At 32.8% G+C, this 144179-nt stretch overlaps 11 protein-coding genes, 1 non-coding gene and 3 pseudogenes across 17 annotated transcripts in view; 7 read left to right on the top strand and 8 right to left on the bottom strand.

Annotated features, from left to right (window-relative positions):
* The window catches only part of AUG6 (HAUS augmin-like complex subunit), an 8388-nt gene extending 825 nt beyond the window's left edge, over positions 1-7563 (bottom strand). For both annotated transcript variants that reach the window (XM_088487999.1, XM_016345950.3), the window contains exons 1-12: positions 7221-7563; positions 7067-7123; positions 6876-6970; positions 6199-6349; positions 5530-5655; positions 5270-5426; positions 4775-4835; positions 4428-4695; positions 2113-2238; positions 1318-1476; positions 959-1205; positions 117-590 (exon numbers count right to left, since the gene is read on the bottom strand). In XM_088487999.1, coding sequence (XP_088344125.1) covers positions 117-590; positions 959-1205; positions 1318-1476; positions 2113-2238; positions 4428-4695; positions 4775-4835; positions 5270-5426; positions 5530-5655; positions 6199-6349; positions 6876-6970; positions 7067-7123; positions 7221-7436 — 2137 coding nt within the window. In that variant the 5' untranslated portion in view covers positions 7437-7563. The remainder of the gene's footprint in view (positions 1-116; positions 591-958; positions 1206-1317; positions 1477-2112; positions 2239-4427; positions 4696-4774; positions 4836-5269; positions 5427-5529; positions 5656-6198; positions 6350-6875; positions 6971-7066; positions 7124-7220) is intronic.
* Positions 7564-25331: 17768 nt separating this feature from the next.
* LOC107641636 (heavy metal-associated isoprenylated plant protein 27-like) lies at positions 25332-25998 on the top strand. Its single transcript, XM_016345120.3, has one exon. It carries the CDS (start codon positions 25339-25341, stop codon positions 25807-25809), a length of 471 nt encoding a protein of 156 aa, XP_016200606.1. The 5' UTR covers positions 25332-25338; the 3' UTR covers positions 25810-25998.
* A 3476-nt stretch (positions 25999-29474) lies between these two features.
* Positions 29475-33443, top strand: LOC107642552 (GDSL esterase/lipase EXL3-like). Its single transcript, XM_021122868.2, has 5 exons — positions 29475-29769; positions 29860-29990; positions 30721-30948; positions 31033-31288; positions 33172-33443. The coding sequence occupies exons 1-5, from the start codon at positions 29475-29477 to the stop codon at positions 33363-33365; spliced, it is 1104 nt and encodes a 367-aa protein (XP_020978527.1). The 3' UTR covers positions 33366-33443.
* A 9934-nt stretch (positions 33444-43377) lies between these two features.
* Positions 43378-48328, top strand: LOC107642551 (protein MID1-COMPLEMENTING ACTIVITY 1-like; annotated as a pseudogene). Its single transcript, XR_015883494.1, has 7 exons — positions 43378-43787; positions 44743-45152; positions 45380-45480; positions 45886-45957; positions 46414-46520; positions 46709-46802; positions 48040-48328. The product of XR_015883494.1 is annotated as a protein MID1-COMPLEMENTING ACTIVITY 1-like (transcript).
* A 1122-nt stretch (positions 48329-49450) lies between these two features.
* On the top strand, positions 49451-51159 carry LOC107642553 (SKP1-like protein 1B). The gene is made up of 2 exons (XM_016345949.3): positions 49451-49922; positions 50764-51159. The coding sequence occupies exons 1-2, from the start codon at positions 49629-49631 to the stop codon at positions 50935-50937; spliced, it is 468 nt and encodes a 155-aa protein (XP_016201435.1). The 5' UTR covers positions 49451-49628; the 3' UTR covers positions 50938-51159.
* A 6868-nt stretch (positions 51160-58027) lies between these two features.
* LOC148563239 (pentatricopeptide repeat-containing protein At3g51320 pseudogene) lies at positions 58028-60100 on the bottom strand (annotated as a pseudogene).
* A 1004-nt stretch (positions 60101-61104) lies between these two features.
* LOC107642550 (Trm112p-like protein) lies at positions 61105-61731 on the top strand. Its single transcript, XM_088488055.1, has 2 exons — positions 61105-61269; positions 61359-61731. The coding sequence occupies exons 1-2, from the start codon at positions 61150-61152 to the stop codon at positions 61470-61472; spliced, it is 234 nt and encodes a 77-aa protein (XP_088344181.1). The 5' UTR covers positions 61105-61149; the 3' UTR covers positions 61473-61731.
* Positions 61732-63580: 1849 nt separating this feature from the next.
* LOC148563238 (E3 ubiquitin-protein ligase MPSR1-like) lies at positions 63581-64296 on the top strand. Its single transcript, XM_088488054.1, has one exon. It carries the CDS (start codon positions 63715-63717, stop codon positions 64105-64107), a length of 393 nt encoding a protein of 130 aa, XP_088344180.1. The 5' UTR covers positions 63581-63714; the 3' UTR covers positions 64108-64296.
* A 691-nt stretch (positions 64297-64987) lies between these two features.
* TRNAE-UUC (transfer RNA glutamic acid (anticodon UUC)) lies at positions 64988-65059 on the bottom strand. The gene has a single exon. It is a non-coding gene; the product is annotated as a tRNA-Glu (tRNA).
* A 5680-nt stretch (positions 65060-70739) lies between these two features.
* Positions 70740-71342, bottom strand: LOC107639983 (cytochrome P450 77A3-like; annotated as a pseudogene).
* A 606-nt stretch (positions 71343-71948) lies between these two features.
* Positions 71949-73331, bottom strand: LOC107641635 (protein FD). The gene is made up of 3 exons (XM_088488592.1): positions 72799-73331; positions 72597-72677; positions 71949-72420 (listed from the first exon to the last, which is right to left on the bottom strand). Exons 1-3 carry the CDS (start codon positions 73306-73308, stop codon positions 72343-72345), a joined length of 669 nt encoding a protein of 222 aa, XP_088344718.1. The 5' UTR covers positions 73309-73331; the 3' UTR covers positions 71949-72342.
* Positions 73332-98162: 24831 nt separating this feature from the next.
* On the bottom strand, positions 98163-102195 carry LOC107642549 (la-related protein 1C). 2 transcript variants are annotated; one of them, XM_021122863.2, is made up of 6 exons: positions 101499-102195; positions 100680-101172; positions 100446-100608; positions 100262-100352; positions 99174-99245; positions 98163-99063 (listed from the first exon to the last, which is right to left on the bottom strand). In XM_021122863.2, exons 1-6 carry the CDS (start codon positions 101895-101897, stop codon positions 98782-98784), a joined length of 1500 nt encoding a protein of 499 aa, XP_020978522.1. In that variant the 5' UTR covers positions 101898-102195; the 3' UTR covers positions 98163-98781. The 2 variants fall into 2 exon arrangements, with proteins under 2 accessions (XP_020978522.1, XP_020978523.1); XM_021122864.2 differs by lacking the exons at positions 98163-99063; positions 99174-99245 and adding an exon at positions 99940-100116 and having other exon boundaries at positions 101499-102161.
* A 9051-nt stretch (positions 102196-111246) lies between these two features.
* Positions 111247-114849, top strand: LOC107642546 (Putative methyltransferase family protein). 3 transcript variants are annotated; one of them, XR_015883526.1, is made up of 10 exons: positions 111247-111470; positions 111551-111655; positions 111743-111829; positions 111936-111986; positions 112271-112364; positions 112444-112528; positions 112641-112798; positions 113120-113557; positions 113839-114157; positions 114271-114849. XR_015883526.1 is itself a non-coding variant. In XM_016345941.2 (8 exons), exons 1-7 carry the CDS (start codon positions 111291-111293, stop codon positions 112795-112797), a joined length of 759 nt encoding a protein of 252 aa, XP_016201427.2. In that variant the 5' UTR covers positions 111247-111290; the 3' UTR covers position 112798; positions 113120-113677. The 3 variants fall into 3 exon arrangements, 1 of the variants encoding a protein (XP_016201427.2); XR_015883525.1 differs by having other exon boundaries at positions 113839-114849; XM_016345941.2 differs by lacking the exons at positions 113839-114157; positions 114271-114849 and having other exon boundaries at positions 113120-113677.
* On the bottom strand, positions 112897-114496 carry LOC107642547 (peroxidase 64). Its single transcript, XM_088488142.1, has 4 exons — positions 114293-114496; positions 113836-114024; positions 113589-113751; positions 112897-113495 (listed from the first exon to the last, which is right to left on the bottom strand). Exons 1-4 carry the CDS (start codon positions 114494-114496, stop codon positions 113101-113103), a joined length of 951 nt encoding a protein of 316 aa, XP_088344268.1. The 3' UTR covers positions 112897-113100.
* Positions 114850-118199: 3350 nt separating the features above from the next.
* Positions 118200-122751, bottom strand: LOC107642545 (Eukaryotic aspartyl protease family protein). The gene is made up of 10 exons (XM_016345939.2): positions 122000-122751; positions 121268-121403; positions 120930-121165; positions 120087-120311; positions 119763-119898; positions 119566-119651; positions 119328-119424; positions 119164-119221; positions 118744-118815; positions 118200-118647 (listed from the first exon to the last, which is right to left on the bottom strand). Exons 1-10 carry the CDS (start codon positions 122314-122316, stop codon positions 118430-118432), a joined length of 1581 nt encoding a protein of 526 aa, XP_016201425.1. The 5' UTR covers positions 122317-122751; the 3' UTR covers positions 118200-118429.
* Positions 122752-144179: the final 21428 nt, after the last annotated feature.

Here is a 144179-nt window from a genome sequence, read left to right as displayed (position 1 = left end):
TAGTTCAATTGCTGAATGTATGCGTCAAAAGTAGTCGCTTTGACAACATGCATTGTACTTTATAAAAGCAAAACATTTAGAAATCATCAAATTCTAGGAAAGGAAACTCAACATACCCAACAAGTCTTCAAATGAATCTGCTAAAAGTGATGAGTCCATTAGCAGAGGGGGAGATAAGACTTGATCCTGAGCATCCTCAAAGTCAAGAACTGACCGTTGTGCATCAGAAGTTGTATTTGAACCAGTAGAAAGGAAACTATTTACATGGTCATAATCAGAAGAGAGCCTTTCCAAATCATTAAACATATCTGGAAATTCATCAAACTTTCTCTCCCCATGACCGTCAGATACATGATTCTCAAGCAAGGAATCTTCAATTTGAGTTCCAAATAACCTTTTGCTTCTCAATGAAGCCGCCCTCTTTTCTGCATCTAAGTGAGAAAAACCAGATTCTGAAAGAGGAACAAAGAAGTGCTCAGAACTTCCATCCGAATGACTATCTCGCGAAGATTCTGAATTGCATGACCGCAAAGACAATGCCGCTTCTCTTACCGACCTCTTCAAATTCTGGATGTAGTAACTGTCACTATCTACAAAATACAGACATTATCAATCACTTCATTAATGAACACTGATGAAATTCTCACAGAAATGCCACTTCAATATAATGCAGCATGTTTAAGGCCACTCTCCTACAATGTTGAGTGGTATTCTCAACACGCCCTCTCATGCAAGTGACCCTTGGACTGAAAAGAATGGGCATTGCACAAGTTTTGTGTTGAAATATAATTGATATGAATTATGAAACAGGCAAGGATCAAACACCTAAGCTTAGTCAGAAAGACTCAGATATCAAGTCAAAGACACTCTGTAAAGGTGAAGCTATCAGGAATTTGCCAAAGAATGATTTTATATCCTCAACAAATATTTGGGAATAGAGCAGAAAGACACGGCATACCTTCTCCAGAACTAGCTACTTGATTACTTGAAGGAGGATCCAAAGATTTGCTATCAGATTGATTCTCTGTTTGACTGGGTTGAGGAGCATTAGCATGCCGCCTTTGCATATTTCCAGCTTTTCCAGAAGACGGGGTCAAGCTAAATAATTGAGGAAGCTTTAAAGTAGGAGGACTAACTGAAACCTTGTCAAGCTGAACATTGGATAGTCTTGAAGTCACCTCAACAACATCATCACTGCTACTGTCCTGAATAACACAGACGTTATGTTAAACATTGAAGTAAAACAAGATCTCTTTGTTAAGACATTAAATAATAATAATAATAATAATAATAATAATAATAATAATATCATATTACCATCCTCCCACTATTATGTGCTTGAATAGGTGACGTTGACCGACCATGATGCCTGTTCATTTGAGGTAGACTGGAGGCTATGCAGTTTACCTTCTCGGTACACTCTGATATTGACTTCTGTATTGTGGGAGCAACATCCTTGAGTTGGTTAATAAGCACCTACAAATGGAGAGTACAATGTGAAATTCCTACTAAAAAGAGAAAAATACTTGCTATAGGAACAACAATTACAAATCAATAACCCTATTCCAAGAAGTGAACATACATAGAGCAAACACATGTTTTAATGATATACAACAATTTCAAGAATTGAACCGGCACACAGTAGGAAAAAGGGATGTAACTCTTCATAGAGCATAATGCAATAAATTTCTTCCTCTCTTTATCATCAGAGCAATCAAGCATTTGACTGTTTGCATCTTGAAGAAGACAGTCCATGATTCCATCAAACACTTGGAGGAAAAGATGCAGAAATTTATAGATGCATTTGATCACTCATAAAGGGTACGCTAAATATTTCTGACACAAAACTATTCCTCCACTCTAAAAAACAATATCCCCTCTTCCTAAAACAGGGGAAGAAGGTTAAGTAAAAATAGAAGCAAAACAATGTAATTTTCTGCATAATGTAAGTTCTAGCCTCATCAACACAACTTGACTGAGAAGCCAATAAGAACATCATTTCTCCTTCACTGTAGAATCAGTTTGAAGAACATGAAGCCACCTTTGGAGGTCGCTCAAGCAGCTCAGCCTACAAAGGATCTTGCAGATCATAAGCATGACTTAATGAATTACCTGAAAGCTAGCCAAGTGTTGCTGATGCTCTGCAAGGGTTGCAGCTAAGGACTCGGCATGGCCACTTGAACCACCTTCTTGTGCACTCCGCAATATATCTGGACCCTCTCCATCATTTGCTTTTGCCTACAAATCATAGTAAGGTTAGTTAGAAGTTTCCATATATAATAGAGATGATAATTCTAAGCATTATGAGTGTCAACTTAAAAAGGTTAGAGAAAATATGCATGCAAGTAGTAGAGACTTGAGAAACAAAATAGAACCAATAAAGTGAATCCCCAAGCATTTAGTGCAACATAGGTAAGATTATCTTATTTTCAAGAGTTGACCACAAACAATCAGCACAATTCCAATGTTATTAAACAAACTGTCAGAAATGACATGGTTAATGTCTTATGCCAAGTAATTAGTGTGTGGCATTCCTCAGGAATAGCTATGTATTTATTTGTCCTTAAAACTATGTGTGTAATTAGTTACTCTTTTATTAATGACTATATATAGTACTCAAGAATTCAACCAATTTGAACCTAAGCAATTAGTCTACCCTACTCCTTATTCAACATGTATTAAAGAAGTTGTATCTCGCAACCTATCCTTTAACTACTCTGCTGCTGAGTTGCTAACTAAAAATTGAAGTTCCATTGTTGAGTATATATTGAGAATTTCAGCCATCAAACACCTTCTATTTTCCTTCCATTCTCCTACTTGAATTCAAATTACCTCCTATTTTGCCCTCTTTCATATAGATACTGTTTACTTTTGCCACCAACAACTCTGACATGTTTTCCAGCTTGAAAACTCCTTAACATTTCAGTCAGTGGTATACTTCATACCCAAACCTCAAGACACTCCCAAGAACTTTGGTCCTGTCATATAGCATTCCCAGATGCTATAGCCATGTTACAGGGCATTCTAATGTGGCCCCATGACCCAGGCACATGGCCCCATTTAGTGGCTTTTCAAACATAGATTGAACTTAGAGGAAGTCTATGTTGAAATTTTATTCTACTATCCTATTCCTTGCCACTCATGTTTATGGTGTCTTTATATTCTATTTGATAAGGGAGCGTGAAAGTTTAGAGAGATTTAGCTTGAGGTGAAGTGTTATAAGTGATAAATGTGACTAATGTATTATTCATGTGATTAGTGTGTGGCATTGAAAACAGAAGGAGTCTTAAGAATTATACATTAATCATCAGTCCTTGGAGTTATGCGTGCATTTACTCACTAATGACTATATACTGATGGGTATCTAAACCTAAATACTGAAACACACAACCTCTTTGAATCCAAGAAATTCAGCATGCACTGTATTTTGATTTTTCCTAAAGTTCAGCTAAAGCATCATAAGTTAACGGGGACAAAACAAGGACATGCATATTTATTAGGAAAGCCAGGTAAAATGTTTATCATTATTTTGGACTACAACAAGATTTAGTTGCAGTAAAACTTTTACTCAAAATTTAATGTTTTCTGAAAATGTTATGTCTAAAATTATTTTTTCTCTGCACTTTCTTCTAAATTGTCAAAACTTTCAATAAAAGTATTTCACTCAAATTTTTGTTTTATCATATATAAATTAGAAATAATAAGTTCATTAATTTGTTTAAAGTTTTTAATAAAGGTGAAGGACTAGTAATGAAAAACATCCTGTTCTCCTCTCCTTTCACACACACACCCACCCATCCAAACACAAACATGCATGATCGCATATATAAACACACACACATGATAAGTTCATTGATTTCTTTAAAGTTTTAATAAAGGTGAAGGACTAGTAATGAAAAATATCCTACTCTCCTCTCCTTTCACACACGCACACATGCACACACACACACACAAATAATAATAAATAAAACAATTTGACAAAAAAATAGAACTTGCAAACATGCCCTTAGAGACTACCAATTTTAGGCCTCTACCCTCATAGCCTATAAAGCACTGACACATCATTTTGGTACTAAGAGCACAAGGATTTCGTACAACAAATGAATGACTCATCAATTCTTGTTCAATTTAAATTTACTTTTTCTGACTCCGACATGGCAGGATATGACAGACAAGTCCATTTAAGTTTTAAAAGAAACAAATACACAAATTTCGGGTTTATTTTATATCTTTAAACAATATTAATAATACATAAATAATAAAGAAAGAAACTAATGTAGCTCGGGTAAAGCTTATTATATGGTTTCACAGTGTTTAATTTTTCTATCACCGGCAACCAATGCATAAACAATAGAAAATAATGAATGAAAGTGGCTACACGAGCAGAGGCACTAAGAGCTCTGAAGAAAAGCTTGTAAAGAACTTACCAAAAGAAGAGATTGTTTGTGAATACGTTGCAATGCATGCGTCCATCGACGTATAACCTCTGCTACATCAACAGTTTGATGGGCTCTTCCATTCCTGTCTTCTGCTCTTGTCAATATCTCATTGCTAAAATGAGATCCATCACTTTCTTCTTTGTTATCCATGTGCACTGCAGAAAAATCACCAGGCTGACCAGATAGAACATCTGAATAAGGAGCCTGAGAACTCTGGTCCATTGCTGCAAGCAAAGATGAACCAGAAATTCGATACCTGAAATTTATATCAAAAGCATGTTAGTGAAATTACCCCAAATATACCAGAAAGCTAACAAAAGCTACATCCAACTTACCTATGCTCCCGGTGAGCTATCAAGTCCTCAATAGGGCCTGAGGCAAGAACTTCATGTTGACCTGTTCGTAAATATCGACAAAATTCAATATCATTTATAGAAAGTACCATTCCAGGTGGTTGAGAGACAAAACGTGCAATTTGAACCTTAATTCCCTAGATTGAAAGGCAACCAATAGCAATGGTTTGTCAACAATACCCATTGACAGTAACAATAATGAACATATCGGGGGTAAAAGACCTTTGAAAATTTTGTCAGCTACAAGTGGAATGTATTATGTGTGTTGAACAGCAATACGAAAAGAGTCAAAACATACTCTTAATCAAATTTTCAGTAAGGGTGTACAATTGTAAAAATCAAACCCCAGCCTTAGCAACTTACAATTGATTACTTTTCCAAAGTCCAAACATAAGGAACATAAAAATGGGGTTGTAGAATTACATGAGCCATGAGATAAGTGAAAAGAGCAAGCTACTTCTTAATATCTCCACTTACTTTTACGAGCTAACAAAGACTCCCATAGACGAGTAGCTTTTGAAACCAAATGGGAATTCTGACTTGAACTGGATACAAGATCATCCCAGAGTTCTCCTTCCAACTTCACCTTATTCCTCAAGTCATGCAGTTTTTCCAGCTCTTGTTGCAAATAAGCCTGAGTGCAGATTTTCCATTATAACAGTTTAAAAGAAAAAATGTTATAATATAAATAAAAACATCTGTACATTGTTTCAGGTGGTGTTCAGTTATTGATATACCTCTTCAGCACATAAGCCACGAAATTCAGCAGTCATTTCATGAGCCAAATTTGACCACATAGCCTGACGTTGTACAGCCATTTCAGCATTCTTAAGAAACTTTCTTCTTTCAAGGGCTATTCTTGCCTGAGTAAGATAAAAGATTCACTTGAGTTATTCAATACCATGTGATGTTATAAGAACATAAAAGAAAATAAATAAAGCCAAAAATAATATGGATTACATAAAAAAGAACAGTGTCAAAACGAAGAGTACAATTCAATTAAACAGAAAATATACGCAGAACTATAATTTTGGAATGCATCAAAGAATTTAGCTAGAGAAGGAGACAGTTACAAAGACATGATAAATGGCTATGTCCCAAAACAGAATTTCTCTGTATTTTTTGTCTACCCAAACATGGGGAAAGATTTCTGTGTCTCTACTGTCTCAGCGTCTTGGAGTATTAGTGTATTACTAAATGGGGCCTTATGGCTTTTAAAAACTCATCTAAAAAAGAATCAACATGGAACATTCTGTAAATGTTTAGCATGAAATTGAGAATTCATTTCATTCTCAAATAATCATGTGAAACACATCACAACTGTTTCAACTTTCAACTAAGAGACACATACACAATGGAAATCAAATCATCCTAAAGAACTTATGGATGATTAGAATCTGTCATACCTTTGTAACTGGAAGAAGAGTAGCTGCATGTGAAAATGCTACATCAGTCAATGGTGCAGGCAATGGGTTGGAAGATATATCATCTGAAAATGTCCGCCTATGAACCTCTCGTAAAGCATGCAAAGAAAGTTGCCATAGAAGCTCAACAAACCTGTATCAACATGTGTGTATCTCATTACAGAATCCAGAACGGAGGAACCCCAAAAATTTCTCACTACATGAAATTAACTCAGTCCATCACAACGTATTTTCTTTTTGTAATGGCATCTTTTTTGGCTCGGGTGAGGGAGGAAGGAATACAGTCACTTAACAACATTTTTAAGTTTTACCAAAGGATTTCACTTATAGTCTATAGTCGATGTATGTTCAGGGTTCACTAACTACAAAAGAACTTCCTCTTCTTGTCATCAAGAGATTTAATTTTGATGCATGGCTCATCCAACCATGTATTTCTAACCATTAAAGGAATGTGTAAAATGTCCATGTATATTGTTAAATAACAGTTTACATTTCACACTTGACACTTACACTGACCCGGGATCAAATTTAAACTATAAAAAAAGCATCCACCACAAGGTTTCATCTAATGTTGGGATCAAAAACAAGTAACAACACACAACACAAATCAACAGAAACATATGGAATCAACAACAATGTGCGACTATTTGGGTACCAACCTAGGTCCACAACAAGTAGCAAGCGAAGAAACTCTAGAATTGCTCCGAGGAAGCGCGCCCTGCGACTCAAGCTCACTGATAATCCCTTGCACAACCTAGCAAGCATTTGCCATCGCAATTCTCAAAATCATTCACATTCAAACTCAAAACACACATAACAAAAGTTGCTTGAAAGAAAAAAAAAATATCACCTTGCGAAAATCACGCGATTGCGCGGAATCAAAAATAGGCCAAACCTTATCAAAATCCTGAGAGATCAAAATGGGCAAAGACGGGTCAGAGATCACAGGAAGCGAATTAAAAATAAAAAATAAAAAAATTGGGGGAATTAGGGAAATGAACTACTTTAGCGGATTGAATTGGGCCACGGAGGGAGGAGAGGATGAAGTAAAGAAGCTGTTCCCCCAATTTAGGGTTTGAATGGCGGAAGAGTCCGACCCGAGGGGATGAACTGGATGCTCCAACTCCGATAATCGCCGGATCCAGACCCAACAACAAGCAGTTCGTGTACATTGCACTCTCTAGCTCTATCTCTCTCTCCTTCTCTCTGTCCATCGTCATCACCCTTCTTCTAGAACCTTCTTCTATGGCTTCTTCTTCTTCTTCTTCTTCTTCTTGGTTCTCTCTCTTCTCTCTGATCTTGTTCTCCCTCTCCCTCTCCCTCTCCGTGTGTTGTTGTTGTTGTGAGTTTTTTTTATTTTTTTATCCTTCAGATTTTGTTTTATTCGTATTTTCTGGGAATGGAGGTCCTTGTAATTGTCCAAAATTGCAAAATGGTGCCGAAATTTGAAAAGTAGGGGGCGGGTTTTAAATTCTAAAAAATTAGGGGCTATTTGGTAAGCAGCACTGCTTGGAAAAAGTAGCTGTTGTCGATGCCGGCCGGCTGCGGTGTCGTTTGTTTTGGGAATTTCAATTTACAAATTTGTTTTCAATATATTTTTTTATTATTATTATTAGCTGAATTCTGACGTTTAAAAAAATTGATAGATTAAAAAAAAAATAGACAAAATAGTTTATTGAACTGAAAGGTACGTTCGACAAAAGGTTCAACCGTCAAGTAATGTATGTTCATCACGTCAAAGTTTCTCTTAACTGAAATGAGATTATTTGATGGTTGCATATTTTTTTATAAAACCATTTATTGTTTTTAGATTTTTTTTTTTTTTGATAATTGAGATTCACATATAATTATCTTTATGTAAAATTAATAATAAAAAAATTTAGATAATTTAATAGAAAACTATGTTATTATTTAACCATTATTAACTATCAATTTCACTTAAAGGCAATTACCCCAGAATTTTTAGTGTTAATCTTTTATTTAGAATTTTTTGTGTATTTTTTAATGTTTCAGCTGTTACTATTTTAATAGTTTATGTTATCAAAAAAAGATCAATTGATCCACTTTTAAAGAATTTATAAATAAATGGCAGCTTAAATGGTTAATAAAAATAACAAGTATATTAAAAAAGAAGAATTAAATAATGTAAACTATATTTATAAAAATAATAAGTTATAATTAGTAATTACTAATTATAATTATAATTATAATTACTTTTATACTAACGATGTATTTTTTTCTTAAGAAAAAATAATAATCAGTTAGCATAACATCATATATAATGAGATTGTTAATAAATAGTGAATTATATATTTAGATTGAAACTTCTACCCAAAATTAATACACTGAAAATATTTTCATCGGCCAAATAAATAAAGATTGGAAATTGTAAAGAAATGTTAAAACATATTTCTATTAGAGTAGTGTTTGGAGTCTTAATTTAGCTTTTTAATTAATACTTAAAAGAGTAAAAAAAAATATAAATATATATATTATCTTTTAAAAATATCAAAAAAAATAATTTTTTATTTAAAATTAAAAATATAATTAGGTTGATGAATTTGGACTCATTATTTTTCCTTTTATTGTACCTGGGGATCTTGTCATTCAAATTAATACTTCAAATGTTGGGTTATATAACAAAGTAGATTAAAAGGATCATATGCAGACAATGCAAGTAAAAGAAAAGGTAGATTATAAGGGTAAAATATAATACTTCGATCTCTTCCAATTTATTTTGTGTTTTACTTGGTAATGATTAAACTATTAAAGAGTCATGAACTGATTTTTATAACCTCTAACTAGTGTATGAATCCGTGCTCAATACAGAAAAATTTATAAAAGTAAAAAAAAAAAAATTTATAGGTTTGGATATTTTAAAAAAAAACACAAATAATTATTATGTTAAAAAATTTATAAAATTATTATCAAAATTAAAATTTAAATTAAAAATAGTGAGTAATAATTATTTTACACTTTTTTTAAGTAAAATAATTATACATTGATACAGAATTTAAAATAAAATTAAAATATTTATATTAGAATCCTATTTTTTTAAAGACTTCTCTGTAAACAACATTGATGGTTGAATTTGCAGACACTCCTACGTGATTCATAAGTAAAACTTTTAAACATCTCTTACTCTTAATTCTCGAAAGTGCCACATATAGTTGGCCATGTGTAAAAATTGATTTGGGCAAGTACAATCTAACATGAGATAAAGTTTGTCCCTGAGACTTATTAATTGTCATGGCAAACGATATTACTATGAGAAACTATCTTCGTTGGAATCTAACTGTGACGGTTTCATTTGTTGGTACCATATTCATTCTTGGAATCAAAGCAATATGACCAACATTGTTACCCGTTAAGACTTCACATTCTATGACATGATTTCTAAGCTTCCTAACTTGTAGTCTTGTACCATTACAAAGACCACTGGATTGGTCAATACTCCTCAATAACATCACTGAAACACCAACCTTGAGTATTAATTTACGTGGAGGCAAACCAGAGCAATTTATGCTATTCAGTAATTCAGGACTATAGAGATCTAGTTGACTCTCCATATTCCCTTCATCCATACAAATCGAATCCGAACTGAGATATAATTTTTCTCCTCCAGGAATGATAGCCATCAGATGGTTGTTGACCTCTTCAACAATGTCCAGCGTGGAAGCCAGTATAGTTCTTGCTTTGAAAAATCCTTTGAGGACATGTTATCCAAAATATTTGGATAAGAAAAATGAACCAACTCATCAAATGCCTGGTCCGAAGAAGGAATAACAATATCTCCTAAAAGACATATCTCAGATTCACCATCCATATTGTCACATATTAGACCATCACAAACTTTCAATAACCACTCACCAAATTGCTTTGTCTCATCTTGATCTGAAGTAGTCGTCCCTACAGAGAGTCTCATATTTTTTGTTAGTTTGAGCACCTGACAAAACTTTCAAAGGTAAGACGAATCATGGTTGAATGAACAATATCTTGTCTCAATCCTCGTGAAATGACGGAAAGAATTTGTCTAAAGTCTCCACCTAGTACAACCACTTTTTCTCCAAAGGACAAATCTTTGTTATATGTTGGAGAAAACCTCATGATATCACCTAAGCATTTATCAAGCACTTCATAGTAGTACCTACTAACCATTGGAGCCTCATCCCAAATTATAAGTTTAGCTTTCAACAGCAACATTGCTTAAGGGGAACCAGGTTTGATGTTACATACAGAATCCTCAATTATATTCAGCGGTATTTTAAACCTTGAGTGTGCCATTCTTCCATTGGGAAGAAGTAAAGATGCAATACCACTTGAAGCAATGTTTAACAAAATATCACCCTTGAGTGAATCTCAACAGACATAAGGTTTCAAAGAAATATTTTTCCAGTACCCCCATGACCATACAAAAAAAAAAACCCCTTCATCACAATATACAGGTAATGTAGCCAACAATATCTCAGTGAATATAGTTTGACTCTCTATAATAATATCTCTATCTTTGCTTAGTTGTTCGACATCGCCAACAATCAATGCAGCCACTTCAGATGCAGATGGCAAGTTGTATGTCCTGCCATCTGTGGTCCTTTTACTAATCAACTTAAGCTTTATGTTTGTGCAATTTTCCTGTTGGTACCTATTTCTTGCATAGCGAAAATTTTTTGCCAAACTATTATATTTATCTAGCATGTTTCTTAATATTGCCACAATTTTCTTATCCCGCTCATTTATAGCTTCATTGAAACTGCATAAAAAAAACACACAATAAATTTTATGTTATTTTCTCTCACAGATAAAAAATAACTAAAATGTTTGATTGGTTGCATGAAAATTACCAAAGTGTGTGTATCCGATTATCAATCTCATTTTTTGTGTCATAGATATATAGTTGGGTAAATGTTGGTCGCAGACTATCCGGAGGAAGTAAGCTACCAATGCTATGGTAGTTTTGACCCCCAGACTTAAAAATTGGAGGAGCAGTCCCATTGTTCACCCCACGGTTAATTTTTTGGCCATTGATGTAAAACAAAATATTGAATTAAATGTCCTTATATTTTTTAAGAAATGAATACTTCTTTGATCTTCTCCAGTATGAAGCTGAATGAGCTCATCAGGAGGCATAGAAAGTAGAGGAAGCTCGATCTTTCCTTCCATACAACATAATGAAAACTTTGTTTGGGGCGACTGTTTGAATTTAGCAAGCCTTTTTTCAGACCACATCCATGCTTTACAGTGTTGACATTGATAAATAGGATTTTCTATATCCCACACATCTGCCGAATGAACTCTCTTTAGATACTCAGTTGTCATACTGATGCAATTTAGTCCATTATGTACACAAAAATGCAAATAAATATACAGATAAAATTTTTACATATCGTCTAAAGTTTCTGAACATGGTATAAAATTATCTTCTATATTCACATCCGACATTGAATCATCATCACCATTCAAATGGTTTCAACAGCAGAAACCACATACATTGAATTCTTTCACCATCTCAATACAGGTACGTTCAAATAGAGTTGTGGCCTCCTTATCGAACACAACAAAAGTTGTTATAGCAGTACCATAAAAAACCAACAAATTCAACTTATACTTGCTTTTTTTATTTAAAAACATCAATTAACACTTGGCATGTCACCCTTTAGTTACAATAAAATCATAAAAATTATATTCAACATAATTTAAATGCTCAAACACAATATTTGTAGGCTTATCAATTTTCTAGATTTTAGTCTAGTAGAAGAGACTTTAGTATAAAATTGTTGTAGGTATATGAATTTTTTCTATGTACTCTATTTCATTTTGCCAATTTTTCTTTTTGTGGATAGACGATATTTCCATCAATCAAAGCAGTTTTTATTTTTAATAAATTGTTCTCTTATTGTCTACTAATTGTTGGTATTAAGCTAGATATTGCTAAATAAATTAAAAAGAGACATAACCAATTACATAACTATATTGCTTTTTTATGAAAAGATTGCACAAATAAGTCCAATTAGAGTCGTACCTATCAACCACATTATTCACGTCCTTATTACAGTTATCGCAGAAGTATATATCCGCATTAGCTTCTGCCTTCACGCTGTAAACACAAGATTTATACCAACAACTTAGAACGGGTTCAACATTAAGAACAGTGGCCAGAATAACATAGAATCCAACCTACATAGGAACAGTTTGAAAGTAAAAAAAAACAAACAATGAACCAAACATAAAAAAGTAGTTTTCTATAAGGCACTCACATCCGCAGCCGCATGTAACTCCTTTATTGTCTTCCTCTCAGTGGAATATAAAACTTCATCTTCGTTAACATACCCCGGTTTGCCAGAAATTACAGACAGGTACTGCGAGATCTCTCTATACTACACGCTATTTATCAATCATAACGCCATAAAAATACAGTCAATATGCACAACCATAAATAATTCACAATATTGGTACAATACCTTTTTCGAAGCATTATAGCCTCAGGAACATCTGAATTTATCACGAGCCTGGTACCATACATAATATTCTATAAAATATTGGTACCTATGTACAATAATCATTGTTTAAATGAGTTGTACAATTATACATGACAGAAAAATTATCGAATAGAAAGTAACCAGAAGTATCCTTAGATTTAAAACAATAACTATAATCTACTGTGAATCTAATTAATTAGTAAAATTTTTTATTTTAGCAATAAGCTATACAAAAAATATTTATTACAAATATAAAATAATAAAAAGTATTATATAATAACAAAAATATAGGTTGAAATTATATATTGATTAATTAATTGTTGAGTAATTCAACATAGAATTTACAATAAAAAAAAGTGGTGATACAATTTATCCACGTGTATATAATAATATTTTTTATCACTTCAAATTTTAATTTCTAGAACGCCAGTCATTTGCTGGAATGGTTATTACTGTTTCCTATAATTTCACTTGTAATTTCACATGATCAAAAGTATTAAAACACAAAATACAATACTTATAATTTTGCTTCTACCACATGTAGTATCACACTCTAAAATTTAAAAACAAAAAAATTACTATTATATATAATGAGATAGAAATAAATCATATAAATAGAGATTTTGTATAGTAGATAGAGTTAAATTCAAGGATAACGATGTTTTTTAATTAATTTTTTTAATTTATTCAATTACAATAATAATAATAATATATTTATCTAACTTAATTTAACTTTCTAGTAGACAATTTCTAATCTATTTTATATTCATCTACATTAAAAAAAAAGAAATGAAGGATATACAATTTTTAATACGGTGCTCTTTTAGGTATTTAGAAATCTAAAAAAAAAAAAGTCTTGAACAACCAAATAGCCACCTAACTTTTCTTGCCCTCAATTCTGTGACCTCACTCCCAAAAACCCAGAAGAATAGAATATTGCTTGACTTGCTTTCGAATGCAATAGAGAAGAACATGCAACTTCTATCTCGTCGCCGTTATTCCACCTGCCCAGTCATTATCGTTGTCGTGCCTGCTCTGCCGCCGTGTGCGTTGCTATGCGTCATCCAATTTAATGAATTTAATTAGAATAAACAATAAATTATTTATTTTATTTTAGACTTCATAAATGAAAAAACCAATTCACTGATACAATGAATTACAATTAATGTAGTCTAAGTAATTAAGTAATATAAATTATAATAAATTATATTAATATTTAAATATCCAATCAAATCAATTAGTTGATATAATTAAGTCATTGTAATAAATTGTATTAAATGAGTTAAAATAATTAAATCGGGAAACACTCTCTCGAGTATGCTACGTCAGCTCCATCATTAAGTGCAGAAACCCGATAATATAAAGAGGCCTGCTACACATACAAGCCTTTTTGGCTTACAAGTTATACAAGTTGCTCCAACTCCAAGAAAAAAACACGCGCTCCTTCAACAACACGTTCACTCTTCGTCTTCTTCCTCAATCAAAACGCAAGCCATCAAGAAAAAAACACGCGCCCTTCCACAACACGTTCACTCTTCCTCTTCTTCCTCAATCAAAACGCAAATCATCAAGATTCAAGGGACATTAACGATAGAATAGCATGTAGGACATTGTGAAAGTGACGACTAATTGTCTCCCCTGAGCGGTGGAAGAAGAAAGACATGGTTCTAGTTTTCACATTATGACCTATAATATGTAGGAATTTAGCGACTTGCTCTTCAACGGTAGAGCGAATTGAATCCTTTACTCTACCAGTTCCTCTTAACTTTTGACATAACTGCCTAAATGCTTCAGGGGCCATACGTATGACATCTCGGCATTTTTCAGACGTAAGTAACTGTGTCATTAACTGCATACGTCTATTTTCTCTTTCCAAATTTTTGTTATTAATTTGCCTAGGCCTATATTGTGATAAGAATTCCAAAGAATACAACGTATGCACCGTAACACATGAAAGAGACGTGACACAAATCTGTTGTCTCTTTTCTAAGTCTTCCCTAATAGGAGGTAAGATTTGTATCAGTTCAGGATGATACAGGTCAGCAGAGGAGAATTGATTAACTTGAAATCCTGAGTCAGGTATGATGTTCGTTTTGTCTCCTACTATCGCATCTTCGATATTCTCGCTATCCATCTATGAGAATATAATGTTTAGAGTAAACATATCAAAAATTGTAAATCACATGATATATTAATCAATGCATTGGATAAGCACCAACATTTAGTGGACTTGGCAACTAAAAGTGTTTAATAATATGGTCATAAACTAATTTAACCGACGCAAAAGAAATCATGTTATTTTTGTCCTAAACTAAAAAAACTCTATTTGCTTATTATTAAATTTATATTTTTTCGTACAAATTTGTATGCGCAAATATATTTATATTAATTATGTCATAAGGAATTTATTAAACGGATCAAAATTAATAAGTACATATACTACATAAACATGATAATCACATGCGTGGACATAATACAAATATGTATATATGTGTTTATTAAAGGCTCAAGGTATTAGTGGGAAAGTTCAATTAGGGAGGAAAAAGTTTAACAGTAAATATAACCTTAACACAAAACCTTCCAAGTCCTTCAATGACCTTGGATCAACTTCAAGCACTCTTTGCTGCTAAGGGACTCAACCCTACTAATATAGTTGCACTCTCAGGTATAATAATCTAGCAATTACTTTTTGACCAATAAATGATTAGCTTTTTACCAATACACTTAGTTTTTGAATAAACTGTAGTCTTCATGTTAATTCAGTTGATCACTACACTTGGTTGCAATTTAAGTATATAATTAAGAAATCAAATCAATACATAAAAGAAAACAAATAAAAAAAATTAGAAAACAAACATGTATAAATGATACTGACAGAAATTCTTCCTATGACATAAACAGTTGACAAATAAATTAGAAGAAGCAACTAATTGAAGATTATGAATAGCCAAAAAGAAAGTTTGGAAACAATTAAGGTGAAGTGGAACAGACTCCACATGAACGTTAATAAAACCTAACAAATAAGGAATGGATTTATACAAGCAACAATGCAATCATTTGTCATGTAAAAGTGTTCATTGGAAATATGAGTGAACTAGTTATGCATATGTAACAAAGACACACATAATAATGTCCATTCACATGCTCAGAACTCAGTCCTCTTGTTTTTTGATAAGGAGAGTTCAAATAGAAAGCTAATTCTATACAACCCTCAAGAAGATCCTTGTGTACAACATCGAGTATTCACTTAGTAGTACACACAAACATACACACACACGCCTCCTCAGTTTCCACTCTTATACATGCCTCATATCATGGCCCTTGTCATAACACACCATGCAATCCACTTCTCACAAAGAAACAGCACACACAAAGTTAAATGGCATGTTTCAGACCCATATTCACACCTATATGTGCTGTAATGATTTTTGCATTTCATTTTTGGAGAAAAACTACGATTACAACAGAAAAAAAACGCACCTTTGGCTTGAGAATATAGGAATGAAGATGCGGTGGAGCTGTCCCGAAGATGATGAAGCTGCTGCAGCAATGCCGACGACGTTAGGAAGCTCTAGCGTCGCTGTTGAAGATGATGCAGAAATAGGGAAGATGGAGATGGAGATACGTATTTTCCTTTTCAGATGAATTAGGGATTTTGATTTGTTATTAATGAAAGGGTATTTATGTACTTTTACACATTTTTACACTTTCATCCCAGTTTTCTTCACAAGTTTGGGCAGAAAATTTTTAACTGGACTCCACGTAGGCTTTTTTATTTTCCATTCAAGTTCCCTGCTAATCCAAACAGGGAAAATACAAGTTTTTCATTGGTTGTCATCTTCTTCCTTTTCTTTCCTCACAAGTTCCATTATACCAAACAAAGTGTAAGGGATACTCTTCAAAAATAGGGATAAATACTTTTTTCGTCCCCAAGGTCTTGGGTCAAAATCAATTTCGTCCCGAACCTTTTTTTGTTATTAAAATCATCCCCAACGTTACAAAACATTATAAAATCGTCCTTTTATACATCAATTTTATTTTTTTTTACCAAATTACCCTTAATAATTAATATAAATAATAAAAATAATATTAAAAAATAAAAAAAAAACACCCCCAACCTGCACCCCCACTTCGTGTCTCTTCCCTTTCTTCTCTCCCACCCCACCCCACTCCCCTATCTCTTCTCTTTCTTCCCATTCTCTATGCATGCCACCAATGGACTCACCATGCTGCCTCAACAATAACTCATCACTAATTCCTTACCTTCACCTCCCTGACCCAACCCATATTCCTCATGCCCACCACTGTTACAAGACACTCCTCCGTGACGACGTCGTTTCTGAGCCGTTAACCGATACGCTCTTCCCGAGGGACATCCGGCCTTCCCTCCGATGGCAAGTTCTCTCTCTACCAGGCAGTTGATGCCTTCGACAACGATGGTTGGTGGTCCGGCGAGATCACCGGCAGGCTTGGGTCTCACCACATGAGTGGATTAACGGTGACTGGATTCTCTCCCAAAGAGAGCAACCACAACCACAACCACTGTAGAATCAGCAACAACAGCTAGGTCACCAAGATTGAAATTTTGAGTCCTGTCCCTCTGCCTTCTAGAGGTCGTGCGCTCCCACATCTCCACCACCGCGAGGTCTACAGGATCTTCACATGCAACCGCATCCTCTTCAACCACGCGCAAAATCACACGGGCCGTTGGCCAGATCAAGTTCGGGTCTGTAGAGAAAGCTCTTCTTGTCAGCGTCGAGCTCCATCACCCACAGCTGCGACAGCGCCAGCGCCAGCAGCAGTAGGAGGAATTTTTTTATTTTTGTCACTTCCTTCCTCTTTTCGTGCTTCTTTTTTTTTTTTGAAGAACATAAAATTTTTTTATTATTGCTGATTTTGATCTGAAGTTGCAACTGATGATGATTGTTGAATTATTAAATCTAAAGTTTCTGTTGATTTATGTTATGGTTGTTGTTGTTGAATTGGCTGAAAATGCTGAATTTGTTGTTGCTAAATCTAAAGTACTTAACCCTTGAAATTTATTTTGTGGTTGTTGTTGCTGAATTGGCTGAAGGGAAAAGGTTTTTTGTTTAAGCTGAGAAGAAGAATTGGGGTTTGGGGAAGGGAGAATTCGAAGAGAGTAGGAGAAACGGGATGGAGAGGGAACAGGGAAGAGATATCGGAGTTGTTTTGCAGGTGTTTGACTTAATGCGAAAGCAGGAACAAACCCCCTTACAATTCTGTTTTAAATTATGGATTTCTTCATTTTTGTTTGGGTTGCAGTTTTAAAATTATTTTTGGTGCTGATTTTGTGGGGGTTTTGTTTCTCTATTCGGGTATTGCATTGAACATTCAATTGATGTTGGTGTGGGGGTGTTGATTTTGTTCACCGATTGGGTGATATTTTTCAACCATTCAGATATTAATTTTAATGGATGAAGAGTTAGCAGGATTGGTGTTAGAGTTAAGGGTAGTGGTGGTATGGTGGTGGAGGTGGTGGTGGTGGTGGTGGTGGTGGTGGTGGTGAAGAGAGAGAGAGAGAGAGGTGGTGATGGAGAGGGAGAAGAAGATGGAGAAGGAGATGGGGGCAGCGATGGTGGGGTGGCGGAAAAGGGAGAGAAGAGAAAGACCGAAAGAGAGTGAGAGATACACCAGGGATGGAGAGGGTTTCTTTTGTTTTTTAATATTGGTTTTAATATTTTTTTATTTTTGTAAAAGGGTAAAATTGTCCAAAAAATATTGTTTATGGACAAAAGGATGATTTTATAACGTTTTGTAACGTTGAGGATGATTTTAATAAGGAAAAAAGGTTGGGGACGAAATTGATTTTGACCCTAGACGTTGGGGACGAAAAAAGTACTTATCCCTCAAAAATACTATAAATTGATAAATACTTTAACTAGTATTTATTATTTAGTGTAAAGAGTTAGGTATTATATTCAAAAGCATTATGTGATGTAACTGCCATTGATATACTTTTTTTTCGGTTGAATTTTACAATTATAAATGAAAATTTAGTGTTAGACATTTATATTGTATAAAGTCACATTTTTTTTTACCTTAACAACTTTATTAGCGATAAAGATATATCATTCAACATTAATACAGTAGCATTTTATAACTTTATAGTCAACCACATAATTATTTGACTTTTCACCTTATTTCAGGATACTTTTTTTTAAGAGTTATTTTAAACAGAAAAGCTCTGCATACAAGCGCTAACGACTTGTATGCTTTACAAGTTACTTAACACCCTAAAATCTAAAACGCGCTCCAATGGCTACGTCGTATACACGCGCTATATATAACTACCAAATTTAAAAAATTTGTTTCCTTCTTCGTTTTTCTTATTTGCAGATTTGCTCGTTCTTCTTCTCGCGAAGCTTCCCCTGGTTTCTTCGATCGTTCTTTTCCCCTTCTTTCTCACTCGTTTCTTCTTCATCATTTACGTTAGTTCCTCTCTCTGTAACTCCAGCTTCGTTTTCTATTTGATTTTTTGTTTTCTGAAATCAAAGTTTGAACTCGTTTTGAAGATAATGGATGATTCAACCTCAGATTGTCAGCTGAATCCAAGCGAAGTGGATTATGAATTTGAATCTAACGAAATTCCTGATGTTTGATTTACATAGGATTACTATGAATTTTATTGCAGTAATTTGTATAGCATTGTGTAGGTGAATAATTCGTGAACATTGACTGTCAAACCAACGCATGAAGATAAATCTATGGATTGAATGTAATGTATTAGTTTTGATTAATTTTTTGGAATTTATAGCAGACGATCAGGTGTAGATCAGAACTTTTTTGGGTGTATTTTTGAGGGAAGTGTGGGTGTATTTACAGTTTACTAGTTTTTCTGTTATTTTAACTGAGTTGTTGTGGTTCGGGTGTATTATATCAGACACGATTGGGTGTGTTTCTAGTTTTTGACATGGTGTATTCTGCAGCCTGTGTATTTACAGTTTATGGCTTTTATTGTCATTTTAGTTGAGTTGTTGCGGTTCGGGTGTATTATATCAGACATGATTGGGTGTATTTTTAGTTTTTGACATGGTGTATTCTGCAACCTCTCTCTGTTGTTGATGACCAGCTTGTTCCCAAGGTTGGAATGACCTTTACCACCCTTGAAGATGCTGGAAAAGTTTACAGGAACTACGCCAAGGCTGCAGGGTTTTCTACAAGAGTTCGGAGCACAAATAGGAAGGGAAATGAGATTAAGAACCAATTGATTACATGTAGTAGAGAGGGAAAATGAAAATCTAAAATATCTCAAACAGCACAGGGAACTAAGCATGTCCATTCGTCGTACAATAGAGAATAACGAGGAGGCTGGTATTAGACTAAGCAAAACTTACCAATCATTTGTTGCGGCTGTCGGGGGTCATCGCGAGTTAAATTTTATTGAAAAGGATGTGAGGAATTACATTACGAGAGAAGTGTGAGAAGCGTGGGTGTGCTTAAAGACTCATTTAATAGGAATTGAAATGATTTTCTGCTGAATTTTGGTCTTGTGGACAACAAGTGGCTTTCAGGTAATGTTTGTTTAAAATCTGCAGCAGAGGTGTAAATTTAATTTTTTTCGGGTGTATTTATAGTCTGTGTTTGGGTGTATTCTGCAGATCTCTATGAAGACCATCATATATGGGTTCCAATCTATCTGGATCACCACTTTTGGACAGGGATGTGAAGCACACAAAGGAGCGAGAGCATACATTCTTTTGGGTGTAAAAGCAGTGTTCTTTTGGGAGTATTTCTGAATTTTCTTGTATTTCACATTTTACATATATATACATATATATACTTCAGAATCTTGTTTTTATGTTATAAAATACTTTTTTTTTACAACGGTTTAAGGGTTTTAGGTATTAGCGTTTAGGGTTTTAGGGTTTACGGTTTAGGTTTTAGGGTTTACAGGTTAGGGGTTAGGGTTTAGGTTTTAAGTGTTTAGGGTTCAGGATTTTAGGGATAAAGCATCAGGGGGATAGATTTTTGGGTGTATATTCAACTTTCTTTGGGTATAAAAAATGGCAGGTTATGGGTGTATATTTGGTTTGATATTTTCCTTCATATTATAGTACATGTAATTCATACATTTTGAATACAGCAGAGAGAGTTTAATTATTGAAAGAAATTTTACAATAAACTGGATTATAATTGGAAAATTTTTACAGCATGTGTTCAATTTGTTACAGGACTATATAACATTTACATTAATCAGTGTCAATATCCTTAGAATCTATCTGACAATTTGGTGATGCACCCTTAGCGGCGGGATGTGCATCAGGCCACCAAATCCCTAACAATTGTTTTCTTCTCCTCGCTCATGTTTCTGAATTTCTCACTTAACAAATGTGTTGCACACTTAAGGTCTTTGGTTTGCTGTAAACAAAGTAAAATTATAGTCAGATATATTTCTATTATATAAAACTGATTTCATCTAAGATATATATTTGTTCTTACATTTTTTTCAGCTTGGTTTCTGCCTGCCATTTTTTCTGAAATGAAAAATACACCCATAGATATCAGTAAGATATACCCATAGATATGATTCAGATACACCCATAGATATGAGTCAGATACACCCATAGATATCAGTCAGATATCACTCAAACATGCATTAATATACAAGGTCAAGCAACATTACAAGGTCAAGCAATATACACCCATGGACAAGCAAATATTAGAACAGTTGCAACTGTTGACTATATTACAGTATATCAGTTCAGAAATATACACCCAACAAATTATGCTATATACACCCAACAAAATACTCAATATACACCCACCAAATCACGCAATATACTCCTAAAAATCAGTTACCAGAAGAACTAGAACACCAAGAACAGTAACACCTAGAACAACTAAGAAGAACAGAATAACCTAGAAGCAAGAATAACAGTAAAACCTAGAACAAGTAGAACATTAAAAACTGTAAAATGAGACTTAGAACAAGAAGAATAGTAAAACCTAGAAGAACGTAGAAGAACAGTAAAACCTAGTTCGAAATCTGGAAAATATACAGGAATGGTAATGTAACGTACCTTGAGTATTATAGCTTTGTTTTCTCTGGAGATTCTTGATCGAGAGTTTTATGGTGTGTTGATGGAGTTTTCGAATGTTAGCGACGAGTTGTATATCTTGAGTTTCGAATGTTGCTCGAAAATGGAAGGGTTGCGTTTTCTCTGAATGACTTTGAGAACTAGAAGAAGTGGAAAAGTCTGCCATTAAGGGGCGGTTTACGCGAAGAGAAGCATAACCGTTTGAGTGGGAGCGCGTGAATGTTACGCTCCATTCAATATAATTAGTGCAAGTGTGGAATGTTTGTGGGCTGGGGACTTGTAACACTTGTAAGGCCTTATTGCTTGTATGTGTAGCAGGCCCGTTTAAAATAATGAATTAAATTGTGAACCAACAACAAATTCCTTTATTGCTTAAACAATTATCTTAATAATAGTTACCTAGGATAAATAAGCCTATGCATGAATAAGGACTTGTTTCAGTTCTTTGGGTGAAATTTTAAGGGGAAAAAAATAATTTAAAAAAAATAAAATAAATTTATATCTAGATATTTTATATAAAAATATTTTTTTATTTAATAATTATGTTTGGATATCACAACATAAGAAAAAAATTATTTATAATGTAAAAAATATCTTGTTTTAAATAAAAAAATATTTCAAAAAATAATGTATAATTTCTAAAAAAATATTTTTTATTTTTATTTTTTATATTTTTTCAAACACACTAAAAAATCAAAAAATAAATTTCATTGAAAAAAAAATTACAACTTAATGACACCTGATTTGTTTGTTATAACTCGACTCAAATATATCTATACATTGAAACTTCGGTGAAAACAAATAAAATGTGTCTATTTAATTGTACCAAATCTTAGCTATAACGAAATCATTTGCAAAGATTTAAAAGTGATTATCGAAATAATAGGTCCACAAAGTAAATACCTTATAAACGTAACAACTTAATATAAAGAAAAAATTTTATAGAAAAAAGATACACTATTCACTCTAAGTTACATTATATTCACCTCACACTCTTTTTTATTTGAGCATTTTGCAAGTTTTCGCTGCCTTGTTCTTTGGAAGCCGGCATATGCTTTATCCAACCTAAATTGAAACGAGCTAAACCTTAGTCCAGACAAGCTATACCTCTCCCAAGACTTACCATATAAGAACAATACCCAAACAAATTCTAAAATAATCCTTATAAAAATAAAACTACAATGTTCCTCCACACTCAATAATCCAACAAAAAGTCCAATCTTAACAAAAACTTTATCCAAGAAATGTAAAAAAAATCCAACAACTAACCCATCTTCATTAAACCAAAATCATACTCCTTTAATACACAAAAAAAAAAAAAAAAAATCAGTTTGCCTCATGTTAAGCCACACCTGGGATCGACCTTGCTTTTTTATTCTTCGACGACAATTCCTTTCGAAGAAATTCCACTCAGCCTTCTCAGAAATTAAATGAACAAACTCAAATTCCTAACAATATCAGATTTGCACACCATAATACCGAAAAGGAGAAAAAAAATAAAATTTTAGAAAAGATTTCCTCCACCGATTTTGCAATTGAAGCCTTGGAGAAGAAGAAAGAAAAGTACCACAAATTAAACTTAATGTTGGCGATTGAAAATAACGAGAAGAAAAAATACAATGCGATGGTGGATGAAAAAAAAAAGAAGCATCTTTGTTGAAAAATAAAAAAATTGAAAAAAAAAATGATGAAGTTAAAATTGAAGACAAAATGTAAGAATAATTTAAAAATTTTATTACAAAATTAAAAAAAATTAAGTATTTTTGTCGTATAAAAAATAAATTTTATGTGATAAAAATAATTATTTAATAAATATTAATTATAAATATAATATTAATTTTTTTATTTAATAAATATTTTTGTCAACGTTTATAAAATTCACGGATATAAATAATTGTTTTTCTTTAGTCTTATTATTCTTTTGGGTCGGTAACACTACCCTAGTCTCACTCACCCATGAGTCCATGACAGTTCACAATAGGCAGTTAGAGTGCTATAGACACAGTCCATGGTCGATGCCTCAAAGAGAAATGGATTCTCTCTAATTTTTTTAACATTAGATAGAATATACTGTGATCTCTTACTTTTGATTCTATAAATAAGACTAAAAATAAATAAGAGAGAAAAAACAATGAATGATTAAATTAAATACTGGATATTATTTATTTATTTTTTCATTGGAGATGATCTACTGCTACCTCAAGGCCCAAATGTCAGCCGAAGAGCATAGTTGTGGTCACTAGCTTGATCCAACAAAGCAAACTATATATCTCTCAACAACACATGAGATGAGTCCTATTTATTTGTTTATATTTCTATTTTGTATTGTGTTGGCACATAATTTCTTATGACTTGTCAACTAAATATATGAAATAGAATAAGCATTCAAAGTATGTATTTTATCGCATAAGAAAATGTTTGTGTAACACAACAAATAAAATGGATAATAATGAATTCATCTAGCTAATGTTTTACGTCGGGTTATGTTTCAAACTAAAAGGTTAAGTTAGTTAACGAGTACTTACGACAATAGAAATAATATTATGAATTTGATTTGATCATAGAATTCTAACTTTTCATACTCCGTTTTAGTTAGGTGTTTCTATAATTCTCACCCAAAAATTTTAATTTCTTCGTTTATTTATTGAGTTAATAGTCAAATTAATATTTAAAAATAAAATATTTTTTAAATTTATTTTTTAAAAATTTTTTTAATTAAATTAATTATTTAAAGAATTCGAATTAATTATATTTATCTTCCAATTACTTTATTAATAATTTCTTTTCAAAGATTAATGTTATAAAACGTTAATTAATAACATATATAATATCTGATATGTCTAATTGAATTTGATCAAATATATTTACAAAAATTTATTAATTTAGTTATTTTCTTTAATTATACAAATCTTATTCCTAATATGACATAGTAACTAAATTGATAGATTTTTGCAAATATATTTAGTTAACATTTAATTGAACATGTTATGTGTCATGTATGCTATCAGTTAATATTTTATATCATCCATTGTTGATAAAAAGTGTGAATGGAGTAACTGAAAGACAAATATATTTAATTTGTAATCTTTAAAAGACTAATTTGATTAAAAAAAATTTTCAAAAATAAATTTAAAAAATATCTTATCCTTGAGGACTAATTTAACTATTAATCCTTTATTTATTTATTTCCTTTTATGCATGTGCTTGAGCTCCTTATCAATCATTATTCATTCGTTGGTATTAAATTGTTATAACTAGAAGACTAAAACTAGACATCAATTATTGTTTAGTCAATTACAAACTTGTTCTTTTCTTTTCACCTTGGATGATGATGATTTTATGAACGATAGGTGGGTAGGTTTATTGTCTTCACTTTTCACCACGGCAAATAAAAGAAAATAAAAAATTAAAAAAATATATTTTCACTAGAATAATCTGGTTCACTTTTTTTTCACTAGAATCTTCTGCCAAAAGCAGGGCCGCATTCGATCTTATGATTGCTCCTTTGGGACTATATATAAAATTTCATAAACTAAGCAAACAAGCTAGCTTAGATTAATTAGGCACGTAAAAACTAATAAACAATAATGGGTGTTTTTGATAGTATTGGAGAGGTGTGTGAGGAATGGTGTGGAATAGAGCACAAAAGTAGAAAGCTGAAGCAAATACAGGGAGTGGAAATAAAGGTGAAGATGGATTGCGAAGGGTGCGAGAGAAGGGTGAAGAAATCAGTGGAAGGGATGAAAGGCGTGACAGAAGTGGAAGTTGAACCCAAGCAAAGCAAGTTAACTGTAAAGGGTTACGTGGATCCAGAGAAAGTGTTAGAGCGCGTGAGGCAGCGCACTGGGAAGAAAGCAGAGTTCTGGCCATATGTACCATACGACGTCGTTCCGCACCCGTATGCGCCAGAGGCTTATGACAAGAAGGCTCCGCCTGGGTACGTCAGGAACGTGCTCTTGGATCGAGAAGCTTCTCAACTGGCACGTGCTAGCTCCTTCGAGGTCAAGTACACCACCGCCTTCAGCGATGAGAACCCCAATGCTTGCACTGTTATGTGATAGATCTTGGTTATTCAATGCTGTGTATGTCATATGTGGAGCTTCATGTACAGTGTCATTGTACAAAGTGGCGGGTTCTTCTGGAAGCACTCTTCTATAGTTGTTAATGCAGTGATTAATGGAAATTACAAAAAAGAGTGTTTCATACGTAAGTACGTAACAACTAACAAGCCTAAACACAATAACAAAGTCCAATGAATTGATATTATGAGTGTTTTTTTTGTTTTGGTTGTTGATATTATAAGTGTCTATATTTTATAAAATCTCCACCTTGTTTGTGTAATTTTTTTTTGGGTACTATCCTTTCTTTTTTGTTTTTGGTCAGTACTATCCTTTCAGTAGAACGAGAGAGAAAGTTTGGGTTTGGTTGTACAGAATTGGGCTTTCTTCACATAGTTCTTTCCCCAACCCCTGAGAATACGGATGTTTGTGGCTTGGAGCTAATCTGGATATATTTGCGGTATTTATTCGAATTCGATCTAAAAATTACATATACAGATTCAATTGAGAATTTGCATATTAATAGAATCAAATTACAAAATTTATGTAAGTATTTACATATTCAATTTGCATATTTGTGGGTTAAAAAAATAAATAAATAAATAAGTAAATATTTTTTTATGTCTTATTTTAACTAATAATTATCATATATATTATATTATTTTATTTTTATTATTTAAAAAAATTATTTAATATTATTCTAAAAGTAAACATGTTAAAAAAAATAGAAAAAATATATGTTATTAATATTTTTTTAATAAAAACAAATTTTTAAAAAGTATTTTTATATTTTGTAGATATATCCAATATTTGATCTCATCGACAAATGTGCGGATCGAATCGAATCCAAACTAAAAAATTACGAATATATGATCTGATCTAATATTTTAGCGTGGATAGCCGGATAGGATGAAAATTTTAGTCATATCGTTGACCTCTAATAAAAAGAATAATAATATTTTTTTTTGTATAGGTGTTACAAAAAATATATTATTTTTTCTACGTACTTATTATTTTTTGTATAATAATAAATATTAAAAGATAAAAAACATATTTTATCATATAAAAAAAAAGTTATATACGAAAACAGCATCAATTACATTTTTCTTAAATTCCTAGCTAGGTAAGTAGTATTGCGTAGGAAAATTTCTGTACATTGAGGATTTTGTTTTGTCATTGTGTGGTATTTATTTGGTCCAGCTAAAAAAAATGAAAGAAATTTGACATAATAAACAAAGTTCATTAAATATTTCATGCTTCTACTAATTGAATCTCTCGTCTAAGACATCAGAGTTTTAGTCATTACTCATTAGTATTAGAAACACATTTCTTAGTTATATATATATTTGTAGCTACTCTTTAATTTCTGGGTTTGTTTGTGCTGCTGCGCCGCATTTTGAAAATCTGATCCTTGAATGCATTTGTCTACTTGTCTGATGAGTGAGTGCAACATGCACGTTTTCTTAATTTTGAGTGTGGAAACCCATACCCCTTTAATCCCCAACCGTCTTCAACTTCAACTTCAACCTGAATCTGCCATACCCACTCTTAAATTTACTCACAGCTAGCTAGTCTTGAAGACTCCCATGTGCCCTTAGCTTATAAGCCATGTTAGTGTAGTTGCGCAATTTTTATTTTATTTTATTTTTATACTAACGATAGGGAGACTCGAATCCATGACTTCTTAGGTGACTATGAAGAGAGTATGGCCCAGTTTGGATAAACAACTTAATTAAGTTACTTTTGAAAAAATAGCTTAAATAATAAATACTTATATTAAAAGTAGCTTATAAATAAGTTATTTTGTGTTTGGTTTTTTAGTTCTAAAAGTACTTATTTTAAGAGAAAAGTGATAAAAAACTTTTTATTATGAGAGAAGTCATTTTTTTAACTTCCTCTTAAGCACCAAAATAGCTTTTTAGAAAGTTACAATTTTGCTTTGAAAATTGTACCAAACAATAATACTACACCTTTTCATAATATAAAAGTTAAAAAAAGTCACTTATGAACCTATCCAAACAGACCCTATGTCATTTGAATTATAACTTATTGGCGTTTGCACAATTATTATGCTTAAAGAATGCTAATTAATTAACAATTTTTTAGTTAGGACTAACGATGATATTTGGGGGCTGTTGTGGGCTAGGTTCTATAACTATTTATTCAGAATAAGGTTCTCATATTAATCATTCACATTGTATTGAATCCAAGAGTAATAAAATAATTGGAATGAATTCAATCGCATTATTGTACTTATATATATATATATAAGAGGTGTAGTTGCTGGATGTGTTTGCTGATCTAGGTAACACTACAATGCAAGAGATTTTATTCACTTGTGAACTATAACTGACTACCTATAATTTGAACTAAACTAACTGGTAAATAACAATCTAACACTATATGGTGCAGATCCAACAGAAGTCATAGTTATCATCTCCAATTTTATAAATATCCCAATTGTTCGAATTTCTATAAACTGTGATTGACGGTGAAATATAACTTGCATCTTGTTGTTCAATTGTTCGAATTTCTAACTACATTCTTGACTGAATGTTATTGACAATTTGTGCAAAATCTCAGAAATACGTTTTTAACCAAATTGATCCAACTTTTGCAGAATATTATGTTGTAAATCAGAAAAGAAGTAGCAGAATTTATAAAAATACCAACCAAATATAATTAATATGTATGAGATGAGACCCAATAATCACACTAGTAATAGTGTTAATTATGATAAAATTACACTATATATTTGGAGCGTTCTTTACGTTAAAAATTCATGGCTTATAATTAAACACACACTTCAACTCACATGATCATGCATGATCCTCACCTACCTCTTGACTTACTCAACAAATATGTGTTGTAATATCCATGAAAATTAATTTCCATATATTACCCATGAAATTTCAAGTGAAGAAGTGACTTAAATATTTTCTATAACTATACGTATATCATATAAATATTTTACAAAATTAATTAATGAGATTTGGTGTAATTCAAGTTAGTAGTGCATGAAATATTCATAAAAAAAAATATTATTCCTAAAACATGAATCTAAAGTTTTTAAATTAAAATGTAAAATATTTGTCATCCTACGCTTTTTAATTTGAATATGGAAGTAAAGGAAGTGTTGGACTCGCGTATGAGGAGGAGGGATGCTTCACCTCGTTGTGGAATGAGAGGAAGCAGAATTCGGACTCTGCGAGTTGTGTCCCTCAAAACGTAAAAAAAAATTACCCAGAACAATAAAAATTCCACGTTTCAGATTTCAAATTCCATCAGCTGCAAATCAGACCATGCAATTTGTGAAGCAAAATTTCATGACCAAAGAACTGGCATGGTCCGAGTTGTTCTCCTTTTGGCTTAGAAAAAGCTGTCCCACATATTTGTCTTGTACGCCATAACTCCATGTCTGGACAGATCACACCCAAGCCTTCCATATCCATAAATTTGAGTCTCATCCTGCACTAATATATAATTAAGACAAAATAACATCAGTATATAATTTAATATTTGAACCATAATTATCTCGTATATTTAAAGAAATGTCTATAAATATAGCTTGCAATAATATATATACATTGCTGAAACTACGTTTAGTTACATGGTTAGCAAAATCATTGTTTGCTTGGCACCATTTTCTAGTCTCAAAATTAAAGATGATGAGGTTTATCTTTGAAGCGATTCCTTGTCATCTTTCTCATGTAGTCATTCTTGTTATTATTTCATGTTTTGTCAAAGGTATGAGCTGTCAAGAACAGAATGTAGGAAAGAATAATGAAAGTGTACCAGCCATCTTTGTGTTTGGGGACTCCATAGTGGACACAGGTAACAACAACTACATCAAAACCATTGCGAAATGCAATTTCCCACCATATGGTAGAGACTTTGCTGCTGGAGGATATAAACCTAATGGGAGGTTCAGCAATGGTTTAGTCCCTTCAGATTTCATTGGTACAAACTTCAATTACGTGCCATTGCATGTAGTAGTCAACATAATCAACATCTTCTAACTCAATTATTTATTTTTTTATTTTTTTCCAGCTGAAATATTTGGAGTAAAAGATATTTTGCCACCTTATCTCGATCCAAATCTGCAACTTCAAGAACTTCTCACTGGTGTAAGTTTTGCCTCGGGAGGCGCTGGATACGATCCTCTTACCTCAAAAGTAGCGGTAAGCTACGCTATTATCTTTTATTGATATTGAAAGGTTTAATTATTCTATTGATATTGAAAGGTTTAACTATTCTGTTGCTATCTATAATTTTATCAAATTTTAATTAGTTTTTTATATTTTTTTTTTCTTTTCAGTTGGATTTTTATATTGTATCAGATTTTGTAATTAAGTAGTCCCCACTGTGACAAAAACGTTGGAATTAATGGAATATTCTACTAAACTATACAGAATATTCAGTCGAGTATTAGGCATATTCATTTTATTTAACAACGGCAGGGAGCCAGGGACTTAATTACAATATTTGATATGATATAATGATTCAATTGAAAAGAAAAAAAGTATAAAAAATATAGAGAACTAATTAAAAATTCAATAAAACTATAGAGACCTACAGAATAATTAAAACATATTAAAATATCATCAATACAGACAAAATTATTTATTAATAATAAATTCGTTTGCGTTGAAAATTTACACGAGAGAAAATATATAAATGATCATATTTCCATTAATTATGTTCTTTTACCTAAGAGTTTTTTTGGATTTTGCAAAAATTTTGCATATCTTCTTTCTATTTATTTTATGTTTTAAGAGTTAATAAGAATTGAATTCTCCAATTATAAAATTACTTATTATAAAAATTTAAACTAATAAGAGAATACACATTACTATTATTATTATTACCCCCTAACTTGTAGTTAAATAATTGATATTGCTTGTGATTTAGGGTGCAATGTCACTATCAGATCAATTAGATAAATTGGGGGAGTACCAAAAGAAGATAAGGGAAGCAGTTGGAGAAAACAGAGCAGAAACAATAGTATCAAAGAGCATATACATAGTGTGCCTGGGAAGTGATGATATTGCTAACACTTACCTTCCATTTAGACAATCACAATATGATATTCCATCTTACACTGACTTAATGGCCTCACTAGCCTTCAAATTCTTAGAGGTATATTATATATGTTTTTAATTGAATTATTATAGATCCCATTTCTAAATTCTTGATTGTTGATGAATTGGAATTTGGAAGCAGGAGCTTTATGGGGTAGGTGCTAGGAGGATTGGAGTTGTTAGCATGCCAATTATAGGGTGTGTGCCGTCACAGAGAACAGTAGAGGGAGGCATAAATAGAGCATGTTCAGATTTTGAAAATCAAGCAGCAATTCTATTCAACATGAAACTCCTCTCTCAAACAAAGCTCCTCAATAAACAGTTTCCAGATGCTAGGATCGTCTACCTCGATATTTACAACACATTAGATCATGTGATTCAAAACCCAGCTCAATATGGTAATCAAATGCTCTCTCTATCCACTTGTAATATTTTTGTTGTTATACACGATATTCTTCGATTCAATAGATTAAGGAGTAATTTATCGTGAATCTCTTTATTTAAGGATTTATTATTGGTCAATGGATTGGTGAATGCATAAAATGATATTTAAAACATAATATTTATTTAAACGGATGTGTAAACCTACTATTCGACTAGCATTTAATATTATGTAAAAGGGGAAAAATTCTTATATTACATTAAATGGTTTAGCTAAACAATAAAAATATTAAAATAATATTATAGTTTAATGATAAAAGAATTTGTCAGAAGTATAATTGAAAAAGACCAAATTTAAATTGCGTGACAGACAAATATTATATTTTTTTTATGAATTCTTTAATTAATCACTACGTTGATTTTGTGTTTATTTTGTTACATAAAAACAAATAATAAATAGTGGTCTAATATAGTCATGTTGTAAGTTATGATGATACTAGTTTAACATAACATTCATAGAGAAATCAGCGACTAGCTAGACTAACATTAAATTCACTTGCATGTTCATAAATCATAATGTTGGACCGTTTTCATACTCTTAGTCCTGGTTAGTATTTTACTCAGATACATATTTATCGCTGTGATAATTAATAAATATTAAATAAAATAAATTTTAATTTTTTTTAATTTTCTAAGATCATTGTTTAATATATACATAACATATAAAGGGACACAAATGTAAACGAATTAAACAAAAAGAGATATTTACAAAATATTTACTCTTATAAAACTTCTGAGATATAACTCATTTTTTTATGGTATTATAATATGTTTTTTCTTTGATAGAGTAAGTAAATATAAATTAAATGTCAAAAGATATAGTAAATGAATACCTACAAAAAATACTCTAATACTTGAATTAGTAAATATTTAAAAAGTATAAAAAATCAATAAATATAGAATGTTCATAATTAAATGAAACTTATAAAGTTTATCATATAAGTATTTGTTTAAATTAGATATAAAAAATATTTTTATAGACATAGATCATAACTGATTAATGATATTTATATTATGACTGTTTAGTTATTAAGGTGAAAATGATAGCCATTAAATCAAGAATAAAGTATCGTTTTTGTCCCTAATATTTCGAGGTAAATCCTAAAGTTATCCCTAACATTTCAATCGTCCTATGTAAGTCTCTAATGTTTCAATCATCCTATTTAAGTCCTTAAAGATTTTAGAATAATTTATTCTAAATATTTTTTTATTTTCTTTAAGTATAAAATTATAAAAAGATAAATTTATTTAGAATGAAAGTAAAGTGATTAAGTGTAATTTATTTAGATGTGATTAAAAAATAATTGAGTATTATGTACAGTAAAAAATTGATATTATTGAAGGATAAAATTATAATTAAACGTTAGGGACTTAAATAAGACGATTGAAACGTTAGAGACAACTTTGGAACTTACTCCAAACGTTGGGGAGAAAAATGATACTTTATTAATAAAAATATCAGTTACAAACAAAAAAATAATGATAATTAAGGTTAAATTATAATTCATTATAAATAATTAAACCTGAATTATAATTCATATTGAGCAATGAATGAATGGGACTCCCTCCCTCTTTTCTCTTTTTCTATATCTACGTATACTTCAAATCTGTATTGGAGCAAGCACCCTTCATTAATTATCATGGTATCATATCATATCACATGGGTATGGCAATAGATATAGCTCAACTACCAACATAAAACAATATGTACGTACATACGTATATATAATAGAGCTCCATACTTCCATATCTATCTCACTAGCTAGCTAGCTAGCACATGTTCAGTTGCATGGTATTGCCTTGCATTAAATTTATATGTATATGGTAACTGTTGATGTAGATTTTGAAGTAGTAGACAAAGGATGCTGTGGAACAGGAATTATAGAAGCGAGCATGTCCTGCAACTCCCTCAGCATAAACACATGTACGGATGATTCAAACTATATATTCTGGGATAGTTACCATCCTACGGAGAAAGCCTATAAATTGATCACTTCTATGGTTCTCCGTCACAAAATCAACGACTTCTTTTGACTCTCACTATGTATTGTTACTTCTTCATTCATATACTTTTTTATTTGTAACTTAATGTATGTCTTCTTGTTTAGTTCACCTAGCTATGTGGTTTAACGGAAAACTCTTAGTCATCCCAATTGGAAATGATATCCTTGTCAAAGAGATCATAAAGAAAATTGACTAAAAAGACAGACATTATATATTTTCAAATGTCAACACCAAATCAGGAGAATCATTTTTCCGTCGCCTATGACTCTTCAGAACTTGGTAACTTACAAGGAATGCGTTAGGAAACTTGGGCTTTGTTGAACAATTGGGTCCTTAATAACTAATCCAATCCAAAAATATTGTTCAGGTTTTTGGGTCAGGAATCATGTAAAAGTAAAACTGATGATAGTTTGTCCCAAAATAGTTCCGAACAAAAATAGAAAGATTAAAAAAACTTTTGATGTAACCAAGTTGGGTTGGTCTAGTGGTTAGCTCACTAGTCCGCTTAAGCAAGTGTCGAGAGTTCGAATCCCGCCTTGTGCATGCAGCAATCCATTGGCCAGCGGCAAACCCTTAAATGGAGCTCAGTACCGCGACGGATTAGTCCTTGACCTGCCGGGTTGGGGGATACCGTGGGAAACCAAAAAAAAAAAAAAAAACTATTGATGTCAACCAAGTTGATTTGATCTAGTGATTAATTCACTAGTTAGTTTAAACAAGTTTCAGGAGTCCCGTCCAAGGGGAAAGAAAAACACAGCAAATTAAAGGGTTCAGACTTTGATAAGGTCACATACATCTATACCTAATTATATATGTTTTTTTTTTTTTTTGGTAACTTCCTAATTATATATGTTGAATACAAAAGTATACACGATACATATATTATTATTCCATTTTGCCCGTGACAAAACAATTAGTTGTACTAACTAATAATTTATACATATAAAGATACAATACTTTAATAGGAAGTTACTTTATTTGCGTTGCCAGCAGTCTCGCAGTTTGTCTCTAGTTAAAGATTGTGGTCTAATCATAAAGAGTCATTAATTATATTTATTAATTAATAATTAGTTCAACCAGAATAAAGCATTCGTATATAAATATTCTATGCATTACTCACTACGCGCCACTCACTTAACAAAAAATCTGAATTTATTTATTTTTACCATTATTTTTAATTATTAATTTAATTTTTTTATTTAATAATTTAATAATATATTTTTAATTTATATTTTTATATATTAATAACTAATTTTTTTACAAAATAATAAAATTTATTTTTATAACATTTCTACTCGCATAAAGCACCGTTCGTGTGCCAACGTGACGTGGATATAGTGGGTCACGTGGATAGCACACTACACATACAGAAGAAGGTGCATTTCTTCGGTGGCCTACGATTATGTTTTATAAGTTGGGTTGTCAAATAAATATAAGGCTTATTTTAATGTATAATAATATAATTATAATGAAAAACACATAGAATCTAACAACCATATCAGAATTTTTTTAACTACTGTAAGAGTAAATATGAGATTTTATTTTATTTAGATTATGATATAATAGTCATGTTGGAAAGAAAAAGATAGTTATTTAGTTAAAAGAATATGAAAATTTTTATTTAACTATGGTTTTTAGGTAGTTTTAAAAAATTTAGTTTTAAATAATAAATATGACTCATATTATTGATGTGTCACAATATAAATAAAATAGAATAAAATCTTTCATTTATCTTTTATACGAAAAAATTCTTATAGATATATAGGTAACTAAATTTATCCGATTAAAGTAGCTTGCAACTATGCGCGTGGAAGAAGAAAGAAAGTAAAATGTTAATTAATTACAAATTTAATTGATTGACTTTAACACGAGGCTAACTTATTGCGCTATTAAATATTTAAGTATTTAAATGAAAATTATGTATACATTCGGAGATAATTTCATTTTAAATTAATTAAGATTTTTAGGTAATTTTATTATGATTGAATTACGATTTATTTTATTAAATTGAGTCCTCAGAAATTAATTTGTTAAAAATGATTAAATTAATTTTTGTAAATACTTTAAGTTTAAACAATTAATATTTATGAACAATTTTTATTATAATCAGTTATTTTATATAAATTAAAATTAAAGTCTCGATGATAGAAAAATAATGAAAAGTCATATTATTTAATTTAGATAATTAACATTTTAGGTTTTAACTGTATTTTATAAGATATGATTAATATGTTCATTCTATAATTTAAATTAAAAATAATTTTCTAAATTCATTGATAAATTAATAAATAAAATTATGTGTTTCAAAATTAATTTTTATCGTATTTATATTTGAATCCTAAATTGTTATATTACTTGTGTATATTTTATCATAGTCCAAAAAATTCCTAATTTTAACCCTAATATTACAATTCATAATTTATGCCCTAAATCCCCAAAACCTACATTCAGAAAAAAAAAAAAAAAAAAAAGAGAAACGAAAGCAGAGAGGGAAAAAATGGAGAAGAGGAAGGAAGACAGAGGAAGAAAGGAAAGGAACGAGGGAGAAGAGGAGAGTGAGGGACCCAGCTTGTCACCGCCGAACATGCCAACCGCATCGCCGTCGTTCATCCTCATCACTGCCAGGGCCGTCACTAGGGAGCTCGCGCGAGTTGGACGGGTTGTCTTCGCGCACCGTCACCGTCACTGTCCAGCCTTGTCGTTGTCACGCAAGACGCCACTACTGTCATCAATCAAAGTTGCTGCTCGCGAAAATGAAACTGTTGTGGAGCCTGAAGCCGAAAGGGGTTCTTTTAGCCGCTGTTCTGTTATATGTTTCTAAGGTCCTTGCAACATTAATGTTTTAAGTTTAAGTTTCGATTCTCACGTGCCGTGATTAGGGTTGCTGTGGTTGCGGCTGACGCGGATTGCGCGCTAATAGAAAATGTTTCCTTGACGCATTTGGTTTTTGGGTTTCAGATTGTCGAGGTAGGGGCTTTTTCTAAAAACTTAATTTTGTAATTGGAATTGTTATAAATTAATATGGATGTGCGAAAATGCATTTTTAGTGATTATGCAAGTCTTATGAATTGCCTGGCTTGTTTTGGATGAATACGGTTGTGTATTGATTGAATTATTAACTGATTTGTTAAAATTGGAGATTTCTGAATTGGTTTGGTTTGATATGATTTTTAAAGTTTGAAAGTCTGGATTTTGTTTTATTGAAAACTAATTTAGTTTTGAACCCGTTGGAAATGGTTGCGGAATGTTTTGGTTGGGACCCGGAAAGGGTGGTAAAGTCCAAGTTTTAAGAGAGGTGCTGCCGAAATTTCTATAAAATCCAAGACTTTATTTGAAAAGTTATTTAGAAAATTTGAACTTAAGACTTATATTATTTTATTTGAACTATTTAAGAAAGTGATGAATTACGTCTTGAATTGAATTATTGCAAAGAGAATTGTGGTGGAGCTTTGTTTCTTAAGAAAAGTATTACATTTTGAGTGCAAACCAATTAAAAAAGACTTATGTTTTGAGGCTGTTTTAAATGTGAGAAGGGCTTATGCTTTTGAATTTGACTTAAGAATTTCATTCGGAGGAGCTTCAGTGAATTTATAAGTAAATGGACTTTGATCGACTGACTTCGCTTGTGATGTTTTGAAAAAGTTAAGGAATTGGTTTTAAGGAATGAAATTAAAAATTATTTTGGTTCAAACGGATGGGTATTCGGTTCTAAATGATTTGGTTTTATTTGGATTTCGCTTGATTTAATTCAAATCAGGAAAACATGATTTTTCAAGAATTTTAATAAATTTAAGAAAAGGGATTTGGTTGTTCTTCCTTAAAGTCTTGAGACCTTGCCAGAATAATTAATTGATAATTCCGATTTAAAAGTAGTTAAAAGGATGGTTTCAATGAGGAGGATTTTGAGTCTTTTCAAAGAAAATTTCCATTTAATATGATTTTGGAATTGTTTGTAAGTTTTGAGAAAATGTTACATAAAGTAACTCTCTTTTAAAAAAGGAATTGATTTTGAGAAAAAAGTGGCTTGGGAGATTGAAATAACTTGAGATATGAGAAGGATTTTGAAATTAAGACAAAGATGAGTTTGATTGTTGTTTTCAAAGAAAAGTGATTTGAGGAAAAAGTGATATATGGCATGAATGATGATTTACTTGATGTGGATTGTTGAGAAAGTGAAAATGATTATGAATGAATTGGAAGGATAATGAAAATGAACTTAAAATTGATTGAAATATGCCTTCGGGTAAGACGCAGTAGTGTTATTCACTTGCTCCGGGTAAGAGGTAAGATTGTCGGGTAAGATACAATGGTGTTATCCACTTGCTCCAGTTGAGAGTTCGAAACCCCATGTAAGATGCAAGGGTGGAATTCTATCGCCGCTTGCTTCGGGTTGAGAACTGTAACACCACCTGGGTAAGAGACAGGGTGAAGTTGTCCCCTGCTCTGAGTACGCGGGTAAGATGCAAAGGTTGCGGCGTTGTCCCACTTACTCCGTGTTTGGTGTTCTGTTCAGGGTTAGCTACCGGATATGTTGGGTTTGGCTTTATAACCGACAGATGAGACTCATCAGTCATAGGGCAGACATTCATCATTTGCATCTATGTGACATTGTTTGGGTGTGCATATTGTAATTGGTTTGCCTATGTGAATAGATATGTCTAATTGCTAATTGCTCTACTTGATGTAACTGCTTGATTGTGTTTGAACCTTCTTACTTGTGTTTGTGACTGAAATTGAGTGGATTGTGATGAATTGGACATTGACTGAATTGTTTGGGCCGAGGGCCATGTTTGGTTTGTATTTCTGGTTTAGTAAAGTATGAAAAACTATGCTGGTTCAGCATAGACTTAATGAACCTATGCTTGGAACAGCTTGGTCATTTATGCTGTCTAGGAAAAACTTTTAAAGAAGTTTTGGATTTTTGAAGAATTAACGGATTTCTCTTTTAAAAAGGATTTCAGATCTTTGGAATATAATCTTTAGTTTTGAAAAGATTCATAAGGCGTCTATTAATCATTGTACTTTAAAAACAGTTTTATTTTTATATATCTTATTATAGCAATTCTCTAACCCCATAGTGAGAACCAGCGAGGACGATGTTTTCACTCCCCTACAGGTCTTTTCTTTTTTCAGGATATGGACGACGAAGTTTGGAAGAGTTTTACTTTTATATTTACACGATATTTTTGTATTATTTTAAGGATGTTTCCCTCGCCTTTGACTTTTCACATTTTGTATGAGGGATAGGATTTTGTATTATGTAATGTTTGTAAAGATATATATATATATATATATATATATATATATATATATATATATATATATATATATATATATTCTTTATAAGTATTGTAATTTGTATTGTAAGTATGGATATATGTTTTGAAAAATACAGTTTAAGTTTTAATACTCGAGAGCTATGAGAGTGGCGCAGGCGGAAGCGTGACATTTTGATAGTTAGAGTGTTATGCATAACGTTTCAAAATCATCTCAATTTTGTCCCGCCGTCAATTTCATTAACAGATTCCTAACGGCAGGACAACATCGAGTCAATTTTAAAATGTTAGAAATTTAAATAGGACGATTGAAATGTTAGGAACAACTTTAAAATTTATCCCAAACATTGGGGGCAAAAATGATCCTTTACTCATAAATTAATTATACATGTAATATTTGTGATATTTATATGGTATGGCTTTGGGGGTGAAATCATTAAATGATCTTATTCAGGAATTGACAATAATTACTAAGTCTCTAGTAAATAAAATTGTTTAAATGATCTCCTGATTAATTTTATTGTTTTCTGTATTTATAACAAAACCGTCATTAACTTTTTTTCTCACGAAAATTGTAAAAAAGCTGTCACCTTAGTAGTGGCGGATTTAAAGGATTTAAGGTGGCTATAGTCCTCCAATTTTTTTTTAAAAAATTAATACTATTATTATTATTATTATTATTATTATTATAATATCATATATTTTAGTATATTAACACACTAAAAAATATATACATGTTAATAATTTAATAGGTATAAATTATAATGTGTATTATAATATATTAGTAGCAATTAATAAATAAATTTAAAAAATAATAAAAATATATAAATATATAAATAATTAAAAAATATAGATTTGGATTAATGTAAAAAAGTAACAACTATAAAAAAAAATTTGTTTTAATTATTTTTATGGTAATAATAATAATTAAATAGATTTTTTAAATAATAAAAATTATTAAAATAAAATTTTAAAACAAGATAAAAAATAAATTTTTAACAAATTATATGATAATTATATGATTATATGTGTTAAAAAAATATTTTAGAATTTATTTTAGATAATAAACTAACTATTTTAGTTATATAAAATATTACAGAATAAATTTAAAAATATTAAAAATTTAAAATATATAATTAAATATTAATTTTTATATAATATAATTATTAATTTTAATTTATATACTATAAATTATATTTTATTAATTTTTTTTATTATATTATATTTTAATTTATTTTATATTTAATTTAACCCTTCTCTTATAAAATTTATGAATCCATCATTATATCTTAGTAATAAAAAACAAGTGCCTAATTAATGGACCGCACGCATGCATGGTGAACCCGCTAGTGGCGGAAAGAGTTTAACAAATGACAGATTAGTCTTGAGAATCAACTTTTTTATTAACAAGGTGACTGTGATGTACACGTATCAATCAGGAAAAAACAAAATTATATTATTATCATTTCCCAACAATTTACTAGAACTAGAAGGTACAATTATTTAGGTATTGAAAAGTGAAGGGCCATGTGCGACTCATTACATTTGCTCTCTCTGTCATGTTCCACTTCCAAGTCTTACACAACCTCCCAATTGCCACACAAAAATTCAACAAATGGATGTTCAATCGTCATCGATCTTGCCGTATGCCCCTATCTCCCTTCCATTTTTGTGTTTCTAATTACAGCTTCTTGTTTTCCATCGGTGACCCCTTAGTCCACATTGTGTGTTTATTTGCTGGAAATGAAATTAGGAAAGTAAAACTCAATATTATGTATTTATATCCGGTGGTTAGAGAATAAAATTAAAATTTAGTGTCAAAATATAAAATTTCAGTTTTTTTAGTATTTTTAAAGCGAAAACACAAAAAATCAAAAAATTTTAATGTAGAAATTAAAATTTTGATAACATTTTTTTTTAAAATATTTTTATTTAATTTTTTAAATTTTAACTTTATTCTCTTTAAAAATAAATTAGGGCTTATTTTGTTGTTTCACTAGTTCATTCTCTTCTAAGTCAAGTGAACTTTATCCAATGGCGCTCCCTTCTCAAGCTCCACCCCATCGTCGGATTCGTCGCCGCTAAAAATGGCAAGCAGGCCAAAATTCGCTAAGTTAGTCCACGTAATCCGCCAAAAAAGATGGGTTGGACTGGAAATTTGAAATCATCAAACTTAAAAAATTTGCTTAACTTGCATCGCTTAATTAATACGCAGACTTTTTTGATGGGTCAGGTATTTTTTGTCAGGACTATTTTTTTACAAAAAATTTATGATGTTATGCTGCATTTGTTTTCAAGGACAAGACACTGTGATAGAAACACAGAGACACAAAATCGTGTTTGACATATGAGATATGGACAGAGACATTGTGTTCAGAGACACTGAATTAATGTATTTTGTGTCAATCCTGACAGAAAAGATACAGACACTAATAAGGGACACAACTTATTTTTAATCTTTTCTTTTATTATTTTTGTTAATTTTTTATAATTATATTTTTTTTTAAATTTTTTGAATAAAAAAAATGAGAATAAATGGAGGTGTTTGAGATTTGGGAAAGAAGAGAAGAAGGATTGAAGATAAATGATATGGGATAATTCTGAAATTTTATTAAAAAGTCAACATAAATTTAGGATTTAGATACTTTTGTCGTATGAAATCCATCTTTAATGAATATAACATTAGTTTCCTTCTCTAATTGGTACTTTTTTCAGGATTCGTAAAGTTCATGGTACAAATGGTTGTTTTTATTTTTTAATACCTCTTGGGCTCCTTGTTGGCGTCATAACTGTTTTTCTTTTTCCTCTTTGCTCATCTATACCCCCTTATTTGGATTTGGAAATCTACAACTCCAATCCATGACTAGATATGAATTTTAAAAATACTATTTATATATCAATTATTAAAATTTGTTATAATATATTTATGAATAAATATATATGTTGTTAAATATATTTTAAAAATATTTTATATTTTAATATATATTTATATTGTTGATTAATTTTAATAAATAATCTTAATGCATATTTAACATAATTGTATTAATTTGACTTAAAATGTCGATCTACTAAAAATAATTAGCACAAACTTTACTTATCTCTTCTCAAATACATCTGATGAAATTTAATCTAAAGTTTCTGAATAATTTAACTTTAATATATATAACTATCACACATCAAATCCAGTCATTGAAAAAAAAATTATAATAGCTTAATTAACTTTTCCCAATAAAATTTTTCCAAAGCCATACCACTAAACTTTTGGAACTATTAATTATCATATTTTAATATTTAGTATTTTTAAAAATTTAATAATTTTATTTTAAAGAATTAATTATATTCTATAATATATTTAATTATTCTATTATATAAGATTTTATTATTCTAACAACTATTTATTTTATTAAAAAATATATAAAACAATATATTAGTTAACTAATTTGTATTCTAAAGACATATTTTTAAAGTTAAAACTTTTATTTAATATATTTAAAACATAAAAAATTGATATTTTAAATAAATTAATAAAATATTTTTTATAATACTTTTAAAATACATATTTATAAAATAACAAATACAAAATTTATCCATTTATTAAAAGCTAGCCGTGAAGAGAAAAATATGTGGTTGTATGTATTTTGATTTGGTTGTTGTCTAATACGTAATTTTGTTTCACGTGGGTAGGCATTATGAAAGCTGCTACTAACGCACACAGCTTGAAGTGCCAGCTGGCTTTGCATCTTTTAGTAACAAAATATGACCAACGAGTCAATGAGAACCCCTTCAGCCTTCCGTCTCCTCTTAGCTATAAAAACTTTTCTTGAAGGGTCAATCTGTCCGTGTCAGTTACTATCACGTCGTTACCTTCTAATATAAAGTTACGTTATTTTTATAGATTTTATTAAGCATACAATAGTGGTACCCTCGTAATTACGCGACTAAACGGAGGGCACTCTGGTACTTTGAGTTCTGCACCAAGCACTCCCGTGCTCTGCACAAACGACACCGAACCGAGAGATAAGAGCGAGAAAGAGAGTGTGCGAGAGAGAGACAAACAGTATTTCAGAGGAGCAAGTCCTCCTTCTCGCAAAGCAATGTCTGCCCTTAACTGAATTCAATGTTTTACTTCTTCCGTGTTTATGACGCTCCTTTTGCCCATTTCACGTAACGTAACCACTTCTTAGAAGCAAGAAAAAGGTAAACTAAATTAAATAATGGAATAAATAAATAAATGATAATTACATTTTTCTTCTGGAGCTGGTGATTGATTATTTTGCGATGTGTATTCATGCATGTTAGGTAGCATGTCTTTGAATTTCTGAGTTACTGTTTTTTCTTCTTCTTTTTCTGTAGTTTAATGTTAATTATTACTATTGATATTTTTTATTTTTTTTTAAAAAGAAAAAGAATGTTTGCTATGTTTTGCATGCTCTTGTTTCTGATTATTCAAATCTTGTAGGGTCAATGCTGTCTCTGAGAAACATTTTCCAGAAGGAGGCTTGATCCGGCACACAAAGTCCTCCACTGTTGAAGAATTTTCTTGCTTCTTCGCATAATCATTTTCAACCATCAAAAGCTTAGGGAACTCAATGTTATTATTTGCTTAACCACTAAACAGAGGTAGGAAAAAACAAATGGATGAACACTATTCATGTCTTGCAATTTCTAATTTGAAAAAAAAAAATGATTATGGAAATTAGAGATTTGAGCTGAGGCTTACATATCTGTAATTTAGGGTTGATTTTGATTTTGGAGGGAGCAAAGCAATGGCGTCTCCTTGGGATCATATGGGGGAAATTGCAATGTGGCTCAGTTAACTGGTCTAGATGCAGTGCGTTTGATTGGGTTGATTGTGAAAGCGGCGAGCACGGCGAGGATGCATAAGAAAAACTGCAGGCAATTTGCACAGCATCTCAAGTTGATTGGGAACTTGTTGGAGCAGCTGAAGATCTCGGAGCTGAAGAGGTACCCTGAGACAAGGGAGCCATTGGAGCAGCTTGAGGATGCTCTCAGAAGGTCATATATATTGGTGAATAGTTGTCAGGACAGGAGCTACCTCTACTTGCTGGCCATGGGATGGAACATTGTTTATCAGTTCAGGAAGGCACAGAACGAGATTGACAGATACTTGCGGCTCGTTCCGCTCATCACTCTTGTTGACAATGCTCGAGTCAGGGTAGCTATTTTTGTTCTTCACAATGCTATGTCTTGTTCTGAATTGGAATTTTGTGTTTTGGTCATAAAAAGAAAATAAGAGGAAAGAGTTTTCGGTTGAATTTTGTGTTTTGGTAGAGGGGGTATAATTCAGTTAATCCTTATGTGAAAAAATAATAGACTGGGAGTCCAACTTTTGACTGATTCTCAACATTTGTTGAAGTTTTTCTCTCAGCTTCAACATTGAGCAATGTTTTAGTTTGAAGCTGTCAAGTTTTGATATGGGGATTGCTTCATTCAAGTGATGCCTAACTCTTGGTGGTATGGAATATTTTTTTGGCAGGAATTAGATTGTCCTAGACTATTCTGTTTATTGATTAATTACCCTTTTTTTTTTTCTTCTTTCTTTTTTTCATTTTGGTGTGTGGGTGTGTGGGGGGTGGAAACAGTGGGCATGTGGTTGAATCTGATACACTAGATAATAGAATTCAGAAAGATGGGATGTACAGTTAACTAGTTTAAATAGCATTCGGCTTAATGCACCTTTTGAAACTCAAAGCATTTTGATTCATATTTCTTGGCAATCATAAGAAATTTCCCAATGCTTTGTGATAAGCATTTTATGCTGAGGATAGGACGACCCCAACATATGTTAGTTGAAATGATATGTTTTAGATCTAGATAGAGTTGGTATTACTTTGACCAAAGTATGCAAAAGGCAGTAGCCGAAGATGTAACCAATTGAGCAACTATTCAAATCGGAGTTGCTTTTCCCCATGTTTTGAGTGTTGATAGTACATGTGAGCGTTTTGCACAACCTGCATCATTTTGCTTGTAGATTTTACTTTTTCCCTAACATTTATAGGGACAGTTATGTTTGCTTTATATTGTGACTTATCTTGTAGCATTTTCCATAAAAATCATTTTGTCAAAAAACAAAAGGGGTTAAAAATCTATTGATTCTCTGGAATATTCAGGAGAGACTTGAAGTTATTGAAAAGGATCAACGTGAGTACACACTGGATGTTGAGGATGAAAAGGTGCAGACAGTTATTTTAAAACCAGATCCTGACAAAGATGATGCTGCAATGCTGAAGAAAACACTTTCTTGTTCATATCCCAACTGTTCATTCACCGAAGCACTTAAAAAAGAAAATGAAAAGCTTAGACTAGAGCTACAACGTTCACAAGCAAATCTTGATATGAATCAATGTCAAGTCATTCAACGGTTGTTAGATGTCACAGAAATTGCAGCTCATACTCTTCCAGAGAAGACTGACAAGGTTCATAAGAAGGAGGAATACAACTATAATGATGTAGATAATGACAACGACCATTCATCTAGTGAAAAATACCAAGTTAAAAGTGACCCACTTTCCACATCAAGGTCATTATTCATCTTCCTTAACCTTAATATGTATTTCGAGATAATTAGTTGACCAACAATGACAATATTTTGTGAATCTTGAGTGAACTCATGCACTTCTGACATCCAGGAAGACCTAAATTTTCCCCTTAGTTTTACTTTTTTTTTACTACTCTACAGTTCCTGCTTCTTCAATCCCATGTTTTCATAATTCTTTTAATGATGCTTATATGCCCAAACTGAAACAGATCAGCAGTTTGCCAAAAGGATCTGCTGTCAAATGGAGGTTCATATCAGCAGGAAGACTGGCATACTGATTTACTTGGCTGTTGTTCTGAACCTTCTCTTTGTAAGTTCTATCCTGCTTGATTTTCATTAGATTTGCACAAGATGTTGCCAAACCCTTGATTTGATGAAAAAAGGACAACTAAATCGAATTAAATGAAAATTATTTGATAAAGTTGGCTATATACTGTTGCTAGAAGTCTGTTTCTCCCTGAACCTTGAGCAGTTGAGTGAGACTACTACTAGAGGAAAGTTTGTTAATTGCGGAAGCTTCATTTCTCTTTTTTTCTTACTTTGCATGTTGAATTATGCTTGAATAGTTTCCAATATGTAGTCTCATTGAGTATAACCTCTCTTTCTTTCGACAATGTGTTTTTTAATAAAAGAACAAGGTTACAGGAGAACTCTCCGATTTTGCTATACCTTTCTTCTCAAGTAATAAATATTAAATATGGCCGTTGATCTGCAGGTATGAAGACATTTTTCTATCCTTGTGGAACATTTTCAAAGATTGCCACTGTTGCAAAAGGCAGGCCCATATGTAAGTTGGTCATAATCTATTCCAGTACTGCTAGCACTAAATGTGATGAATCTACATCTATGTGCTATTTCTTTTCAAATGGTTCTTGCTGTTTCTTTCCAACAAGTCTAGAGTTTAAGTTTGTCAAGTTTATATCAATCTTATATTTGGCTTCAATTTTAATTTTGTACCTAGTATCTTTCCCTGGTTACCGATACTTTTGTGAGAAGCAATCATGATGCAATCTGAAATCTTTATTTCATCAATTGAACTGAACATTTATATCAATCTGCACTTTCTCATACTGTGAAGAATACTCTTATGTCATTCAGACCTTCTTTTTAAAGATTAATGCTGCATTTTTTAATCCAGAGTGCAAATACTTCTCACTGTATGCACTTCTTCAATCCAGTTAATTTGAAATGCTCAAAAGATTATTAAGGTCCCGCTACTTTAATTTTAGTTGTGTTTTTTCAGCTTCTGGAGATGCATGTAGTGAATTGATGGCATATTCATTGGTTTTGTCTTGCTGTTGTTATACCTGCTGCATAAGGAGGAAGCTTCGGAAGATGTTGAACATCACCGTAATGCTTGCTAAATCTCTTCTCTTATTTGTGTTTGTATTTAGATGTTGTTAGCTTCATTGAAGATGCATAAAGTATATTTGCTAAGGCGCGAGCAATACAATGGAATTCAGGAATTAGTATTAATTTGTGTGCATTTTCCAGTCTCTATGAAATGTTTAAGTATTAACATTTAAATTCTATTTCAGGGAGGCTTTATTGATGATTTTCTATCTCATTTGATGTGTTGCTGCTGTGCCCTTGTGCAAGAATGGAGAGAAGTGGAGATCCGCGGAGTTAGTGGTATGTCCTACTCATTCTTCTGCATCTTGTGCATAATATTCATAACTTTAGACAAGTGTTTTGGTCTTGTCTCTTCATTTTCTCAGAAAAACCTCTTGAATTGGAGTGAAGCTTCACTTTAGTCTTGGGCTTTGTAGTCCCAAGTAATTTTAGTCCCCTGCAGATCCAAATCAGCATTTTGGTGGGTCATTTTAGTCTAGTCATGAGATGAGATTAGCTAACATGTGCTGGTAATGCCACATAACCATAACACATTGCATTTACCAGGATCAAGTTCTTCTAAAGTGAAGAAGTTGTTAAAGTAAGAAAGTGAGAATCTAATTATCCTTGAATCAAGGTAGTGGGGCCCATGATAAAAGTCAATGATGATTAATATCTTATGTTATCACTTCAATCCTTCACACTTAGAAGTTTTTTTTCCCATTTACTGTGACACATTAACATATCCATAATGGTGGAATTAAATGACAAATAGAATATAATCTAAAGTCATAATTGAATTGTATCCAGCTTGGTTTTCTTGGTCTAGTTGTTTTTGTTATAAATATGAATTTGCATTTCATCAAAGCTGTTAGAAAAAGGTAAGAGAGAACGATAGAGAAAAGGTTTGAGTGTATTCAAGTTATCGAGAATGATATAATATAAGAGGGTGCTAAGAGAATCGAAATAATAAAGATGTAATATCCTATAATAAATATTTAAATATGTTAAATAATGTTAATTGATCCTAATCATACTCTAACATCACTTGAGTTTGAAACTTATTTAAAACAACGAAATAAAAAAAATGCATAAACTGATAGAACAAGTACAGATAGAATTGCCTAGAGAAAGCGCAGATGGAACTGCCTGGAGAAAGTGCAGATACGAGATGATAAACTATCAAAAAGTGATGGAAAACATATGGTTTCTCTATGAGAATAAGTAAGTAGTGAATAAACTAATCGGTGAGGTGAGAAAGCATCAAAGCATGGACAAAAGATAAGGAAAAAAAATTGTCACGAAAGAAAAGTATGAACATACGGTGATTTCACCAGAAGAAAAATAACTTATTTTCTGCAAAGAGGATACCATGGTTCTGATACCATGTTAGAAAGGGTAAGAGAGTGCAGTAGAGAAGATTTGTGTGGAATGATACAATACGAAAAAGATAGGCTAAATAATGCTAATTGATCTAATTGATCTTAATTATATTCTAACAAAAGCTATTTTATGTTTAATGTTGAATCACTTGCAGATCGCGAGAAGACCAAAACAAGCCCTCCACCTTCCCAGTACATGGAATCTTAGAACAAATGAGATTGTATTTTGGTTGTTTAGGGATTCAGGAGTGTTTGAACCACATATTAAATAGAGGCAATTGGCTATTGGGACTCATAGCAAGACAGAAACTATGTATTTCCTTTTTCTTTTTTTCCTTTTCCCTCAATACCTCTGGCCTCATTACCCATGTGTAAAGCTTACAGATTTAGCCACTGATGTATTGGTTTCCTTGTTTAATATAATTTGATTTTAGTTGTTTAGTATCATGGTATATTGGTATGTTTGTCACGATATATTATGGGACTTTTTTTTTACTTTATATTTTATGGGACTTTAAACCCCTTTTTTGTTGGGTCTTTAGCTTTCAAGAATATATTAGTCATAATTTTGGAATGGAATCACGGAGAATATTGTTCCAAAAAAAAAAGGGACCCTCCTGGCTCCTAGTCCTAGCTATTCGGTACTTGTACTGTCAGTATACTAGATTAGATTGAATTAGAGTAGATTAGAAGTTTAGAACTAAATTAGATAAGTGATTTAATTGAATTGGATGGAGTCAGATTTGAACACCCCATAAAAACATATATATTTTTCCAAGAAAATGTGTTAGGATTTTGTTAAGAATTAAAGGAAAAAAGATAAAAAGAATTAAAGAAAAAAAAAGTCTTATTTTAATTTTAACTTCATATAATAAGATTTAAAAATCCCTTAAAAAAGATATTTTTTTCAAGAAAATGTGTTTGGATTTTGTTAGTCTTATTTAGTTTTAATTTTATATAATAATACATAGGATAATAATATTGTCATTCTTATTTTTTTATGGCATTCTATATTTAATTTTTTGTATTGTGATTTTATAAAAAATATTATCAAGATAAAAGTAATAATATTTATTCTCCAATATATAAAAATGACCTTTTTCTAAAATATTTCTTTAAAGATGCTAAATTTCAATAATAATATTCCTAAATTTTAGCCACTGCTTTGTGCTTTCAGAATATCGTTGATGATTAGATTGGGTAACAAAAGAAGATAACCTAATATTTTTACATTTGACCGCTTTCTAATTTTTTCCCCTCGTCATTTATGCCGCATATAATCATTATTGTCAGTCGTTAGTACCGCTTACTATACCAAAGTCAGAGAAATCAACGTAACTGATGGAAATATATAGAAAAAGTTAAAGGGTAAAAAGTTGAAACCTGAATTTAATTAATTTCAACTGAAAATAAAAACAGAATTTATCTCCAAAAATAAAAATCTGCCAAAGAAACAGAAAGTAGACGGATATCCAAGTTTTATTTTTAAAATAAAAACTAAAAAAATTGCCACGTAGGAGGGCATGATGCATTGGATAACCCAAACGTCACAAGATAGATGCTTCTAGTGCCCCTCTATAAAACCAAAGCCCAGCCCCCTCGCTTGATTTTCATTGAGAATTAGAGATTAGAGATAAGGGGCCGAAAACGAAAATAAAAAGCTAGGGTTAGGGATTTTACCTTTTCACAGCGAAAGGGAACGAGAAAGAGAAAAAAAGGATCAATCTCTGATATCATTCGAATCATGTCGTCGACGAGGAAGATCACCCTTAAGAGCTCGGACGGAGAGGCGTTCGAGGTGGACGAGGCGGTGGCGCTGGAATCCCAGACGATCAAGCACATGATCGAGGACGATTGCGCCGACAGCGGCATCCCTCTCCCCAACGTCACAAGCAAGATCCTTGCGAAGGTCATCGAGTACTGCAAGAAGCACGTCGAGGCTGCGAACGCCGAAGAGAGGCCCAACGAGGAAGACCTCAAGACCTGGGACGCAGATTTCGTCAAGGTTGACCAGGCCACCCTCTTCGATCTCATCCTGGTCTGTTCTATTTCTATTTCTATTTCTATTTCTTTGTTTAATTTTTTGTTATGCTGATTTCTTGGTTTCTTATTTTTCATTGTCTCGATTTCTTGACTTGTATCTGTTTGTGGTTGTGCAGTTATTATGGTTATTTAGGGTTTCCTAGTTTGCGATTGCGGAATTGTCTAGTTTTTCTGTTGTTTCGTTGTTGCGTTACTTTGTTTTCGAATTTTAATTTCTTCTTATGATTTTCGATGATGTAGTATTGAGCATTGTGAACCTTTCTCTGTGGTATGAGAGTTTCTTGAGATATTGAATGTTCTTTTTGTGTGGTCATGGTTGATTCTGAGCTGAATAGGGTTCGTTATTTTACTCATCTTGTAGGTTTAGAAGACATAGCTTGTGTTTATATTTAGTTGTGTCTGTATAAGAGAGACTGATTTTTTTGATTGTTTAGAAGACAATAGCTTCTTTTTGTGTTTATATTTTACTCATCTTGTAGGTTTAGAAGACTGTGATTTTTGATTTGTTGATTTTTGCTTCAAAAGTTACCACTATGTTACAAATTGCATTGATGTATAGGTACTATATATTGTTTTGAACACTGCTTTTCACACTACATGAATTTTTGTGCAATAACCTCAATTTTTAGTGCATTAATTGTTGTTTCATCAATTCCTATATAGATTCTTGTTAGTATTTGGTGGATTGCATTCACAAGCAGAATTGCTCATTGTTATTGCATTTTTTCCTGCTTCAATGGTTTGATTACTTTTACATTTAAGTATGCATATGAGTTCTTGTTTTCCTGTGTTTTAATTTTTTGCAATTGCAATTAAGTAACATTTGTTCTTTTCAGGCTGCGAACTACTTGAACATCAAGAGCCTGCTGGACCTCACATGCCAAACTGTGGCAGACATGATCAAGGGGAAGACACCCGAGGAAATTCGTAAGACCTTCAACATCAAGAATGATTTCACTCCGGAGGAAGAGGAGGAAGTTCGTCGGGAAAACCAATGGGCATTTGAATGATTTGTTAAGCCTTTTAACATCGTCTTTCAAATCTCTGCCTGTGCTTGTGTTTTTTTGCTTGTCAAAGATCTGCCATGTGCATTGATCCTATGCTTATGGTTGTTTGACTTCTATGTATCTGACTATTTTTGTTGACTATGTTCACGGATCAGACGTATCTTCGTTGATGAACCTTAGGGCACGTTTTGAATGTAAGTAAATAGTTGAATCTGGTTAAGGTAATTGGTGAATTCTGGTTGATTCTGCTTATTGATAATTTAAATCATTGCCAACATATGGTTTCGAATTTTCAACACAACGTGGTGTTATATGTTTAATGTTCGTTTGCGCTGTTAAAGAAACATCGAAGGCTGTTTGTGTTAGGCATGCCAAATTGCCAATGTGGTAGCTGTATGTTTATAAGGGATCACTTACTAGTAATTTATGTGCTAACTGCTAAAGGCGTTCTGACTTCGGATTTTGTTTTTAGGTACTTATATGCGTTACTGCCGATTTCATAATCTCAGCAGATGTATTAGAAAGATTACAGGCAAAAATTAATTAATTTTACAGTTGAGACTTGAGATGTGTCGTATGTGTTCGTTAACGTAATTAGAAATATTTTAACTATTGAAATCTTCTAATTTTATGATATTAAATGAGTCGCTTAAATTATTACTTTTTATTAGTAGATTGATCGAATTTACAATTTAAAATAATGTTGAGGATTCATTCGTATTTTAATTTACTCTCCGGATTTTATAAAAAAAAAAAACTCAATTTTAATCATTTGTGGGTGACTGGAGCTATCAGCTCTGGTGGTGATGGGCACCACTGCATTCTTATGATTCATTTGTAGCATCTTTAGAAGAACAACCGAGAGTGGCAATTGACAAGTGAATTTGGGTAGAAATATTATATGTAATAAAAGGGAAAGGATTTGAAGAGTGGCAATTCACAAGTGAATTTGACTAATGAAGAGATCTTTTCGTTGTATTCTGAATCTCCCCTGTATTCTCCAAGGCTAAGGAGTTGAAGATGGCACGTATATTCCCCTTCATTAAATATTTTGATACAAATCCTGAAGGACAAACTAAAAATTTTCATATGTCAATTGGTCTAATTATAAGAGTAATATCTAAGGCAATTAAAATGAGATTTTATAGAAATGATTAAATTGTTTGTTTAAGATATGCATCAAAGAGTTAGTTAAGATAGTAGTTAACAATTATAAAAAATCAAATGTCTTATTCATTAGATAAGTTGAATCAAATATACATTAGTTTATTAGTATTTATTTTAAGATTTATTTTATATTTATGTTTATGTTTATTTTACTTTTATTGTTTTATTGTTTATTTTATATTTTACTTTTATTGTTTTAAGTCTAATTATGATTAGTCACCAAAAAAATCACAAAAAAAGAGTCTAATTATGATTTGATTCATTTTATTTTAGTGAATTTAAGAGTTAAAATTTTGTAACTAATATGTATATAAAAAAAGAGAAAAATTTCGCATTCTTTTTCTAACTTTTCCTCTTTTAACTTTTGGTGCGTTGTTCACTCCCGCCACCGTACACAATGCCATTGTTGCTGCTGTCGAGTGTCGACGGAGCGCTCTTCTTCGATTAGGTTCTCCTTTCCGTAGTACATTTGAGGGACCTTCTTCTACTTTCGCGATCCCTCCTGGTTTTTTTATTTGAATTTCTGTGTCACTTTCTGAGACTCTCTTCCACAAGTGAATCATTCACAAATTTTGTGGATAATTTACCCGGCAATGTTTCGAAGAATGAATTGTTTCATATGTTCAAGTGGACAGGAAGGATAAATGACATCTATTTTGCACGTAAAGAGAAGTATGGTCGGATCCATCTGTTTGCTTTCATCAGGTATACTACAAAAGGAGGGGCATTAAAAGCCATCAAGGAGATGAATGGAATGCGATTAAGGAGTAAAGAGATCTTTGTGGGTGAGGCTAAGTATAGGAGGAGGATTGATGTCCATGAAAAAATCACTACGCACAATGAAGATGTCAGGGAGTCTCCTGATGAAAAACAGAAAAAAATTAAAGGAAAGGATATTGAGGTGAACGAGAAAAAGAGAGTTGTTTTGGAACACCATGGAAGTGAAGAACTAGAAGCTTAGAGGGAACCGTTGGAGTTAGAATGGGATGCGGTGGTAATGATGCCACAGGGGCTACGGGAGGCAGAGTATGACAAGGATAGAAAGGTAATTGCTGTTGAGGATTTGGATGAGTGGCACAAGAGTTTTTTGAAAAGGCGAATGGATAATCCTTTAGTGTATTAAGCAATTATGGTGAGTGCGGAATCAATGGGATCTCAAACAATCAGTAACGAAGCAATCTCTGAAAGAACAGAGACTTGAGAATATGGGGATGAACATAAAGAAAGGGTTGATTTGGTGTTGAACAAAAGTTCAGTTGGGGCTAGGTTGAAGCATATAAAGCCCAATATGTTAGTGGGATGTGGCAGTGGAGTGGCTATGTAGTGCGATGAAGAGTACGTCATTGTGCGTTTTAAAAGGGCCTCCTTGCTGGCTGCTGCGGGTGACGGTGAAGAGAGGGGCGTGGCTCGTCATGGAGTTCGCGAAGGGGTTGAGGCCACGGTGAACAGCGCTGACGAGGCAGATCTGGGAGTAGCGCAGAAGTCAACTGCTGGTGGCGGAGGTGATAATGTTCGTGCTGAGCTTGCTGGCATGGAGGGCAGGGAGGAGCATGAAGCCCCTGATGCACCCGACTAGCAGAATCAAGCCGGAAAAAAGATTGACGGAGGTGCGGAGAATTGTTCAAATAGCACAGCGGAGGAAAACATTCCACCAAGTGTAGTTAATGAGACCCACACTAGTTTGGACGGGAGTGGTAAGCAGCATGTTGGCATATGTCTGATGAGGGATGATGCAATGTAAGATTCAGATTTAGAGGATGAGAATACAGTGGTGCAGGAAACTGGGTTGGATGATGAAGGGGCTGTAAGGAACATGGAAGATTCGGGAGACTCAGAGTAGGATGCAGACTGTGAAACTAATCAAGATGAGCACGGAGGAAGTTGGAATAAAGATATGGATAAAAATAGGGCTGCTTGGAATTTGGCTGTCGAATCAGAAGCTGTTTTATATGACGAGGATGAGGATATTATGGCTATTCTCCAAGCTCAAAATGAATTATTGGCACAAAAAAGAAGGCAAGCAAAACAGAAAGAGAAAGCAAGAAGGAGCCGCCCCAAAGACCGAAATAAGGTGTGTAATAAAGTTTTTAAATGATTTTAATTCGTGGAATATGAGGGGTTTAGGGGGTATTGAAAAGTGAAAAATGGTAAAAATTTAAGCGTAAAAATAATGTGAATATGTTAGGATTGATAGAGATAAAGAAGGAGGTGATTACTAAGTTTGATGTAGTGAAATTTTGGAGTAATGATGCGGTGGGTTCAAAATTTGTGGGATTGGAAGGTGTGCTTCTAGAGGTTTATTAATAATGTGGGATGATACGATGTTTAGGTTGAGTAATTGTTACAAAGGAGAGAGATTGTTGTGTATAGAAGGGGAATTGACAAACAATAATTTTTATTTGTGCGGTTTGCTTGGTGTATGGTGTGCATACAAGGGAAGAGAAGCTTGTTGTGTGGGAATAATTGAGTTTTTTTTTTATCGAAAATATGTCAAGTTCTTCTTTGCTATATGGATGTCTTCAATGAGATTGTGCAGTTGGAAGAAAGGAAAGGCGCTAGTGTGTTAGCATTATGGAACTAGTAGATATAGAGCTGAATGACCGTAAATTTACGTGGTTCAGAGGTCAATCGTGTAGTCGGATTGATAGAATGTTGGTGAGTTTGGTTTCATTGTTATCATTTGGAGCACTTAGTTGAAAAGGAATGACAGAATCTTCAAGAATCAAGAATCAGGTATTGTAGGGATAGTCAACCAGTCGATTAAGAGTTACAAAAAGTGGAGTGATATTTGATTATTTGGGTGTTGATGACTTTTGTCGAAGATAATTAGGAATTAGTTTATTTTATCTGTTTAGTACTTTTTCTTTGATGCTCCACCTTATTGTGTTGAGCTTTTTGTTAAAAAAAACTAATAGGTATAAAAACTTCTGAACTTTGTAGCCACGTTTTTCAATTTTAATGAATGAAATTTCTGAGTTTCTTGAAAAACTTGAATATGAATAAGAAAGGTAGAGTGATTTTTTTAATTGATACATAAGAAAATCAAATTGAGGTAGAATGAGTCTCTTGGTTGATTTTATCTTATTCTAAGTTATGTTTCGTATTATCTTTGAAACATCAAAATATGAGGTGAACATCCGTATTACTTTGTCTCTTCCCTTGCCAATTGACATTGCATTTTATTAGGGGTGTTCATGGTTTGGTTAATCCAAAAACCAAACCAGTTTTTTGGTTAATCAAAAATATAGTATTGGTTAATTAACCAAATTGGTTTTACATGATGAAACCGGTTATTAACCGGTTAGTGAATTTCAAAACCGGTTTTTAACCGGTTATTAAAATAAAAACCGGTTTTTGTACCAAAAAACCGGTTTTTGTACCAAAAAATCGGTTTTTGTACTAAAAAATTGGTTTTTATACCATAAAATTGGTTTTTACATGTAAAAATATATTTTTACACAAAAATTAATATTTTTACATATAAAACCCAAATTTTTATACAAAAAACCGGTTTTTGTCCCAAAAACCGGTTTTTATACTAAAAAATTGGTTTTTATACCATAAAATTGGTTTTTACATGTAAAAATAGATTTTTACACAAAAATTAATATTTTTACATACAAAAACCCAAAATTTTAAACCTTTTTTTAATTGAATTTTTTTAATCTAATTTTTTTCTTTCTAAATGATACGAGTAACATTTGTAAATAATGAAGTCCCTTCCATTGCTTTCGTTCCTTTTTCTTTCTTATCTCTTTTCAATATTTTCTATAAATAATTTTTCTCTTTCTCTCTCTCTCTCCTCTTCTCTTTCTTTTCTCTCTCTCTCTCTCTCCCATTTTTCTCTCTCCTCCTCTCTTTCTCTTCTCTCTCTCTCCCTCCTCTCTATCTATCTCTCTCTCTCCCCTTCCCCTTCCCCCTCTTTCTCCCCCTCCCCTTTCGTTCTCTCTATCCTTCTCTCCCTCTCTCTCCCCATGCTCTCTCTCTCCCCTCCTCTCCCTCTCTCCTTCGCTCTCCCCTCTTCTCTTTTCTCTCTCTCCTTCTCTTTTTCTGTCTCTCTCCCCATCCTCTCTCTCTCTCTCCCCTCTCTCTTTTTCTCTCTTTGTCCTCTTTTCTCTTTGCTTCTCTCTCTCTTATCCTTCTTCTCTCTTCTTATATCTCTTCTTTTTTTCTTTCTCCTCCTCTATCTTCGCCTCCTCTCTCTCTTCTCTCTCGCTTTAGAGAGAAGAGGAGAAAAGAGATAGAAGAGGGATAGAGATTGAGAGAAGGTTGAAAGAGAAAGAGAAAAGAGAGAGAGTAAGAAAAGAAAGAGGAGAAGGAGAGAAAATGAAGAGAGGAAGAGGAGGAGAGAGAGAAAGAAGAAAAGGAAAGAGAGATGAGCGAGAGAGAAAGAGAGAAAAGAAAAAAGAGAGAGAGAGAAAGAGAGGGGAGGTAAAGGAGAGAAAGAGAGAGAGGAAGGAGAGGGGAGAGAGAGAGAAAGAGAGAGAGAAAGAGAGAGAAAAGGAAAAAGAGAGGAGAAAGTAGAGAGATATGGGAGAGAGAGAAGGAGAGGAGAGGAGAGAGAGAGGAGGGGAGAGATAGAAAAAGGGAAGAGATGATTAGAGAGAGAAAGGAGAGGAGAGAGAGGAAGAGAGAGAACGGAGGGGGAGAAAGAGGGCAAGGAAAGAGAGAGAGAGAGAGAGGAAGTGATAGAGCGGAGAGAATGAGAGAGAGATAGAGAGAAGGAGAGAAAGAGAGAGGGAGAGAGAGAAAGAGGGAAGGGGAGAGAGAGGGAGAGAAGGATAGAGAGATAAGGGAGAGAGAAAGAAAGACGAGGTGGAGAGAGAGAGAAAGAGAGAGAGAGAGAGGGAGGGAGGGAGGGGAGAGAGAGAGGAGGAAGAGGGGAGAGAGAGAGAGAAAGAGAGGAAGATAGGGAAAGAGAGAGATAGGAGAGAGAGAGAGGAGGAGAGAAAGAGGAAAAAAAGGAGAGAGAGAGAGAGAAGCGGAGAGAGAAGGAAAGGAGAGAGGAGATAAAGAGAAAAATGAGTTAGAGAGAGAAGGGAGAGAGAGAGGGGGGAAGGAAAGGGGAGAGAGAGGGAAAGGGGAGAGAAATAGGGAGAAAAGAAGAGAGAGAAGGGGATAGAGAATAGAGAGAGAGAGAGGATAGGGAGAGAGAAAAAGAGAGGACGAGAAAGAGGAAAATTAGAGAGAGAGAGAGAGAGAGGAGGAAGAGTAGGGAAAAAGAGAGATAGGAGGAGAGAGAGAGAAGGGAGAGAAAGAGGAGAGAGAGAGAGAGAGAGAGAGAGAGAGAGAAAGAGAGAGAGAGAAAGAAGGGAGGGAGAGAGAGAAAGAGAGAGTAAGGGGGAGAGGGAGGGAGAGAGAAAGGGAGAGGAAGGGGGAGAGAGAGAGAGAGAAAGAGTATGTAATTTGGTTTTGAAATTTAAGTTTTGATTTTAATTTGGTTTTGGTTTTGGTTAACCGGTTTTTTTTAATTTGGTTTTGGTTAACCAATTCTAAAAAATATGGATATGGTTTTTAAATTGTTTCATTAAACTGGTTAACCAAAATGTGGTTATAGTTTTTTAACCGGTTAACCACATTTTGGTTTTTTTATGAACACCCCTACATTTTATAACGAGATATTCTTTTTAAATTAATCATCTAAAGAATTTCTAAACATAACCATACTTCATCTCTTACCTTGCCATGGTATTGCAATCTCCCAAGTTCAATCATTTGATGGCTACGGTCTATAACCAAACGCATTGAAATGAAATTTATTGGCACATATCTGGAATACAGTCAAAATAGTCAATGTTTCCCAAATTGAATAAATTCAAAATTCTAGTATCATTGGCTAATCCATTTCATTAATTAATCCTCCTATAACAGCTTAACAGAAAAATCCATGTTGGTTTGTCGTGCTTGACCAGAGTACAAGCTCGAGTTATAGATAGAGACAGTAACAGGCAAGTTTCTTCGGATCCATGTCAATCTCCAGTTTTGCAATTCGCTCACCTAAGTACACATCTCCTTTGAAATGGCAGAAACCAAGCAAACTTTTCCATGGTGATGACTCATGTGATATATTCCCATCAAATTTTATGATGTTCCTAAGGAATTTTTCTGCCTCATCGACTAGCCCGATGTTCACCAGAAGATTCGCCATGAATAAAAAATGAGCAAAATTAGGCTTCACATTGAACACATCAGTCATTTGCTTGAAGTAAAACATGTCTGCAGTCAACTTCTCTACACGAGCGCGGGCACACAAGATGCCAATGAAGGTTACTTCGTCAGAAAGTAACCTCACTAGACTTCTGTCTGCATTTACAATCTTATCAAGTTCAACCTCATGCTTCATTTTCTCCATACCAACCATTAAATTAAATAGCTTTAGTCCATCTTTGGGATTTCCACGAACGTAGTGCCCCAGGATCATCGCATTCCAGGAAACCAAATTTCTGTTTGCCATCCTTTCAAACACTACATGTGCTACATCCACCCTCTTGCATTTGCAGTACATGTCGATCAAAGCCGTATCAATAATCAAGCTCAACCTTGCTAACGTTCTATTGATGCTCGCATGAACTGATATTCCTTCCTTAAGTCTAGCTGACACGCCACAAGCCGTAATCGCAGATACCTAGTCCTAGCATTACCCTTCAATCCCAACTTATCCATCTCCCGGAACAACTTCAAGGCAAAGCCATGATTTCTAGCCTTCAAATGGCCAGAAACCATAACATTTCAAGTTATCAAATTCCTCTCGGGCATTTCATCAAACAGTGCATATGTAGCATTCAATTCACCAACCATGACATACCCATCAATGATCGAGTCCACGAAACCAAATTCCTACTCAACATTGTGTCGAACACTACCCTAGCAACTCCAACATCACCGCAGTACCCATACATGTGAATCAAAGAGTTCTCAACCGGTAGCACCCGATCAACCCTATCCTTCAAGGCTTGATCGTGACACTTCCTCCCAGATCGAAGGCAGTCCATCTTGGCACAGGAACCAATGAGGGACACAAAAGTGTAGATGTTGAGAAAGAAACCACTGTGTAAAGAATTAAAGAAAAAAGCAAGAGCTTGATGAGGAATGTGGCTATTAGAATAAGCCTGGATCACTGTGTTGACGCAGGTGTCTAAGGTGTTGTTGAAGTGATGGAAGATTAAAAGGGTGTAAGCGACGTCGCGTAGGTGTGAGGCGGAGCTCAAAAGGGTAATTTGTTTGTGGGTAATACATATATTAATTATAATCACAAATTATGCTATTTCAAATTAAATGACTTATATAAAAGTGGTCTCATTTATTGTTATAAATGCTAAATTGAATAAGTCATAATTATTTTTGATTTGGAATTAAATGAGAATAAAATCAGATATTATCTTTTATTCTTTAGATAATTATCTTTTGGATTTTAGATATATTATCTTTTGGACTTTAATACTATTTTATTTGGGCTTTAGGGTTTAATGGGTACCATGCTCAAATATAAATAGTGCCTTCAGGTTTCGGTCCCCAATATACCAAAGCCGCCTGTGTTGCTCTTTTCCCATCAGAAGAGTTACAATTCAACCCTAGGAATACAGAAGGCTTTGGTTGAGGAAGATTGAAAGAACCACAAAATTCAAATTCTTCCATCAATTTCTGATTTCTACGAGTAAAGGTACGCTTCCTTATTATGATATATTTTTGGTGATTTAATATGGATGATCTAGGTTAATAAAATAATTTATTCCAACAGGGTGCATGCAATGTGAGGCTTGGGGAGTAGGGCAGTGGTGGTGAAGAGTGCCTGGATTTGGAGGAGGTGGCGGGTGGTGTGGCACGCGCTCTAGAGGATCACGTGGAAGGCATTGAATGGGGAGAAAGTGGTTGTGGTTGTTTTGGAGGCAAAAGATGAGGAAATGAAAAATGATGAAGATAAAGAATGAGTGGTTGTTAGGTGGGAGAAAATAGTGCTTCGGAGAAGAAGTTGAAGTTGTTGAGATGAGACTCTGGCCATTCATTTGGAAGTTGGCATAAACAGTTTGACCGTTCAATCGCCATTCACGAACATGCCTCTACTCTCTTCTCACTCTCGCGACATGTTCAGGTCACCACTGAGTCAATTAGAGTGGCCAAACCTCTCTAGTTTCTATTACTATTAAAAATGACTCTAATAAAAATCTCTCATAAAATTCTCTTAAAATTAAAGTAATCTATTTACCACTAATAAAATAAATAAAATAGAATATTTATATTTAATTTAAAATCGGAGACTCACGCGTAATCATCTTTATGTGAAGTTAACAAAATAATAATTATCATCTACTAAATTTTCAACTTACACTTTACATAAGAATAAATACATGTTAATTTTTACTTATTTTGACATTAAATTTTAAACATAAATAAAAATAAAACAACAACAATATATACAAAGTTATAAATATATTATTATAAATATCTAAATTAAAATTAAATTTTAATATTTAAATTAATAGAATAATTATAGATGTAATCTAATTCACTCAGCTAAATGTTAAATCATTGACTAAATAATTTCTTAAGCGTTTTATGTATAACATAATAATTTGATTGACTATTATCTCCTTTCTTTCTTTTTTCTCTTCCTTTTCTCTCCTCTCTAAACTAAATTCTTCCTTGTTTTTGTTGTTGTTATAACTAATATTTATTTGAATTATGCTACATATACACTAAAATTAGTCATCAAAATCAGCCACCAGTATAAAATACATACTAAAATACAAATACATATTGAAAATAAAATAAATTACACATATATTTATATACAAATACATTAGTGGTTGATTTTAGTTGCTAATTTTGGTGTAAAAATAGCATTTTTGTATTTATTTTCATGACATAAAGACTAGTTTTTGTCCGAACATGCAAAAATCAAGTAGATCCGTTCTGGGCAATAGTTTGATCTGATAGGAAACTCTTTTTGCTAGAAAAGCCCAATAAAAAGAACGTCATTGGACCCAAAAAAAAAATGAAGAGATAACATTTACTTTTGTTCGGAGAGTGGCAAGAATAAGCGCAGAGGCGATGGGTCCAGTGGGGAAGAGGCTCTGGGAGGTTCTGGTTTGTCCTCTCTCGAAGCATCCCTTGAGGTACTGCCAGGAAACCAATTCCCTAATCAGTGACGCCATTGCCGTTTCCTTTCCTGTCAGTTCACTGATACTTCGCTTTCCTTTCTCAATCATCGCTTTCATCACTTCAATTTCTAACCATCCGCATATACCGTTTTATTTCAGCTCAAAAACGGGATCCCTTGCTTGGTTCCACAAGATGGGAAGATACTCGAGGAACAAGATGCCAATGATGCTAATTCGTCTGCAATGAATGAAGAACATCAAGGAAGAAGATGAACTGTAAGAGATTTCAGCGTCTCTTCCTTTAATTGTCACTCTTCTGGTGCTCATTCTGTTATTAGTATTGCAAATAACTCTCATCAATTTCTGTTTAACTCTCACTGTCTTGAGTAAATTATGATAATGTCCTTTGAAATTAAGAGGTGTTGCATGTAAGAGTGCTGATAATTAAGAGCTTTTAGATATGAAAAAGCTTGGTACACTAATTTTCTTTTTTTTTTTTTTTTTAAATACCTTATAATTAAGTTATAAACTACTTACTATCTCAACTAATCTTATTTTTATTGATTTTGTACACATTTAATAGTTAATTTTGCACGTTAATCCCTGTTAATACTCAATATACTAGTGAAATATAGCACTACAGAGCTTTGAACTATGATTAGGGGTGAACAAATCAGGATTCCATTCGCAATATCCGCAGTAGTATGAGTGCTGACATAATCAAGGTAAATGGCTTGCATTGGGAGTCATGGAAACTTGAATACTTTTGACATTTTATCAAATTAGATTTGAGGTGTGGTGGCCATCCTTAATCTATTGACTAATAACTTAATAAAGAAAAGAAAGGCAGAAAGTAACAATAAACTATTAAAAGATTAATATAAAAGATAGCTTTACTTGAACTTGAATGCATTGTGCAATGGTATGCATCCATGAGATCTGGTGCAAGATTTGTCTCTTGTAACCTAACAACAACCTTCTTAACATTTTTGAACTTCAATTCAACCCTCAATATATTCCTGCCTAGGCTTGTGAAAATTGTTGTCAGCAGTTTCTATCGGTTGTGGTTTTGGTTTCGCTTTCACTTTTAACCGTGATTCGTTGCTTAAGCAAGCTACAAATCCAGATTCCCTGTTTTGTCTAGGCTGATGTGAGAAACTGGTATAATTGTGAGATTTTTCTTGTGTATACGGCATATGATGCTTTAATTCTATAGGTGAGAGGTAGGTGTCTGAATAACAAGTTGGTCAAGAGAAAACCCTTCAATGGTGAATAGCTACTTGCCATCTTCCTTTTCTTTCTTTCTTTACAGCGTGTTATACACAAAGGGAATACAATCAATATAACTGTTCATAAGGCAAATAAATTCAAGTAGCTTTTCAGGGCATAATAACAATAACAATAATAATAATTTAATATACTGATAATGTAAAGAATTTTATACAATCATTCAATGAGATTCAGATATTCAGACGAGATTTTAAGTAGTAGGTTAGAAAATTAGTTAATTTGTTGATACAGTGATACACGATTAGTTGTTTGTATAAATTTTTTTTATACTAATGGTACATGAAAATTAAATTCTAATAATAATCATATTTGATAATTGCGATTGACTAAGCTTACTGTGCAGGACTCAATACAGTTATGAAATTTTCCTGTCAGTATAATTTAAACTATCCAGAGCATTTTTTTCCTATTGTTACTATTTTGATAACTTTGATAGTTTTCAACACAAATAGGATTTGATAAGACGATGTTGCCTTGTCGCCAACTACACTTATGAAAATAGACAACGACGACCATTTATGGTAAAACAAGATAAAAAGACATCTTCAATGAAGATTTCTTTTTTAAATGTTTAAAATGTTATCGTCTGACTAGTGACTACTATTCATGAGTTAGGAGTTCCGTAGTGTAGTTTTATTCCCTCAAAAGCAATGAGGTAAAGAAGGAATTGACGAATAAAACAAATATGGTAACAATTTTAATCAAGCACATAACAAGGTAGGGTGCTGGTTGCGGTGGTTTAGAGTATTATTCTCTCCAAAAGCAATGAGGAATGAAAAAAGAACTGACATAATTTGTATGCATGGTATTGTGAAATCAGTAAATATTTACTAAAAGTCACACAAACATAAATATATAATTGGATGAAATTGGAACACAGTGCAAAACCTAATATAAACTCAAATAAAATGCTAAAAATTATAATCAACCACATAACATTAGTACTACAAAATAGTTAGAGACCCTGTAGTTTATGGTATTATTCACCCTAAAAGCAATCCAATGAGGTATCTATCTAAATATCTAGGTCGAGTGTAACACTCTTGTGTTGGTGTAACACACCCTCTTAGCTAACCACCCTTTCAAAACAAGCAAAACAACTAAACTACAGACTATATAGGAAAAAATATTATTTATGATAACGTGACCCGTTATTTGCAACTCTAGTTCTTACTTCTTATTAAGGATCTAACAAAAATGCATACCCAACAATGATAAACCAGAGATGAATAATCTCAACAACTTGGTTTCAATTGTGTTCAATTTAATTGGTCTAACAAAGGGACCAAACAATGTCTCTTTATGTTATTTGCTATCATCTGAGTCTGCAGCAGCATCTTCATCAAATGAACTCATCATGGAGAATAATGGTGAGGCTGTTTGGTGCTGTGTATGCTTGTCGAGGTTAAAGGACGAAGACGAAATTCGAGTCCTTCCTTGCCTGCACAAGTTCCACAAGATTTGTGTGAATAGATGGCTCAAAGGTCGCCACAAAACCTGCCCCCTCTGCCGGTTTTCGATGGGAGGTGGCGGCGAGGAGAAGTCGCACCACCGCCCCGAAATGTTCACCGAAGAGATGTTGATATGGTTTTCTTCTTTCCATATAGCTGGTATGTAGTTCTTGTGCTAAAATAGTAAAAGTTTTCACCATAGGGAATCTGTGCAAGTGTCTATATAAAGCATAGCCCTTGCTTTGCTTTTACCATTTTTATGCTTTTTGTTTTTTTTTTTTTTTGTTGCTGCAAGGCTTATGATCCTGATTCTAAGAATGGTGAAAAATGACCAATGTTATTAATTCGGCTGCAAATTAGATGAGCAAGTTCACAAAGACTCTAAACTGGCCAGAGGCAAAAATAATACACCTTATTGTTCCTTTCACGTACACTAATTTGTTCAGTGTTTACTGTTTACCATTGTTCTCTCCTAATATTTGATAAAGAATTATACAATATGGATAACATAATTGAATATCCAATATGACATGTTCATAAATTAACATCCCCAGAATATCTAAATGCGATTTAGTATCTATGATTCGGATAATTGAGTGTAGGGGCCTTTTTTGTCAAGTTTTCTAAACCCATACTTTATGGTCTTTGCAAGAACTTATTCGTCCTTTAGTAGATGGTTGGATGGTCAATATTCAATAATGGGTTGCAGTGCTTGGAAAGATAAAGACAAGTCTAAACAAATAGGTAAAGTGAAAGATATATAGTGGTAGCCATGGTTCTTGAGTGAGAAAAAAAAAGGAGCCTAGTAGGTTAGGTATCATATATCATTTCATAAGATAAGATGAGACATCATTTTCCAGAGAAAACTGTTTAATTCTCTTGGTCATGCACGACGGTTTTTAATTATTTATTTTTGATATGGTCTCAAATTTTTCGATTATTCTCTTTTCTTTTCTTCCTTTTTTTTCCGTCAAAGTAAGATTATGTCGGCTTATAATGAGTATATCTGCCCTTTTGAAGGGCCAATAGATAACAAAAACAAATAAATTCCGTTGCCGGGAATCGAACCCGGGTCTCCTGGGTGAAAGCCAGATATCCTAACCGCTGGACGACAACGGATTTAATGTTAAAGTTGGCCATTATATTTTATTTATACTATGATTTATATTTAATGTGATTAATATAATGCATAAATTACCTAAAAGGAATGTGAAAGATTATGTTTGGTTATAAAATTGGCGGAATGTTTTTTTTTTGTCATGTAAAAAAAAAGATTGAGAGAATATAGCATCATGTGCAAGTATATATAGCAAAAGTAACCCAACAAAAAGATGATAGTATTCTATGCTATAAAGTATCATGCATAGAATATAACAGCTTAAATAATTCTTTCTTAATATTTATTAGTCTTGTGCATTTTATGATTTTCTCTGTACTAATAGGGCTTATTGTTGTGTGGTAATGTACATTTAGCTATTCAGCTATTGTACTCTAAACGAAATGAATTACATTACCAATAATATTTTTCAATGCTTAGCACCACATTTAAAATATTCTATCTCGTATATTTATAAGAATATTTGTTAAGGTGTTTAAGAAAATAGAATAATTAAATAATTAAGTTTTCAATCCAAGTTATAATATATTTATTTAAAAAATATATCTATAATTTTTTAATGAAATTTTACAAAATAATCTGGTAGTAGTGCTACTTAATTAATTAGAAATATCTTAGACCCATTCTCTAATATCTCTTGTGTATAAATATTCTTATAAAAAAATTATATTGTAAGTCAAGTTATTGATTAATAATTATTTTTTATTTTTATAGTTGTCTCTTTCATTCTTCTTTCATTCTTCTTCTTTTAAAGTTTACATCTTTCTTTCATTTCAATCAAGGTTGAGATCCAATCGTGAAAAGAATCAAATAATAAAAGCAAAATCTAAATTCTATATTCATTTTTCATTTTATTGAAGATTCGCATGGAAAAATCAAAGTCAAATTCAAAGATTCTACGTAAAGTACTCAACCTAGAATAACAGATGAAAAATAACGTTATTCTATTTTAAAACTGCAAAAAGTTGTAAAGTCTATACAGAGTTTAATTATGAATTTATGATAGCTAATAAAATATTTGTCTATCAACGTTATATAAATATCTGATTTTAGTTTAATTACACATGCATCTTATTTTAATTTATGTAAAAAAAATTTAATTTATTCATTTACACATAGATGGAATAATAGCCCACATCAATTTACTTGTGAGAGAGAAAGAGTTTCAATTTAAATAATACTTCAAAAAATTTTATCAATAATAAAATATAATATTTTAAAATTTTTAAAATATAATATATAATTAATATAGTTGATGAGAGTATTATATTACAGTACTCCTATTAACTATATTGTATTATATACTATATTTTAAAAATTTTGAATATTATATTTATTATTAATAAAAATTTTATAGAATATGATTTAAATTTTTTTTAAAGATTTTGAGTACTGTTTAAATACACGTATTGGAATTAAGGATGACCTATTTAAATTAAAAAAAATTTAAAATATAAAAGATATAAACATATTTAATTTTAATCACAATACTTCAAATATTATTTTAATCGTAAATTTTTTATAATAATACACATATCTCAATAATTATGAATTTATCTAGTGATATGCCTATTTTTTTTATTTTATATATCTCATTTGCAAATAAGATAAAGTCAAATAAAATTATATCTTATTTTATTTACAGTGTAACAAAATATATGTATACTAATTTCGTTTATATGATAAACGAATTATGTAACGACACCTAAAAACATCAAAATACCTATTTCAATAAATAAAATAATTAAAATATTTATTTAAAAAAATTACTAACCAACTTAAAGTGGTCATCTAACCAAGATTAAGAAATTGAATTTCATCCTTTGAATACAATAACTTATTAGCTAGTCAAATTTTTTATCTTTGACAAAAAATTTATCAAGGAAGTCAATTAGTTAAATTCTCTTAAATTACTTTTCTTTCTCTAATAACATAAATTAAATTATACATCTAAATACCGAACACTAATTATTATGTACAAAGATATTGATAAAATTGTGAAAGAATAAGAAAAGAAAAGAATGCGAAATTTTATTGATTATTGATTGATTGAATTGTACTGAAGTGTATTGTAAACTATGAAGGTAAAACTAAATATATATAGAGCATTGTCCTATGAAAGATAAAAGCAAATAAAGATAAGATAAGAACAATTAAAGATAAGATAAAGATAAAATAATAAAGACTAAAATTAAAATTGAATTTTTGTATTCTGTTGGGCTGAATTTGTGGGCCACGATACTTCTTTATTGTTGTCATGGGCTAAAGTAGAAGAGTAGTTTAATACGCCCCCGCAAGCTGTAGATGGAAGATGTCAATAATTCACAGCTTGGATAAGTTCCGATGAAATTGTTGAGAAAAGCGCGTCTGACGTGGTGACGCAGAGGAAGATGCGTGCGGCAGAGCTTGAGCTGCCTACTGCAAAAATATAAAAGGAGATGCTGTGCTTGAGCAGCGATCTTTAAACAATTGCGTGCGGCGGAGCTTGAGCTGCCGACGACAAAAATACATAAAAGGAGATGCTGTGCTTGAGCAGCGATCTTTAACCAATTGCGTGCGGCGGAGCTTGAGCTGCCGACGGCAAAAATACATAAAAGGAGATGGTGTGCTTGAGCATCGATCTTTAATCAATTGCGTGCGGAGGAGCTTGAGCTGCCGACGGCAAAAATACATAAAAGGAGATGCTGTGCTTGAGGGAGAGAGAGCAAGCAGCGATCTTCATAAAAAAAAGAATGAAAAAATAAAAAATAAAAAATAAAATAAAAAATAAAAAATAAAAAAATAAGCGTGTAAAATGCAACAAGATTGATCTTTAGAGGGCGCGTATGGCGCAATAAGAGTGGTCTTCAAATGGCGCGTAGAGCGCAATAAGAGTGCAGATGGAACTGCTAGAACAGATGCACATTGAACTGCTAGAACAGATGCAGATTGAATTGCTGAAACAGAATACTGACGAAACTCCCGGAAGAAGTTGCAGATGAAATGCTAGAAGAAGGCGCAGACGGAATTGCTGGTAAAGAACCGGGATAATCAAAACTGTGGTAGAATTTTCACTTGGATACATGTAACTAAATCTATGATTATTTATTGTGGGAGGAAGTTGAAAAAGAAGCATGGTGATTTCTCACCGAAAAGATGATAACTTATATATCCTCCTCAAGGAGGATAACATGGCTCTGATACCATGATAAAATTGTGAAAGAATAAGAAAAGAAAAGAATGCGAAATTTTATTGATTATTGATTGATTGAATTGTACTGAAGTGTATTGTAAACTATGAAGGTAAAACTAAATATATATAGAGCATTGTCCTATGAAAGATAAAAGCAAATAAAGATAAGATAAGAACAATTAAATATAAGATAAAGATAAAATAATAAAGACTAAAATTAAAATTGAATTTTTGTATTCTGTTGGGCTGAATTTGTGGGTCACGATACTTCTTTATTGTTGTCATGGGCTAAAGTAGAAGAGTAGTTTAATAGATATTTCTATTTATTTATTATTAACCTCTCATTATTGTTTTTTTTTTTTTTCTTTCAAAGTCTTCCCTTGTTCTTTTATATTATTATTATTATTATTTTGTTATTTACTCAAGTACGATTTTACACATCCATAATATTATATGACTTGATATGATATAACTAACTTCTTCTGTTATATATTTTTTTAGGTATAGATAATTTTACTTTGGTTTTTTTTTTTTAAATAAAAAGGAGAATCAACCAGGCTAAAATATAGAAGAAAAGTTAAGTATCGGTTTGATTTGTTCTTTTAATATTTTTGTTTTTATAATTTTATACATATTGAAAATTAAAATGTGAACTATATAGTCCTAAATTGTGTGAGAATTCTTGTAGTATCCTCAAATAGTTAAGTCATCAATCATGAAACTAAGTAGTAACCTCAGAGTCCACATCTAGAGTGGTTAATTGTCTACGTTTGCCTTCACATCAATGACATCGGTAAAATTATTTTTATTTTTCAATGAATTTTTAAAGCGATCCATTAAATGAAAATTTCGTAATTTTTTTAAATAAAAAATCAATTTCATCCTAATATATATTTTCTTAGGTTTATTAACATATTAACAAAGTTACACCAAATTTCTAAAAATCAAATTGATCATCGTATCATTTTAGTTATTGGTTTATTCATTTAGAAATTCAACCAGTTTAATTAAAATAATATATAAAATTATAAATCAATATATAAAAATATAAATATATGATAATATAAATTTTAAAAATACATAAATTAAAACTATTACACAATTACATCTCATAAATCAAATAATCTAGTAGTATAAAACGGATACATTTAATTTGTGGTTAATGCATATTTATAGGAACTCTAAGTAGTTCACTCAATTTAATTGTAACATTTACCAATTATAAACTACTTCCCATTCTCAAATGGGGTGTTTGTGTTTTATTTTATTTTTTTCCATTTAATAACTAATTGCAAAAAACGGATTCAAACATGCCATTATTTCAATCACTGATAAGTAATTGCATTCCACCCAAGTTGGACGTTAGTTGTTGGGCCTATTAAAGTGATATTAAGATAAATAAATAATAATCATGGCATCAAATATCAAATTAACAAAAAAATATCAAATTAACAACGCCCCATAAATATCAAATTAAACGAAACGGAAGTGAAATATGAAATATCACATGGACGTAGCTTGTGACAAAAATGAGAAATCACATCATTATGGAAAACTGGCAAAGCCATGGACTTTTATGTAAAGGACATTACACTACACACGAATATTAAAGAGATAAAAAGTGATTGAGATAGGGAAAAGCTAAGCTTGTTTGCCAAAACGTAGTAGTACTATTATCATTTTAATAAAAACACAACCATCTTATTTATTTTATGTTATTCTATTGGCAAGTTGTTGCCATCAATTAATTAACAAATATGGATAAGATAACACGTTGATCGTCATTAGTGTCCATTCGGAAAATCCAAAGTTGGGCAAGATATGGTGGTATTAAAATAACCCCATATGACTATCCTTACATTAATGTCATATAGTTAAGATATCCACCCTGCAGGTTACACTACTCTTCCTTATAGACTTTATAGTGTCTTTGCTATATGCATGTGAAAGAAACAATCAAAATGTGCATCAGTTTAAACTAATTTTGGGTTCAGCAAGATCGAACTATTAACTTTTTAAATTTAGAATTCTGATACCATAATCATGTCATAATATCACTCATTCCAAAAATTTCAACTGATGGAAAAAGACAATACTAATGGTTATATCTCTAATACTTTCCTAAACTTCCATTGTACACATTGTACAAATATTCCATTGGCTCCCTATACTTTTTCTTATCAAATATGTAAAAAATGTTGGAAAAGTATAAGTAACCAATAATATTTTTGAACAATGTGAATTAATAGGGTTAAAAATTAAAGAGTAAACTACCATTTGTACCCACGAAAGTTGAAAACGCTGACATATCTACCCATATAAAAAAAATTACCATTTGTACCCATAAAAAATTATTTTTACAGGCAAAATTATCCAAACACTAAAAAATTACCTAAAATCCCTAAATTACCCTCATCTTCACCACCACACCACCTCCTTCACCCAATCACCTTTCTAACCCTAACCCTCTTCACCCAGCCACCACCCCTCTTTTCTAATCCTAACCCTCTTCATCCAGTCACCACCTCTCTTTCTCTTTCTAATCTCAAATCCCACCACCCAACACATTCCTTTATCTCTCTGTAAAGCTTTTCTTGAACTTCCGGATTCGCAATCAGCTGCGCTATCCCCCATTCCACCGCCGTCGCCGTCGTGTCCGTTCCCCCGTTCAGGAACTTTGAGCAGAGGGAAACCAATTCATCATTTAAAGGACCAGATTTCCTCCCTTCAACCTTCAGATCGAACAGTGTGTCAAGGTATGAGAACGTTGTTGCGATTTCGTCGGAGCCTGAATTCTCTATAACTTTTCTTCTATGTTCAATCAACGGTACAATGAAATCCACCTGTTCCTTTCGAACTTGTAACACTCTTTTCCTCTATTTCGAAAAGAAAGGACTCAGGATCGGAAGTTAATCATCGAGTCTTGGATTCAGAGTTATGAGAACGTTCTTCATCACTTGATCTATTTTCTCCACCTTGTGTTCTTCCATGTCGAGGCCAAAACACATTGCAACGAGGATACAGAACGTCGCGAACCTCGCGTCTTTGCGGACGAAGACAACGCCATTGTTGTTCTCTGCTTCAGTTCTGAGGCGGTTAATGAGCTTCTCCATGGCATTGTCCCTCACGGTACGGAACTCCCTCAGCCTGGTGGAGCTCAGCATGTTCTGAACCATGTTCCGCCACAGAGACTTTCAAACCGGTCCGTAAACGGCGGCGTTAACGGTGAATTTGTTAGAGCTGAAGATAGTCCTGGTAGGATATCTCATCAATGTGGGATTGGAGATTAGAAAGGAAAAGAGGGGTGGTGGCTGCGTGAAGAGGGTTAGGGTTAGAAAGGTGATTGGGTGAAAGAGGTGGTGTGGTGGTGAAGATGAGGGTAATTTAGAGATTTTAGGTAATTTTTTAGTGTTTGGATAATTTTGTCTGTAAAAATATTTTTTTTATGGGTAGATATGTCAGCGTTTTTAACTTTCGTAGGTACAAATAGTAGTTTATTCAAAATTAAATTAATCTTAAATTTAATTAGTAGCATTAAATTAGGATGTAGTATATTTTTATTTGATTGGTAGTTGTTCATGTTATTCAAGATGATCATTGTTTAGCTAACACTCTCCAAAACTAATGTACACATACAGCATATATAAAACGTGGTGCAATTTGGATAAAAATGCAAAACGCCAAACCCAAGTGAAAAATGCCAAAAACAGAACAAGAAGTCAAGAAGGGCAGAAGGCCATGAAAGTTGCTTGTAGAGTCCCTACAAAAGAGGAATGACAAAAGCAACACTTGTTCAAAAGAGGAATGACAAAAGCATACATTCAAATTACATTCCTTATATTACATATATTGATTTAATTCAATTTTCTTTTGGCTTGAACAAATCTCATGGTTAGAAGAGATTTTGAACGTGGAAATTAAAGAGTTACAGCCACCAATATTGCAAAAATAAACATAAGAGCGATGCATTCTTACATCATCATCATCATTATCATACATACACTCACTTAGAGTAAGGGGTAAAACAAGTGAGTGATGAAGGTGCTTTCTTTTTTCATGAATTTCATTGCAGCATTAATGGCACACTAACTAAGAATCTAGCTAGATAGATACTCAAAATGGTGCTGTAAATGTTCGGTACAGGGCTCTCTTCTTCTTTTGCTGATGATTCAACACTGCTGCTTCACATAGCTGCAACAATCACATGCACATTTTGCAACGTCAATTTGGTAAAACACTTTCTTTAGAAAGTCATACACAACTCTATATATTATTACTAAAACAAAAAAGAGATCACAAAACATAAACAAACAAAATCACTAGCAACTAAAATGTGTGTATTTATGTATATAAATGAAGATGCATGCCTTTTGTTGCTGCCTCTTGAGTCTTGCATTCTCTTCCAGCAAGTGATCCACTTTAAGCTGCAACTCGCTCGTATATGCCTGAAATAATAAACAGCAAAACCAAACAAAATGAAGACTTGAAGCAAAAAGCAAAAGAAAAGAACACTAGTGTTGAAACAGTATGCATGTGGAGGAAGAAGAAGAAAGATGGAATCTTTTCCTGTTTTCTAGCGCGTGATCGAGCAGCAGATTCACGATTCTTAATCATGCGCTTGTTGCGGCGGTCGACCGTAGGGGCGGGATCAGAGGAGGTTTCAGGAAACCGGTTAGCGGTGGCGAAGCAGGGGAGAGAAGAAGAGGAAGGAATGGTGTCAAATAATGGTGAAGAAGAGAAAGGAAGCTTGGTAGTGGAGGGAGGTGATGGTGCAGCAGGATGAGGGGGATGGCCGAAGGGATTATGATGAGGATGGTGATGGTGGTTGCGGTTAATAGGGCGATGATGAGAACAGAGGCTGAGAGCAGTGAGGGATTGCGGCGGTGCAGGAGATAAGGGAGAGGGGGATGGAGAGGGCGAGGGTGGAGGATCGGAGTTGGTGGTGGTGTTAATGGTGAAGGGACGGGCGAGGAAGTCTTGGAAGATGAAGGCCGCGGAGGAGGAGGAAGAGGAGGAAGAGGGTCTGGTGCTGTGGTCGTTCAAGGAAGCGAGGTTGATGTCCTTCCACACCTCTTCCATGGTGCTTCAGATTCAGCAGGGTTTTCAGCTTCAAACTCAAGGGTTTAATAGTAGTAGTAGGGAGTGTTACAAAAAGGTACATACTCTGGTGAAATCGAGACCACGTGAAGTTCATACCTGACCTTCAGTCAAATTATTTAATAACTCTTAGATATTAACTTTACGTGAAGTCAATTGCACCTAAATTTTTATTTATAAAAATATATTTATATATTAAAATTAACTATTAATATATTTGTATATAATATATATATAATTTAATTTAATTTATTTTTAATATATATTTTAGACTAATAACTAATTTTGTTGATTGATTTTAATGTACACGTTAACGTAATCAAACGCATTATCATACATTACTATTCATCTCAACTTTATATCTCGGATATGCTTTCCTTATTTGCCTTATATGCTCTATTTCTTCTCATTTCTTTGTTTAATTTAATTCGTCAAGTACTTCACTACCATCGTTATCATCTCAAGTCTTTCTCATTGGATCAAAAACTATAATCATTAATCATTAATTTAATAAAAGACGAGTGTTCCTCCAGAATGTCTTTATATATAAATAATAATTCGAAATTATTATATAATTTGCGTTATAATGTCAACTTTTTCTATAAATTCATACAAAACACAATGAAAAAAATATATAAGGAACGACATTATCAAAAATAAAAATAATATTATTATTTTTTACATAAATATCTATATTTTAAAAATTATCTTCGTATATAAGTATACTTTAATTATAAGTTACATCAATTGTGTGTGTTAATAAATATATTATATTAAGTATTATTTAATAATGCTTATAAAATAATACCAATATTGTTGTAATATTTATTTCTATCTTAAATTAAGTTATAATTTTTATTTCTTATTTATTTAATATTTATTTTTATCTTAATTTAAGATAAAAATAAATATTAAATATTATTGTCATCATAGGTAAGTTAAAATTTAAGTTCTGAACTTTTTGAAATTAGGGTTCAAAAATTTTAAATTAAGATATTCTCTATCTTGATTTTCTAAAGTTTAAGTTCTTAATTTTCTAAAGTTTAAGTTTTTAATTTTAAATTAGAGTTCAATGATGTTTGAAATTAAGTTTTCTCTATTTTTTGTTATTGTTGTTAAATTTGAAGGAAAAAATATTTTTTTTTGTTGAATTTGAATTATTTGAAGTGTGGATTGTTAAATTTGAAAATTTTCAAATGTGGTATTGTTGGTAGTGGTGATTGATGACCAAGCAAAAAAAATACAGTACATATTAGTTGTGATAAAAAAGTATTTATGTCATTTAAAAATTATTGTATAAAATAAAGACAATTTAGATTTTAACTACAAACTTTAAGAATCAAAATAATACTTATTCTATTTAACATCTATTTAATATTGAATTAGTTTAATAAAATTTGTAATTTGTTAGGTATTTTTGTTAAAATATTTAAGATTGTTGGGCCTTGTACATTTATGATCACAAATGACAATACATTATAAGAGAAAGGATTGCACATAGAAAATTAAATTAATTAGTTGAAACATGTCCCTCACTCACTGTTTACCAGTGTGTATGGATGCTTGATACTTTGAAGCAGATTGTGTGAGTAGTCAAATCACACGTGACACGCGCGTGGACCAACATCCCAATTCCTAAGTGGGCCAACTGCATCTCTCATACATAGAAAGTAACACTCTTTTTACCTAAAAAGTAAATTAATTAACTTTTAATTTGCTTACTTATTTATATTATTATCGGTTTTCCTATGTATGATCTCTTAAATAAAAAAAAAAAAGATATTTGTTGTATTTTGCTAAAAATACTAATCTGTTAACATTTTTCTTTAAGATAATAATATAATAACCAGCTGCCTAAAAAATATTATTTCATCAATTATACAGTTTTATTTATATCATCAGTAAACGGTGATTTTTACTTAGACACAAACATCAAGCATGTAATTTTAGAGTAGGATTTTTAATAGAATATGTTAAAAAATAACTTTTTTAATTGATCAAATTAGTTAATTTATTTTTTATTATAAAATTATTTTTATAATTTTTTTTTTGAAAGATTTAGGATTTATTATTAAGATTTGAGTATTAGATTTAAAAATAAAAAATTTAATTTGGAAATTAAAATAAAAAAGATTTCAAAAAATTAGGTGTAAAAAAGTAGTTTATAATTAAATTATTTTCAATATTAATAAGTAATGAGCATGTATCACTTTGACATAATATGTGCATCATCATATGTCCACTTGTTATTACTTTTGGGCTCACCATATATCACTATCAATTCTTGCAGCAACAGATAATACCAACAAAGAAATGTCAATTTGACGATTAAAAATAAGATAATATTAAAGAGAAAATGTCAGAATTGTTCTAATTATTATTTCTTAAAATTCAATTATGAAGGGCTCATTTTTTTGGATATGCAAATTTTGTGTGTGTTGTACATAGGTATGAAGGTGGGTAGTGTTAGACATGAATGTGGAATAATTTTTTTTGAACCATAAAGTGAAAAAATCGGACTGTCTGATTTCTTTGTTAAAAAAATTATGAACACAATTGGACCATCCGATTTGTGTAGAAGAGAAAATCGGACAATCCGATTTGTACTTTTAAAATTTTTTTATTTTGAAAACAAAAATTGGATAGTCCGATTTTAATATTATTTTTTTAATTGTTTAAAATACAAATCGGAGGGTCCGATTTGTGTAATGCAATTTTTTTTAATTTTTTAAACACAAATCGAAAGGTCCGATTTACTCTTGACACCACAACTGCGTAAAGCATTCGTACACTTCATAACTGTGTCCTACACCATCCCTCCTTTCATATCTAAATTAAAAAGTGTCATTTTAATTTTTTTTCTCAATATTATTGATTGCTACTTGTGGTCGTTAATATGTAGAGAGAGGGGGAGAAAAATCATGGGATGGCATTTGGAAAACAGAATAATATGAATATAGAACATGCGGAGAGGCAAGAAGTATTGTGAATCAGTGTTACATCGTTTTCTTTGATATGTTATAATCTATTTTCTTTACAACAAAAGAACTACCTTCTTGTTTCCTATAATTATAATAGGATATATTTGATATTTATTATGTCATTTTCTCATATACCTGTATTCATAGTAATCAGGGACCAATCTAGGTTATAAGGAGGAGGGACACTTGCATCTTGAATTAAAAAATTATATATAAAATATATATTTATTTTATTATTATAGTATTTTTGTTTCCATGGTAAATTATAAATAATTTTTTTTGAGGATTAGGTTTAAAAAACATTTTATTAAATTTGATATAAGTATTGAAAACAAAAAGAAATAAATAAGTTAACTCAATAAAAAATAATATATAGTGATAATATACTTGTGAGTTGTGAAACTAGTCGTCGCTTAGTCAACTACCAAACCAAATTTAATTTTCTAAACATGCGTGAAGTATTAGTAGTGTTTTTTTCTTTTAAAATTGGTTGAGATAACGCTACTAAAAAATTATTTTTTAGCGACAATTTATGTTACCTTTAGCGATAATAAAAATAATTATTTATATATTTATTGGTAATTAAATATTAATTATTATATACTTTAATTTGTTGTTAAAATATTTTAGCAATAAGTAAAGACTTTTGTAATGGTCACAAAAATATAATTATTTTTTTCATATATTACAAAATATATATATATATATATATATATATATATATATATATATATATGTATACAGTATTTTTAAACTTTTAAACTAACAAGATACTAAAATTAAAAGAAAAGACATATATAGAAAATGATCTCCAGCTATGTTTAAAATAAAGAAAAAACCATTATAATTAATTCTTTTATTATGTTAGATTGATATATTTTTCATATATATATTTTTTGGTACTTGTACATAATTCTAATTTCAAAATTATAACTATATCAATGTGAAAAACAAAATTCATTCCAATATATTTTTGTCTCACTGTTTTTCAAATTGATCACTGAGGTCTGAGGGTAATAGGCTATTAGTTACTATTTGAATTAGATGGAGTGAGATGGACCACCCTCCATTCTTTCTTAGTGGATGTCTTATTCAAGATTCAAGATAGCTACTTACTGTCCCGATTTTCTCTTTTCCATGATTCTTCTAATATTTTTATGGTAATGATGAATATAAATTAGGATAATATACATATTTAAAATAATTGGAGAATATATTTACAAAATTATAACATTTTAAAAGAATTTATATTTTGGCCATATTTTTTTTAAGTCGTTGTTACAGAACACAGCTTAAGTTGGGGAGAAAATATTTAATTTATGAATTATTTCCTTCGATAATGTTATTAAGGATAAATTCAAATTAAACAAAATATACATTACACTAAAAACATTTAAAAAACTAACAACCAAAACATAACAAACTTTCAAACAAATAAATAATAAGTAATATTATATGACAAAACACGAATACATTTTTTCATATTTATTATTGAGTACTTTAAATATTGTGTTTTTTTAATTTTCTCCAAATAATTTCACCATATTAATCACTTATATCATTTTAATTTTACCAATTCACTTCCTTCATTATTCTACCTTTATTATCATGTACTTATATTTTTGTGATCTACTTTACTTAATAGTTATTATTTGTCACAATTGCACTCTTTTATTTTTTTTCTTGTTTTAAAATTCTCAGTATTCCAATATTTTATCCTAATATTTTGTACTAAATATATTATTTTATAAGCTTTATTTCTTAAATTTTATTATTTTTAAGACGTATTTTTTTTCTTATTTAACTATTTTACTATACTCTTATTGTCAATAAAAATCACTTTATTATACTCTTTTGGCCATTATTTTAATTTATGTAAACCGCAGTACTCTATCAAATTTTACATATTTTTATGTAAACCATTACGTTCCGTCCAAATTAGTGCAAATCTTACTAAATTCTAAACCGTGACATCATAAGGTGATAAAAAATTGCACTAAATAAGGTGAAAAAAAAAACTGACATATAATATTTAATTTATACAAATGCTCTAGTCACATAATATATATATATATATATATATATATATATATATATATAAAAGTAATAAATGTTTACAGAGAATAATTTATCTAATTTTTCATTATAATAAAAAATTATACCAATGTCAAGTGATAAAAAAAATATAAAAGGCTAAATATAATAAATTACCGTCAATTTTTTACTCTAAAGACAAGTATTATATTCTAAAAAAAATCTAATTTTTTTATTGATATTTTTAACAACGTGAATAATATAGTTTAATCGGTATAAATAATTTTTTTTCTCTTGTAGCCACTAATTTTCGTTTACACTAAGGTAGTTTATAAATATTCAGTGGGTTGATTATATATAATTCACAATAAAATATCATAGATTAAGATTTAGTCAGATTTACATGTAATTCGCTACAGAATACATTAATTTATATAAAAATTTATAAATTCTTGTAAGATGTGGCAGTTTATATAGATTATAGTTATGACAGATCTATAAATTATCTCTATCCACATCTTAGTAACTTACATTCTTTACAAAATTAGGATTTAATATTGTTGTCGGACCTTTGAACCTTCTAAGAAAATAATCGTGAGTAGCTTTCACCAGAATCCTAATAAATTAGGATTTAGGGTACATATATATGTGTAATAAATTAAACTATAATTCAAATAATCTTATTTAAAAGAATGGTTCAACACTTCAACATTTCACAAACTTTGAACAATTATTATCGCCAAATAAAAGGACAATAAAAAAAATCGGAACCTTAACCTTTTTCTTTAAAGATTACAATGAAGATCATATATATATATATATATATATATATATATATATATATATATATAGATAGATAAGACCTAACACCTTAGCGTGCATAACTAGCACTATATATGTACGAAGCCTGCTTAATTATATTTTAATTATATTTTATATACTTTCCCGAAGGAAAAAAGGAACTATATTTATGTACATACTAAAAACAAAACCTGTTCATTTATGCCCTTCTCAGCTAGAAGCTGAAAAAATAAATAAAAAGAAATTCAAAGGTTGATATTAATCCACTTGTTGAAGCACGAGATTTTTAAGGTTGATATTAAGAAATTCAAAGAAATTCAAAGCCTACTCCCTATAGATTTTTAAGGACATTGATTTGACCTATACATCAGTTGCCAAAATAACAGAAAAGAAAAAACACAAAATATAAAAATATTAACAATAATAAAAAAAATGCTTAACAATAAGAATTTTAGTTGTACTCATTGTAAGATACATGTGTACTTGTTAAAAATTTATAAAAATATTAACAATAATTTTAAATTTTACAATAAAAACTTTTAGTATTATTTTTAGTTTGTGTTACGGTCCCTAATACACACTAAATTAAGGACAAAAATATAATATCAAAGACAAAATATTATTTAGGTGTTTACTTGTGTTTAGGGTTTGTAAATTATAAGAAAAGAAATTTTATTTAAATAATTTGTATATTTATTTAGAAATAACTTATACAAATAGTAAAAACGTAACTTTAGTTTTTTTATTTATTTAATTATATATATATATATATATATGATTATTTGAATAGAAAAATAAATTATTGTGACACACTAATATAATGTAAAACATCATACTAGCTACACTACTAGCCAATAAAAAGTTAATAACTCATCCACTTTATCTTTTTCATGATATTTGAAATTAATAAATTATATAAAAAAAAAAACAATTGGAAGTGCATTGAACTGTTGAAGCAGTACTGATGAGAATATTAGGTTGTATACGTGATCATAGATAGATTTTGGTAGACCAAAATTTTTTTCACATCATTATTTATAGCAAAAATTTAAGTTTTCAAGATAAATGATTTTTCGATATACTATTAGAATTTTGTTACTTAAAATTTTAGAATTTTTTTTCCCATGAGAAAGCATATTATTTATGTATTTTCTCGTGATTTCATGGTAGTAGCATATAATATAAGATGGTGCAAATAAAATTAAAACAAAAGCATACGTGTAAAATTATATAATATTAATAATAATAATAATAATAATAATAATAATAATAATAATAATAATAATAATAATAATAATAACCGTTTTAATTTTGATAGACTGTCTTTTTAAGTGTAAAATAATTTCATACGTGTATCAAATTATATAATATTATGTTAGAAAAAACTATTTTTTTAAATAACTGCAAATACTTATTAAAAAAATAATATGATTAGACAATTATGTAAAATTATTTTACAATATCATCCTATTAAAATTAAACTCTAATAATAATAATAATAATAATAATAATAATAATAATAATAATAATAATAATAATAATATATTTATATAAGTACATATGCATTTGTTTAAATGACTTTGTAAATAATGAATTTGAAATTAATTATTTTTACTGATATAAAATATACGATTGATTCTTTGTGTAAATTTTTTTATATCGACATGAAATTAAATTCTAATAATATATTGCATTAAAATGCACGATTATGGGTAAACAATATATCTGCAAAAATAAATATCTATGAAAATTACCAAAAATATATCTATCGGCGAGGAGATAAATAGAATTTACTCATATATTTATATGTTTACTGGTATAACTATTATTATCATTTTTATTACCGTCGTTATTATTATTATTATTATTATTATTATTATTATTATTATTATTATTATTATTATTATATTTTCTTTTGACTTTTTGAAAAACACAAACATTATTTAAGTTATATTAATTTACATAAGTTACTCTAGAGTAATTCAATCTTTCATTAACTATAATGGTGTAGTTCAATATTCAATATAGGACTTGTTTGGATGAGTTTTTAAAAAAAGATTTTTTTTAAGTTAATTTTTTTTAAAGATCTTTAGAAAAAATAAAAGTAATTTTATGTTTGGGTATCTCATGTAAAAGATCTTTTTATTTATCAATTATATTTGGGTATAACAATATAAAAATACTTTTTTGTTTATTTATTACATAAAAACATCTTTTTAAAAAAAAAATCTTTTAAAAAAATATATAAATTACAACTTCTCAAAAAAGATATTTTTTTATTTTTTTAATATTTTTATTTTTATTATTAAAAATTTACCAAATATACTAAAACTTAAAAAAAAAATTTAATAAAATTTTTTTTTTTATCAAAATAATAGCACACAAACAAACAAACACATAATCAATATTGTCCATTAAGTTTTTCTTGCCCTAAAGTGTATTTTAGAAAGTTGAAAGTGTTAAGGGATAGTCACTTATTACTATTCTTGTCTTGTGAGTCTCCACCAAGCTTCTTTATTTGGAACTAGACAGCTGTCCATTCCAATTTACTCTGTCCCAATCCGTTCAATCCCACGCCTTAAGAAAAAATGTACACTTTAGTGTGGCTGTGTGGGTATCTTATCCTTTCTTTTTTAATACGTACAGGTCCCACATACTATACTCTTTTTTATATTATTATGAAAAAATTAATCCAAAAGACTATTAACAAAATTTAATTATTAAAATAGAATTCTTAATACTGAAATTAGTAAGGAAGATTAATTTTGTAATATAAAAAAAGACTAAATATTTGTTGAAAAAGATATATATATTTTAAGTTATTGTTTTATTTATTTCTTTTCTATAAATATATTTTTTTTCTAATTACCTATTATATATAAATTTTTATTAATATAATTTTATCCATAACAAAAATTTATTATTATAAACCATCAATTTATTATTAGTAAATAATTTTAAGGAAATTATATGGTACAGATCTAAATCTGTACAGATTTAAAGATTTGTTTCCTTAAACCACACTTTCTAAAGCCACACTTTTCACTTAAAACCGTAGCTCTTCACAAAAAAAAAAAAAAACGTCACCTAATGGAAAAAAGTAAATTAGAAGATTTAAGAGAAGAAATAATTAAGTTATCGAAATTAATAGATCAAAAATTAATGATTTTAACTAATGTTAACTGTAATGACACCGAATTCTTAAAATCAATACAAAATGATTTTTCTCAAAATCTTTATTTTACTATAAGTTTTATTGAAGGACTTCAAAAACCTTAAAAAACTTATTTTTCACACGGAATTTCTAAGAAATGTTACCATGGAAATGATTCCCCACATCTTTATCATACTTTTAACCCACAATTAAATTCTATAGTAGATATGCTTGAAGAAATATTAGTATCTATAAAATTTCAAAGAAATAAGGAAAAAAAAAATCCCAAAGAAGAAAAATTTCAAAATATAATCAACATAACAGATTTAAAAGTAAAACCACCACTAAAATTATGAATATTGAAGAAAAATTAGAAGAAGTTACAATGCTTTTTAAACAATTAAAAATGGCTCAAGAAAATAATATTATGGAACAGGGATTTCAGATAGAAGAAGAATTAGTAAATTCTGAAAATATAGAAAATGAAGAACACATCCTAGATTATTCAAGTGACGAAGAACCAGCAATTTCAATACAAGTAAAAAATGAAGCTGGAACATCTAGGGATAATCAATCTCAATTTAAATGGGAAACAAGTTTTGATAATTATGCTTTTAAAAAAGGATTTATAAATAAAGATTCAAAATATACAAAAACACCATCAAAATACGTTCCTAAAATTCAGGAAATGGAAGGAGAAAGAATGCTCGATTTAGACTGTAAAAAGAATGAAAAAGAAATTTTCGAAAACTGGTTGAATTCCTTCTTATTAGAAGCCTTTACTAATCCAAAACTTAACGAATTATCTGGAAGAGATATTTGGAATTATATAGGGTTTCATACTAAAGGAGCCATAAGAGATTATATGACATCAATAGAAAACCAAATAATAGAAGAATTAGCAACAAAAACAACAGCTTATGATAAGATATTATATATAATGATGATTCTATATAAAGAATTTTTTGAAAAAAATATTATAGATCATAAACAAGAAGTCTATAATAAAGAATATCAAGAAGCAAAAAATCATTTAGCTAACATTCAGATATATGATCTATATAATGTGGAGTCTTATATATGTGAATATAGAATATATTATTACAAATTAAAAGAAGAAGATAAAAATCATTATCTTAGTATGTATATAACAAAACTTCCATATCCTGCTAATGAATTTATTATGGGAAGATTTATAAGAGAAATAAATAGAGGAACAATTGAAAATAATTTTGGCGGAGCAACCTCTGCAATAAGAGAGGAAATAAAAGAACGTTGTATGCAAGAAGCAACTCAAAAAAGATTTGCAAATATAATTAGAATTTGCTGTCAGGATAATGAAGAGATACCTCAAAAATATGGTCTTAATAAAAATTTTCAAAGAAAAAGAAAATATCAATTTAGAAAAAGAAAATATTATCCAAACTGGAGAAAAAAGAGGTATTTTAGAAAAAGAAATAACAATAAAAACAAAAGACAAAAAAGTGATTATTGCCCAAATAAAAAAGAAAATTGTAAGTGTTGGTATTGCCAAGAAGAAGGTCACTATGCAAATGAATGTCCGAAAAAGAAGGATAAAAAGGATCTTACTAAACAAATAGAAATTGCTAAGTCCTGTTTTATGGAACCATTAGAAGAATCTGATGATAACTTAGACTATATTTTTGAATATGTCTCGGAAACAGACTCAGAGACTGAGTAATAATGCTACATTTATTACTATAAAAATAACAGAAAAGTTTATAAATGCTTTCATAGATTCTGGAGCAACGCAATGCTTTGCTAGTTCAAACATAAAACTTGATTGGAAAAAATTAAAGAAACCATTAAGAGTTAGAATAGCTGACAAATCAATACATAAAATTAACCAAAAAGCAGAGATGGTTGAAATTTTTATTCAAAATTATAGGTTCATTGTTCCATCTATATATATGTTAGACTCTGGAATGGATTTTATCATAGGAAATAATTTTTTAAAGCTATATCATCCATTCATTCAAGAATTAACATATATAGTTTTAAAAGCACCACACGATTCTTCAATAAATCAAAAATCAAAACGTATAAAAATACCAACTACCACTATAGATAAGATCTTAAAATTTAAAATATTTTCTATATTAGAGACATGTTACTTAAATCTATACTTTCAGATAAATATCCCAAAAAATAGTCTTGAAATAAAGATAGAAGAACTTTTGGATGAAATTTGTGCTGAAAATCCTTTAGATGTTAAAAATACAAATAACGAATTAGTAAGTATTAAATTAAAAGACCCTACAAAAGAGATAAATGTTCCAAATAAAATTCCTTATTCCGCAAGAGATAGAGAAGAGTTTTCATTAGAATGTAGAGATCTTTTGAAAAAAGGAATTATAAGATTAAGTAAAAGTCCTCATGCGGCTCCAGCCTTTTATGTCGAAAATAATAATGAAATTAAAAGGGAAAAACGAAGAATGGTTATTAACTATAAGAAGATGAATGAAGCAACTATTGGTGATACTCATAAACTTCCAAGAAAAGATTCTATTTTAGAAAAAATCAAAGGAGCAACTTGGTTTTCATCTCTTGATGCAAAATCAGGATATTGGCAGCTTCGTTTAGACGAAGAAACAAAAAAATTAACTGCTTTTACTTGCCCAACAAAAGAATCAACAAGTGTGTTACTCTATGAATGGAATGTATTACCATTCGGATTAAAACAAGCTCCAGGTATTTACCAAAGATTTATGGAAGAAAATCTAAAAGAGTTAAATGAATTTGTTTTAGTGTATATTGATGATATACTAATTTTTACAAAACAGGATAGAGAAGATCATCTTCAAAAATTATTAATAGTTTTAGAAAGATGTAAAGAAAAAGGATTAGTTCTTAGCAAAAAGAAAGCAAGAATAGCAAAACAAGAAATAGAGTTTCTTGGATTAATTCTATCTACTCAAGGAAAGCTAAAACTTCAACCAAATGTCCTAGAAAAGGTAAATTTATTTCCTAATAAAATAGAAGATAGAAAACAATTACAAAGATTTTTAGGATGTATAAATTATATTTCAGATAAAGGATTTTTAAAGAATATAACAGAATACACTAAAAGCTTATTTCCAAAAATAAGTACTAAAAGAGAATGGAAATGGGATGAAAAAGATAGTATGCAAATTCAAAGGATTAAAGAATTATGTGAAAAACTTCCAGAACTTTATATTCCAGAAGAAAATGACTACTTAATAGTAGAAACAGATGCTTCAGACATAACCTGGTCAGGATGTCTAAAAGCTAAGAAAGCTATAAAAAGTTTGGAACAAGGAAAAGAATCACTAGATTCTAAAGATTCCTTAAAGGAATTACTTTGCAGGTATATTTCAGGGACTTTTACTCCAACAGAACAGAGATATACCACTCATGAAAAGGAAACTCTAGCAGCAATTAAATCTCTTAAGAAATGGAAAATTGATTTACTACCAAGAGAATTTACATTAAGGACAGATTCAAGCTACCTAACAGGTTTCATACGATATAATTTAAAAGTTGATTATAATCATGGACGATTGGTAAGATGGCAATTATTTTTGTTACAATATCCAATAAAAATTGAATATATTAAGGGTGACAAAAATGTTATTGCAGATACATTAACAAGAGAATGGAGTTCGTCTACAATGCATTAGATCAAGAAATTCAGAAATACGAACAAGAACTCGAAAAATGCAAGCATTGTCAGCAAATAAGGACACAGATCCAATCCCTCAAGAAGGCCATCGAAGCAATGAAATCAACACAACAACCAAAACCATCAGAGCTCAGCCAGCTAAGCGTGGTGGACAAATCAGGTGAAGAAAAAATTCCAGAAAATAAAACAATTGCTGAAATTATAAAAAAATCCACCCAAGATAAAAAATATTATGTAATTTATAATGGCCCCATGAAAGGAGTTTATGATGCCTGGGAAAAAGCAGCACCATTTACACATCAATCAAGGATAATTCATAAAGGAGGGTTTTTAACACTGGAAGAAGCAAAGGAATCTTTCAGGGAATATGAAGCTCTTCATCCAGAGCAAACCCTAAAAAGAGCAGATAAAGCTCCAATTCAAACCCAGAGAACAGGGATAATAAGAAACATTCCTACAAGGGCTGAAATCAAAGAAAAGAAAAGGGTCTGTAGATCAAATCTCAGGGAAACCCTTAATATAGTCCTAAACTGGACTGAAGAAAAAAGAGCAATTTTGGGATATTATCCTATTGCCAAAGAACAGCTAACAAATCTGGTTATATTTCCAGATGCATCCCCATCGGACACCTATCAGTTTTTCCAGTATGGATTAATTGATACAATTTTAATTTTTAATGATCTAAAAATTATTAGTGAGTTTCCTGCAGGATTCGTTGATGCAGTGAAGAGATTTAAAAATATGATTGACAACGTAAATCCAAGGGATATATCCCTAAAATTTACGAACAGTCAACCTATTTTTAATGAAGAAGAAGAATGCTTGGTTCCAGCACACCAAGTAATATTCATGTCCGTCTTTCCAGGAAATTTTCAACCAATTGATCAAGTTCAAGATTTAACAATCTACAGTCATGAAGGAAGGCTAGCCAGCACACTAGCAAGGGTCTTCGAAAGAACTCAAAAGATAACAAGGGAATCTCACACAAGAATTAATTATAAAAGCAGAAATACTTTGCTTGTGTCTAGTAAAAGGAATGAAATTGAAGAAAGAGAGATGAGACTCTTAGTGGAATTTGAATCAGCATTCTACAACTTATCTGGACTCTTAGAAAAGCTCCCTGAAGGGATAAAAAGGAATCTCTGCTATTTGATAAAAGACAGAGAAGACCACAAGTGCCAGCTATGCGTCTCAGAGTTATCTGAAGAAAGCAATAATAAAACGGAATCAACCCACATGATAAAGGAAGAAGACAACGCATCTGAAGGTCACATAATGAAAGAGGAAGACAGCACATCTGAAGCATCTCTCAACATTATTGCATAATGACGTAAGCGCTTAGGTCATAGAGCACCAACAATGTAGCTGGTGCAAGATAATAAACAATGACGTAAGCAATGACGTCATAAGAAGGGTAAGGATGGGAATTGTCCATCAGACCCAACCATTATAAATAGGTTGCTTAGGCAATTGTAGAAGGCATCAGAAAATAGAAAGCAGGAGGCTAAGAGTACTCATATGCTAGGAGAGCAAGGAGGAAGCAGCCGAGGCGATTCTATAGTCTGAGGAAGAATCCCCTTAGGGAAAAATAGTTCTAAACTCCCCTCTGGAGTTAGTATATACAATCTCCCCTCTGGAGATAAAAACCTCTTATGTAAAATATACTGAATAAAGGAAGTTTTTCTCCAGAAAGGTACATCTTCATTCTAGTCTTTCAGTTATGAATTATTTAGAAAGTTTAGAATTAACAGAAGAATCTGATTATTATAGATTAACTGCTTTATTAGATAATGAAAAGCAGGCTGTTCTAAAAACAGAATTAAATCTCAAATCAAATGAAAATTTTAATAAACAAAATCTTTTAAAAGAAGTTTTTAACAGAAAAAATATAATATACTATGAAAAAATTCAACTTGAAGCTCCTATAAAAATAAAATCTGCCAATGGAGAACTTGAAATAGCTTTGATAAATAATGAAGAATTGAGTAAACAGATTGAGAAAATTAAGGATCAACAAAAAAGATCTAAAATTGGATGGATTCATATTAGTACTATACAAGTTTTAATTAAATCTACATATATGAAAGGAATTAATTCACCAATAAGTTTAGCAATCTGTGACAAAAGAATTACTGATGACCCAATAGATCAAATAATTGGAATTGTTCATGGAAATTTGGCAAACGTAAATGTTAAATTTAATGCCCATCTTGGATATGCTATACCTTTATCAACTGAAAATCTTGGAAGATCTGTAAGTTTGGCTTATAAATTTCATAGAAAGAATCTAATGGAACAAGATGATGAACCATTTTCAATTACATATGCAATAAATTATGCTTTAACAAATAGCCATCATAGTATAATATTTAAAAACAAAGAAAGAATTTATGTCGATGAATTATTTCAGAAAATTGTAAAAACAGAAATACCAAAATATAAAGCTATCGAAAATTCAGTTCTATTACTAAAAGAACCATCAGGAAAATTGGTTTCATCAAATTTTCAAATAAGAGAATCTAAAATTAATAGTCCTTTAAGTTTATCTAAGTTAAAGATTAAAGAATAAAATTCTGAAATAAAAGAACTAACAAAAAAGGTCGAAAAATTAAATGAAACCCTAAATACTAAATTATGACAATAAATAAAGAAGAAATATATGTAACTTATCAAGATAAGAAACAAGAGCTCTTTGAAAGAGAAAATCGTTTGAATTATTTGCAATTTTCTGAAATAAATCAAAGAGCATTTGAAGCTCTAAAAACAATCTATGAAAAATTAAAAAAAGAAGTTGAAGAGTTAGAAAAATTAATAGAATCTCTAGAAAATAGTGATGAAGCGATGATAGAATTTGCAGAAATTCTAAAATAAATAATGAAGCATGTAAAGATTGAAAGACCAGAAAATAAAATAAAAAGAAAAAGAGCGAAAAATCTAAAAAGTAAAATAAAGGAGTATAAAAGGGAATTGAATAATCTTCAGATCGAAATTGATGACCTCATAATAAAAAGGATAGAAATAAGAATAAATATAAACAAGTTGGAGTTAAACTTAAAAAATTTATAAATGCCTGGAAAACCATATTATGACTTAAAAGAATTAAAGCTGTTGAAAGAAAAAATGGAGAATGAGGTTGAAAAATTAAAAAGATATTTAGAAACAACAGAAAGTATAGAAATAAAAGAAGTTGTTGAAGATTTGAGAAAATATATTCAAGAAAAAGACAAACAGATAAAAAATTTTATAAACAATAATCCATGCAAAAAAGACTATTATAAACTAAAACAAGATTGAAAAACTATAAAAATCAGAATTATAAGAGTAACATTTTCAATTCTATACAAATTATAAACTTATTCAAAGTAAAAAATGAAGAGTGAAAATTGGTATCAGAGCCAAGTTAATGATTAAGGGTAACACTTTCTCTTTAAGCAACACTTTTAGTGATACGCTTTTAAACCAAATAAAAACAAAAATCTGTAAATCTGTACCAAAATGCATCTGTACACTAGATGGACCCATAATTTTATTATTTCACAGTTCTTTCAAAACCCAACAGAGCAACAAACATATAAGAATAATGAAGAGAGAAAAAAATATTTTTTATTTTTTATTATTTTTTTAACTTGAAATACATATGTAAATTATAGCTAACTTTATTATGAATATTATTATTATTGTTGTTATTATTGTTGTTGTTTATACATATTTTCAACTTGATTTTGTCGCTTCTTTTTGTAAGAAGTTAATTTTGATATTGTTGTTAGATAGTGTAAATTTTGTCTTCATTATTAACCTTGGAAAATTGAATTTGATTATAGGACTTAACAACGACGATCGATATAAAAATTTTACCGAATTAGTACATTATAATTGAATTGAGTTTTTTTCATAATTTTCAAAAAATAATAAAAGTAGCCATATATCTTTTCTTTTTTCCTCTCTTAGTTTTTAACTTTTTATTCTACCATTGTTGTGTTGGGTTTGAGAGTGCAAGGTGAAAGTATAAAATAAAATGACGAAATTATTTACAATAAAATTTAAATAGAAAGTAAATTAAAACTAAGAAATTAATTTGATGCATAAAAACATAGTTAAAAAAAAAAAAGAAAAAATTCAATTAAATAAAAATTATTTTAAAAATAAATAAATAAAAATGATTTAAGAGTATATTTTTCTCTTTAATTAAAAAAAATTAGTCTTTTTTAAATATTTTATTAATTAATTATTCTTAATAATTTTAATAAAAAAATAAATCTCTTTTAATAATAAAATTTCATTTTTAAAATAATTTTTTCTATTATTATTTGTCTACATAAAATAGGTATTGTTCACACCTCATATTGCCATAATAGTATCTCACTATTCACTACCCTCTAACATCACCACATATAGGCTATAGCTACTACAATTCCTCCAAACAATGTTCAACTTATTACCATTTTCACCTATCTTTACCATAACAAGAGGAGACACAAATTCCTTAAAAAAAAAAAACATACCCTATATTTTGCTTCTTGTTTTTTTAGTATACTACTAGTATTGAATCGAACCAAATCAGCAACATTGTTGTTTCCGCTTTCTACATACATTTTGGGATTTACCAAATTCAATAAAAGAGGTGGTGAAGATGTGCAATAATATTTGGAAATGAATTAAATATTGAGAGATCTAAGGACTGAAGAATATATGGGATGATTCACTAGAGCCAAATCAAGATGGCACATTCAATTTCCAATGATGCTTGCTAACGAAACCCTTTAAAGGGTGTGAGGGATTGGGTGTAATTTTGATTGATCCAGACCCATCAAGAAACTGACATTATTGAGCTTAAAGCTCTAGGCTGCTCAGAAATGATAATAATAAACATCAGTCAAAGTCCCTCTCATCACTCTCATTTTTATTTTTAGTGTGTTTTGTCCTAAGTAGATAAGACAATTAATTTTCAGACACTCATTTTTTTTTATAAAAAATAATTAATGTCAACACTAATTTTATTATTTTTAAATTTAAGTATCACTCAATTTTAATATACAAAATTTTAATGTTAACGAATAAAAAAATAGTCCAATAATAAATAAATATCTCGTCTTAACATAAAATTTTTTAAAAAAGTTGCACCTAATGAGTGTAATGTAAATACTAAATAGTCAATTTAACTTGATAATTAGGCTTATTTTTTATTTGAAACAAGAAGATCTCAACACAGACGTAGAGTATTTGATACATAATAAACAAACAATAAAATAACACCTATTGTTACCATCTAAATTACTCAACAAATACGCATCCTCATGTCATCTCCGGCATTGCTATCAACAACAAAAGGGATCCTCGCACTTCCACTTCTTGTAATTATGCATAGTCATGTTGATAACTTCGCCAGCACATTTACCTGTATTCTGAAACAATCTCCGATTACTTTTCAACCAGACGTTTCAAATAACCGCAAAGAAGCTTATGTACCACTTCTTGCTTTCCTCCTTCCTATATGTGACACCTGTCCAACTTTCAAAGTATTCCTTTAAAGTACCCGAAACGGACCATTTAATGCCAAAATCAGATAACCAAGTGCTCCACACCTGCCATGTAAATTCACAACCAAGAAACAAGTGGCAGACATTTTCAACATCCTTATTACATAAAACATACACATTATCACCCTGGTTAATAATTCCAAGTTGACATAGCCTTTCCTTAGTGTTCACTCTACCTATTAAAACAAACCATATAAATAACTCAATCCTTGGTCGAAGGTCCTTAATCTCCTTAGCACCAATGAACTTTGGCGCCAAAGCCACCCATGTGAGATTAGAGTCTTTCGGTAGCCTAGATGTCTGAAAGAATCCTAGCACAACTGTCGTGAACTCAGCCCCGATTTCATCCCAACACTTCTTAATGAAGTTCATGTTGTATCCATCACTTCCTAGTGCCCTAGATGATTCACAGTCTCACATGGCGTCTTTAATCTCCTCAGATGACGGCAAAACCTCCAGAGCTGCAGCATCTTCTACATCTATTATATTCACCAGTCCATTTCTAAAACCCACCATATAAGCCTCCTCCTGATATAATTTCTTGTAGAACTCTTTGATAGCAATTTTTATTCTTGCTTGATTCCTGACTAGCCTTCCATTAATTACCAACGTATCAATCATGTTATTCCTCCTTCTTGTTGAAGCTACATTGTGAAAGTACCTGATATTTTTGTCCATGTCCTTCACGAGGCGGGATCGCGACATCCGTTTCCAGTGCAGTTCCTTCCTTACATACCACTTCTCACAGCATGTAACCAATACCTTTCATCTTGCCTCCACTGTTCCATCATATACTCCATTGCTTACCATGTTGTCTATCTTCTTTATCTCTTCCTCAAATTTCATAATTTTCTTATTCATGTCGCCGAAGTTATCTCTGTGCCATCTTCCCAGGGGAGCCGTCAAGGCCTTCAATTTATCTATGAAGTGGATATTCCCTAATCCCCTCCATTCCTCCTTAACCATTCTTCGAAAGCCTTCATGTGTAAACTACGAGTCAAGACTCCGGAATGGCCTAGGCCCACATCTCAATCTAGTATCTTCTACTATCATAGGGCAGTGATCTAACAAGCCCCGTGGTCCTCCTCTGAAGTGAATCTATGGGAACTCCTCCACCCATTCTAAACTAACCGTAACTCTATCAATCCGGCTACAGGATCGTCCTCTGAACCAGGTAAACTTCCGGTCATTAAGCGGTAAGTCCACCAGATGCATATCTTGTATCCAGTTCTTAAACTCTTCAGCAAAAATTGATAAGTTGACATTACATTTTCTTTCTTCTACATGTACAATCTCGTTAAAGTCACCAATGAAGCAACAAGGTACCTGACATAATCCAGCTGTATAGCTCAACTCTTCCTAAACAACAAGTTTTTCATCTCTGGTATGCGCACCATAAATCAAGACAAAAGCACAATTGAAATTATTCTTCAAAATTATCCCTTCTACGCATAGCCACCTCTCCCTTTTATAACAATTATTCATTCTAAAAATCATTTCATCCCACATTAACAACAATCCTCCCGACGCACCATCAGACTCAACATATTCCCACCCAGCACTATCTTGCCCCCAGAATCTTGATACATCAAATCTAGTCACTGCATGCTTTTTAGTTTCAATCAGGCCTAGCATATCAAGTATATATTTTTTTTTTCATATCCTTTATCATTCTCAGTTTACCGTCCCCCTTCAACCCCCTCACATTTCATGAACTAAAAGTCATGTTAAAATATTATTACACACCTTTTTTTGTTCTTTGGTCGGCACCGCCTTACTTTCGCCTTTTGTTTCGTCAATCTTCTTTTCTGAGAATTTTCTTCATTTTGAGCTTGGAGGGCAGACATGATATCATCTTCTTCGTTGTACAGCATTGCACCGGACTCGACGGCTACTTCCCAAGTCCTCCTATTTTCCAGCATCTGCTCCTCAAGCGTTGAGCTCTGGTTGTCACCAATTTCCTCCTCATATTCATCTCCGTCTCCCTTCTTTGTAGTATTCCCAGCTCTAACCCCACTCGGCACCAACCTCTCCGGTTCTATCTTCGATCCATTGCAAGCATGTACAGCGTCGTTAGCAGCAACTATCTTGTTTGCCCAGCTTCTGTCTTCAGCTTCACCGGCGATTTTGTTCTCCCCTTCTAACCCGTTCTCCCCATCGGTGTCCCCAAGGTTTCCATCATCACTAGCCTCCCCATATCCACCGTTTACGCCCAACATAGTTCCACCATCTCCAAGGCCAGCAAATGGTAGAAGGCCACAGATACCATTTCTCTCCAACTCTCTAACCGTTCCATCCTCCAAATCCTCCGGACCCGCCACCAACTCCTCACTCCCGAACGCCACAACGCAACCGCCTCTGCCATCCACAACGTTTTCGCCATCCACAGCATCCCCAAGACTAGCAATCAGTAGAAGATTAGAGATACAATTTAATTGCTGTTAACGACGTTGTACATTTAACGATATATTTTAACTTATATTTTTAAATATTAATAATTAACTAATAACAAAAATAATAAATTTTAATAATCTCCTAATATCGGTGGTTTAAAATTTTACAGAAAATTTATTTGTAACTCTAAAACTATCCTTCCCACAAGTAAATCGAATAAAGTGTCTAAAACTTGCACTATGTTTTGGTTTTTTAATATGATGATATTTCACTGTGTGACATAACATAACGTATCCATTGGATGTCTTTGTCAAGTAGCAAAGGACATACATACATGCGATGTAATGTAGTAGCATTGTGACAATGTCCAGTGGTATTATTATTGAAGTGTGTGGATGGGTTTTTATGAACTGTTGGATGCACAAAGTTCATGTGAAGGGCACGAATTTCGTGGGATTTGACACAGAACATAGGACATCACCCTAGTAAAAAGTCCTACGTAGTTGGAAGGAAAGAGAGACGGAGAGAACACAAAATGGACCATGCTTTATTAACCAACATTTGGCCGAATCAATGCAAAAGCATTATGATTTCCATTTCTCTTTTCTCTCTTTCCAAAGCAATAAAATAAACTTGCAACTTGCCACACTTTCAGTTAAATCAACCACTCTCATGCTAACAGTTGGCACGTGCCAGTGCCCAGTGTCAAAGGGACATGGTGTTCTTGCCTTGCATTGTGCATGTCGCATATAGTTTAACTTTTGACACGCGTACACCCCAAACAAAAGGATCTAAATGGAATAAATGTTTAAACGAGAACTCATGTGTAGTTAATTTCATATGAAGTTGATATTTTAGAGTTGTTAAACAACAATTTAATCAAATCTATCAAATTATTTAATAACTCTCAACTATCAATTTCATATGAAATTAACTTGACTTGAGTTTTCACCGTTAACTTCATCTTTGAATTCAATTTGGCTTTTTATATATTTTTTTAATTATTTTATTAGACTTTATAATTTTATTAATTTAATAATTAAAATTTTATATTATTTTTAATTTTATAATTAAATTATGTGTAATATAAAAAAAATAAAAATTAATTGAATATTTTTTATTCAATTAAATTTTGAACTATATATTTTTTTAAAAAAATATTCTGTTAATTTTAATATTTTTGAGATAAAAATAATTTAATTATAAAATTAAAAATAATTAGAGATTTAGTTAAAAAAAAATAAAAATTTAATTATAAATTTAATAAAATTATAGATATCAATTAAATTTTTTTTTTCTGTAAATTACGTTGATTTTTACGAGGGTTTCTAACTTTCTGTTACCAGTGTCAGGGTGAGTTGTTAATTTGTGACACATTTAAGGCTTACTGTCTTTTTACTAAAAACAAGTTTATATTTTTTCCTACCGCTTTTTCTCCTTCTATTTCATGGCGTGATGGGGGCATGGAGCACCTTGTTAACAGCAGACAGCAGTGAGATAGAAGTTTGCAGGATTAACATGATTTATGTAAAAAATGGTATTAATTTAATTAAGAAAATCAGAAATCAACTTAATTTTAAGTATAAAAATTTGTTCGATTTAGTATATTGAGTTGATACACATATTTCAACTACTAATAAAGATAATTAAGATATGGAGCAGATTTTATGTGCACTTTATGCATCATTATTAGCTAGTGAAAAAACATGTATTAGTTTAACATGCAAAACAAAAAAAAAAATTCAGATGATGTAGTGTCAAGAAAAATGGTAAGGTTTTTTATTATTAGCACCTTAAACTAAAGGCCTATTTTTGTTGTTATGGAAATATAAGGAATTGCACAAAAAAGGGGAAAGAGACAAATCAATTGACACAGAAGAGGGCTCAATAATGAAAGTTTTAAGTGTTAAATTATAACTAGGTTTTCGAATTTTCCCATTCAGAAAGAAATTTACAAATCTTGTATATGTCAAATGCACAGGGTTGGGTAAAATGAGATCGAGTTCATTTAATTTGACGCAAAATTGAAATATTAAGTGTTATTTAGGTAGGTTTATAAGTTATTTTTTTATTTTTAATTTATGAAAAGATATAGTATTAATGTCTGATATAATTTTTAAAATTAAATTATAATTTTTTAAAAAGTTATTTTAGCATTTATGAAAAAATTAAAAAAATAATTTTTTTATAATAAATTTTTTTATTATTTTTTTTAAAATAAATATTTTTAAAATTAACAAATTAAATATAAAATAATTTATTTATAAATTATTTTTAATATAAATATTTATTATTTAAATTATTTTTTTTAAAAAGACTTAATTAAACTCTTTATTCAAACCGAAACCTAAATCCATTATCTATATGAACAAAGAAGGCTTTTAGTTTTTAATAATGTTGAATTAATTAACCATGAACATGAATGATAAGTTGTACGAACATAGGAGTAAGTACGAAAGAAGATAGATTTAGTTAATGGTATAGAAAGATGCGTTCAGACCAGGTATTGAAATGCTCTCATAGTTATCTTCTTGAATCTTTTCTCGAGAAAGTGAACCGGGATTAGGAAAAATAAAAAAGGATGATGATGAGCCATAAAGCTGCCCTACTTGTTCATACTGATCTGCCACAAAACCAGAGCAAAATGGCAGAATACCGGATATGATATTAATAAAATAAAACTAGAGATTAATTGCATTTTACACCCTTGAATTTTATTTTATATATATTTTAGTTTTTAAAGAATTTGTCAATCGATTATTTGAATTTTTAAATATTCATTTTAAAATTATTTATAATTATTCCTTGAATTTTTGATAAATATCATAGATTTCGATGTCTTTATACTTGATTCTTTTGAAAATTAACTTTAAAAATGTTAAATTTGTGGCTCAAAATGAATTCCAATTCTTTTTTCTTTAAATATTAGGTCTACAATTATGAAGAATTACAGCGTGTTATATATAAATAGGCCAGTTTTATTTAGTTGTTTAATAAGACGCATGCCTTGCTCTTTGGACATAAGAAGTTTACAATACTACTTGCTTGGTTGCTCCTTCCATTAAAAATACTACTTCAAAATGATGTTTACTTAATTATATTAACAAAATTCTTCTCTTAATTAGTTGCAAGATTAAACTCATTAACCTTCAAATCATCTCCAATAAACAATACTCAGGTATGGGCCTATGTTGGAGTCGTTTTCCTAAAAAATATAAACACAAAATGCCCCAGTTAAAAATTTGAAAACGAACCTGATCCTTAAAGGACCATAAAATGCTTTCATCACCCTAGAACCGTGGTTGATTTTTATCTTTATGAAAACCTCATGTTGAAAGTTTGATTTTAGTTAAAAACAAAATATTTTTTAAATAAGTATAAAGCTCAGAATAAATACGTGTTACACAAAGTTCATACAGATAAGATCAAAAGATACAACTATATCAACCACTCGAAAATATATAATTAATGACATCATAATATAAAACATGATAACGAAACTATAATAATTTGGTATTAAGATTCTGAAACTATACTTTTAAAACATTACTTTTTTTTATAGGGGCAAGGAAAACAAAGAAATAATGATAACAGATAAATCCAACTGCTCTATTTAGGCTCAAAACAAAGTTTCTTTTTATAAGGAGCAAAATTAAATTTATAGAACTAAAAACTGAAACCAAAGTTCCTTTTTATGAAAAAAAAAAATAAATTACAGATATAGAAACATGTTAAATTTATTTGGCAGGACTTGACTTGGTGTCTGATCATAACAAAAAAAAATAGAAGCAAATATTCCTGAGATAAGTTCATTCATTTCAGTTTTACCAAATAAATAAAACTAAAAAAATATAGCTATCAACCACTGCATGGAAGTAAATGAGAATGTTCAAGAAATAAACAGTGACAACAGATGGAAATTATCCGAGGTTAAAAACTTGCTGACTGATCCCATAACTCAATGCGAGTTTTAAACAACTTTAATTAGAATAAGAATTTGAATAAAACAAAATTGTTATTTTGTGTTATTTAATTAGTATAACTATCTCAGATATTCTTGCAAAGTTTGATGGAGCAAAAGTACATCATATAAATTTCTATACTATCTAATGTTTTGAGGGATGGCATATATAACTATAATTTTGTCATCCAATATTTAGTATATCATCGCATAAATTTTAAGAAATAAGAGTAAAATACTATATCACAATCATAATAGCTAACAGCACTGATATGAAATCCTGTTAGCAAAAACAAGCACGCCCACATGGTTTCAGAAATTTAGATTCTTATCAACAAAGCAAAGCAGTTTCCAAAATTTAGAAATGTTTAAACAGGAAATTTGCGCAATCACATAAATATCAACTAGTATTACTTTATAGCTGCACTGAGTAGCACATTTAGTCTTATTACGTCCCAAATTGCAGGTAGGCATCAAAGTGATCAAACATGTCAAGCATTCCATCAACTCACCGTACATCATAATGCTTCATTACCTGGTGGGACGATGACCCCAAAGATTTTAAAATGCAGCTGAGGGGCAACAGGGGAAGCGAAAACAAAATTTCCCCACACTGAAGCAAAACCATACCACCAGTAAGAGCAACATTGTGTCCCATAAAAACAAGTAATCGCAGTAGTCATGCTTACTACTAACTCCACCGAAAAGATGAACCAAACAAGAGGGCAAAGAATCTGTGTTTTAGAGAAGTATTTACCATTCAGTCCTCTTTGTTGTTCTATAACTTCTTGTTTCTCAATCATCATGAGCTATGCTTTTGTGAATCCCACTATGCCATACCCGAAAAACTGATACCATCTTTAGAACTTTGGTTTTGATGTCCTGTTAAGAACTCGAAAAAAAAAAGTGCAAAAGCACATCTTACAACTCTAATTTCCTGCCGAAACAGGATGATCTGCTCCTTGAATTCCCTGGCTATTGGAAAACTGCAATGGATTATTAAATTCCCCAAGAGTATGTTCTGAAAGATCTGTGGGAGCATCTAGTTCTCTTGTACAATCATGGTTAGTTGTCCTCAAAGTAATATTTTGTACTTGCTCTGACAGCGAATCTTGATTCCCCTGTATTGAAGAGTCTGCAGTGTTGGGAAATTGAATTGTAGGAGGTATGATCCATCTCCTCCAATCATTTCGTCTCCTTATTTTATCACCCTATGATATATAAACAAAAAGAAATCAATTTAAAAAGATAATTTTATAAAAAGATAAACTAGTTAAAATTGCTAGATGCTACCTTCAATCAAATAAATACAAGAAAATACCTGCACTTCAACAACAGATGAGCTTCGAACAGCATCTAATATGACTTGTATATTGTCAGTCAAATGCATGACCTAACAGTCCAAAGAAAGAAAGAAAAAATATATCATTTGATAACAAATAATGCCACTTATCCAGATAGAATTAATTAAAAAATGTTTACAATGATATTCAAAAACATGAGGTAAAATATAAGTATCAAAAGAATATTGAATTGTCCTACACTCTATTGTACTGAGGCCTAAAGGAGGCAGCAAAACAATGACAAATATTTGAGTCTCACTGGCTTTTGTTTTCATTCCCTAATTTCATTTTTAGGATTTACTTTTATCAAGATCTTAGGGAGAAAAAGTGAAAACAATAAAAATACTTGTTTTCATTTCATGTTATCAATTTTTCAATACAAAATCTTGGAAATACAAAACAATGAAAATAAGAACAAAAAGAATGAAAACAAAAACCAATTGAACCATTACAATAGACAATTCAATAAGATAGACCTCAGTATACAATAGAGTGTAGGACAATTCAATAATCATTGATATCAAATCACAAAGCTAATTTCAGTCCACACTTGATATATATCTATTCAGAACGTGAGATGATAGTAGTGGTAAATAATGATGGTACTAATATCAGTACAGAAAAGCTGGATTTTAATCCAAAAAAACTGACGGCAAAAAGTTTATCAAAATCAGAAAATTAGCTTCTTATTCAAAGATAAAGCTTTTACTATTCTAGTAATAAGCCACTGAAAAAAAAAACATCTTTTTCCTTTTCTTGCTCTGCTATTGTATAGGATAACTCTTATCCCAATTTATATTATCATTCTCTTCATCTTAATGAAATTTTCTTTATATATACGTGTGCCTGTGTGCGCGCGCAAGCCTGCGCTAAGATGATTTGTCATTCCATGAGTATAGCAAAAGGAGGAATAACTTTCTTCTGATAAAAGGAAAGAGGAATGAAATTATAATTTCATCAAAATAAGATTGCTACTTTTAAAATAGGTCCTGAATTAAAAAAAAATAAATTAAAAACATATATATATATGAATAAACCAAGCACACATATACCCTAAACAACTTACTTTGTTGAAGCCTGCTATTAATCTTATAGGAACCCAGCCCTGGTCATCCATGTTCTGCCGCAAGAATGTATCCTTAATCAAATTCTCATTACTGCAATAGACAAGTAGTGACATGTCTACACTCAACTTTCTAAACCGGTTAAAGAAAGAAGAATTTACTAACAGACCACATTGAAAGCAGTACCTAAAATAGTAATTAATCTGAGTGACTATCCTAGTATGCAACTGAGGGTCTGGACCTGTGTAGAACAATGTCTGAGGAGGCATTGGAGGACCATAATGAACCCCTCTTAGTAAATTTGGATGTGAAGGTGGTTGTTGGAGATATACTATTGGAGGAACTACATCTGAAAACGAATACAGTCGTCACAGAATATGCATATCCTGAAAGAAATAATCTCTAATACAGCGTACTTACCATGGAAACCAATAGGACCACCAAATGCCCTAACTGGTGCTGTGTGAATAAATTGAGCAGCATTATGAGGTGGAGGTGGAGGTGGAGGTCTTGGAAATCTAGGACCAACTCGTGGTGGCATATGGGGGTCTCTACCATTGAAATTCCGTTGAGTATTCCAGTCCTGATCCCGTCTGTTCCCATAATTATGATGGTTAGACCCATCTCCACGCTGATGTGAACCACTGTTCCGATTTCTAAATGAATTACGCTGCTGTGGACGATCATTAGACACAAATGCACTTCTTTGTGCATGTTCGATTGGAGGTTGATAATGGGACCCAGTTGTTGCTGTCAAAGCTTGGGAAGCAGGCGGCTGTGGGTGACCACCATTAGAAAACACATTTGGACTGTTATGTTTGAATGGCTTCTGGCGATTTGGAGATGGCACCATATGGTTTGCACTTGCATTATCATTCACTTGTCTTTGTGAAGAGGAAGAGCTTCCCATACCCTATATTTGCACTTAAAACAATGGCATTGTCTATTTGCATACAAATAAACCAGAAAAACAAATATACAACAACAACAGATGTGCCACTAAAGCAAATGATCACACACGGCAAAATCAAAATCCAATTTTCCTACATTTTCTAAGCCACAATAACATAACAGCAGATACATGCAATTTGGTCGATTGAAACCTAATAAAAACTTGCATTTTCTAGATCACGAATCAGAAAACCATAGAGAACACAAGAAAACATCAGCTCAGCTAACTTAAAATTTTAATAAACAACACTCACTAAGTGATAGGAATAAACAAAATCTCAACCGAACCTGCGATTGAAGAACAGAGGATGATCCATCCAACAAACCCTTTGATGATGATTCTGATTTAATAGCAACCCTGGTAGACTCGGACAGTGCAGGCCAAGAGACTGCGTCCATTACCAGCTTAACTTCCGAAGCTCCGCCATTGGATGATGGCTTGTTCCAGGCAGGCTTCTTCGCAGCTCGGCCCTTGTTCCCACCGTTTTTGGAGCTCTCAGCGGTGGAGCAGGAATCTTCTACCGACAGAGAAGTTGACACGGCGGTGGAACCAGAAGGGAGCGAAGATTCAACGGCCACCGCCGATTCCATCGCAGAAGATGGAGCTGCCAGTACAGACTCGGACTCGCCACCGCGGACAACCTGATTCCACGGTGAGACAGCTGAGTGGTTACCAGCCATGGCCATGGTGTGGTGTTTAGGGTTAATATTAACCTCTAATCTCACAGCGTTTGCTACTGGAAGGAGATTGATGATCAAAGCAAAAGGAAGACGGAGATTATTGATTTGCACGCAAAGTGGCTTCTAGGGTTTCGACAAAATTGAGAAACCAAAATGCAGCAAATTTAGGGTTCCAAAATTTTGAGCGATCTGATCGCAGTGAAGAGAGGAGCTTTTGGTTTGTTGTGTTATGTTGAAAGAGAGAAGAAAATGCGTTTCGAAGAAAGTTTCGTAGAACGCTTCGGGTGCCAGGTTTTGTTCCTCTGTGTGAGAGTGTCACACATGAGTTTACGTAAATGCCCCTGCGTTTGTTCCTGTTTCCTTTCTATTTGGACTTTTCTTTAGTTATTCACGTCAAGAAAATACGCCCAGTTCCCATAACTATTGCGGCTGTTTTGTGTTTTGGGGGTTTTCTTTTATTATTACTCTCAAAAAAATTAACTTACTTGAAAAATATACGATAAGATTATTATTAATAAAAAATTTTAAATATTTTTTTAAATTTTAAAAAGAATTAGCTACCATATATTTTTAAGATACATATAAAAATTACTAATTAAATAATTTTTACTGAAAAAATAAAATATAGTTTTCAATATACTTGATTCATATGTTTTTTAAAAAATTAAAATTATAATAATAATAATTTTAGAATATTAGTTAAACGTATAACTAAAATTGCCTTCAACAATACTCCATTTAAAATCTTGTGTCTTTGTCCGAACAGCTTGCTTATTAACTTAATTGTTACATTAAAATATTGTGTCTCCATTAAAATCGTTTTATTATTAAGGGTGTATTTATTTTGATGTTTGGAAAGAGAAAAGTAAGGTAGAAATAATTTTACAGTCAAAACCACATTTATAGAAATCATTAATTTTTAGTTTCTGTATTTTATTAATTGGTATTCAGTCATTAATTGTAACCATTTATTTTCTTTCTATCAAGTACCAATCTTACCCTCTATATATGTTATTATTTTGTTTATAAAAATTTTATTATTTCTCTTTATATGAGACATTTTTTTATTGTTTATTATTATTTTTGTTAATTTTTTAGTTTGATATTGTACATTTTTATAAAGTTTAATTACTCTGTTGATTCCTATAGTTTTGTGAAATTTTTAATTAGGTCTCTATACTTTTTTTTCCTTTTAATTAGGTTCCTGCACCATTTTTTTCAATTAAGTTCCTCTTAGTAGTAATTAGCTTAATTTTATAGGGACCTAACTAAAAAAAAATTGGTACAGAAACTTAAATAAAAGGAAAAAAAGTGTAGGGACCCAATTAAAAAAAATTTGGTGCAAGAATTCAATTAAAAAAAAAAAGTATAAGGACCTAATTGAAAATTTTGCAAAACTATAGGGACGAGCATAGTAATTAAACATTTTTATAATTGTGGTTCTTGTGTATTATATTTATTATTATCTTTTTATAATATAATTTATTGATCTCATTAAGTAAAGTAAATTAAATAAAAAAATTAATAATAATAATAAAAGTACTAAGAGTACAAAAAAATACTATATAAAAAATATACCAGAAAAATATCCAAAAATTAAATATGCATAAAAATTAATATTATAATTTAATATCATATCTTTTTTAGTAATTATTTATTTAAGAGTGATTTTAACTAATATTATTCAAACAATATTTATTTTATCAAATCAATTTTAGTATAGAGTTACCAAACATAAATCATGTTGACACAAATTCACTTCTACTCAAAATCATTTCTATAAGATTATTTTCATTCAAACTTCAGTTTGACAAATACAAATCTAAATACACACTAACTTAATTGTTACAACTAATCCCATTAATTTCGAGCCTCTTGTTGTTATTTCTTCCATGTGATAAATGTTCTTGCATTTTCATCGAACTTTGCAGAAAAAAAAAGGTTAAATATTAAAATAATCTCAAAACTTACAATTTTGTAATAGTTTCGAATTTTTTTCTAAACTTAATAACAATTATCCATAAAATATTTTTCGGCGAATATTCATAGATGGAGAGATGACGTATATGAAAAAAGTGTAAACAATCAAAACTTGCCCAACAATACTTACGTCTTCCGTCTAAAACCGATCCATATCCTAGGAAATATACCTAGTAACCTTCGAAAAACAACCTTCCCAATTCACAAAGCTAAGTACCTTAATTCTAGTAGTTCCGAATACCCTAATGGAATATGATAATACATGCCCATTTTTATCACTACCGTCATTGAATTTAACATATTTTTTTATCAATCCTTTACAAGTATATAACACATTTTTAACCAAAATCTTTTCGAAAACCTTACTCTCTTTTCTAAGGAAATTGACAAATTTTCCAAAGACAAGCTTATACCCTATTTTTGGAATCTTCTAAAACCAATAGAACCCGTTAATCCAACATTTTTTATTATTATACTTAATAAGAAAAACCATTACCCTTGTCTAAATCCGCATCATCGAAGAGGGACAAATTGGACAAGAAATTAGAAAAAAAATACTAGAATTTCACACATTTGCAATCTTGGAAGATTATCTTAATAAAGTAAATGGTGGTCCACTTGTTGTTGACGCTGTCCGAGCCGATCTTAGAGGAGAACTTGGGAAAGAGGTCAGGTAAGGAGACAGTAAGAGAGGAGCTTCTGTGGTAGGTAAGGCATCGCTTGACGTCAACCGCCGATTGCAACGATGTCAGGAGCAACGAAGAGGTAAAGCGGTGGTAGAGAATGCGTTGCACATAACCGAGGAAGTTGATAAAGTGAGGGGAGTTAAGCTTGGGTTTTGAGTTGGTGATGGTAGAGTCATCATCGTTGGGGGAGGAGAGGAGGCGTATTACTAATTTTTGTACGAGATATGAAATTTTCAGTTATATTTGCGCACTAAAAAGAAAACCACGACGTTAATAAGTTTGTGTGGCTTTTAGCATGGTTTTTGTCCATGTCACTGAAAAATATCTTAGAGAGGAGTGTGAGTCACTTTTGTTAAGTAAGAAAAAATGTTGATCAATTATAAAATGAGGAACGACATTAAAACTCAATTACAAGTTCAAAGAATATTTTGAGATTTAACTAAAAAAACACATACTATTCTTAGTTTAAAAAAAAACTAAAAAAAAAATAAGTCTGAAATTTTAAAATCGGATAAAATATAATTTTGGCTAGTTGAGTACCGTTATAATTTTGTTTTAAAAGATACGATATAGTTGAGTACGGTATAGTCTATAGAAGTAAAACGAGATTTAATTTTACTTATCAAGTTAGCATAAATATATTGGTGTTCCTTTCGGTACGATGGTATATTGATATATTTCAGTTTAATAAAATTATAGACAAACTAAAACAACAACATGTAAATTATGTTATCTGCATCACTATTTATTTGTTTATTAATTTTAAAATATATTACATAATATTTTATGTTAAAATATTTTTTAATTCATTAAAATTAAAATTTTCTTTTAATTAATTAATTAAGAAGTCCAAAAATATATTTTTAATTTTATGTAAAAATACCTTTTAAATTTAAAAAAGATTAAAGCATTCTCTACACATAAAATGTTGAACACAACATGGATGACGGAAGAGTGACTGGTGAGAGTTGGATGGAGTGTCTGAAGAATACGGTGAGGCTTTACCAATCAAGGAGATTACGAAGAAGAGCGCAGGGAGTATTGTTTCAGGTGACAAGGAGGACTTACATAAGAATAGTGTTAGGGTGACTCATAAAGTTTCGTTACGTGATAAGGTGATCGGATCTTCCGAAATCTTGGGGCTTAGCAGGGTTAATGTCTTAGATGGTGATACGATGGCAGTAGTCACCGAAAAACAAAGTGATCCAACACCTCCGAATGTTAACTTTACTGAATAAGTTAGGAACACTCTATTAGAACCATACAAGGAAGTCCATAGTGACTAAGGTCGTTGGAAAATACTTCCGCTATATGGCCTTGGTGTATAAACTGAAAGGGGTATGGAAGCTTAAAGGTGACCATGAAGTTTTGCATGTGGGGTTCGATTACTTTCTCGTCAAATTTGATCTTAGGGAAGATAGGAAAAAGGTTTTATTAAGGGGTCCATAGATGATGTTAGGTCATTACATCGCCGTTAAGCCATGATCTCCGGATTTTAAATCATGTGAGGCCTCATTTGGGGACACTGTGGTTTGGATAAGAATTGCAAGATTGAGTATATGGTATTACCATGAGAAAGCCATGATGTTTATTGCCTCTGTTGTAGGTAAACTAGTCAAGGTAGACCTTGCAACCAAGTCGGCAAAGAAAGGCAAATTTGCTCAGCGTTGTGTTCAAGTAAATTTGGGATTGCCGGTTGTTCGGAGAGTGGTTGTGGACGACTATGAATATAGCGTGGAATATAAATGTTTGAAATTGATATGTGAGAGGTGCAATTGCTTTGGGCATGTCGTAGGTGAATGTAGCGTTATCGTGGTTACCTCGGCATCTGTGGATGACCAGGTATGGACAGTTGACATGGCGACGGATCATGAGGAAACGTCTGTCAGACTAGGTTCAACAAGCTTTTGAATTTGAATATATATCCATTAATTCCACGCCAGTTGCGAATTCCGCAGAGAAGATAAAGGCAAGCACGCTGCATGAGAGGAAGGAAGGGATGGTTATGTTGGGAGAAGAAGAGGGCTAGACCAAGATTTGTGGCAAGGGAAGAGGGAAAGTAGGTCAAACAAGGAAGGACCAATCTGCTACTAAAGGTAAGAAACCTCTCATTTTTGGATAGCAGACGAGTCAGACTAAGAATGGCTCGAAGAAGGAAGTTAAGGGGTCTTCAGGACATGTTGGGTCAGGTAGCGGGTCTTACTCCTCTCAAGCGTGTCAAGCATCAACAAATGATGGGGTGAAGATCAAGGGTGCCACTGCGATCGCGCCATCGATTACCCCTACTCTTAAAAATTGGCCAGTCTCATTGCAAAATCCACCGGTGTTCCAAGACAATGATGGTGCGTCGAACCAACATAACCAGAACCCGTCGGTGGTGGCTACCATTGCGGTGGGGAGCGTTTTCGGGCAACCACGAGTTGGGGAGAGGCAAGAAAGTGGTGAAAATGTTGGAGGTCCGTCATTTCTTCATTAAGGGACTTTTGCTGAGGTTGGTTTTTGTTTATGTCCATTTTATTTTTATGAATTGTGTATATATAAGTTTTTTTTTCTTTGAATACTATAGGGGCTTTTAACAAAATGACCCGGGTGCATTGTAAATAATTAGTAAATTTCATCTAACGATTTTTATTCTTATTGAAACATGTTCCTTTTGAGAGAATGAGATCCTTTTGGAGTAAACTTGATTATCAGGATATTGGAATTGTTGAGGCTAGAGGCCATAGTGGAGATATCTGAGTTCTTTGTTCTAATTCTATGATGATTGTGAGAATGGTTGATATGGCTGATCAATGTATTAGTTTTGAAATCTCTATGGACAATGTTTCTAATATTTGTAGTACAGTGTATGCTAATCCCATGTCCATCGGCAAATGGGTCTGTGGAATGATTTAATCAGGGTATCTAATATAATACAAGGTCTCTAAATTGCGTTAGGGAATTTTAATAAGATTCTGTTGCAGAATGAGGTTAGAGGAGGAATGTCCAATAATGTTAGAGCTGGACTTTTTGCAGATACTCTGACAAATTGTTAATTGTTTGATATGGAAGCTATTGGGAGGAGTTTCACTTGGTACAAGAAGGTCAGAGGGGGTTACAGGTTGCAAAAAAGATTAGATAGAGCTATCATTAATCAGGAGTGGCGTTTGCTGCTTCCTGAGGCTTATAATGAGGTTTTGGCGCATCTTCACTCTAATCACTGTCCCTTACTCATCAGAAGTACAAAGGTTGGGATAACTAAGAAGGCCCCCATCCCTTTAGATTTAAAACTGCCTGAATGACTCATCCGCTTTTTCGAAATGTTGTTCATATAGCTTGGAATAAAAGGATCCCCAATGTTATTAGGAGTTTGCTAGAAGTTCAGAGGGATGTGCTTACTGTTAAAAAGAGGGAGTTAGAGAGGTAGCTGAATGATGTTCAGATTTTTCTCGAGAGTGAGAAAGATCCGGAGTTGAGGGTGAAAGAGTAAGGTATTCAGGAGGAGCTAAATTCTATTCTTTTTCAAGAAGAGCTTTTGTGGTACCAAAAATTTAGAAAGCAGTGGGTTTGATGTAGTGATAGGAATACTAAGTTTTTTCACCTACAGACGGTTATTAGGCGAAAGAGAAATAAGATCCATGGGTTGTTGTTAGATGATGGAACCTGTACCACTGAAACGCAGATGCTTGAGTAGGAAACAAATTATTTCTTTCAAAAACTGTTTTTTACAAAAGAGAATATTGACCTGAATGCTATGGGAGATTTTTTCTACCCCTCTCTTAGTAATGAGGCCTGTCAAAGATTTGTTGAACTGGTGGTGTTAGAAGAGGTGTAAAGAGCTGTAATGGCCATGAATTCTTTCAAAGTTCTGAGGCCGGATGTTTTTCAAGCTCTGTTTTATAGAGAATTTTGGGACTCTCTTAGTTATGATGTGTGAAGGTTAATCAAGATAGCTTTTGAGGGTGAGATTTTAACTTCCGCTATTTTTGAGACCTTCATTATTCTGATTCCTAAAGTGGAAGCTCCTTCTTCATTAAGAGATTTCCGTTCCATTAGTTTATGTAGTATTTTTTACAAAATTATTACAAAAGTACTAGTGAACAGGGTCAGACCGTTTCTTTCGGAGATAATTAGTCTGCTCTAGGGTGGTTTTATCCCGAGAAGAGGAACTACGAAGAACATCATTGTTGCACAGAAAATTATACATTTCATGAGGAACACTAAGTCTAGAAACGTGACTATGACTTTTAAGATTGATTTAACGAAAGCTTATGACGGAGTAAATTGGAGATTCCTTGAAACTTCGTTGATCAGATTTGGTTTTTCGAGAGCTACTATTAATCTTATTATGGCCTGTGTGACGTCATCTTCCTTAGCTATTTTGTGGAATGGTGAGAGACTTTGGAGTTTTAACCCAAAGAGGGGTTTAAGGCAAGGGGATCGCATGTCCCATACATTTTGTATTTTATATGGAGGCTCTTGTTTGTTTTATTACTCATCAAGTTTCTCAAGGGTTGTGGATACCTGTGTTGGTCTCCAGACATGGCCCTAAAATCTCCTATTTGATGTTTGCTGACGATCTCCTGCTTTTCAGTAAAGCTACGAAAGTTTAGGTAGGGGAGGTTATGCGAATTATGGATTTATTTTCCAAAGCATCAGGATTGAAGGTGAATCTTAGCAAATCTAAGGCTCAGTGCTTAAAGAATATTTCTGAGAGAAGAAAAGATGTATTCTCAGAAGTTTCTACTATCCGTTTTTGTCAGGAGTTGAAAAAATATCTAGAAGTAAATATTGGGTACGAAAGGTCTTCCAAGAGGACAACTAAAGATGTTATTGAAAAGATTCATAAGAAGCTTACTAGTTGGAAGGCGTGTTTCCTGAATAAGGCAGAAAGACTTTGTTTGATTAAATCAGTAATGGCTTCTATTATGATTTGCAACATGTAGATTGCTCTTCTTCTAAAGCATGCTTGTGAAAAGATAGATTCTTTGATGAGACAATTTTTATGGACAGGCCAAATTAATGGGAGGGGGGTACTGTTGGTTAAGTGGAATGTTGCTATAACTCCTAAAAGGGCGGGTGGTTTGGGTGTTAAGGATACCTACTCAACTAACATGGCACTTCTTGACAAATTGGTTTGGGATTGCTTTAATAATAGAGACAAGTTGTGGATTCAGGTTATGATGCATAAATATTTTTGGAATTTAACTTTTCTTGGCAACAACAATAATCAGAATGCTTCAGCCATTTGAAAGAACATTCTCAAAATATTTGATGTTCTCAAGGATGGGTTCAGATGAAATATTAGGGATGTGCAGCAATCTGTGTGGTATGATGAGTGGACTCTTTTTGGAAGGTTTTATGATCTTATTCCTTTTGTTCACATATCTGAGTATGATTTTGTAGTGACAGATTTGTGGCATGATGGATCTTGGGAGGTGGAGAGACTTGCATCAACAATTCCTCTAAAGGTCAAGCATTTCATTTATTGTCTGCACTATCTGACTTTAGCTGACATGGAACCGGGATAGAGTTGGTGGCCTGCAGGGACAAAAGGATATAATGTAAGAGAAGGTTATTGTTGGTTGTTAAAGAATAAAGTGAATTGGAATGAAAATAGCAACTGAAACTAGTTTTGGCACTTGAATCTCCTGAAAAAGATCAAATTAACTTTGTGGTTTGGGGTTCATAACGCTCTCCTGACGGAGGTCTTCCGCTTCAGGCGGCATCTAACTAGTTTGGTTATGTGCCAGAGATGCAATGTGACTCCGGAGACAGTAAAATATTGTCTTAGAGATTGTGTATATTCCATAGTTATTTGGCAGATGCTAAATCCTCAGGTTATTGATTCGGTTGAAGAATTCTCTATGAAAGCTTGGTTTCAAAAGGTCATGTCTGTAGGAGGCTTTTTTATGGGTCGGAGTGTGGTGGTTTTGGAGGCATATATACAATAACATTTTCAATGCTAAAAATTATTGGACAAATCACAAGGTGGTTGCTCTTATTAGAAGCACGGTCATGAATCTAAGGTTATATATGAATTTGTGTACTTCTTTTAGTACCTTTAGAAACCGTTTGTCTTGAAAACCTCTTGTAAGTAATAGCTTTAAAGTTAATTGTGATGCTAGTTTATTTATTAATTTGAACTTGGCTGGATTTAGTTGTCTTGTTAAAAATTTTAATGGAGATTGGATTGCGAGTTGTTCTAGTAGTTTTTCTCATTGGTCCATCATCCAATGTGAGTTTTTTACAGTTTGGAGGGACCTTGTTTTAGCTTGGATTGCAGACTGAGAGACATAGTGTGTGAAACAAATTGTCTAGATATTTTTTATCTTTTATATGACTTTCTTGATAGGTGTAAATCTGAAATTGTTGATTTTTTTTTTGGTGACAAGATTTATGAGCTGTTATTAAGACCCTGATATGTATAATTTGATTGGATATGTAAAGAAGCAAATAAAACTGCAGATTAAATGACTAAATATAAAGTTAGAAATAATCTTAATCATGCTATTTGGTTTGAATCTTGTGAAACTCTCCAGCAAATTATTATATTTAATTTAGAATATGTGTTTTGTTTTGTGTTTTTCTTTGTGTTTTTTTTTGTTATTTAAAAAAAAAAAAAGCATTCTTTTTTAATTTTGTATCAAAATTATCGCGCTATTTTTTTTTGCGTGTATATCTTTCTTGTTAATAAGAATGTTTTATGGGAAAAGAAAATACAAATTAAAATTAGTTAAGAGATAATGTAAAAATGAGTGGGAAGAGCAGGGGAGACATGGGGGAAGACAAGAACTCGGAGGACGACAACGCCGCCGCCGCCGCCGCCGCCACCGCCACCGCCACCACCACCACCGCCATGACCACCCTCTCGCGCCACTGTTTTGCCGATGATGACCCCGAAGCACCAACCTTTTGCATATCCATCATTGAGGTTCACCAAACGAAACCCTGATTTTGACGCCTAACATTTCCATCATTCCCATGCAACTTTTTTTTTCCCTCTTAACGCAGAACATGAAGGAGGACTATGGCCTGTTCGTATGGCCCTGCAGCGTAGTTCTCGCTGAGTATGTTTGGCAACAAAAGCACCGATTTCAAGGAGCTACTGTTATTGAGGTATAATCTTTTTCAATTTATTGTGGATTCAATATGAAGTATGAACTATCATCATTTCCCATCTCATCTTGTTAATGTTTCGTGCAGCTTGGTGCTGGAACTTCCTTGCCTGGTTTGGTTGCAGCAAAAGTTGGGGCCAATGTTACTCTTACTGATGACTCCACCAGATTAGAGGTTTCAAATTAAGCTGAATTTGGTTTTAATAAACAAATAGTGACTGAGTTTTTTATTTATTTATTTATTTATTGAAATGGCTGCTTGTTGTTTTTGGAATTTGCAGGTGCTTGAAAACATGAGAAGAGTGTGTGACTTGAATAAAATCGAGTGCAATGTGAGCCTTTGATTGAGTAGTTAGTAATTTAGTCACAAAATGTAGTGAATTGCGTAACATGCTTTCTAGTGACTGTTATTTCATTGGTAGCAATGTGCTTGTTCATTTTACAATTGAAATTATGATTTTACACTCGTGTTTAGTATGGAATTTCTATGATGTGCTGAGCATGTGGCTCAAGGGAGCACAACAGTGGTTATGTGTAGACATGATGTTGGAAATTTTATGTTTTCAGATTTTTCGTTTTGTATAAATGTCAGTGTGTAAATCCCTTGTGTTTCTAGGTGCTAGGATTGACATGGGGTGTTTGGGATTCATCCATATTCAGTTTACAACCAACTATTATTCTAGGAGCTGATGTCTTGTATGATTCAAACGGTGAGACAATGTGGTATTAAGGATTTGTCATCTTCCTCTATCAAGTTAACTAAAACATTGTTTATTTTATGGTATTTAGCCTTTGATGACCTCTTTGCCACTGTGACGTTTCTGCTGCAAAATTCCCCTGGGTCAAGTTTTATAACCTCGTACCACAATCGAAGGTACTTTTTCATTCTATGTGATGCTCAGAATTTATGAGCTGATTCCATACTAGCTCTACAACCTCCATATTTTTATGGTGTTTTAAAAATTTATCTGTCTAATCTTTTGCAGCGGGCATCACCTTATTGAGTTCTTGATGAGGAAATGGGGCCTAAAGTGTCTCGAGCTGCTTGATGGATTTTCTTTCCTTCCATCCCACAAGGCATCATTGCTAAGTGGTAACATTCAATTGGCAGAGATAGCTCTTATCTCAAAAGATAATGCATGAGGTAGCTCAAAGTTAACAATTGGGAGTTTCTTTTTCTTTTCTTTTGGTGACACAGATGCTATTATTGTGTTATTCATTTGCTTTTAGTAAGTTAATCTCTTGTCCAGACAATCAAGCAATGGAATAAAACATAATCATCCCACAGGAGTTTCTCCTGTCGATACATACTTGTACAATACATGAATTTCTATTACAAAGGAAAATGAGTGATGTTCTTGCCATCTTTCAAATATGATCCAACCTCTTTCACACATCTTACTTATTTGGTAAATCACTATTTAACTTGAATTGACCTAAGACTTTCTAATTGACAACTCTGCAGTCCTTCCGAATCTCCTGCCCGCCATTGATGCTGCTCATTCTGATCATGGCGTTAACAAAAGCCTCATAAAAAGCCTTTTTTGAGGCAGCAAACTTAAAGACCAGGTTCTTTCCCTCTTGGCTATCAAGCAGAACTTGATCAGAAGTAAACAGAGCTTTATGTTGGAGGATCAACTTGTAATATGTATTATCAAAACTTGTTGAAGAAGGATCCATAATGGTGCCTGCATTTTTGGCCTGGTTTTTCAAAGGACAAATTGATTTCAGTTGCACTGCAAATGATGGATTTATTGAAGGGTCCCAATCATGTGTAGCATCAAAATTATGGACTCTCTTGCTGAAGGATGAGCAGTGGGCGAAACCTAAAGTGTGTCCTCCTATGCATGGGTTGAAAGACATGTTACTTTAAACTCTGTTAATATGTAAATTGTAATAAATGGTAATTGGTTTTTACTTTCTTAATAGCTTACCTGACAGAGCTACTAGGTCTGCTGTTGACAAACCTCTTTGAGAGAAGCTTTGCTTCAATTGTGATATGTTGAAAGTTGGTGCTGGTAAATTTATTGTTTCACTGGCCTTAGATATTCTACCATCCTTTCTTCCTTTAGGAACATCCCATGTAGGTCCTCCAGACTGTAGAATTATATACACCAACTGTTGTTTAGAATTTTAGAATTTATAGTGAGAAAATTGATATATTTGGCTTTGTTTTCTTACCAGAAAAACTGCATCCCTTGCTGCTAGAGCAAGAATATCAGCACAAGAAACCACACCGGGGCATGAAGCTTCTACTGCTTTCTTTGCTGCATCAATGACATAGAATGCATGCAAAGAAATATTTGGTGGTCCATCTTTTTCGGCTTTGTTCTTTCCTTTTGAATTTAGGAGCACAGAGGCATCACATCCCTTCAAAAGTATACCAAACAAGAGATGACAGGTTCAAATTATGCATTAATACATAGGTGCAAGGATTAAGTAGGAAACAAAGAGGAAATGAGAAATCCTTATATAGGAAATGGATATTGTCTCTCTTATTTTGGTAACGTCACTCTTATTTTCTACAAATTCATGCAAACGTACAATACCAAAAATTATATATGGAGTGGCATTATCATTTCCCTGTTCTTAAAGCACATTTAATGCATGCTCCAGGAATGAAATAGTAGGGCATTACCCGAATGAAGCAGTCATGAAAATGCATTCGCAGAAGTGCTGCAGGAACTGTTTTGTCCCTAGTTGTGGCATCCTTCACTGCTTTGGCAACAATGAACTCAACATTAGGGCATGACTTTTCATAGTGGTTCAAGCTCAGTGAGTTTCCTGAGGAAACTGCAGAAAGTATGATAATCATAGTCAAGAAAGGGACCTTGCTAGCCATTGCCAATTAAGATTACTTTGATGATATGTTAGCTCTTAGCTTAGGAATGCAAAGATGGGTAAAATGGCATTTTATAGTCATAAAAGAGACTAATTATTGTCTAGCATATGATGGACCACAGAGAATCATATCGTTAAGTAGTATTATCAATGGATGGAATCGTAATGTTTAAGCATTATCATTATAAAAAGACAAGTTACTTTAGGCTCCATTTACAGGAGGCTCAAGTCACTGGTAGTTAATAGTGGCTTATAAAGTTCTTTTACTTTGTCATTCTTTCCATGGATTTAGTGATTAGGTGCATGTTCCTCTTAAACGCAATGAATTACATATTGTGGTGTAGTGCATGTTCATTTGAGCCTCCCAATATCTCTAATCCGAAGTTTGTTTTAAGGTTAGGAAATATATTTCAACGAATTATATTTTCGAAAATATTATGCATAAGAATATTATACCGGAGTATTACGAAAAAAATTGTAATATTTCTGAGAATAAATTATAATATGTTTGTTTTATTTTACATGTTCCTGGATATAGATTTTAAATTTTTAAAATAGGGTAAAGTATACTTTTTGTCCCTAAAGTTTGACAAAAGTTTCAAAAATATCGCTAAGTTTTATTTTGTTTTAATTTTGTCCTAAAAGTTTTCGATTTACATCAAATATACCTTTGGCGGCTAATTTTTCAAAAAATTTAAGATCAATTCAACAACAATTTCATAAGAACAACCCTCAACATAAGCAAATCAAGCATCATTTTTATGCATTATTGTTAGATTGGTCTTAAATTTTTTGAAAATTTAGCCGTCGAGAGTATATTTGACGCAAATCGAAAACTTTTGGGACAAAATAAAACTTAAGGGTATTGTTAAAACTTTTGCCAAACTTACGGGACAAAAAGTATACTTTATCCTTCTAAAATAATTCTAATATCAATTAAAGAATGAAATCTTCGATAAAAAAAAATATTTGGGGGATATAATAATAAGCTTATATCTTAATTTTTATTTCCTTGATAGGAGAATATTAAATATCCACATTTTTATATAAAAATAAAATTTTATATTTTAGACAAGAAGTGATTCTTGAAAGCAAGTTGTTCCTGGATTTAGATTTTATTAAAACTTCAAACGAACATGAAAATATATTTTCATAGAGAATTTATAGGAATAAATTGAAATTTCTTAAAATAAACCTCCAATTTTTTTGTTTTGGGGTACAAATCTGTTTTTATCACATTGACATTTATTTTATTATTCTTAGATTTTTCACATACCTTTCACAATTCACTTTAAATACCTCAAGGGTTGCTAACTTGTGTTTGGTGTACATAAAAACTTATATTTTTGTGCAGCTATCACTAGTACATAGGCATAATTTGATGGTATTCCCAAATAAGACGACTAAGCTCAAAATGTGATCTCCCATGATAGATTATCATATGATTAGTTGCTCATTAGTACATTCTCCTAAATGTGAGAAGTGAACTTTTTAAATTGGGTTTTACTAACCTATACCTTAAGGTAGCATTTGTTTTGAGATACTGAAACAGAGACTGAGAGACTGCGATTTAATATCATGTTTGTTGGTTCAGATACGGATACTAAAATTTCTGTTTCTGTCTCTAAAATTCCAGTATTTCAGTACCTCCAAAAAGTGGGACACATGGGACTAAAATTTTTAGAAATAGAGATTGAAACTTTAATAACATTTTATACCTAAAATACTCTCGCTTCAATTAATTAATTCTAATTTTACCTTTTGTGCAAATTAAATTAGAGTTTTATTCTTGTTTCAATTTTTGTCTCCCATTTTTCACCAAACAGAATACTAAGATTTATTTCAATCTCTGTCTCTCCACCAAACGCTACCTAAGGGTATAGGTTAAGCATATTATAAAAAGAGTAAAGTATCGTTTTTGTCCCCAACGTTTGGGGTAAGTTCTATTTGTGTTTCTAACGTTTAAATCGTCCTATTTGTATCCTTAACGTTTATAAAAGTGATTCAATGTTATTCTACTATCAATTATACTAACAAATCAGATTATATTTTTCAATTATTCTCACTTGGATGTATTCATTCTCAATTATGTCTCACTTGGATGTGTTTGATTTTAATATTATACCCACTATTTGTGTTTAGATTCAATTATGTCCCTAAAAAAGTGAATTATGTAAATGTTGTAGGAATTAGTTTCAACATTTTGATGAACTATTTTTCGGAGTAGATCATCGATTCTATCCCAAACATTTGTATTCTAACTTCAAGAAGAGATTTTTAAAACTCAAAATAAAGTGCTCATAATGTGTGATTGACGGCAGGATAACATTGAATCACTTTTTCAAACGTTAGAGATACAAATATGACGATTTAAACGTTAGGGACACAAATAAGATTTACCCCAAACATTAGGGACAAAAACGATACTTTACTCTTATAAAAAATTATTTTATAAAAATTATTACAAATTTTTTTTATGTTTTTAATGCATTGAATATATTAAAAACATTAAGAAAATTTCTATTATTATATTTTTAAAATATGTCTTTAAAACATAAAAAGTAAATGGGGTCACTAACAGTAATAGTCTACCAACAATCCACCATTAGTTAGACACCTTTTGTTTTTATGGTCACCAATATTCACATTTTCTTCTCTCTGTTTTTTCCCTTTATTTTTACCTCCAAGGGAATCAGCATCCTCAATTATGAAGTAGGCATGGCTTTTGTTGTTAAGATTGAGCCATCTAAGGTTTTTTGTTGTTTTCATGCCATAACTTGTATTGCAAGCTTAAGAAGAGGAAACTACACATTTGTGTCTGTCTGGTGCTGTTTGTAAAAGTTAACAGTATAATTTGGAGGTTTTTTCTCCCATGATTGAGATGAAAAGTTACTGTTAAATAATCCTAGTTAACTAACTATATAGATATTAGATAAGTGTAATATATAAAGTTTATTATTGTGAGTTTGTGACTATCTTTTCCTCCATAGTGGGGTCATAACATTGGATACTTATGCTAATTGATGAAAATTGATTTCTTCACATAATAACTTTAATTACAACTGCTAAAGCTGACGGCAGCTAATATGTCTTCATAACTGGTTCGCCTTTGTATAATTAAAGGAGATGCATTTTTTCGGGTGGTAATTAATTAATTAATTACTTTCCACAGCCAAGATTAGATAACTTAGTCTCAATAATGAAGCCTCTATTTGTTTCTTGTATATGCCGTTATTCATGTGGATCTCATACCTATCAAACAATAGAGAAATAAAGCAAGTTTAGCACCACTAATAAATTTGTTTTCCTTCTAATTTTCGTTATAGTTCCCAAACCTTGCACCATTAGCATGATTGGCGAATGTTAATGCAAGAAAAAGTAAAATGTATAATGTTCTTCGAATTTTAAAGTTTAAATTTTAAATCATAAACTATAAATTTTGAATTCTAAATTATAAATTTAAATTGATATAAAATATAATAAATAAAAATTTTGATTTATTTAATTGATAAAAAATACTATTCTTTACTTAATAAAAAAGGTTTAAGAATGTATTGCATAATTAGAACCAGTACCGTCTCTCACTAAATTAATGTTTGGTTAAAGATATCAATCGGATATAATCTTTTATGATTACAAAGTTTATTTAAATTAGTCATGATCAGTATTGTCAATGCTTCGATCTTTTCATAGTGAAATGTCTATTTACTCAACATAAAAAGTACTGTGTATTATATATGCTTTGCTATCTATTAATTGTACAGTTTACAACTGAGCTGCACATGCTGCTATATTATTTACAAACTCATAAGCAAAATCAATAAGGCTACTGAGATATCCCCCAAAAATGGACAGAGTAATAATAACGCTTCTATATATGGTGTGTGTATGTGTGGGCTAAAGAAACCTAAAAACTCTCCAGTGAAAGAAAATACTAATATTTTGAATGATACAAGATTGAATGCTGAATAAAGAAAAGAGCCATCACAAATACAAAACTGGGCCTTAAATTAAATGAGTGACTAGGTTGCAGCCTTCCAGGGTTATTATTAGAAACGTTTGAAGTTGCTTCTGGATTCACAGCAATAGCAGGAGAAATTGCAGGAGAGTGAGACTGGTTAATATTTAAGTTGGAGAGTTCATCATCATAACCTGGAAAAGAAACATATTAACAATAATAACTACTGGAGAAGTAGTAATGAAAGCCAAGTTCTTATGGTGATGGAGTAGAAGTGAAACTGTACTCACAGTTAGATTCTTTCCAACTCAAAACCATGTTCTCGCGATCAAAGATTATGCGGTAACCAGTCATGAAGTTCTCTGCATGAAGATAAATATAATGAACGTTTGCAACTATGTATCAAAGCTTCAGCAATAAGTGATGGAACTTTGTGCTTGTATTTGTCATATTGATGCATGAATTGTTTTTGAACATGACAGACAACAAAAAAGTCCCAAAGAATGATGCAGTAGAGGCAGGTTTGCTGACAAGAACGGAAGAATCATGAATCATCGATTGAAAGAAAAAAATTTCCAAAATGATAACACAATCCTCGAATATCGGTCACTATGAAAATTTAGTACATCCTTAATAGTTAATATAGAGATAGATAGTGATAGATATAAAGAAATGGATGTTGTTCAGCTTCTTTGATTCAAAATACTCACGTCCTATGATGTTCACACTGTCGCTTTTAAGGACGCCCAAGCAAAGTAAATCAACATCCTGGATATCACAAGAAGCAATCATGAGGCTAGACGGCTGAAAATCATTAGATATTTATCTCAATAGTATCATGAATCCTTAACCAAGTTGTACTTGATGCTCTCACCAAACCAGTAACGGTTACTATAGGGTCCTTGACAAAATAATTGTCTCCACCTTTCATAGTCAGATTCACAGTGGGAACTTCAACAGTCTGATTCGGGCTGCCGGAGAAGTGGAAATCAAATCAGTGCATGATAATTTGTACGAAGTTACATTACTTTCTGAATAGAATGGTGGAAGTAATTGCTATGGTTTAAAATGACAAAAGAAGTTTACAGTTTCAGTCAAGTTAAAATAATCACCTTATGTTATAACAGAAATCAAAGGGGAGATCAGAATCAGAGCCAGAACTAGATGAATGCCGTTTTTGCTTTATCATTGAATTGAACTGCAAAAAGTAACGGAAAATATTAACCACTTTTTACGTGACGTGTCACTCTAGATATCATCTTAAACCAATAAAATAAAATAAAATAAAACTCTAGTGTACATTACTTACACTCTCAGTAATCTGTGTATAAGCTGGGCCATTTAGGTATGTAAATGAGGTGCCAGAGTCAAATATTGCATGGAACTCAAGATCAGCAGCATTTCCTCCCAAAATGATTTGGGTAATTGTGATGTTGTAAGTTGGACTGCCAAGAGGCATCCATGTTAAAATAAGCACAAGTAAAGTTGGACAAGATATATTATATATCCTTCTCTAGTTTCAGTTCTCTGAGTCTATTTTGAGTTTTATTCAATAGATATTCTCTTGTAGATGACCATTCAAGTGATAAGTGTGAAATGTAGTTATTATCCCCAGACATTGATGGGCACTTACTGCAAATGCATGAGGTTAAATGGTGTTTTTCCTTGGACCAAGCTGGTATTATCCCCAAAAGTGATTCTCCCAAGGCCATCAAGTCCAAAACACATTGAAAATGAATTTGAAGTAAGGCCTTGTTTGGCCAAGATGCTTGGAACAGATATATTGCTCATTCCAAGTCCAAAGAGACCATTTGGAGCTACCCCATCAAGAAATGCTCCTGTCTGAACTTGGCCACAGCTGCAACAACATATTCAAATATAAAAATGATGATAATACAACCTGCAGATTCTAATCACAAGTAATGCGAAGAAAAGAAAGTCCAGTATACCAAGCCGTTTCGAAGAACAAGAATGAAAAAGAAAGTAAGAAACCATGACTAGAAGTATTAGTTTAAGGAATCAGCGAGGAAACTTAATATTCTCCTGTTCACTGATAAAAGTCAGTCAAAACCTGCTAGAGATTTCTAGGACACGGTTGTTATTGCAATTATAATCTGTTACATAGCAAGCTCATTTGTATTTCTCTACCCAACAATTCAAGTTTTGGAGAGAAATAGTTTTATGATATGATGTCAAAGTTGCTATAACTGAGAAATCTAGAGTTCATTTTTTAATAAGATAAGCTCATGCATTATCTATATTTCATCTTCATGCATCTTGTGTGAGGGAATATATGGGGATATAAAAACTATTCATGTGCTTACTTCTATCCAATACCTCAAACTTTTAAGCTTTTAGGAGTGAGGTTAATGATATCATCGACATTCCTAGAAGCTAACTTTCTACTCCCTACACTTACCATGTACAATGAATAGTCCAATTTTATAAATAGCAAGGTAGTATTGAGAATTTTTACCCAAATGTAATTGGTGCGTCAACATCTTTTGTTTGATCATCATCTGTAACTAAGTGCAAAACATCCTCTACCAAGATTCCAGTAGTTGAAGTACCATTTGATAGATATTTAACTTGGTATGGACAAGTGCTACCCGATGAAGTGCATTGACTTGATTCTTCACATAAGCTGCTATTGCACAGAACATTTTGGCTTGTAGAAGATCTTTTCAGATCATAGATATTAAACTTAAGTGTCTGTCACATACAATACAAGCAACAAATTCAAAGATCATAAATAGTGCTAACACAGAATATAAATCCAATTAAAAGCCCTATAGATAAAAGTGCAAGTTATACCTTGCCACTTGATGTCTTTACACCATGGACACAGCTGGTACAATTGCAAGGTAACCAGAACAAGTCACTTCCGGTATCCAATGCCACCAAAAACCATAAAGCTGGTGTCCCAACAGAAACATTGGCAAAATGCAAACTGAAAACACCATTAAGAAAAACAAAGGAATTACAAATCATTATTACATATACACATGAACACATCATCATAAAAAAAAATACACAATAAGAAAGAAAAAGTGAAATTTCTTTCGCTGTACGGCAAAATTCATTCGAATCCCGCTAGGAAGTCAATGGAATATTTGTACAATGTGTACAATGGATTATTTATTTGGCCCAATATGAGTTAAAAAATGAACATAGAGCTCTGATACTATGTCATGAAACCACTTATCCCAAAAGCTTATACTGATAGGAAAAGGTAACACTAATGATTATATCTCTAATACTGAATCGAACATCTCTAAACCTCCATTGTACACATTATACAAATATTCCATTGGCTCCGTATACTTCCTCAATTCATAAAATCTCCTATGAACCTGTGACCTAGTAGCACTTTTGGTGTGAAATATATATAAATTTTTGCTTATAAAAAAAAGAGTTTAATTAATATGCTTTAATGTTCTCATAAAAACTAGCAACCATACCAAAATAATAAAAATAAATAAATAAATAAATAAATCAGATAACTAAGGATGAATGGAAAATTAAGAATGGTCGAAGAAGTCATACAATCCAAAGGAGTCAATCTGGTAAGTAACGTTGCCGGCGGCGAAAGTGAGCGGCGTATCGTGTTGGCCGGCGAGCCTCCGTCCCCGGAAAACCCGGTCTCTTTGTTCCATAGCAGCGTAGTATTGACGAGTTCCCTTCTGAGGAAACTCATCAACACCGAGAATTCCCTTCACCGGATCGGAAAACAAGTGGTGCATGTCATAACCGAAGGAATGCAAACCGTTGCAACCGCCATGTGAAGCCAACAAACTCATCGTCAAAACCGCCACAATTATACAGATAGAGATAGACCTATAGTCCATCATCATCATCATCATTAACTAAACTAATCGCACTTGAAATTTCTGCACTCCTTTACTGAATTATATGTGGTTTTGTATCAGTGTTATTGCCAATAACTAATTAAGAAGGTTCTGAGAAAGTTTTGGTTATGGTTGTTGAATTATAGACTCAATGGAAGAAAAATGAAGTGAGAAAGGGAAAGAGAAGACTAAGAAAAGTTGGAAAATTGTGTTGTATTATGTAGTCAAAAAAATTTAAAAGAAAAAAAGAAAAAAAAGTCTAAAACACTTATTTGTTAGCTTAAACTATGATCACATAGAAGAAAAAGGTGGGTCCACGGGTTAAGTGTTGAACTTGTACTCTTGAATATTAATAATATTTTGATGACTTTTTTTAATGAGGTTGGTGTGGATAAAATGAACGCTTTTGCAGGTGGAATTTGGAAACGAGTATTTTTAGCCAACTATGTTGAATGTTTTTTCCTCAACTTAAGATTTGTTTAATTTTATTTTGTCATGGTGCGGATTGGACGCTATGATGAATTGATGATGTAAATGTTTTCGTTATTTTTATTCTTAAAACTCAGACAGTAGCTTTCTTTTCTTAAAAATCACAAGTTATTCATTAAAATTTGTGTCTTCCAGGTGTATATATAAGTAAAGGAAATGTTCACGCCATGACATTTTTATATGAAAATGACATTGTGAATCTTTAAATAATTAGTCAAATATATTTAGTTAAACATATTAATTTATTTAATAGTCCACCATATTATTTTTAGGAAAAGTCTAGGGGCCAGCAATTTTATTGCATTTTGGCTAGCATGTAACCAGTAGAGAAAGGTGAGCCATTAGATGAAATCTCACACCAATCTTACACCATCAAATCATCATTGATGACTAGTTGATGGCTACCAATCACAAATGTTGCTGGCCCCCTAGCATTGCTCTTATTTTTATATGAAGATGTTATCACAGGAATATCCACTTATAAATAATACTCCATAGCGTAGTAAAAAGTTAAAGAAGTGGGTGGTAAAAGCTAAAGAAAAGAAGGCATTAAGTTCCTTAATTGAGGAGTTGCCTTCACCAGAAGAAGAAAGAGTAGCGTGGGGTTTGGGCAAGGCTTTTGTACTGTATAGAAACTCATTGATGGTAGTTTACTCAAGCATGGCAAAAATATCCGGCAGGGTAGAATGGGTCAATGGGTGATACCTGCACTTAATTTATCCGCCACATGCTGGGCATGGCCCTATGGGGGTGTTGGTCCAAGTTCAAAAAAAAAAAGATCGGTGTTTGGTAGAATTTAATTAAAAAGTCAACTCTTCTAGTTAATTTTTTAAGAGTATATATTAAAATAAGTTCCTGAAAAATTTTGTATCAGACATTTTTGTCTTTAAAAAAATTTTATTACGTGAAAATTTTTGAATTTTACAAAAATAAGACATATAAATTATTGTGTCGCACTTTTAAAGATCAATTTGTCCAAATAAAAATAATAAATCTAATTAAGATAGAAACTTATATGTCTTATTTTTATAAAGTTTAGAGATCTTAATATAATAAAAATATTTTTTAGGACAAATATCCAATGCAAAATTTTCAGCGACCTATTTGAATATATATTTATTTTTTAATTTTTAACATTTAAATCTTAAATTTTAATTATAACTTTTTTAAAAAGAAGAAGTAAAAAATTAATTTTATAATAAAATTAATTAAAATAACTAATTAAAAACTAATTCTCTGTATTTATTAAGTAGAAGACAAGAAGTATTCTGAGAATAATGACGAGTTTAAAGTTTGAGTAGAATTTTCTGAATAAAAAAAATTAAAATTATATCATGATATTTATATTAAAAAAATATTCATAAATATAACTATTCATATGTGATAATATTATTAAAGTTATATTTTTTTATATATAAATAACGAGGTATAAATGTTTAAGAAAAAACAGATTAAACAATTACTATTTTAAAAAAATATTGTTCCAACTAAATCAGCAAAGAAACTAAGAGAAACACAGAAAAATAAGACAAATATAGAACAATCATATTATAAATCATGCCCATATAAAATCAATCTGTCTACACAAAAATTTGCTTCTCTAAATTCATGGTGGATTCACCAACTCATTAATTTGTTGCAACAGTTTCGAATCGCCGGATTAAAGGACCCGAAAAATGAAGATCAATAGAACTCGAAGACATTCTCCTTTTTTAGACATTAGTCTTTTCCTTGATAAAAAAGTTTCATTCTTTTTTATTTTTCACCATTATATGGGTATAAATTAGGGGTGCAATTGGGTTGGGTGAAACCGGATTTGATGTGACCTAGATCCGACTCGAAATATACACCGGGTCTATTTATTAGACTCGAACCCGACCCTAGACCCAATAAAACCAATACACTTTCGGGCCACAATTATATCGGGTGAAAATCGGGTAAAAACCGGGCCGTTAACATTACATTACGTTGATACCTTCTTGTAAGTTAGCATATAAAATATCCAAATTTCCAAGACTTCAACTATTATTTAACATAGTAAAATTCACTTAGAAAAATATAACAAGAACCAACCCTTCTTTAAAATTAAAGCATAACCACAATCATTACTAAAGCAAAATCACAATCAATACTAATATTGTCTAATAATACCAAATATTTAAATCAATACAAATAACACAATATTATGCATTAGTCTAAAGTCTTATGCATTCTAAACATAAAACATTAACTTATAGTCTTATAATGACTAATAACACAAAATATTAAAGTTTACAATACTTAAATTCCACATAAAAATAGTCATGATCCATCACTAATAACACAAAATATTAATTGTGTATGATGACCGGGTCACCGGGCCGACTTCAGGTGACCCGACCCGAAATAATGACCGGGTCTATTTTTGAGACCCTTACCCAGCCCTAAACCCGATGAAATCACACCAAATTAGCTCCTAAAGTGTTCGGGACCGAGTCGGGCCTTCGGGGCGGCGGGCCGGGTCTGTGCACCCCTAGTATAAATATAAAATATATAGATTGTAAATTTTTTAGAAAAATTATCGTTAAAACAATAATTATTAAAAGGTAAAAATTTATATAGAGTTTTTTTATATAAAGTTGATAGTTGAAAATTATCTGGTGATAATTTAGTTAACCATATTAAATCATCTAACAACTATCAACTATCATAGTTTTCACCTTATTAAAAATAGAATACTTGTTGAACAACTTTGTGTATCATTAAAAAAACTTCAACAAGTTGATAGGAAAAGAAATTTTTTTTTAAAAAACGGTTTATAAGAATTGAAGGGGTTAAAATCTTAAAGTAGCATTTGGAAGGGAGACAGAAACTGAGAGATTGAAACTGAGAGACAGAGACTGAAATAAGTCTTAATATTATGTTTAATGTAAAAGCGTACATAATTAAATTATGTCTTAGTATGCTGTTTGGTTTGAAATAAAAATAGAGACTAAAATGTTTGAAATTACAATAATACCCTTAAATTTAAAATGCAATCCTAACCCAAATTTTATTTCTTTTTTCAGCAATCTCCAATCCCTTTCTTTTTTTTCCTGAAATTTTAACCGAGAAGGAAAGGAATTCTCTGGTCTTCCCCATCATCGACAGCACTGCCAACGATCCCGAACGTGCAAGGTGCGTCTGCAAGTCTCCAATGCTTCACAATCACGCCACCTCGTCGAATTCATTTTCCTTGTTATGTGGTGATGCTTCAGTTGGTTTCTTCATATGAATAAAGATGTTAGTATTGGTAAGTTTCAAAGTGTGAATAATTTTTTATCTGGACTCTCTCATACTCGTTTCTTTACTCGAAAGCCAACTATTGAGGTAAATTAGTTCAAGAAATAATTAATGGTTGTCAATGTCAAATTTAAAATTCTATTAACATACTCGTATCTGTAACCGCATTATAGTGTCAAACCAAATCTTGAAATTTCGACGCACTAATTCTCACCCAACTTTTCTCACTATACGCATTAAAACAACTTGTCACCTTCAATTTCTCGAGTTTTGCACACGAGATATCCAACCTTGTAACTAAAAATATTTCTTTAAATTTAAAGCTTCAAGAACTTTGCAACCAACACGGAAGTATTTCAAACCGAAACACATTTCAAGTGCAAATTTTTCAGAAGAGAAAAAGAACGATTAAGAGAACTGTTGGGAATAAGGAGTATGACCACAATCCAATCAATCATGTGTCAAATAATTTGTTATTATTATTATATTAATATGTTAATATAATAAGGTCCTTGATTAAATTTAGAGATTTATCATTGTGATAGTGATCATAATATTGAGAGATAAATCTTTTATAATTTAATCTAAATTGTTCTTGGTCATAGGATTATTAAAAAAGGACATTAATAATCCGGGAAGATCAATATATATATAATGGTCTTCATTGGATGAAGATTAATAGATCTCATTTATTAAATTATATATATAGATGGTGCATATAGAGATATGACCATTGAACTGACTCACTCTGAGAATTCCTAATGGTTATAATTACCGTATATTTGTCAATAGGATATTCTTAAGATGAACATAGTAATAGAGTTTCCTTTGACCTGCGACTGTCATAGAAATTAACAATTGTTACGGCCTGGCCCAAATTCACGCGGGTCAACCCGACCCGAGTTCCCTCCGGCCCAGCAACACGCCCTCCACCCGACCAGGACACGCGTCCCGTACGGCTTGCACACAGCTGTGGGACAGCGTCCTTAAGGGTATGGGCCTGTCCACTTGAGGGGCCCACTACTGACATGTATATAAGGGGGAGACTGGCTCTCCCCCCGAGGTACGTAACGTACTCTATCACCCTTTCCGCCTGCACACCTTACTGACAAGAGCGTCGGAGTGTCTTTGCAGGTGGCACCCCCCTCTCACGCGAAGTGCTCGGGACCTCGCGCACCGCTGACCGACAGTCCACGACTTGACGAGCCCCTACCATCATCCCGGATCACAACCCGAATCGTTCATCAACCGACCTACCGAACATTGGCGCCGTCTGTGGGGACTCGTCCATGGACTTCGTGCTAGTCGAAACGGAGGCAAGTCACGAGGCCGTACCCGGAGGCGATGCCGCCGGGACGGGAAACCGACAACATCCGAGATCCCCCCCGAGGGACGCAACCCAGGCGCACGAGAGACGCCCCTTGGGGGGGACTGGCGACAACCACGCCAGAATAATGCAAGAACTACGCCACAGAATGCAGGACTTAGAGCGCAGGCTAGCAGAAAGAGAGCGCGACCAACGCTCCCCAGAGCGGAGCCCTACCCGTTCCCGTTCAAGGAGCCGCCCGAGGCACACGCCCAGCCCCGAATACGAGTCGGAGAGCACTGGGGGGCGGGCACGCCCCAGAAGAAGGAGTCGGGACCCCATCATCTACGCCCGACACGAAAGGCGGCGTGCGTCAAACAGGGGCGACGAGGAGGCGCGCCGTGAGAACGACGAGTCAAGAAGAACTGCCCGAGGACCCGTCATAATAGGAGCGACTCCTTTCCACCGTTCCGTACTCGAGGTCCGACTACCGAAATACTTCGACAAGCCGACAGACATGAAGTACGACGGAACGCAAGATCCCCTGGAACACTTGACGGCCTTTGAGGCCAGGATGAACCTAGAAGGAGTGAGAGATGAGGTCAGATGTCGCGCTTTCCCGGTCACCTTAGCGGGCCTGGCAATACGGTGGTTCAACAACCTCCCGCAAGGCTCGGTGACCCAATTCTCCGACATCAGCCACGCCTTCTTGGCTCAGTTCACGACTAGGATTGTCAAAGCCAAACACCCAATAAATTTGCTAGGGGTGACACAGAGACCCGGAGAGCCGACCAGGAAGTACCTGGACCGTTTTAATGACGAGTGCTTGAAAATTGACGGTCTGACGGACTCGGTGGCAAGTTTGTGCTTAACGAACGGGCTCTCGAATGAGGACTTCAGGAAACACCTCATCAAAAAGCCCGTCTGGACAATGCAAGAGATCCAGTGCGTGGCCAAAGAATACATCAATGACGAGGAAGTCAGCCGGGTTGTGGCTGCCAATAAACGGCAGCCCGCCTACAACCAAGCCCGGCACTTTGAAGCCAGAGAAAGACCAAAGGAACACGCCAGGGACGGCGGTCAAAGTAAACCACCCAAACCGTTCCCCCGAGTTGGGAAGTTCACCAACTACACCCCCCTCACGGCATCGATCACTGAAGTTTACCAACAGATAGCAGAAAAAGGGATACTGTCGAAGCCCCGACCACTGAAAGACAGGACGGAAGGAAACAAGAACCTCTACTGCGAGTATCACAAGGGTTACGGGCACAAGACCCAAGACTGCTTTGACCTAAAGGACGCCCTCGAGCAAGCTATCAGGGACGGCAAACTCGCCGATTTCTCCCACCTTATAAGGGAACCAAGGAGACGCAACCGGGACCACGACAGCGAAGACAGATCCCGACCAACGAGGCGACGACAAGAACCAGAGGGTGACGACCACGGTCTCACGGTGGTAAACGTGGTGATGGCCAGGAATACCGCCCCGAAGTCGAAATCGGCACAGAAGAAAGATGCCAAGGTCCTAGCGGTCTCCACCTCACCCGTTAGAAGTCTTAAGGGTCTCCCACCTATCTCTTTCGGCCCGGAGGACCAATGGTTCGACGAGGTGCCGGAAAGTCCGCCCATGGTCATCACGGCTAGGGTCGGAACTGGCCTCGTCAAACGAATCCTGGTAGACACGGGGGCAGACTCAAATATCATGTTCCGAAACGTTTTCGATGCCTTGGGATTGAGAGATTCCGACCTGACGACCCACCAGCACGGTGTGGTAGGGTTAGGTGACCACTTCATCAAGCCGGATGGAATCATCACACTCCCGACCTCTGTGGGACAAGGGCAAAGACGGAGAACAGTCATGGCAGACTTTGTGATATTACGAGATTCGACGGCTTATAACATCATCCTGGGGAGAAAGACCATTAACGACCTGGGGGCAGCTATCAGTATGAAACTACTGGTGATGAAGTTCATCACCGATGACGGATCCGTGGGATCCCTCAGGGGCGACTTGGAAACGGCGGTCGCTTGCGACCACGCCAGCCTTTCTCTCAGGAAAAAATCCAAAGAAGCGTCAGGGGTCTTCCTGGCCGACCTGGATGCCAGGGTAGACGACAAACCCAGACCAGAGCCAGAAGGAGACTTGGAAAAGTTCAGAGTCGGCGAGGAGGACGATAAATTCACATTCATAAACAGAAACCTCCCCCACGAGATAAAGGAGCCTTTGATGGAAATGATCAGGGCCAATGCTGACCTCTTTGCCTGGACACCTGCCGACATGCCCGGGATAGATCCCCAGCTCATGTCGCATCACCTGGCCATAAAGGCAGGAGCCAAACCAGTGGCCCAGAGAAGGAGAAAAATGTCGCAGGAAAGGGCGGAAGAGGTGGCCAAGCAAACGGCCAGCCTCCTAGAAGCGGGATTTATCCGGGAACTGGACTACTCGACTTGGTTGTCGAATGTAGTTCTGGTTAAAAAACACAATGGGAGGTGGAGAATGTGTGTGGACTACTCTGACCTCAACAAGGCCTGTCCCAAGGACTGCTACCCCCTGCCTAATATTGATGCACTTGTCGACGCAGCGGCAGGGTTCAGGTATCTAAGCTTCATGGATGCCTACTCAGGGTACAATCAGATACCGATGCACCGACCTGACGAGGAAAAAACGGCGTTCATAACGCCAGAGGGCATCTATTGTTACAAGGTAATGCCGTTTGGTCTAAAAAATGTTGGGGCCACGTACCAAAGGTTGATGAACAAGATATTCAGCGAACTCATCGGCAAAACAGTAGAAGTCTATGTGGATGACATACTAGCAAAGACCGCACGACCCGACGATCTCCTGAGCGACCTTAACGGCGTTTTCTCGTCCCTACGGCAACACGGCATGAGGCTTAATCCGCTCAAATGCGCGTTCGCCATGGAGGCCGGAAAGTTCCTGGGCTTCATGATCACTCAAAGAGGAGTGGAAGCCAATCCCGAAAAGTGCCAAGCGGTCCTTCAAATGAAGAGTCCGGGTTGTATCAAAGACGTCCAGAGACTTGCCGGAAGATTGACAGCCTTATCCCGTTTTCTCGGCGCATCGGCAGCAAGAGCCCTACCCTTCTTCAATTTAATGAGAAAGGGAATGACGTTCGAATGGACCCCAGCGTGCGAAGAGGCATTCAACCACTTCAAGGAAATCTTGGCGGCACCACCAGTTCTCGGGAAACCCAGAGCCGGAGAACCGCTCTACCTCTACCTGTCAGTAACCGAGAAAGCGCTTGCCGCGGTCCTCGTTACAGAAGAAGCAAAGACACAATAACCCGTTTACTTCGTGAGCAGGGCACTCCAGGGCCCAGAGCTGAGGTACAGCAAACTGGAAAGACTAGCGCTGGCCCTCCTAGTGTCCTCCCGAAGGTTAAGACAATACTTCCAGAGTCACCGTATAGTCGTGAGGACAGATCAGGCGATTCGACAAATACTGCAAAAACCTGATTTGGCTGGTAGGATGATGACCTGGGCCATCGAGCTCTCACAATATGACCTACAGTATGAGCCCCGACATGCAATCAAGGCCCAGGCAATGGCAGACTTCTTGGTGGAGGTAACGGGGGACCCTCCCGAGGAAACGGGCACACGGTGGAGGCTTCATGTGGACGGAGCCTCCAACCAAACGTCCGGAGGAGCAGGGGTCATCTTGGAAAGCCCAGCAGGGGTCATCTATGAGCAATCGACCAAGTTCGAGTTCCCAGTGTCGAACAACCAAGCAGAATATGAGGCTCTCCTGGGCGGACTAATGCTGGCTTGGGAAGTCGGGGCGACGAGGGTCGAAGTATGCAGCGACTCCCAAGTCGTCACCTCACAGGTAAACGGAAGCTACCAAGCCCGGGACCCCCTCCTCCAAAAATACTTGGAAAAGGTTAAGGAAATGACAAGCCAGTTCCAGGAGGTCATCGTCCAGCACGTTCCAAGAGAAAGGAACACACGGGCAGACCTCCTGTCGAAGCTGGCAAGCACAAAGCCAGGATCGGGTAACCGGTCGCTCATCCAAGGCATGGTGAAGGAACCAACGGTCGCCCTCCACTTGACGGAGTCGAGCCCCTCATGGCTGGACCCCATCACCAACTTCCTGGAACTCGGCAAGTTGCCCGAAGATGAGAAAGCAGCCAAAGCTTTAAGAAGGGAGGCGGCCAGATATGCAATCATTCAGGGACAACTATTCAAAAAGGGACTTAGCCAGCCCCTATTGAAGTGTTTGCACCCCGACCAAACGGACTACGTGCTTAGAGAAGTCCATGAGGGGTGTTGCGGACACCACATCGGGGGCAAAGCCCTAGCAAGGAAGCGCATCCGAGCAGGATACTACTGGCCGACAATGATGAAGGACTCAAAGGAATTCGTCAGAAAATGCACGAAGTGTCAACAAAACGCCAACTTCCACAAGGCACCGGCCTCCGAGCTAAGCTCGCTAACGACTACACGACCTTTTGCACAATGGGGAGTCGACCTCCTGGGACCTTTCCCGGTCAGCCCAGGACAAGTCAAATACCTCATCGTCGCCATTGACTACTATACCAAATGGGTGGAGGCTGAACCACTAGCCACGATATCGTCCTCCAACTGCCGGAAGTTCATGTGGAGGCAGGTGATAACCCGTTTCGGTATCCCGGAGGTCGTTATCTCGGACAACGGGACCCAGTTCACCGACAAGAAGTTCATGGAATTCCTTTCTGGCCTGGGGATAAAGAAAAAGTTCTCCTCAATAGAACACCCCCAAACAAACGGGCAGGTAGAGGCCGCAAACAAAGTCGTCCTCCTTGGTCTAAAGAAGCGTCTAGACAATAAGAAAGGGAGCTGGGCTGACGAACTCTCCTCCGTCTTATGGTCTTACCAGACAACCGAGCAAAGCGCTACGGGGGAAACTCCCTTTCGCCTAACATACGGGGTCGATGCGGTGATACCAGTCAAAATCGGCGAACCGAGCCCCCGACTACTGCTCGCGGGCATGAGCGAAGCGATCGAGAAAGACCTGATTGAGGAAACGAGGGAGATAGCTCACCTAACAGAAACGGCGCTGAAACAAAGAATAGCCCTGCGTTACAACGCAAAAGTCCTCAAACGAGATTTCGAGGAAAGGGACCTCGTCCTGCAACGCAACGATATCGGCGTCCCGACCCCAGGAGAAGGCAAGCTGGCGGCAAACTGGGAAGGACCCTACAGGGTAAGGGAGGTACTCGGCAAAGGTGCTTACAAGATCGAAAGACTCGACGGCAAGGAAGTACCCAGAACATGGAATGCGGGCAGCCTAAGAAGGTTCTACCCATGACCAGACGATTCGCCGAACTGAGAACTTAAAAGAAATAAGTAAATACCCGCTTTGTCCACATGACAATCTACCTTTTAATCTTGTCAAATATTCACCATATTGGTTAAATTGCTTGGCTAACGATTAACTCATACTTGGTTAATTTGCTTTTTACTCATGCTTGTCTACTTGTCTACTTTTTTACTTCTTCCCTACGTGCGACGCACACGAGCGCGTCTTAAAACGGCAGACCGAGACTGATCACCCCGGGGGCCATCTTAGTTACGGCCAAAGCCAACTGCGACGACAACACGACCACGGCAATTCAAGCCATAACTATCACAAAACGGGAAAACGGGCGCGAGCCCCCAAGAGAAATAACAACAAATACAATAAACGACAACCCGGCCAAACGACCAAATAAGTATAACTTATAAAGAGTCAAAACAAAGAACGAACAACAGGTTGTTCAGCAAATGCATTACAAAATATCCTAAGTTACAAGACTTCACTTCCTCGGCATGTCAACAATCTTTCCATCCTGGATAGTCTTGAAAACGCTAATTGATGACGTGTCGAAATCAGGAGCTGCGATCCTCAGCTGAGCCTTCAGGGCATCTTCGGTCATCAAGATAGCATTCTTCCCCTGCTCCTTGGCCACCTTAAGCTTCTTCTTAAGCTCAGCGGCCTCTGCTTTAGCGGCCTTCGCCTCCGAGACGGCCTGCTCCCGCTCTTTTTCCAAGGCGACAACCCGACCCTGAGCGGCGTTTAATTGACCCTCCAATGTCATCAAGCGCTCAAGAAGCCGGGCCACGGTCTCATCGGACGCCTTCAACCTCTCCGCAACAAACGACGACTTCTCCTCAGCAGCGCTAAGCTTTCCCCCCATCTCGGACAGCTGACCCTGGAGGAGTTCAACTTGAGCCTTAAAGTCATTGTTCGCCTTAACAGAGGACTCAAGCTTCCTCCGAAGCGCCTCCATACCGGATAACTCGAATTCGGCCTTCCGAGCTATCACGGCCCCACGAAGCAAGGTGCGATACATCCACCTCGCCTGCCCGGACAGTTCGGTCTCGTGAAAATGCTCTTCTGTCCCGGGTATCAGTTGGGAGTCAATGAATTTGGTAGCATCAAAGTTCCTCTCCATTATGGTAAGGGCCCCTTCCGGGCTGGAAGACATCTTTCGCTTCTTGGGAGTATGGATAAGCTCCACGTCACTATCCGGATGAGGGGTGAGAGTCACGTGCCCATCAGCGGACCCTTCCTCGCGGGTAGGGGAAGCCTGACCCCCTACGACCTGTTTTCCCGACGTTTTGGTTTCCCAGGAAGAAGGCGCAGCCTGACTCTCCTTCTCCCCTGAAGGACCCCCCGACTTACCGACGTCCTTCTCTTCGGCATTCTCGTCATCACTTGCCTCAAAAAAGGTCTTCATCAGATTCTCAAGACCGGTCACGGTGGCAGACATTTCCACTGCAACAAACAACAGGCACGTTAGTCGTTAGATCGGAAAGAGAAAAACAACGACAAAGAAACATAAGCAAACAAAGAAGACAACTCACGAATATAGCTCCTGGCGGCCTCCCGTTCACCCATAAGAAGATGTGGGTTCACGGGGTTCTTTTCAAAGATAGCAAAAAGGACGTCGGCTATCTGCTTATCTACAGCCGACAACCTTTTGTACGTCACTTTGACGAAAGGATTCGACCCCGCGCCAAAACTCCAGTAAGTCTGGATAAGGCGCTCCCCCTCTAACGACAACCAGAAGGGATGACGACCCTTGACGGGACGAACCTTGAAGTACTTATCTTTAAAACCGTGGTAGGAGTCCTCAAAAAGGCTAAAAATCTTCCTACCCTGGGCAGAACGGAAAGAAAGAAACCCTTTTCTCGCCTTCCCCTATTTGGAGGGGTTGGTAAGGTTGAAATAAAAGAGAAAAACGTCCACCGACGCCGGCAGCTCCAAGTACTCGCAGACCATTTCGAAGCAGCGGATCGAAGCCCAGCTGTTCGGATGAAGCTGAGACGGGGGGACGGATATCCGGTTCAGCAGCGCCATTTGAAACTCGGAGAATGGTATCCGAACGCCAACTTGCGTGAACATGGACTTATAAAACCAGATCCAATCGGGGACACGAGGGGAGTGAAAATTGAGCTCATAAATACGCTCATGGGGAGCAGGGACAATGGCCTCGTAGTTGGCCTCTTCGTCAGTCCCCCCACACAAGTAGCCGGCTTGCCAGAACTCGGTCAACTCCTCCAAGCCCATCTGGTTGGGTGAGCTCCTTAAATCATCGGTCACCCAAGCATACGGGTCGTAAGCCGCGCCAGATCCGGAAGACCGGGAGACAACGCGAGGCATACCTACAGCGGGGTACCACTCCGTTAGTCTATGAGGTCGGGAGCCCGAAAAAACTCAGAAACTACGCCTTTTCAACTCAATCGTGACCAAACACGGCTAAAAACTACGCCTACCACATAAACCACCCAAAAACCTATCCTAGAATGGTACCCCTCCCCTAACTCACCTACCCCAACATTGAAAAACCTTTCGGCAAAAATAAACTAGCCATGCAACAAACGCAAGCAGCAATCGCACAGCAGCAGGACATAACACAGATACCAAAGGAAAGAGACCAAAAAATTACCTGGAATGATGAAAGAAACTTGGACTGAAAGTTGAAGCAGGAGGGAGTTCGCACTGGAAGCTTTGGATGTTAGGGAGAGAAGGAGTTGGAAATAGTAAGAGTGGGAGGTGGATAGGGAGAAAACTGTTTAAAAACCACCTCCAAAAGCGCGAAAGGAAACAGGAGCAAGATAGTCTTTGCGCGCAGGTTTTTTCAAATCATTATGAGCATTAAATGCCCAGCGCGGAGAACGAAACGGCAAACAGATGTCACAGCAGACCAAGAGACACGCGCACAAGAGACGCGTCTCTCCCACGATCAGCCGACCCAACGACAACGTACGAACGTAGACATCACGCGCCACCAATGGCCCTCACAGCCATCGCTGACGCGTCGGGGGCACTGTTACGGCCTGGCCCAAATTCACGCGGGTCAACCCGACCCGAGTTTCCTCCGGCCCAGCAACACGCCCTCCACCCGACCCGGACACGCGTCCCGTACGGCTTGCACACAGCTGTGGGACAGCGTCCTTAAGGGTATGGGCCTGTCCACTTGAGGGGCCCACTACTGACATGTATATAAGGGGGAGACTGGCTCTCCCCCCGAGGTACGTAACGTACTCTATCACCCTTTCCGCCTGCACACTTTACTGACAAGAGCGTCGGAGTGTCTTTGCAGGTGGCACCCCCCTCTCACGCGAAGTGCTCGGGACCTCGCACACCGCTGACCGACAGTCCACGACTTGACGAGCCCCTACCATCATCCCGGATCACAACCCGAATCGTTCATCAACCGACCTACCGAACAACAATGTATTTATTATACTTTGATTCCGGACACCTAATACCCTAGGGTGCTAGTTGAATGGATATTGGGTATGATTTAAATACTTGTAGAATTAATGATTAGTCAATAAGGAATCCGTCAACTCTCGGTAAAGAGTTTGAGCTCTATGATTATAATGATTGAGATGAATAAAACCTTGGCCAAGGGGATTGAATGAATGAAGAAATGAGTTTCTTAGGTCATTCACAATTCATTATAACAATGGTAACAAGTTAGAGTTTGACAATTAAACCATACTCTAAGGGTTAACCAAGAGTTGGAAAGATGGAAGGAATTATACTTTGTTCTTCTAAGGTTCTTAGTAAAAATATATTACTTCATACTATCGGGTCGTTGAGGAGTGTTGCTAGACGCCAACCTTGATTAGTAAATTTAGTATGACTAATTTACTACCCGCTTAGTATTGAACCTATGGGGTCACACACTAACGAGTGTTCTAATCTTTGTTGTAGAATTATTTAATTATTATTTTGATTTGATCAAATAAATAATTATATTAATTCAGATGGAATATTATTATATTTTTTGCTAGCACCAAAAATATAATAATAGTATGATAATTGAGAATATTAAATGAGATTTGAGAATAATTAGTTATTCTATTTCTGAATTTGAATTTTAAATTTGGATGATATCCTAACTGATTCTGTTTTCAAATTGAGTTATGATATGATTCATAAATTTGAAATATTCAGATTTAGAATTTTAAGATATGATTTAAATTTGAATTAAGAATCAAATTTAAAATCAGTAACAAATCTCATACTATATATATATATATATATATATATATATATATATATATATATATATATATATATATCTGTGTGTGTATGCCAAGAGTAGAGGAATATGGTGAATAGAAAAGAGAATAACAAGAGTTTTATTCTTTTACCTCTACACACATAAATGTAAGTGAGCCTAATTCTTGGATAAGAATTTTATGGTGTGCAAAGAGTTGCAAGAGATTTCTCAATTTAGATCAGATGTCCATTGGTCAAGGAGTTGACAACAAAGGTTGGTCTCGGTGTGGATACGCATAGCGCCTTTGTACCATCGAAGGAAAAAATATATTTTTACTAGCGTACTCAGGTATTCAATTAGAAATTAGAGATTTTACTTTACAACTCTTATAATAAAAATACTCAATATTTTTATTATTGGTCAAACCAACCCTTAAGAGCAATTTTGATTCGCATCCTTAATACTCATGTTGAATTTTTCTAAAAAGATCAAAAACCTTAATCATATTAAGGAAAATTTTGTTTGTAACAAAATAAATCTCCAAAAATTCAGAACAATTCTCGCTAAAGCCATTTGCCTAATGGCATTTCAACTTCTAAAGTTGTTTAATTCAAAATATATTGCCCAAATACTTCCACTAGTTTAAATAAAATCTTTGATAGTCATACTATCTTACTTTGAGCACTATACATCTTCTCAAGATGTTCAGTAATAAATAGTGGGTATATGCTTTTGAAATTAGAATTCATGATTGTCAAAACAACCATAATTCTATTGAAATAATATTGTCCAATAAAATTAGTGATGGAATAGTCAGTACTTGTGAAGTATCTAAAATATTATTTTACTACAATATGGGTTGTTTTGACAACCATGAATTCTAATTTCAAAAGCATATACCCACTATTTATTACTGAACATCTTGAGAAGATGTATGGTGCTCAAAGTAAAATAGTATGACTATCAAAGATTTTATTTAAATTAGTGGGAGTATTGGGCAATATATTTTGAATTAAACAACTTTAGAAGTTGAAATGCCATTAGGCAAATGGCTTTAGCGAGAATTGTTCCTGCAAGCATTTTTGGAGATTTATTTTGTTACAAACAAAATTTTCCTTAATATGATTAAGGTTTTTGATCTTTTTAGAAAAATTCAACATGAGTATTGAGGATGCAAATCAAAATTGCTCTTAAGGGTTGGTTTGACCAATAATAAAAATATTGAGTATTTTTATTATAAGAGTTGTAAAGTAAAATCTCTAATATCTAATTGATATTCTATTAAATAGAGAATGAGATTCTCTCCGTGCATAAATACTAGTATTCTATGTACTCCATCATGTTTAAGAAACATGAAATTTGATTTAGTTGAATATCACTATTTGTTAAATATTTAGACTATATTTTAGAAATGTGGCTAAATTAACAAATTTCTCACTAAATCAATTTTTTACCCATATGAGATATGAAAAAGGCATAAGCTGAAACTCAAGAACATTAGAGTTTGGAGATGTCTTATATGTGTTAAGAGATTGCACAACAATAGAATTGATATTAGGTCCGATAAATGCGATTTATTAGTTACCCTAAAGAAATAATGAGATTATTTTTATCACTCTTCTTATGACAAAGTGTCTGTGATAAGAGGTTAAACTCTTTTTTAGAAAAGGGATTCCATCTTAAAGAAAGAGTGGGATTAGAATTACTTTTATTAGAATTGTATACCACTCAATAGAGGATATACTTTCTCTTGAAAGTATAAAAGGTTTGATCGTCAAACTAACTTTTCGAAAAAGTAGCCTATTTGTATAATGATACAATTCTATAAAGATAGATCTAATGGTTACTTAGATTTTTTTATAATCATGTTCAATAAGGATTGTCCTTAAAATAAAATTAGGCACTATTGTAGTGGGAGATTTCATGTTTTAAGAAAACGTGATATTTATTATGCACCAGGTGTATTTTACAAAATGTCAAGCAAACAAACTCAAAAATAAAGGTGTTTAATGTCAAAAGAGTTTTGATAAACACAAATGTGCATTAAAAATTATACACATGATTGATTGGCACTAGTGCAAGTGGGAGATTATTGAGATAATAGTATGCCCAAGATCCAATCTATCATGATTGGCTCTCGTGCAAGTGGGAGATTGTTGGGAATAAGGAGTATGACCACAATCCAATCAATCATGTGTCAAATAATTTGTTATTGTTATTATATTAATATGTTAATATAATAAGGTCCTTGATTAAATTTAGAGATTTATCATTGTGATAGTGATCATAATATTGAGAGATAAATCTTTTATAATTTAATCTAAATTGTTCTTGGTCATAGGATTATTAAAAAAGGACATTAATAATCCGGAAAGATCAATATATATATAATGGTCTTCATTGGATGAAGATTAATAGATCTCATTTATTAAATTATATATATAGATGGTGCATATAGAGATATGACCATTGAACTGACTCACTCTGAGAATTCCTAATGGTTATAATTACCGTATATTTGTCAATAGGATATTCTCAAGATGAACATAGTAATAGAGTTTCCTTTGACCTGCGACTGTCATAGAAATTAACAATGTATTTATTATATTTTGATTCCGGACACCTAATACCCTAGGGTGCTAGTTGAATGGATATTGGGTATGATTTAAATACTTGTAGAATTAATGATTAGTCAATAAGGAATCCGTCAACTCTCGGTAAAGAGTTTGAGCTCTATGATTATAATGATTGAGATGAATAAAACCTTGGCCAAGGGGATTGAATGAATGAAGAAATGAGTTTCTTAGGTCATTCACAATTCATTATAACAATGGTAACAAGTTAGAGTTTGACAATTAAACCATACTCTAAGGGTTAACCAAGAGTTGGAAAGATGGAAGGAATTATACTTTGTTCTTCTAAGGTTCTTAGTAAAAATATATTACTTCATACTATCGGGTCGTTGAGGAGTGTTGCTAGACGCCAACCTTGATTAGTAAATTTAGTATGACTAATTTACTACCCGCTTAGTATTGAACCTATGGGGTCACACACTAACGAGTGTTCTAATCTTTGTTGTAGAATTATTTAATTATTATTTTGATTTGATCAAATAAATAATTATATTAATTCAGATGGAATATTATTATATTTTTTGCTAGCACCAAAAATATAATAATAGTATGATAATTGAGAATATTAAATGAGATTTGAGAATAATTAGTTATTCTATTTCTGAATTTGAATTTTAAATTTGGATGATATCCTAACTGATTCTGTTTTCAAATTGAGTTATGATATGATTCATAAATTTAAAATATTCAGATTTAGAATTTTAAGATATGATTTAAATTTGAATTAAGAATCAAATTTAAAATCAGTAACAAATCTCATACTATATATATATATATATATATATATATATATATATATATATATATATATGTATGCCAAGAGTAGAGGAATATGGTGAATAGAAAAGAGAATAACAAGAGTTTTATTCTTTTACCTCTACACACATAAATGTATGTGAGCCTAATTTTTGGAGAAGAATTTTATGGTGTGCAAAGAGTTGCAAGAGGTTTCTCAATTTAGATCAGATGTCCATTGGTCAAGGAGTTGACAACAAAGGTTGGTCTCGGTGTGGATACGCATAGCGCCTTCGTACCATCGAAGGAGAAAAGATATTTTTACTAGCGTACTCAGGTATTCAGATCTGATCTACTATATATTTATTATTGGAATAAAGTTTAAGCACAAAATAGATCTTTAAGGATTACTTTATTTTCTTCCACTGCGTGTTATGAACACATGGTAATCCTTCAAGAACAAATCAGAGAGAAAAAGCTGATTATGTTGCAGCTGGAGATCTTCAAAGAAGGAATGTGAAGATGAAGGAGTGAGGGCTGCGAAGAATGGAGACCTAATTTGATTTACACAAAAAATAAAGTTAAAATTAATTAATTGAAATTGGGTATTTTAGATATAAAATATTATTAAAGTTTCAGTTTCTATCTCTAAAAATTTCAGTTTTCGTGTCCCTACTTTTCAGAGGTATTGAAATACTGAAAGTTTGGAGATAAAAACCAAAATTTTAGTACCAATTTCTGAACCAACAAACACAATACTAAATTCTAGTCTCTCAATCTTCATTTCAATACTTCAAAACAACTAAAAAATTTTACTTATTCGTTTTTACTAAGATATGTTTTAAAAACACAATTAAAAAGTATCATAAGTTATCGTAAAAAAATAATTTTTGTATATTTTTAATACATGAAGATTAAATACATTAAAAACACTTTTTTAAAAAATTATTATATTTTAAATTATATCTTTAAAACAAAAATTCACTTAATTTATTATATAAAAAAGCTAGAGTTTAAATTGGTCTTAATACAACACAACACACCCACCACAAAATCATTCATTCTAGATGACTAGATGGCTTTTTTTTTTTTTTTTAGGATATTTTTTAGTCCGATAAGTCAAGGATTAAATCATCACATATCAAAATTTTATTTAAAAATTTATTGCTATTGAAATATTACATATATAAAATAGAATTTAAATTTTAAATACTTACTTAAATAGACTAACGAATTAATTAATAATTACTATACTAACCCAAGTTAGTTGACTAGATTTTTTTGGGTATTAAATGGTTCTTTTTTTTTTTTGGTATTGGTATTGGATGGTTCTTTATTCACCTCAGGCTAAAACCAAATTCAAACTCTTTTATCTTTTTGGACTTGAACTCAGATGTGCTTGAACCGGGCATTCAATCGCTGCAGCCCATTAATTAGCATCAATTACATTAGCTATTGAATGGCCCAACGGATCTATTCAATCTATTCTTCCAAAAAAGTAAAACTATGAAAAAAGAATCAAAGTGGGATTTGAATTTGGAGTTGGCCGGTATCGGAGATTTTTTTTGAATAAATAAAATAAATATAATATTTATGAATATATACACATTAGGGAAAATTTATGTAACTTTTTTTATTATTTGTTATTTTTTTTAAAATACCCCTAACATATAATTTCATTCAATTTTGTTTTCCAATGTTTTCGATTTACATTAAAATTAGTTATTTATGAACATTAAATCCGTCTAAAACGTAAAGGAAAAAATTAAAAACATCTAGAGATAGTTTTAACATAAATAAAAATATTTAAAGATAATTTTAACACAAATAAAAAATATTATAGATAAAATTTAATAAAATTAAATGTTCAAGATATTTTTAAAAAAATTACAAACATTAAAAAAAATATATTTTACAATTTAATTATTTATCCAGGTTGACGTAAAAAAAAAGAAAGAAAATACATAACTAATCTAGGAGTACATTATACTTTTTTAAAAAAAAAAACAGCTTTCATTCATAGAAAAGGCATAGGACACTTATAAAATCACAGTAAGAGCATTAGATCTACGTCATTACGTCTAAATCAGAAGATAAATATTCTATATATTAAGTTATAAATTAAGAGAAGACGCAATATTCGATTATAAAGACTTTTAATGAGTAGAAATAAAAACAAAACTAAGTCTTTTTCGTTTTCAAATCTACATAGATGTATTTCAAGCTTGCAACACATTAGGATAACTTTTTTTCCATTTCAAATAGATATCGTTACTTTTTAGATTTGCAAAAATTTCCTATAAATAAGTAGGAAAAAGAGAGGAAAAGAAGAGGGAGAAAAGTGTGTTCTAGGCTATTATTAGAACTAGCTGATAATCTAAAAGTGTGTTCCACTTCAACATTAACATAAGAATACAGTATACCCTAGAATAAGCATTAAACAGCAAAGAATAACCAATGTAAGTACTTATTATATCCTTCACGATTTTAAATTTGATAAAATATTATTTGTCCAAAAAAAAAAACTAACCGATGGAAGTATGTTGTGAAGGTGGTGATTGGTGAACTTCTCTTCTCCGATAATTACTTTATAACATAGATATATAAGGAAGAAATATATGGTTAACTATGAAAAAAGTCATTTAAAAAAAAAATAGAAGTAACAAGAACAAATTAAGAAGTATAACATCTAATAGAATTATCTAAACATATGTTCTTGGGCCCATTCATATATTACAGTCCTACTAAAATAAGTAGATATACAATGTTAGAAGTCATACCTATTGTGTATTATTCTTTGTATTATAACCTCTCAGATCATTTGTCATCGCCATACTAAAAGGAAAAAAATTATAATAAGAGAGACAAAACACTATTTACTTTAAATCTTCTAAGTCTCAATATTAATTACTTATGTATTTTTCTAAAGGAAAAGTATGAGGAGCCAATGGAATACTTGTACAATGTGTACAATGGAGGTTTATGGAGTATTAGAGATATAATCATTAATGTTACATTTTTCCATCAACTGAAGTTTTTGGGATGAGTGGTATCATGATATAGTGTTAGAACGCTAGATCCAAAAGGTCAAGAGTTCAATCTTTGGTGAACCCCAAAATTAATTTAATCTTTTCGAAAGATGTTTATTATCCCTAGTACTCGGATGGTTATTCTAGATAGTATGGGGATGTTCATTTTATAACTCAATAACCCATTGTACACATTGTACAAATAGTTCATTGTCTCCCTAGCGGGATCCTTTTCTAATATCTGATCTTATCTTTAGATCTATATATTATTACCTTCACCCGCATAAAACAATACACAAGACACAACATATAACAGATAAATTAAGTCATCAAATCAAAAGCTAGGAAATATGGGGCAACCCAATAGTTTGAGAGTACTAGCTTCAATGATTGTAATAGTAAAGTAATTAAAGAACATGTATAAAATATGTCAACATAACCAAATGGGAGGAGGCAAAAGAAGATAGAACTTGGGTGTAGCCGTTTAATACTTCCATGTTTGAGATTGGAAACACCAATATCGCATGTATGAATGGCAATGCAATCCATATCCACGATCCAACCTGTCTTTATTCAATTGGGGGCGGGTTTCTGCTTCGGTATATATATACATATAATTTAAAAGGTTACAGGGGTAGATAGATGTGAAATGGATTTCTGTTGATTTAGGGTTTCTTCAAGAAAGAGATATATAGATGAATTTAAAGGCAACATAATTATCGTTTTAAATAATTTATAGTTATTTTTTTTGTCACATTTAGATATCACAACTATATAATTCAAAATCATTTAATTATGTTCATGACTTAACTCTATAGGTTGTTCTTTTTCGAAAAAAAAAAAAGTATAGGTAATTAATTCTACATACAATCAACTTGAGTCAATTTTTTAAATTTTAAAAAATGCATCCCAGTCTTTTATGTTG

The sequence above is a fragment of the Arachis ipaensis genome, chromosome B5 (assembly GCF_059453495.1).
Source record: "Arachis ipaensis isolate K30076 ecotype BB chromosome B5, ASM5945349v1, whole genome shotgun sequence".
NCBI classification, from domain to species: Eukaryota; Viridiplantae; Streptophyta; class Magnoliopsida; order Fabales; family Fabaceae; genus Arachis; species Arachis ipaensis.
The sequence above is the reverse complement of the archived record's forward strand: the minus strand, read 5'-3'. Positions and strand labels throughout refer to the sequence as shown.

Excerpts from the sequence above, each read along its gene's own strand:
- LOC107641636 (XM_016345120.3), top strand. The coding sequence starts at position 25,339 with ATGGGTGTTTTTGATAGTATTGGAGAGGTGTGTGAGGAATGGTGTGGA.
- LOC107642552 (XM_021122868.2), top strand. The coding sequence starts at position 29,475 with ATGATGAGGTTTATCTTTGAAGCGATTCCTTGTCATCTTTCTCATGTA. Across the intron at positions 30,949-31,032 it reads TAGCCTTCAAATTCTTAGAG|GAGCTTTATGGGGTAGGTGC; the intron begins GTATATTATATA and ends ATTTGGAAGCAG. Across the intron at positions 31,289-33,171 it reads TCAAAACCCAGCTCAATATG|ATTTTGAAGTAGTAGACAAA; the intron begins GTAATCAAATGC and ends CTGTTGATGTAG.
- LOC107642553 (XM_016345949.3), top strand. The coding sequence starts at position 49,629 with ATGTCGTCGACGAGGAAGATCACCCTTAAGAGCTCGGACGGAGAGGCG. Across the intron at positions 49,923-50,763 it reads CCCTCTTCGATCTCATCCTG|GCTGCGAACTACTTGAACAT; the intron begins GTCTGTTCTATT and ends TGTTCTTTTCAG.
- LOC107642550 (XM_088488055.1), top strand. The coding sequence starts at position 61,150 with ATGGGTCCAGTGGGGAAGAGGCTCTGGGAGGTTCTGGTTTGTCCTCTC. Across the intron at positions 61,270-61,358 it reads CCATTGCCGTTTCCTTTCCT|CTCAAAAACGGGATCCCTTG; the intron begins GTCAGTTCACTG and ends GTTTTATTTCAG.
- LOC148563238 (XM_088488054.1), top strand. The coding sequence starts at position 63,715 with ATGAATAATCTCAACAACTTGGTTTCAATTGTGTTCAATTTAATTGGT.
- LOC107641635 (XM_088488592.1), bottom strand. The coding sequence starts at position 73,308 with ATGGAAGAGGTGTGGAAGGACATCAACCTCGCTTCCTTGAACGACCAC. Across the intron at positions 72,678-72,798 it reads CTCGATCACGCGCTAGAAAA|CAGGCATATACGAGCGAGTT; the intron begins CAGGAAAAGATT and ends TGTTTATTATTT. Across the intron at positions 72,421-72,596 it reads TCAAGAGGCAGCAACAAAAG|CTATGTGAAGCAGCAGTGTT; the intron begins GCATGCATCTTC and ends TGATTGTTGCAG.
- LOC107642549 (XM_021122863.2), bottom strand. The coding sequence starts at position 101,897 with ATGGCCATGGCTGGTAACCACTCAGCTGTCTCACCGTGGAATCAGGTT. Across the intron at positions 100,353-100,445 it reads CAGATTAATTACTATTTTAG|TAATGAGAATTTGATTAAGG; the intron begins GTACTGCTTTCA and ends TGTCTATTGCAG. Across the intron at positions 99,246-100,261 it reads TAATAGCAGGCTTCAACAAA|GTCATGCATTTGACTGACAA; the intron begins GTAAGTTGTTTA and ends TTGGACTGTTAG.
- LOC107642546 (XM_016345941.2), top strand. The coding sequence starts at position 111,291 with ATGAGTGGGAAGAGCAGGGGAGACATGGGGGAAGACAAGAACTCGGAG. Across the intron at positions 111,830-111,935 it reads ATGACTCCACCAGATTAGAG|GTGCTTGAAAACATGAGAAG; the intron begins GTTTCAAATTAA and ends TGGAATTTGCAG. Across the intron at positions 112,529-112,640 it reads ACCTCGTACCACAATCGAAG|CGGGCATCACCTTATTGAGT; the intron begins GTACTTTTTCAT and ends AATCTTTTGCAG.
- LOC107642547 (XM_088488142.1), bottom strand. The coding sequence starts at position 114,496 with ATGGCTAGCAAGGTCCCTTTCTTGACTATGATTATCATACTTTCTGCA. Across the intron at positions 113,752-113,835 it reads CAAGGGATGCAGTTTTTCTG|TCTGGAGGACCTACATGGGA; the intron begins GTAAGAAAACAA and ends ATAATTCTACAG. Across the intron at positions 113,496-113,588 it reads AGACCTAGTAGCTCTGTCAG|GAGGACACACTTTAGGTTTC; the intron begins GTAAGCTATTAA and ends ACCCATGCATAG.
- LOC107642545 (XM_016345939.2), bottom strand. The coding sequence starts at position 122,316 with ATGATGATGATGATGATGGACTATAGGTCTATCTCTATCTGTATAATT. Across the intron at positions 121,404-121,999 it reads CAGATTGACTCCTTTGGATT|TTTGCATTTTGCCAATGTTT; the intron begins GTATGACTTCTT and ends TGGTGTTTTCAG. Across the intron at positions 121,166-121,267 it reads TAAAGACATCAAGTGGCAAG|ACACTTAAGTTTAATATCTA; the intron begins GTATAACTTGCA and ends TGTATGTGACAG.